Source organism: Tamandua tetradactyla, chromosome 17, assembly GCF_023851605.1.
Source record: "Tamandua tetradactyla isolate mTamTet1 chromosome 17, mTamTet1.pri, whole genome shotgun sequence".
Taxonomy (NCBI): Eukaryota; Metazoa; Chordata; class Mammalia; order Pilosa; family Myrmecophagidae; genus Tamandua; species Tamandua tetradactyla.
This window is the reverse complement of record NC_135343.1, coordinates 62,571,361-62,715,539: the sequence shown is the minus strand read 5'-3', so window position 1 is coordinate 62,715,539 and position 144,179 is coordinate 62,571,361. Positions and strand designations below refer to the sequence as shown.

The following is a 144,179-nucleotide window of genomic DNA, read 5'->3' as shown; positions in this document are numbered from 1 at the left end:
GGCAGCAACCCAGAGCAGGAGGAAGCCTAGTGAACACATGCCCACCTCACCAAAGTCCAGGCCCTTGAGCTTTACCCATGGAAAAGGGAGGTTTGCCTAAACATCTTCATTTGCACATTGCAGGTGAATTGGTGGCCATCCACCTTCTAAATGTGTCAAGAATGTGGCTCAAAGGCAGAGTTGAGGGGTTCCAAGATGGTGGCTTAGTAAGGTACGTGCGTCTTAGTTCCTCTGACTCCAAATCAACTAATAGGTGAACAGAAACAGTGCAGAACAGCTCCCGGGGCTACGGCAGGGAATGGACACACAGCGTAACCCAGTCTGGACTGGCTAGTCTGACTGCAAGACTTGGCTGTGGTGAGATCCCCGGGCGGCGCACGATTTCCTGAGCAGTGGCAGCTGTGGCAGTCAGAGCTACTCCCTCCCTCCTTCCTGGGCTGGCTGAGAGTCTCAGAGAGGCAAGTTTCCCAAGCCAAGGCGGCCGGTGCCCCTCTTTTGCGGGCGGCTTCGAGTCTCGGCTTCGAGTCCATGGCTACGAGTCTCAGATCAGAGGGCTATCCAAAGTCTGGACTGGCTAGTCTGACTGCGAGACTCGGCTGCGGTGAGACCCCCGAGCGGCGCGCAATTTCCCGAGCAGCGGTAGCTGCGGCAGTCGGAGCTACACCCTCCCTCCTTCCCGGGCCAGCTGAGAGTCTTGGAGAGGCAAGTTCCCAAGTCGAGGCGGTCGGTGCCCCTCTTTTGCGGGCGGCTTCGAGTCTCGGCTTCAAATCTGCGGCTACGAGTCTCGGATCAGAGGGCTATCCAAAGTCTGGACTGGCTAGTCTGACTGCGAGACTCGGCTGTGGTGAGATCCCCGAGCGGCGCGCGATTTCCCGATCAGCGGCAGCTGAGGCGGTCGGAGCTACTCCCTCCCTCCTTTCTGGGCCGGCTGAGAGTCTCGGAGAGGCAAGTTTCCCAAGCCGAGGTGGCCGGCGCCTCTCTTTTGCGGGCGGCTTCGAGTCTCGGCTTCGAGTCCGCGGCTATGAGTCTCGGATCAGAGGGCTATCCAAGCCGCGGTGGCCCCCCCCGCGGGAGGCTTCCTGGTCTGGTGGGGAATTCCCCAGGCCCGCTGCGGCCGGCGACCAGCCACAGGGTCCCCTCAAGCCACGGCAGCTGACGCCCCCACCACGCGCGGCCCCTGAACCAACAGAGAGAATTGGATCAGAAATCCCCAGGCCGCGGAGATCGGTGACCGGGGGGGACCCATTCCAAACACTTGAGACAAACGTGTGCCACGTGCGCCACCTACTGGGTAAGATAAGAAAAACAGATCCCAGAGATTTCACAGAAAAATCTTACAGCCTTGCTGGGTCCGACACCCAGAGAAATCTGAATAAATGCCCAGATGCCAGCAGCAGAAGATAACTGTCCACACTCAAAAGATTGAGAATATGGCCCAGTCAAAGGAACAAACCAATAGCTCAAATGAGATACAAGAGCTGAGACAACTAATGCTGAATATATGAACAGAAATGGAAAACCTCTTCAAAAATGAAATCGATAAACTGAGGGAGGACATGAAGAGGACATGGGCTGAACATAAAGAAGAAATAGAAAAACTGAAAAAACAAATCACAGAACTTATGGAAGTGAAGGATAAAGTAGCAAAGATGGAAAAAATAATGGATACCTACAATGATAGATTTAAAGAGACAGAAGATAGAATTAGTGATTTGGAGGATGGATCATCTGAATTCCAAAAAGAAACAGAAACTATCAGGAAAAGAATGGAAAAATTTGAACAGGGTATCAGGGAACTCAAGGACAATATGAACCGCACAAATATACGTGTTGTGGGTGTCCCAGAAGGAGAAGAGAAGGGAAAAGGAGGAGAAAAACTAATGGAAGAAATTATCACTGAAAATTTCCCAACTCTTATGAAAGACCTAAAATTACAGATCCAAGAAGTGCAGTGCACCCAAAAGAGATTAGACCCAAATAGGCGTTCTCCAAGACACTTACTAGTTAGAATGTCAGAGGTCAAAGAGAAAGAGAGGATCTTGAAAGCAGCAAGAGAAAAACAATCCATCACATACAAGGGAAACCCAATAAGACTATGTGTAGATTTCTCAGCAGAAACTATGGAAGCTAGAAGACAGTGGGATGATATATTTAAATTACTAAAAGAGAAAAAGTGCCAACCAAGAATCCTATATCCAGCAAAATTGTCCTTCAAAAATGAGGGAGAAATTAAAACATTCTCAGACAAAAAGTCACTGAGAGAATTTGTGACCAAGAGACCAGCTCTGCAAGAAATACTAAAGGGAGCACTAGAGTCAGACACAAAAAGACAGAAGAGAGAGGTATGGAGAAGAGTGTAGAAAGAAGGAAAATCAGATATGATATATATAATACAAAAGGCAAAATGTTAGAGGAAAATATTATCCAAACAGTAATAACATTAAATGTCAATGGACTGAATTCCCCAATCAAAAGACATAGATTGGCAGAATGGATTAAAAAACAGGATCCTTCTATATGCTGTCTACAGGAAACACATCTTAGACCCAAAGATAAACATAGGTTGAAAGTGAAAGGTTGGGAAAAGATATTTCATGCAAATAACAACCAGAAAATAGCAGGAGTGGCTAAACTAATATCCAACAAATTAGGCTTCAAATGTGAAACAGTTAAAAGAGACAAAGAAGGACACTATATACTAATAAAAGGAACAATTAAACAAGAAGACATAACAATCGTAAATATTTACGCACCAAACCAGAATGCCCCAAAATACGTGAGGAATACACTGCAAACACTGAAAAGAGAAATAGACTCATATACCATAATAGTTGGAGACTTCAATTCACCACTCTCATCAATGGACAGAACATCTAGACAGAGGATCAATAAAGAAATAGAGAATCTGAATATTACTATAAATGAGCTAGACTTAACAGACATTTATAGGACATTACATCCCACAACAGTAGGATACACCTTTTTCTCAAGTGCTCATGGATCATTCTCAAAGATAGACCATATGCTGGGTCACAAAGCAAGTCTTAACAAATTTAAAAAGATTGAAATCATACACAACACTTTCTCGGATCATAAAGGAATGAAGTTGGAAATCAATAATAGGTGGAGTGCCAGAAAATTCACAAATACGTGGAGGCTCAACAACACACTCCTAAACAACGAGTGGGTCAAAGAAGAAATTGCTAGAGAAATTAGCAAATACCTCGAGGCGAATGAAAATAAAAACACAACATATCAAAACTTATGGGACGCAGCAAAGACAGTGCTAAGAGGGAAATTTATTGCTCTAAATGCCTATATCAGAAAAGAAGAAAAGGCAAAAATTCAGGAATTAACTATCCATTTGGAAGAACTGGAGAAAGAACAGCAAGCTAATCCCAAAGCAAGCAAAAGGAAAGAAATAACAAAGATTAGAGCACAAATAAATGAAATTGAAAACATGAAAACAATAGAGAAAATCAATAAGACCAGAAGTTGGTTCTATGAGAAAATCAATAAGATTGATGGGCCCTTATCAAGACTGACAAAAAGAAGAAGAGAGAGGATGCAAATAAATAAGATCAGAAATGGAAGAGGAGACATAACTACTGACCTCACAGAAATAAAGGAGGTAATAACAGGATACTATGAACAACTTTACACTAATAAATACAACAATTTAGATAAAATGGACGGGTTCCTGGAAAGACATGAACAACCAACTTTGACTCAAGAAGACATAGATGACCTCAACAAACCAATCACAAGTAAAGAAATTGAATCAGTCATTCAAAAGCTTCCTAAAAAGAAAAGTCCAGGACCTGACGGCTTCACATGTGAATTCTATCAAACATTCCAGAAAGAATTAGTACCAACTCTTCTCAAACTCTTCAAAAAAATCAAAGCGGAGGGAAAACTACCTAATTCATTCTATGAAGCCAACATTACCCTCATACCAAAACCAGGCAAAGATATTACAAGAAAAGAAAACTACAGGCCGATCTCTCTAATGAATATAAATGCAAAAACCCTCAATAAAATTCTAGTAAATCATATCCAACAACACATTAAAAGAATTATTCATCATGATGAAGTAGGATTCATCCCAGGTATGCAAGGATGGTTCAACATAAGAAAATCAATTAATGTAATACACCATATCAACAAATCAAAGCAGAAAAATCACATGATCATCTCAATTGATGCAGAGAAGGCATTTGACAAGATTCAACATCCTTTCCTGTTGAAAACATTTCAAAGGATAGGAATACAAGGGAACTTCCTTAAAATGATAGAGGGAATATATGAAAAACCCACAGCTAATATCATCCTCAATGGGGAAAAATTGAAAACTTTCCCCCTAAGATCAGGAACAAGACAAGGATGTCCACTATCACCACTATTATTCAACATTGTGTTGGAGGTTCTAGCCAGAGCAATTAGACAAGAAAAAGAAATACAAGGCATCAAAATTGGAAAGGAAGAAGTAAAACTATCACTGTTTGCAGACGATATGATACTATACGTCGAAAACCCGGAAAAATCCACAACAAAACTACTAGAGCTAATAAATGAGTACAGCAAAGTAGCAGGTTACAAGATCAACACTCAAAAATCTGTAGCATTTCTATACACTAACAATGAACAAGCGGAGGGGGAAATCAAGAAATGAATCCCATTTACAATTGCAACTAAAAGAATAAAATACCTAGGAATAAATTTAACTAAAGAGACAAAAAACCTATATAAAGAAAACTACAAAAAACTGCTAGAAGAAATCACAGAAGACCTAAGGAAGGGCATACCGTGTTCATGGATTGGAAGACTAAATATAGTTAAGATGTCAATCCTACCTAAATTGATTTACAGATTCAATGCAATATCAATCAAAATCCCAACAACTTATTTTTCAGAAATAGAAAAACCAATAAGCAAATTTATCTGGAAGGGCAGGGTGCCCCGAATTGCTAAAAACATCTTGAGGAAAAAAAACGAAGCTGGAGGTCTCACGCTGCCGGACTTTAAGGCATATTATGAAGCCACATTGGTCAAAACAGTATGGTATTGGCATAAAGATAGATATATTGACCAATGGAATCGAATAGAGTGCTCAGATATAGACCCTCTCATCTATGGACATTTGATCTTTGATAAGGCAGTCAAGCCAACTCACCTGGGACAGAACAGTCTCTTCAATAAATGGTGCCTAGAGAACTGGATATCCATATGCAAAAGAATGAAAGAAGACCCATATCTCACAGCATACACAAAAGTTAACTCAAAATGGATCAAAGATCTAAACATTAGGTCTAAGACCATAAAACAGTTAGAGGAAAACGTAAGGAGATATCTTATGAATCTTACAATTGGAGGCGGTTTTATGAACCTTACACCTAAAGCAAGAGCACTGAAGAAGGAAATAAATAAATGGGAACTCCTCAAAATTAAACAGTTTTGTGCATCAAAGAACTTCATCAAGAAAGTAGAAAGACAGCCTACACAATGGGAATCAATATTTGGAAATGACATATCAGATAAAGGTCTAGTATCCAGAATTTATAATGAGATTGTTCAACTCAACAACAAAAAGACAGCCAACCCAATTACAAAATGGGAAAAAGACTTGAATAGACACCTCTCAGAGGAGGAAATACAAATGGCCAAAAGGCACATGAAGAGATGCTCAATGTCCCTGGCCATTAGAGAAATGCAAATCAAAACCACAATGAGATATCATCTCACACCCACCAGAATAGCCATTATCAACAAAACAGAAAATGACAAGTGCTGGAGAGGATGCGGTGAAAGAGGCACACTTATCCACTGTTGGTGGGAATGTCAAATGGTGCAAACACTGTGGAAGGCAGTTTGGCAGTTCCTCAAAAAGCTGAATATAGAATTGCCATACGACCCAGCAATACCATTGCTAGGTATCTACTCAAAGGACTTAAGGGCAAAAACTCAAACGGACATTTGCACACCAATGTTTATAGCAGCGTTATTTACAATTGCAAAGAGATGGAAACAGCCAAAATGTCCATCAACAGACGAGTGGCTAAACAAACTGTGGTATATACATACGATGGAATATTATGCAGCTTTAAGGCAGGATAAACTTATGAAGCATGTAATAACATGGATGGACCTAGAGAACATTATGCTGAGTGAGTCTAGCCAAAAACTAAAAGACAAATACTGTATGGTCCCAATGATGTGAATCGACACTCGAGAATAAACTTGGAATATGTCATTGGTAACAGAGTTCAGCAGGAGTTAGAAACAGGGTAAGATAATGGGTAATTGGAGCTGAAGGGATACAGACTGTGCAACAGGACTAGATACAAAAACTCAAAAATGGACAGCACAATAATACCTAATTGTAAAGTAATCATGTTAAAACACTGAATGAAGCTGCATCTGAGGTATAGGTTTTTGTTTTTTGTTTGTTTGTTTGTTTTTGTTTTTTTTGTTTTTGTCTGTCTGGTTATTTGTCTTTTTTTTTTTTTTACCATTGTTATTACTTTTATTTTTTTTCTCTATATTAACATTGTATATCTTTTTCTGTTGTGTTGCTAGTTCTTCTAAACCGATGCAAATGTACTAAGAAACGATGATCATGCATCTATGTGATGATGTTAAGAATTACTGATTGCATATGTAGAATGGTATGATTTCTAAAAAAAAAAAAAATGATCAGCACAATACTACCTAATTGTAATGTAATTATGTTAAAACACTGCATGAAGCTGCATCTGAGCTATAGTTTTTTTTTCTTATATATTTTTGTACTTTTTATTTTTATTTTTATTTTCTCTCTATATTATCATTTTATTTCTTTTTCTGTTGTCTTGCTATTTCTTTCTCTAAATCGATGCATATGTATTAAGAAATGATGACCATACACCTATGTGATGATATTAAGAATTACTGATTGCATATGTAGAATGGAATGATTTCTAAATGTTGTGTTAGTTAATTTTTTTAATTAATAAAAAAAAAGAAAGAAAAAAAAATCCTAGGAAGCAAAAAAAAAAAAGGCAGAGTTGACTGTCTGTCAAAGTAGTTCTTCAGGAAATGTCATCCCTGATATGCCTCACAAATCTAATGTCACTTAATCCTCACCACGGGTTTAGAAGGGTGGAGTGAAAGGCTTGATGTCTAAAATCTCAGAGGTCACTTTGTAAATAACAAAGACTCTTTCTTTCACCTGACTCACATTCATGAACTCATTCAACTAAAATCCTGACAACACCATCTCTTTGGCCAGCAAATGGAGAGGTCTGGGGTATCGTCCATGACTTCTTGAAACTTACACCTGGGAGGGTGCAGAGGTGGCATGTCCACATGAAAAATACTGACCTAGAGATGATGAGGGGTTCTTCTGAGGATGTAGAAAGATCTTCTCTCCAGACAGTGTAAAAACCCAAGCAGGCTTCCTGGAAGTTATTGCAGAAAGGAGTCACTGGAAATTGTTCAGATTATGTGATATACATGGTGGGAAGAGCAGTCCTGATGGGTGGGGAGCATCAGCAAACATGTTCTGTATCAGAGCTAGGAGGTTGTGTGATGATGTTAAACCACAAAGACGGAAGGGAGACAACTGAGCATAAAGGAATGACATGAAATTTAGATGCAGAGGTGCCAATGGAAAGCAAAGATGCAGGATGAATTTTAGCAATAATTTCATATTAAATTCATTAACGTGGTATTTTGCAAAAGACGAAAGCTTCAGAGAACACAAAACATTGGCCTGCCCGGGTATGATTGACAGCTGTGTTTTTCCCACATCTGACCTGATCCTCTGGCAGCAAGGTTGGGGCCTCCCAGCCTGGATTCTGCTCTATCCACTCCCAATCCACTGCTAACATCTTCTTTTTGGCCCCTAAGCCCAAGGCAAGGTCCTTAATGTCTTCGCAGTGACGACTTAGTCAAGCTACTGAGAAGTGAACAAGTCGTCAAAATATGTGATTAAGGCAACAGCTTAAAATGAAAATAACAGTCAAATCCTGAGCTGTATTCCATAAGCCAGAGGCTTTTTTTCTGCCCATGCAGGAAAAAAAATCTCCAACCTACACTATTGAATCAGGATGAAAAGAAACAGAAATTCTGACACGATTGGATCCAGATTAAAGCATGGCTTTTCTGTAGTACATAATATTTTCAAACTGGCACACCACATTAGCAAATCAAAAGGAAAAGCCATATAGTCATCTCATGTGATGCAGGACATACTTTCACAAAATTCAGCATCCTATCTTGATGAAAATGTTCTGAATTGCAGGGATCAACAGAAACTTCTTCCACATCATGAAGTGCACACAAAAAAGCACACTGCTAACATCACACTCAATGGTGAGAGACTGAAAGCTTTGGCCCTACAATCGCCAACAAGCCAAGCATGCCCACAGTCACCACTGTTATGCAATGATTGTACTGAAAATTCTAGCTAGAATGATTAGGCAAAACATTACTAAAAGAAACCCAAGAAAAGCTAATAAATGGGAAGACATTCTGTGTCTTCATGGATCAGAAATCCAACTGACCTTCAGATGTCAGTTCTACCAAAATTGATGAACAGACTTAATGCAATACCAATCAAATTGCAGCAGCCTACTTTGCAGAAATGAAAAACTAATTATCAAATTTATTTCACATTTAAGAGGCTTTGAATAGCCAAAAACATCCTGAAGAAGAATCAAGAGTGAGGCCACATGCTTCCTGAATTGAAAGCATACTAAAAAGACACAGTGATCAAAACAGCAGAGAGATAGATATATCAATCAATGGAATTAAAATGACAGTTCAGAAATAGACCCTCAAATCTATGCTCAACTGATTTTTGAGAAGGCTTCCAAGTCCCCTCAACTGGGATGGAACAGTTCTTTCACTAAATGGGTTTTGGAGGACTGAATGTCCATATCCAAGATAATGAAGGAAACTGTTATCTCAAACCCTAGACAAAAATGAACTCAAATGGATCAACAAAGTATAGGAACAAGTACCAGAAAACTTCCAGAAGAAAATGCAGGGAGCTCTTGTGATAGGAGGGAGTTTCTTCTACTTTATATCCAAAGCACAATAATGAAGGAAAATAAGACATGTGGGACCTCCTCAAGATTGAATACATCTGTGTTTCAGTAGACATTGTCAAAAGGGTGAAAAGGACTCAGCATTGAGGGATCAAGAAAAACCCTACAATGAGCTGAGACTTAGCATCAAGGGATTGAGAAAAACTTCTCGACCAAAAGGGGGAAGAGTGAAATGAGACAACTTGTCAATGGCTGAGAGATTCCAAACAGAGTGGACAGGTTATCCTGGAGGTTATTCTTATGCATCAAGTAGGTATCATCTTGTTATTCAAGACGTAATGGAGAGGCTGGAGGGAACTGCCTGAAAATGTAGAGCTGTGTTCCAGTAGCCATGTTTCTTGAGGATGATTGAATAATGATACAGCTGTCACAATGTTACTGTGTGACTGTGAAAACCTTGTGTCTTATGCTTCTTTTATCTACCTCGTCAACAAACAAGTAGAACATATGGAATAAAAATAAATAATAAGGGGAACAAATGCTAAAAGAAATTTCATTTGAAATGCTAGTGATCAATGAAAGTGAGGGGTAAGGGATAGAGTAGGTATAATCTTTTTTTTTCTTTCCTGTGTTCATTTTATTTCTTTCTCTATTGTCTTTTTATTTCTTTTTCTGAATTAATGCAAATGTTCTAAGAAATGATGAATATGCAACTAGGTGATGATACTGTAAATTACTGATTATATTTGTTGAGGTTTTACTTGGTTTCTTAATTTTTTAATTAATAAATATTTTTTTAAAAGGGTGAAAAGGCACCCGAAAAAAATAAGAATTTACATGGTTACCACACATCTGAAAAGCGCTCCATATCCAAAATATGTAAAAAAATCACACAACCCCAAAATATCAAGACAAACAATCCAATCAGAAAATGGAAAAAGACATGAACAGACATTTTTCCAAAGAAGAAATAGAAATGACTAAACAGCACATGAAAAGATACCCAGCTTCCCTGTTACAGAAAAGCAAGTCAAAATCCCAATGAGATGTCATTTCTCACCTAGAATGGTCACTTTGAAACAAAGAGGGCACAACAAGTGTTGGAGAGGATGTGAAGATCCATCATCTCCTCTGGCTGTCTGCTTAAGCTTTCTGGGCTGGGAGTTGTGGCAGGAGGTTCTGTGTGTTACAGAGCCAGGGGCACAGAGGGCAGTAACAGAGGGAGGGTCTAATTTGGGCCTAACACAATTCTGTGCTGTCAAGCCACACATCATCCTGCTTTTTGACTTCTTCCAGGGGTGAGGGCAGGGAAAGCAGAAGCCCATCATCCCTCATGGCATGCTGTATATACACTAACTCATTCTCCTTGACCTGCCAACCCTGATTTGGCAAGGCACGGCTCCTGGGAAACTGAGAAGGGAACTAGGCAATTGTTGACCTCTGCGCTTATGATGGGGCAGTGAAGCCCCCCAGGTCTGGGCAGGGAGAGTTGGATTGCTAACCGTACCCCCATGAATTTGTCAAGAAACAGGTTTCCTCACCTCGGTTGGACATATTTGTCTTAGAGATTTTTTTTTTTTGGCTTGGGCAGGCACAGGAAACACCTCAGAGAATTGAATATAATCTATGGATCTCCTCTCCAGAAATATGTAGTCCCAAAATGATACATACACATCTGGAGACCATGGCACCCATGAGGATTATCAAAGGTTATTGTAAATATGTCTGCTTCAGATTCCCCTGGATGCTTGGGAAAACCACAGATTAAGAACCTCCACACCATACTTCCCAAACAGCTTCCCAAGGTCTCGAGTCCAGCTTTAAAGCTACAGCTTTACACATGCTCTCCAGGATGCATGTGAGCCGAGGACACACTGCATTAGGACATACAAAGCTTGTCTCATTGAGTTCCATCTCTCTTTTCCAGGCCTGTCAATACTCAGGATGGGACGGCTTAGTGAAGGTGAGGAGGAGGACAATGAAGAGGAGGGGAAGGCTTTCAACACACTGGATAGAGTGAGAAAGAGACAGAGATTCTGGACTAGGTTTCATGGTTCCCTTGGCTCAAGGCTGGTGCCCCCACAGCCAGGGGAGGGGGTGCCTGGGCCTAAAGAGGAAGTCAGGGCACAACATGGCTCCCTAGTGACAAGACAGTGGCCAAAGGGCAAATAGGAGGGCCAGGGATCCGTCGGCCAACAGGGGACATCATGCTACACCCAAAGTCCATCTTCCTCGGAGATGTCAAATGCCTACCACAGCTGTTTCTTAAAGATATTTTAGATATCCTGTTAAAATGCAATGGTGCTGGTTGATGAAACATTTTAGAATTTATGAAACGTTGCCTATTGTTATAGTCATGAAATCTCTTATAATATGCAGTTATTTCAATAGATTGAAATGCACCAACTAAAAATGGTTGTCAAGAGACTATAAAACGATGTAAGAAAAGTTCATGACATATCATTTTAAAGCAAAATGCAAAATTGTTGTTAAAATTATGCAAATATATACATATAAATATATGAAAATATTGGTTAAAATACATATGGGTGAGATGAGGTTGGGGAAAAGCCAAGGAAATAAACAGTAAGTTTATAGTTGTGGGGTTTTGTTTTATTTTACTTTTCCACCTATAGTCTTTGTAAGACCATATAAATCATTTATAATTTTAAAAATAATTTATGATTTCTGTGTATCTGATCTTTGCTCATCGAATCTTCCACGACTTTTTGTCTAATGCAGTAGTATTTGTCCTGGCTTGTAATATCATTTTGTTACCTAGATTGCACAATAATCTACATATTAACAAGCATGTGTAGCCTTGTTAATTTATACAATACTCCCATCTGTTGATGAAATTTCAGAACTGCATCCTAACTCCAGTGTGTAGTCAGTGAACAAGCATATTAACAAGCATACATAGGCTTGTTAACTTATACAATACTCCCATCTGTTGATGAAATTTCAGAACTGCATCCTAACTTCTGTGTGTAGTCTGTGAACAATATGACTGTTTCCTTTTTCATTATTTTTATTTTTAATGTTTGTGAAGATGTTCAATAACATGTAAAGACAAACACAGTGAATAATGCATCTTCACCTTCAACATTTGTCCAAACTTGTTTCAACCATATCCCCCATCCCACTGCCTCCTACAACATTCTCTCTCTCTCTCTTTATCTATCTATCTCTATCTCTCTCTCTCCCGCGCACACACACACACACACACACGGGTTCTTTTAAAATTCAGACATTATGTATTTCATCTAATAATAGCATCAGTACATTACTAACTGATAAGGAGTTTTTAACTACCAGGCAACTAAGCTACTTAACAATTAAGAGTAATTCCCTAACATAATCTAATGCCCAGTCTCTGATCAAATTTCCCCAATTGTCTCAAAACAGTGATTTTACAATAAATTATAGAAGATATTCACTTAAAAACATTAGTGCAATAATCTAAGAGAAAATATTAGAAAGTAATATCAGAATGTCATTCAACTGCATGTAGTTGAAATGTAAGAAGAGAAGCCTAATAGACTAAGGTATATTTTTTCCTCACAGATGGTGGAGGGGGCAGTGGGCAGTTCAGTTCAGGACCCAAGTTACTTCTGCCTGCCTATTACAGCACTTTAGTTTGTGATTTTCTTTCTAATTGTTGTTAGATGGCTCCTCTACCACGTTCCAGGCCAAAAAAAAAGCAAACGGCAGCCAAAGGAGAAAGAAGCAGTGATGCCTTCGTCAAGAAGTCAGAATTCTCCCAGAAATTCACAACAGACTGCAAATTATGTCTCATTGGTGCTGACTAGGAGGAAACTGGGAAATTCATTTTTTGGCTAAGATCATCTTGCCTTGCATGAAACTGAGATTCAGTTATCAAGGAATAACACGGAAAGGAGGAAGAGAAGGGAAACTCCTGTAAACAAATAGAAAAGTAAATAAGCAAAAAGAAGTGGGCATTCATTATGAACAGGCAATTCACAACAGTAGCTAATAACAATAAACACTTCTAAATGATCAACTTTTTAATAACTATGAAAATGCAAATTAAATTAACAATGAGATACAATTTATTATCCGTATGACTGGCAAAAAAAATGAAAAAGTCTGAAAACATCAAGTGTTGGAGAGGATGAAGAGAAAGGGAAACTCTCCTATGAGATTTACCACTCTGGTAGGAATTTAAATGTGAAGACAAATTACTAAATTGTAAAAGGTACATACCCACAGCCAAAAAAGTTCTCCTCCTAATTCATACTGTAAAGAGATATTCTAATAGATAGATAAAAGATAGATAGATGGATGGATGGATAGATAGATAGACAGACAGACAGACAGACAGACGGATGGATGGATGGATAGATGGATGGATGGATAGGTGGATGGGTGGACTGGATGGGTGGATGGATGGATAGTCCTGGAACTGCCATGCAAGAGAAAAGCATATTTTCAGGTTGCACACTGTCATTTTTCATTCTTTCACTGGATTTCAAGAAATGCATTAAAATTCCCCCAGCTTGATTTGGAGGCACAAGATAGCAACTGTTCACAAATTTTTCTTGGTTTGCAAAGATTTTGCCAAGTCCCTCAGGAAGTTGCCTGCTGCTGCATGCAGCCTAGTCCTTTCCCGGCCGTGTAGACTTGAGTGAATCACTTCCTCTCTTAGGGGTCCAGTTTCTAGCTCTTCGTAATGAATGGAGCTGTTCTCTCCTCCAGTTCAAACAGTCCACAGCCTACAAAACCCCAGGGAGGCGCTCAGCCCATTTCCTTTCTCCTCAGCCCAACAGGGCCCCAACTTGTGTCCCAGCTGCAGACTATCTTCCTGGTTCAAGCAGGGCAGGGCCGCTCTTGGTTGAGGCGGCACCACCGGGCCTGACCACCAGGGGGCGCGAGAACAGGAGCGGCGGAAGTGGCCAGCGCCAAGAAGCTGCTGAACATTGCGAGTTCATTTCAATCACTTTGTCAGTATTTATTGAGCACCCACTTTGTGCCAAGTACTTGTTAGTCACTGACGGCACAATGGTGAATGTTAGCTCTCACAGGATGCCCCCTGAAATCCAAAAAAATGATGCCAGAAGATAAATAATATTATTTTTCATGGAGTTCAAAGGTAGGATATCCTGGGTAGAGAAGAGAGCCAGTGACATACTGTGTGTTTGTCATTGCCATCCAAGTTCTAATTTTAGTTTCCTTGGCTGCTGTTTTAGTTTCAGTGGCTACTCAAGCAAATGCCATGCAATGTGTTGGCTTAAACAATGGGAATTTATTAGCTCTTGGTTTTGTTTATAGCAGCATTATTTACAATTACCAAGAGATGGAAACAGTCAAAATGTCCATCAACAGACAAGTGTCTAAACTAACTGTGGCATATACATATGATGGAATATTATGCAGCTGTAAGACAGAATAAAGTTATGAAGTATGTAACTTCATACTTGGACGGACTTTAAGGACATTATGCTCAGTGAGATTAGCCAGAAACAAAAGGACAAATACTGTATGGTCTTACTGATATGAACTAACATTAGTGAATGAACTTGGATAATTTCAGTTAAGAACAGAGACCATCAGGAGATAGAAATATGGTAGATATTGGGTAACTACAGCTGAAGGGATATGGATTGTGCAACAGGATTTAATGTAAAAATTCAGAAATAGATTGCACAATGCTACCTTACTGTAATACAATAATGTTAGTACACTGAATGAAGCTGAATGTGAGAATGATAGAGGGAGGAGGGCTGGGGGCACAAATGAAATCACAAAGAAAGATATATGATAAAGATTGAGATGGTATAATCTAGGAATGCCTAGAGTGTATAATGATAGTGACTAAATGTGCAAATTTAAAAAATGTTTTTGCATGTAGAAGAACAAAGGAATGTCATTACTGCAGGATGCTGAAAATTGATGGTAATTAATATTTTAAACTTTCAACTTATGTGTGAGACTAAAGCAAAAAATGTTTATTTGGTACAAAATTTGTATTTTGACTAGTGCATGTCCTAATATAACTTATATAGATAGTTGGTTGAACAACATAAGTACATGGAACCATGAGCTGAGACTCAACATCAGGGATTGAGAAAACCTTCTTGACCAAAAGGGGGAAGAGTAAAATGAGACAAAGTGTCAATGGCTAAGAGATTCCAAACAGAGTTGAGAGGCAATCCTGAAGGTTATTCTTATGCATTAAGTAGATATCACCTTGTTATTCAAGATATAATGGAGTGGCTGGAGGGATCTGCCTGAAAATGTAGAGCTGTGTCCAGTAGCCATGTTTCTTGATGATGATTGTATAATATAGCTTTCACAATGTGACTGTGTGATTGCGAAAACCTTGTGTCTGATGCTCCTTTTATCCACCTTGTCAACAGATGAGTAGAACATATGGAATAAAATTAAATAATAAGGGGAACAAATGTTAAAATAAATTTAGTTTGAAATGCTAGTGATCAATGAAAGGGAGGGGTAAGGGGTACAGCATGTATAATTTTTTTTCTGTTTTCATTTTATTTCTTTTTATGTTATCTTTTATTTCTTTTTCTGAATTGATGCAAATGTTCTAAGAAATGATGATGATGATGAATATGCAACTATATGATGATATTGTGAATTACTGATTGTATGTGTAGAATGGAATGATTATATATTAAGAATGTTTTTGTTTCTTTGTTGTCATTTTTTTTAATTTAAAGTTAATAAAAGATTTTTTTATAAAAGCCATTCTGTATCTGGTATATTGCATTCTAGCAGCTAGCAAACTAGAATACTTGGTTTTATTCCCCAACTTACCTTTTTTGTTTGTGTGTTTTCATTTGCTTCTGTTTTCATTTTTACATCGCTTCCTCCTACTTTCTTTTGGTTTACTTTGTTGGTCTATGAATAGCTTCTTGCATTTAATACTAGCTTCTTTATATTTTGTCTCTGCTCTTTTATCAATAAACAATACGTTGGGCGGGCCATGGTGGCTCAGCAGGTAAGAGTACTTGCCTGCCATGCCCGAGGACCCGGGTTCGATTCCCGGTGCTTGCCCATGTAAAAAAAAAGAAAAACAAAAAAAACAAATAAAAATAAATAAATAAACAATACATTTTGACTTGAGAACCATTTTGGCCGCATCCCATAGATTTTGATATGTAGCATTCTCCTTGTTATTTATCTCTAAACAATCTACTGCACTGTAATTTCGTTTGTTTCATTTCTAGCTTTTTGGAATAGTATGTATTTTTGTTATTTCCAAGTCAATAATTTTTTAGTTGGCTATTTTATGGTTGATTTCTAGTTTTACTGCATCATAATTAAGAGAATGTTACCAAAATGATTTGTACTTGGGACAATGTTTTGTTTTCTTTTTGGCCTACTATATAGCCAAATGTTGTAAATATACTAAGGATATTTGAGGAAATTATATTTTCACTGTTAATTTCCACATACACATAAATATCCATATATATCAGAATGTACTGAGGCATATGCCCTTTTCTATTTTTCTATTGGGAGTTGGTTTGGAGGTCAGAAGGAAACTATTTGAAACCTGTGTTTCTCAACTACAGAATCCAAACAGAAATATTCTCTGCTACTTTTTGAGATGTCCCTTTTTACATAAACACACTTCAGAAGGAGTCAGATAATCTTTAACAGACTGATGCCAGGCAAAACATTTATCTCACAACATGGTGAGTTCTGTGGGTCCACACAAGAGAGAATAACATAGCTGCAAGGGAAAGAAGAAGGGGTAGAGCAAGTCAAGTTTTGTTATTATTGTCTGGGTCTAATCTCCCATATTCATATTTATTTTTGTCTACTTGACATGGCTATTTCTTTTTAAAAAAATGTGTTGAAGTCTTCATTAGAATTTATGCTTTCTCAAATTCTTATTGTGTCGTGGTAACATTTTATTTTCTTTGTATATTTTGATGCAGGGGTATTCAGTATAAAGGTACATTGCTATTAAATCTTCTTGGAAAGTTGTATCTTTTACCTATAAACAAAATGCTTTGACTTCAAATGTACTGAGCAAAACAAGAAAGTAATGCTCATCCCATCTGTTACCTGCATCCTCACGTTACCTAAGAGCACCCTGACCTCCCCATTGAGAAATTACTTCTTTCTTATCCTTTGCAGTCAAGTGAGGATGTCATCAGGCCCTCCTTCCTGGCCAGGGGAGAACACCTGATGCAAGCTAGGCCAAGCAGACCTCCGTATTGCAACCTGAATCTTGAGAACAGAGACACAGATGATGAAAACATTTCAGTCCACCCAGTAACGGCGACCTGACTGGACTGCTCCTGCTACAAGAACATGAGGTGAGCATGGCATAAACTAGACATTTGGAGGTACCGGCCATTCCAGCGACATGCAGGAGTCCAGGAGAGATCTGACCCTCAGCACATCCCTCTCCCAACACCCTCTCCCTCAGCATTGCTGCCCCCGATCACTAAGTCCCAGAGGACACATTTCTCCTCGGGCCCAAACCCCCCCTATCGCCTGTTGCTAGGAAAATTGGAAATCACAGAACTCATTTCTCTGATTGCAGAGTCCCCAAAAGATATGTACAAGAATAAATGAAGCTGTTGCAAACATATTTCCCACGGTCTGACCTCTTCAGTCTTATAATTGACCATTTTGTATAATTTAACATATTTTTCATCCTTTGAAATGTTTTTCCTCTATTTCTGTTTTTCTGCTATTACATATTGTCACTCCTGCTTTCTTTCAATTGGAAATTGCTTGATGGGTTAGTTTGCTAAAAGCTGCCAGAATGCAATATACCTGAAGAGGAATGGCTTTTAAAAAGGGGAATTTATTAAGTTTCAAGTTTATAGTTCTAAGACCATGAAAATGTCCAAATTAAGGCATTGAGGGAAAGATATCTTAACTCCAGAGAAAGGGCTGATAAAGTTCAGGTCTCTCACATGGCCATATCTGCTAGCTTTCTTTCCTCATTTCATGACACTTCCTTGGGGGTGTTTTCCCTCTGTTCCAAAGGTCACTGGCTGCATGGGCTCTGTTGGCTCTGTCAGTTCTAAAGCTTTTTCCAATTTGGTTCCCTCTTAAAAGGTTCCAGTAAGCAACCCCACCTTGAGTGGGTGGAGACACATCTCCATTGAACCCATCTAATCAAAGTTATCACCCACAATTGGATGGATCACATCTCCATGGAAACAATAAAAAAAGGATCCCTCCCAGGAATACTGAATGAGGATTAAAGGACATAGGTTTTCTGGGGTACATAATAGCTTCAAACTGGTACACCTGACATACCTTTATTCATTGCATTAGTTCTGGCCATTTCATGTATTTGTTTTAAATGAATTTCATATAAATCATATATAGCCAGATTTGTATTTTATCAAGTCTTCTTTGTCTTTCCAGTGAGAAAACTTCCTCACCAACATTGTCAAAGCATAATTTAAAAACTAAAATATAATTCCCATACTAATATATTATAAGCATGTGTCAAAATGTATTAATGACAGAACCAGTTAGTGACAAACCTGTTTCAAAGGATGTACACACACGCCTACACACACACGTCTCTATCAAGGCTGAAATAAGATTAGTAAATATGATGCAGAGCTGGTTAATTTTCTATAGAGCAATAAAACCATAAGCATTGCGGTTGTTAGGCAAGACCCCTTCCCCAGTGATGTGACTAGCCCTTAATGGATATTCCCACACAGCAGTTCCATAATTGATGCTACACCCGCCTTCCTGCAATAAGCCTCTGACTCCAATACTTGCCCTGCAGCAGCTGCATTCCTGATATCCGCTCTCCAGCAGTTTTAGCCCTGAATGACTGCAGCGGCTTTAACTTTTAAACCCCATCAATGATCGCTCTCCCAGCTTCCCGTACCTGCCAAATCTTCCCACACCCGCCAAAACCTCGGGCCACTTTTTCTCAATGCCCTGTCCCTCAGCTATAAAAGATCCGGTAATTGCCCTCCCCGTCAGACTGAAGTCTGACTTCAAACCCCCACCTTCCTGGTGCCTGAATAAATTCCCTTGCCTGTGATCAGTCTGTCTCCAAGCCTTCAAACCTAACAAGGGATTATCTTCTCTACCAGACACAAATACTTTATCATTTTCATGGTATCAACTTTCTCTAGGTTGACCTCTAACTTTATGGAATTTGGGATTCCGTCAATAGTAAATAGAACGCAAACTAGCTTCATTCTCCCTAGAGAATCAAGTGAATTTTGAAGGAACAGTCATCTTTTAAAATTTATTTCCAAGGTTTTTGGATAATTTACTTAACAGTTTGTGACTGCTCTATTTAGACTTGACTTTTCCGTCTCATTTAGTATTTTGATTTATCATGCTTTCCTCTTGATTTCTGATTCCTCTTTCCTGAATTTCCTGAATTTGTGCTGGATTGGTTTAGTTTTCTTTGTCAGCCTTTTTCCTCTTAATGGTTTGGAAGTTTTCTATCCTATTGCTATTCCGTGCCTACTAAGCTTACCCCTTTTAATTTCCATTGCTCTCAACTCAGCCTGAAAACTGAGTGCCAAGATCTCTGAATACCAGCAGATGTGGGCTTGCTGGGTTCCGCCACTGTCCGCTTCTCCAACCCCAGCCCCTGATGACTGAGGTAGGTTTCTCCAGCTCTGTGCAGAAGACTAGCCCTGGCTAATCCAACAGCCCCTCCTGCTTTTACAATAGAATTTTCTAGATTACAGTTTCTCCATCAATTCAATCGCGCATTTTAAATTTTTGAGGTTTTCCTCAAAGTATCTGTTCTCCTAAATGGATTCCAATCATGATTCTCCAACTATGTTATACATTTATTAATGTTTTTCTATTTTATCTCTCATTTCAAGGGGGATTTTGAGAGCATGAGAGGCAGATCCGTAACTGAACTTAAAGTCCAAGTTGTTCCTTGTTTCAATCTCTCTTTTTCCTATTGGCCTGCCGTCATCCTCTCTGTTGTCCTCAGTTTGGAACCAAGTCTAGGTCTTGACCAGAACTGCCAGGGCACTTGGGGGAGTGGGAAGTGGTAGACCTTGCTGCTTCTTCCCAAGACCTGAGTATAGGAGGATTAGAGGGAGAGCCAGGAAGCCACTAGTTTAACCCCATTTGGAACACAAGGAACCAGTTAAAGGAGAATCCAGGTGAAGAGAGCAGATTAAAGATAACAGTCAATGACAACAACAACCCATTTGAAAACAAAAGCCCAAAACCCTAAAATATATATAAAAAAAATGATTTTTAAGAAATAAGCCCAACAAGGACAGGAAGAACTGAGCAGGAGTCAACTGCAACAAGATATTAGAATTTATAAAGCAGATATAGAAAGGTAACCAATGTAACTGATCCAAGCAGCCAAATAACAGCATCAGTGGAAGCAGAAAGCAGAGGTAGCTCAAAATTCTTCAGAGATGAGACTCAGGATATGCATATCCGAAGCATGAAGCAGTTTTGGGATGGTGGGCAGAAAACCTCTGGGGTCCAGACCTTTAATGGAAATGAGCAAGACCTGGAGGGGTTGGTGACAGACCAGAGGTCTTTGATGACAGAGAGGGCAGAAAGTGTGAGAGCCGACCAGAACTTGCTGGTTTCATAGCTTTGTACAGAACTAGTCTGATCACAATAGCAGACCATGGTAGGTTTTTTTGCTGAGCCTGGAACTGATGGTCAGAGAGGAAGACTGAAGAGGATTAGGGAACTCTACGGCAGCGCTCAAGGGGCTCGTCTCATCACCACTCATGCAAGTCCAGCTGGAAACCACAGCTCTCAATATGTAAATTTTGGTAACTGAGCCCCTCCCAAAGCTAGTAAACCCTGACGCAGATGCTATTTTCTCTTTCATTCTAAGAAGTAGAAAAACCTACAGCCTAATGTCCCTCCTCTTGGAAGCAAGAAGAAAGTCTACATTTTTCAGAGTGGAACCAGAATCTAGAGTCATGTTTTCTGCAGGCACATTTTCACTTGGTCAGAATTTTCTACTTTCAGCACATCTTTCTTCATAGATGAGTGAAACAGACAGAGCTCTGAAGCAACAGAAGAGCAGTTCTTTCTCAAGCGGCCTTCTCTAAAGCAACAGAAAAGCAGCTCTTTCTCAAGTGGCCTTTCTCTTTCTGACAAAGGGGGCCCAGCCTTGCCCCTTGAGGATTTAGAAAATGTCAATCGTGACTCTAGTACCGAAAGCAGGCGCTTGATTGAATTCTAAGCATCACTGGATATAAATCTCAAAACTTCTGCCTCTTGGTATATCAACTTAAATCAAGTAAAAATGTCAGGTGTTACAATCCTAAGGAGAAGCCAAGCTGAGGGGCAAAAAATCACCTGTGTTGGACTTCACGATGACTGATGAGTTGGGGAAAAAAATTTCAATAACAGACTTCAGGATGGATTACCAGACACGAAGCCAGGTAGGGAAGCTACCATCTCTCAAGCCTTGCACAGAGAAAAATTGTGACACTATGTCCCTGATACACTAGATGATTTAATGTCTGTAAGGGGCACTTCACCAAATAAACTGGTTAGTTGTGTCAAAGGAAAAGCAAAAATAGGGCAGTGGGAGGGTGACTCAGTGGCTGAATCTCACCTGCTGTGCCACAGTGCCTGCCCATGTTAAAAAATAAAGCAAAAATAACATGTCTTGACATGTTATATCTGAGGAACATTGATAAGACAACTTATCAAAAGTTCTCAAAATGATTTATAGATGTGCATTTAGTTTATTTCTCTCTCCTTCCTCTCCTTTTCTCTCTCCCCTCCACTGGCAGTTTACAGTTTATTCTGAGAATCAAACTTTGCTAGCGGGTGAAATGTGAAGAGATGCAGTGATGCGTTTGTTGGAGTGCTTCTCTTTCCACCCCTCCTGTACATTAAATCTGAAAGGGCACTCACTGCTTTATGGACAATTTGCTTTTCCTCAGTAAATATTGTCAATGTCCATCATGGACGCTTTGTAGAATAGAGATCCTAGCAGGGCCTCTGAGACCGCCTTTGCCTTCAAATAATGAAGCACACACACGTCCAATCTCAGCACGTCTCAGTAATTCATTTTATGTTACAACAATCATTCATATTGATCATAATTGTGTGATCAATAAAATATTTTTATTGCAGGTGTTCTTATGATAATCATATTTTGTTAGTAGCAAATAACTTTTTATAATAGTCATTCCATTGCACTCTTTACATTAGATTTCCAGTTTACTCATTTAGGACCTTATGTCCCTCGTACACCCATGTCATCTCCTCTTTCCCATTTCCAGCCCCATCACTCCCACATCTTCTACACTTATAAAATAATTCTGTCCCCTAGGTAGAACCAGGGACAGACCTTGCCTTGTTGGCACTCTTGATTTAAAGATCATAGAAAAGTATTTATTTTGACAAAGAAAACTCACATATGCGTATATCCTTAAAAAAATTATATTTAGACATTGCATATGAATGTTGTGGACTTCACTAGGCAACATCAGAGTTTACTTTTTTCAAAATTGGTACATTGTTATTGTTTCTGAAAACCATAAAATGAATGCATTCCCATAATTTTAAAAATTAAATAATCTACAGTATACAAAAGGGTAGAAAGAGAAAGTGCCACTTTCCTCTTCCCTTCACACCATAATCTGTAATCCCAGCAGATAACCACTGAAGATAGTTTGTTGTGTATGCTGTAATAATCTGTATAATATTTATAAACATATAAATTCAATTTCCTCATCTTTTGGTGAGACTCTCTGCTCATTTGCTGTTCAAAGCAACTATCAAAATTCCTGGTGACAGAATCAAAGAAACCTATCCATAGTCTTCAGAATTACAGTTATGTATTTCTTTTATAAAAATTGCCATTGCAAAGGTCAGGATTAGACCTTAGTTCCATTATAATTTATTAGCTCTGCTCTATTATTGTTTTTAACTGTTTGGTTTCTTCATTCATCCTACAAATTTTTGCCAATCATTTGCCAAGTGAAGATACTAGACAGGTCCTCCCAAATGCATTACAAATAAAACATCAACCATCTTACAGGCCAGCAAGGTAGAAAGAATCTGACAGCAGAAAAGAGCATTTAGAAGTTCTAGGCCCAGTGACCTGCCTCAGTGCTCTGCATGGTTTGGTCCCCTGCTTGGAGATCATCCAAGAAACAATCTCTCTTGAGTTGAGACTTAGAAACAATTAGTTATTCACATGCTAAGCCAGGTGGGCAAAAGTGTTTCTGAGCAGAGGCAGTGTTCAAAGCTGAAGGCCATAAAAAGGTGTAAGGAGTTTAGTATGGTGGGAGTAATGTATGCTGAGGGTAGGGGTGGAAGGTTAAGAGGGAAATAATACCGCAGTAAATGAAGCTGTTCACAAAGCAAAATGAGGGCTTTGGTGTTCCTGATGGGGTAACTGCAGAAAGACCACAGCATGCCATGATTCTCTGGCAGCTCCAAAACCAGCATGGCCATGGTTCAGCTCAGTGGACATGGCCATAGCCCTTCTGAGCTTTACCTGTCCTATACAACAGGACAGTCAACCAAACTAGAGTCTACTTTTCTACTCTGTTGACCTTCATTTTCATTTCATGTCACCAGTAGCTTAATTCCAAGTACATTTCAAAGGAAGACATGTGCCTTGATTTGGTGTACAGTTAGTCTGCCATTTTGGAAACAACGCCTTAGCAAAGGAGAGGTTCACATGAGAAGACATTCTGTCATTATTATTAACTGAGAAAAGCTAAAAATTTCCATAATGACACTTAATGAGGTTTATCATTTGCAAACCACTTCTCCCCATCAAGAGGAGACATGAAGAGATGGCTATCTTTTTAATGTGCTTATTTTTCTTTGCAATTTACCTCCGGCCTACATTAGAGCAAGGGGGAGGAGGCAATAGAAGTGGCAAATGGCTAAAGAAAGGGACTGTCAGGCCACTGACATAAACATATTATCCTCTAGGACTTTAGATCTCACCTAAAAAAATGAATATTTCCCTCTCTCAGGAGGGCCCAGGGCTCCCACACCTGCTAGAAAAGGGGGTTAAGCTTCAGCAGCTGGCCCCGGGCTCTTCTCCTTCAGTGAGAATGATGTTTTTGTACAGCGAGACATCAGAGAGCTGTCACTGTGGTGGACGTTCGGCCCAGGAACCAAAGTGGAAATAAAACGTGAGTAAAATCCAAATTTTTCCCCTCAACTTTCTTTGTCTTATGATCCTCATGTCTACAAAATTATCTATAAACTGAATTCTTGAAACTGGACTCTGACATCCTCCAGGGCAAAGATCAAACCTGTAAGCAAACTTAATCAATTGCACATTTTCTCTATTTCTCTGAAGAGCAAGAGCCAGTCACTGGGTCAGAAGAGTTTGTCTAAGTGATAGTTTCAGAAATTTACTAGGGAGCATAATAATAGGCTCTGGACAGAACCTGGCTCAATGGTTAGAAAGGGGAACATAGTTTTTGTATAAGTGGGATTTGAAGAGAAACCATTGTGTTACACTTTTGGCGCTGGGACCAAGGTAGAGTTCAAACGTAAGTATTTTTTCCCGCTGATTCTTCACTGTTTCTGTCTAATTAGTTTGTCTTTAGCTCTTTTTTGGGAGTTTTCAACAGTTGGATGTCAGGGATGTAACAAATTTCATTTCCGGATTAAGTAAAGAGAAAAGCAAGTTGTTCTGTGGGTGACTAGCTGTTGGCTAATTTTTAAGATTCCCGAATCAAAATAATTAAATTGGGGAAGGGGGCTTGCTGCCTCTCTTAGGGAAGGTTTTTTAGAGAGGGAAATTAAGAAGAAACACTTCTTCACTGGCAAAGGACCAAACTGGAAGTCAAATGTAAGTATATTTTTGCTCAATTTTTCACAAGGTTTTTGTCCCATTGTATCATTGTGTGAGTTTCTGACATTTTGGTTAAATTAACCATTCTGGTGATTTAACCAGAAAAGAACAGAAAATCTGCCAACTTCGTAGGTGAGCAAACTGAAAAATTATTGAATTTTTTAAGTGAATTGGATTTGTAGGGAGAATGAGGAAGAAAGAACTGCACTTTTCTCTGAATTAGCCGATCTAGTCCTGTTAGTTTCCAATAGAGGGACGAGGTTTTTGACAGGGAGGGAAGTGTTAGGTCTCTCACTGTGGGTTACTTTTGGTGGTGGGACCAAGGTGGAGATCAAAAGTAAGTGCACTTCTCTCATTGTTTTCTGTGTGTGAATACTGGGGGTTTTCGTATTTGGGATATGGATTGAGGTCAGTTAAGAGAATGGGACTTTTCCTAAGATCAGACGAGTAAAGGGATTGAAATCAGTTTATCGCAAGGAAAAGCAAAGAGCCGGTCAGTGGCTGTGGCATTTAAATTGCCAGATTTTCTCTGTATCTGTTAATCCAGTAAAATTAGCAGCATAAAAATATTTTTGTTGAGGGGAAAGTAATTAAGCTAATCCTACGGCTCACCTTCAGCCAAGGGACCCAGCTGGTGATCAAATGTAAGTACTTTTTCCTCTATATTGCCTTCTGAAATCTGGGTCTGATAGCCAGCTTATGTTTAAGAGCTTAAATAGAAGTTTTGTGGAGATGAGTAATTGAAATCATTTCAGATTTATCATCAGTTCCATAAATTTAAACTCAGCTCCAAATTTGAGTTGGGAGACCAAAAAAGGGTTAAAATTGATCTAAACCGAATTAAAGCCTATTAGCCCCCAATAGAAGAGATTTCTGCTGAAACTCAGGGAAAAAATTAGTCTAGATGAATGAAGAACCCTTGGAATTCTAAAGAACAAAAGTAATTTCATTTTCATTGAGTTTTGCCAAATATTTTCTTGGTTTTTGCTCATTATATATGATAGAAAAATGTATTTCTTAGTCTGTTTTCTCTCTTCTGCCTGATAAATTATTTTATAGGATAACTGTACAAAATCAATAGTGTGAACTACAAACTAGCAAAAAAGTTAGAAAAGTATACCTAACTGCTATGTAGAACAAGTAACTTAAGTGAGAATTAGAAGCAATGCCAGTTTTAGAGTCTGAGTACTAAACTGCCAAAATCAGCTTAGAATGTTCATGTTATTCTGTAAGAATAAGACCTTGACAGGTTAGCTCCCTTTTGCTGTAATCCAATTTTTATATTAGACTAAACTTGAAATGATCTCTTATGATAACGATGGCAAGATTGTTGTCCCCAAAAGCCCACTTTCAAAGAAATGTTTCAACGAAGGAAAGTAAAATAATTGCATTTTTAAATGCCCACAGACCTGTAGAAAAGCAGGAAATATTTTAGTTAGAGTATTTAGTCCTTTTCTTCCCCCACTTATTATTTGGCCACGTTTTTCGACTGCCAAGGAGGCCGTGGCACAGCTAGCGTGGTCGATAGGTCTCTTGGCAGTGCTTTTTCATGACTGAATGGCTTCCGTGGCCATGATGCTGGGGGGTGGGGGGGGTTGCCTGGCTGCTAGAGCCACGGCAGCCTGGCGCTAGTCCACTCAACTTAGCCGTGGCCAGCTCTTTCTGACACACGGTGACACAGATAATGCCTCCAGTGAGATGTGGCAGAGCTTGAGCTAACGTGGCAAAAAAAAAGTTAACAACCTGAGTGATTAGTGATTTCAGGTATAAAATTCACATTCATAACTATTATTATGTTCCATTACTTAAAAATTTCACTAGGAGCCTAGAAAGAACCTAAATTTATTTTTTCAACGATATATAAATTATTTCATAATGCTGTCATCAAATTTACTTAAATGATAAAAGCTCAATCCAAAAGAGATCAATGTACATAGCTGTTGCAGGGATAAAGCACACAGCAGCAAAGATAAAATTTCTTGGCAGCAGTCAACCTGCTCAGGTCTTGATAACTTTTACTGAGTTCGCATTAAAAATTATTCAGGTATATAGAGCGATTAAAAAAATAAGCTAAATTTGTGACAGGTTTTAATTTTCAAAAATTTAACTGCTTGAGTCAGAGTATGATTTTTTAGGTTGTACAAAATATCTAATAGTAACATAAACTTAATAATTAAAAACTTAAAAGGTATTTTCAATACCTTAATTCTATGATAAAAAAATTTTTAATCTGGGTATTTTAATCTCATAGCCTCTAAAATAGTTTAATAATTTGGCTTTCTTTAGCATCAGCTGATGTCAAAGGTTTTGTTTTGGAAGGATTATTCTGGTCTGGAAAAACCTGACAGGTTTAAAGTTCTGCTAAAAGCTAATAAGAAGGCTTGAAATAATGTCCATATCTAATGTGGTAATTGTTCAATATTTTAATGCAGTATGGAAAATTTAAACCTATAAATGATTCACCCAGATAGAAATATCAGAATGTTTTCCTTCTTAATTTCTAGTGACCAAATTATTTGCTGTCAGGGCTAATTGACACAATTCTCTGAAGAAAAAAAAAATATTAGTCATGATGGTTAAAAAGAGAAGGTTAAAATGTTCAGTTTCTTATGTGAGCTGCCTGGTTAGCTTTTCAGAGACGGTATCTGCTGACTTCTCCTAGCAAAGGGTTCTTGATTTGTTTTGTAACTTTCAATGAGAGCAAACTGAAGGGGACTGTTTGGGGGACTTGCCGTCCTGCTGAGGGGCTAGAGTCCCTGCACAGAGGAATTTCCAGGGGAGCCATCTGGCAGCTGCTCAAGGTCAGAACGGAAGCCAGCCAGTTCCTCCTAGGCAGGTGGCTAAGACCACAATTGACCCCAAGTCATCTCACCACTTCAGGTCTGCTGAAAATTGCCCCATTTAGCTACAGACAGGGGCCAGGGCCTGGGACTCACACTGAGGCCACCATGTAAGGGTGGGAGACTTGTGGGCAGGATCACAAAGGGGTGATCTGTGGACAGCAGGGGCTCAGGGCCTACTCTGCAAGGGAGATCTGGCCCCAAGCCAAGGGACGCATTGGAGAGAGAAAGGCAGTTCCTGCCACTGGGCAGTTCTGGAAGAGGGTAGGGGCAGTGAGGACAGAGAGAGGCTTCCCCCGAAAACAGCTGCTGCCTCATCTTCTTCCACCTGGAGGGGCAGCTCCTATTCTGCCTTCTGAACTCTGAGGGCTCTGTTGAAGTAGGGTAGGTTTCTGTGCCTGCAGCTCTGAGTGCAGTTGAAGAAAAAAAGGTCAGGTCAGAAAAATATGCAAAGAAACCTCAGAAACGGCTTCAAAGAGCTAAAGCAAAGCAATCCACAGTTTTTTTTTAAAGGGTTGGGGAAGATGAGGAGTAACTCAAAACCACTGAAATTATAACTGTACTTCCTGGCCTTGTTTGCTCCGATGATACAGATAAAGCATGCTGTTGTCTGTGTGTCTGTCCCTAACATGTTCTGCCTAGACACCCAAACAGAGAACTTCCTGTGCCTTCAACACCATCTTCTGTGCTTCTTTCCTCAGGGAGTGTGGCTAAGCCATCAGCCTTCCTCTTCCAACCATCTACAGAGCAGTTAAGTTCTGGAAGTGCCTCGCTTGTGTGCACTGTGAACTCATTCTATCCCAGGGATGCCAATGTCAAGTGGAAGGTGGACGGTGCCCCCCAGACGAATGGCATCCAGAACAGCTTCACGGAGCAGGACAGCAAGGACAGCACATACAGCCTCAACAGCATCCTGACGCTCACCGCGGCTGAATACAACAAACATAATGAATTTATCTGCGAGATCTCCCACCAGAGCCTGTCCTCTCCGCTCATCAAGAGCTTCAATAGGAACCAGTGTTAGAGGGGCCAACCCAGAACCCATCGCGGTTCTCAGTCCCTGCCTTGCCCCTCCCGCCTTGGGCCTCTGGCCCTCTTCCCTCTCCCAGTCCTCCAGCCTCCTCCCACCTCTTCTCGCCTCCTCCCCCTCTTTTAGCTTTAATTATACTAATATTTGAGAAAAAAAAATGAACAAATAAAGTGAAGGAACATGCTTTGCACCTGTGGTTTCTTTCTTCTCCTTGATTTAAAGTTCTTATAACTTGGGTTTCCAATTACCAAGTTTTTCTTCGAAGGAAGGAAATATTTAGTTGCTCAAAAATACACCACCAATTATAAAATTCATCCTCGAGTCTACCCTCTACAAGCTCCTCCTTCACGAAACCCAGTGTCTTTACAGCCCGGCCCTCTGCCCTGTGGTCTGAGAGATTTCCTTCTTTGCCCTCTCCTAGGCAAGCCCACAAGGCCTTCCCAAGAGTGGCGATTCTTACAGCCACATGTTCTTTGATCAGGGAAACCTATCCTTAGAACTTATCCCACAGCAAAGTTTTCAGAAGAAAACACTGCAAGGAGAGCCATCCACTGCAGCATTCCTAAAAGAACAAAACCACAGAAACAACCTAAATGAACAAGCAATATGAAAATGTTTAAGTCCATTATGGAGCTTCAAATTAATGGAGTATTATGCCTCCATTGCATTTTTAACCATGTACTGAGGCCCAGGGATCCAATTGAGCACTTGACCTAATCTAATCCTCACTGCCCTGTGAGGTTAAAAATGAACATTAAAATATTCAGCATGGGTAACCTAATGTAAACTATGGACTACAGTTCATAGTACTTTTGTAATATTCTTTCATCAGTTGTAACCAGGGTGCCACACTAATGCAATTGTTCTTAATAGGGGTCTATGGGAACTATATTTTCTGCCTGATTTTCTGTAAACCTATAACTTCTCTAATTAAAAAAAAAAGTTCTTAATCTGTTACATAAAAATAAATAAATAAATAAATATTGAGCACGGGGTGGTGTGATGGTGGCTCAGTGACAGAATTCTTGCCTGCCATGCTGGAGACCCGGATTCAATTTTTGGTACATGCCCATGCAAAAAAAAAAAAAAAATTGAGCATATTCTGTAAAGCTCAGAAATTGTCACATTCCATAACCCAGCAGCTCCACTCCTAGATGGAATTCTTCCACTCTTAACACCAGTCCACCAAAAAAGTATGTGTGAGAATGTTCCTAGGCAAAAACTGAAAATTATGCAAATGTCTACCAACAGTAGAATGGGTAATTAAATTGTGGTATTCTTACAAATGGGAACACTATTCAACAAGTAAAATCAACAAACTGCAACTATACCCAACAATATAGATGAAGCTCAAAAACATGAGGTTAAGCAAAAGAAACCAAATGCAAAATATTCTATGCTTTCATCCATATAGACTTCAAAAAACAAAACTAAAATATGGCAGTAGAAATTGGGATGGAAAAAAAAAATTGGGATGGGGGTTATTCTCGGGTCCGGGTAGGGTGGGATGATGCCTGGGAGAGGACAGGAAGAGGGTCCTGCATGACTCCCAGGGGTGTAAACTTCCCTGGCAACATGGGACCTGACTCCTGGGGATGCTGGGACGTGGTATCATGGGAATGAGAAAACATTCTTCACCAAAAGGGGGAAGAGAGAAATTAGACAAAAATAAATTCTCGGTGGCTGAGAAATATCAAACAATGTCGAGAGGTTATCCTAGAGGTTATGCTTACACATTATATAGATATCCCTTCTTAGTTTATGGTGTACTAGAGTGGCTGGAGAAAGTATCTGAAACTTTTGACCTGTGTTCCAAAATTGATTCTTAAAAAGAAGTGTACAACTATACAGATTTTACAGCGTGACTGTATGACTGTGAAAACCTTGGGTCTGATGCTCCTTTTATTCTGCATATGGACAGATGCATAAAAAATGAATAAATAATAGTGGGAGATGCATGGAAATTGAGTAGATTGAAATATTGGTGGTCAACAAGAAGGTGGGATAAGAGATATGGGATATATGAGTTCATTTTTTTTCTTTCTTTTTATTTCTTTCTCTGGAGTGATGCAAATGTTCTAAAGATGATCATGGTGAAGAATATACAGCTATGTGATGATATAATGAATCATTGATTATATAATACGGTTGAACTGTATGTGTGGATATTTCCAATAAAAAATATACAGTATGTGTTGGGAATATTTGTGTTTCTTTCCTGTAATTTTTTTTAATTAATAAAAAATTAAAAAATATATATATATATAAGGGGGGTCCTGGAGTTCTAGTTGTATTCTATCCCTCAGTTTGTGTGATGCTGATTTGTGGATTCTGCACTTTTTTGTATGCCCATTATACTTCAATATAAGTTCATATGGAGACATATCTTATATTCTGTTTACAGATAAGAGAGGCTGAGAGCAATAAGTAATAGGCCCAATGCATAAGGTAGTATACAGAATATGCAGCCAGACATGCTACCTTCCTGAGTTCTCCTCCTCCATCTGGCCAGTGAGGAGCCTCAAGTATAAAAACAGAATGGAACACACCTTCAGCCAGGGGACCCAGGCAGCATTAGCCTGGCCCAGATATTGGGAGCCCATGTATGAAATGTTATGTATTTGGGGCAGGGGTGTGGGAGCATTTAAAACCAACTTTGATTCTCCTCTCCCACTTCTGTGTGGTCACCCTGAATGCACCTTCTCCTTTAACCATCTACCCAGCAAACACATACCGAGTATGTATCTCAGCAAAAACTCTGAAGGAGGTACAGGGACCAGTAAAACAGCATGCCTTCCCTCAGGCAATTCACAATCCAGCAGTTCTTTCTACTCTGTGCCCTCTCCCTCATCAGTACTAGAGCAGAGGGTGGGAAAAAAACAGGGGTAGGAAAATTTGATAGGGAGGCATCTTGCCAATCTTCCTCTTTAGAGCATTCATTATTACTAAATCTTAGAAACTGTGAAGGTCTGAGTAGAGTTCAGAAAGACTCAGTAATGTCTCTTTGAATTAAGCTTGTTCACCCATCCCTGGGAGCCAAATTCAACAGTCAAGGGCACATGTCATTCTCCTCTAATTTGTCTATGTGGCCAAAGCAAGCCCATCCTCAGAAAGCATAACTCCGCAGCCAGACCCACCATGACCCAAGCAAATAAAATCTGGTGCAGTGGGTTGAATTGTGTCTCCAAAAGGATACGGTGAAGTGCTAAGACGCAGTACCTGTGAAGGTGAACTTATTTGGAAATAAGGTCTTGCAGACATGATTAATTAAGCTAAAGATCTAGTGGGATTAGAGTGAGCCCTCAATCCAACGACTGGTATCCCTATGAGGAGGGGATATTGGAGCAAAGCACAGGGAAGAAGGCCAAGGAAGATGTTGTAGTGATACATCTACAACCCAAAGAACACCAAGGATCGCTGGTAAGGCCCGGGAGCTGTGAGAGAGGGAAGGGGTGGTTTCTCCCTCAGAGCCCCCAGAAGGAACCCACTCTACCACCACTTTGAATTCAGACTTTGGCCCCCAGAACTGTGAGAGAAAAACTCTCTGTTGTTTTAAACATCCAGGTTGTGGTGTTTTGTTACAGCAGCCCTAGAGAATGAATACAGCAGGGATGGCCAAGAGAAGAGCTTGGTTCCCCAGATGCTTTGTTCCACAATGTCCAGTCAGCCCCCAGAAAGCACTCACATACCCCAGATATGGCTGGATGGATCCCCTCCCAGAAATAGGGCACCACAGGCTCTAAGAGTTCCTCAGATTCAGAAAGTTTAAACCAACGTGTGCTAAAATTCAAACAGACAAGAGGTCTTGCTGCATCTTGTGGAAAGTGGCAAACGCTTTGGCTGTGAAAATGAGCTTGGAGTCAGAAAGCCCCCACTGTGCCATTTACAGGTTGTGTGACTCAGAAATTATCTTAACCTTCTTGGGCCTCACTTTCTCCCCCATAAGGCCCACATACTGAGAGTAGTCACTCAACAAGGTACAAAAAATTACAAAGATTTAAAAAGATAGCATGTGTTAAGAGCTCAGCCTGCTGTCTGGTACATGCTAAAAGCTCAGTGAGTGCTGGCTACTGAACACACAGACAGCACTGGACATCACTAAAAGAGAAGTGAGGGGAAAGGTGAAAAAGAGAAAGAGAAGAACTTAAGGAGTTGTACCAGGAGGAGAAGGGAAAAGAGAAAAAAAAGAGAGCATGAGAAAAGGATGTCTGGCAAGGAAAGCTAGGAGGACAATGTCAAGAGACGCCCCACCTGTGCCAGTGTTGATTTCCCTTCTCCAGGGCAGAAATACTGTCTCAACAGCCCATGTGGCTGAGTGGGTGGGAAACAGTGGTTGTTCCTGAGATGGGAGAGTCACACCCACAGTGCAGACCAGGTCACCAACTCTTTGGGAGCAAAAATGTCTGGACATCTTGGAAACGGCATATGGATCACATCTTAGTCTAAGGTACAGTGGGAAAAAATAAGACTTTCTGGTCATTGGCAGATGATTTAGAACAATAATAAATGTTTAGTCTCACAAGATTGGGAGCAATCCAACTGCTCTCCCATACCTCTACCAGTCCCTCCCATCAGCCACACAGACCACCCCAAGTACTTTGGAATGTACCAGTTCCCCAACTTCCTCCTTTGCCTTATCTATGAGACGAGAAATGGATTAGCAATCTTGAAATCCTTTTCTAACTCTAATGTCCATACATCAGGATGGGATCTTCTGTAGTTTCAAAAATGGAGTCTAGCTTAATATTTCTTAACTTTTTTTTTTTTAATAAAAGGCAGCTTTTAGAATATACCATGTTTCATAAAGTTGATGCTAAGGCATTCCCTTCCACAAAACCCAAGATAATTCTATGAGTAAAACATAATTTTTGTGAGTCCAAAGGATGAGTAAACAAATTAGAAAGAAGAACAGGAAATGAAGATGGAGAGAAAGAAATTGGGAAGGGAGGGGGAGATAAGGAGGAAGAGGAAGCAAAAGCTGGCTGGTAAGAGGATAACAAATGAAACAAGAAAAGGAAAGAGGAAGCAGAAATCTTTATGTTTTTGTTTATTTATCTTTTTATACCAGGCCTTTTTCCGGGCACAGACAATTCCAAGACTTACATCTTCAATTTGTGTCCTTCTGACCTAACAGTTTTATTTACTCTTTCTTGAAATTCTGGCTACCAGTGAAATCATGGATAGGTCAGGCCTTTTCATCTTCCCATCTTCAGCTGGCACCAAGGGCAGGAGGAAGAGTAGGAGGGTTTTTATAAAAGCTAGCAAGGTGGGACCTAACATCTGACTAAATTATTGACCAGAGTGGTCACTAAGGGACTTAAGGCCGAGTTACCAGGTCTCCAAGACCCTAGCCACACCAGGTGAGCACAGATGAATTACCACCAGGGGTCAAGACAGCCATTATTATGGCCTGGAGGGATGCAGTGGACAAATTATTGGGCTCTGTTTCCCACATCATTGTTTGCATATAATTGCCTGGGATAATAGGTTCACAAGTCATAAGAGCAAATTACTTGAATTTTGTGTCTCAGATTTCTCATATGTATTGGGGGGGGTATGGAATATATTACTTAGTAAGATTGTTGTGAGGATTAAATGAAATAATCTTGTAAAGTGCTAAGCCTGGCCTAACATACACTGAGGAAGCTATAAATGTTAATCATTGTCAATAATTGGAGTTGCTCAATATGGCTACTGTTTAACTTCCCTCCGGGGGCTCCTTGAGCTCATTCTTCACAGGTTCTTCTTTTAGCTCCAAACAAAAATGTTTGCCACTTCCAGTAACTCACAGGTGTGCTTCAGGGTGGCTACACGAGCCAGATGTGGCTTTTGAGCCCTGGAGATGAGACTAGTCTGCACTGAGATTTGCTATAGGTGTAAAAACACACCAAATTTTGAAGACTTAGTACAAAAATCTATGCACAAAAAACATTATCTATTAATAATGTTCATTGATTACATGTTGAAAAGATAATATTTTGTATATGTTAGTTTAAATCAAGTACACTATCAGAATTAATTTCACAAGTTTCTTTATTTTGAGGGGGGAGGGGGTTACATGGTCCAGAAACCGAAGCCGGGTTTCCCACATGGAAGGCAAACATTCTATCACTAAACCACCTGTGTACCCTCTTTTTACTTTTTTAATGTGGCTAGTGGAACATTATAAATTATGTATATGGCTTTCATTATATTTCTATCAGACAGGGTTGTCTAGATAATTCTAAACTACCAAATGTATCCCAGGCTTTACAGAAAAAGGTTTTGGAGTTTGACATTTCTGCCCCATGGAGAAATGAGATGGTTTTCCTGGACTCGCATCCAACATCTTAGTGCAGATTATAGTAATTATTAATGAAATGATTTTTTTCTAGTCCAATCCCCTCATTGTACAGATGGCAAAACTGTCAGAGAGATGCCTGCTTCAGATTGTTCAGCTACTAAACAGCTGAACTAATGTGTCCTGACATCCAGTTCTATGTTCATTCTTCTTTACCCCTCTATCTCCTTCTAATTAATTAACCCTCAAGAAAATCTCTCGATACTGTTTCTTACAAGTGCTCCTTTCCATGAACCCTTGTAATCGAATTGCACAATCAAGAAATGCCCAAGGAAACTGAATCAGTCCCACAAATATTGGATGGGATAGGTGGTGTGGGGAAATAGGAAACTTACTGACCCAAAGTTAGTGGACCTGAATCCCAATTTACTCGTTCATTCAACAAGTATTTATTGTATGTCTGAAATGTGCCAGGTACTGTTTTTGATGCTGGGAATATCAAACAGGTAAAATTTCCTGCTCCCCATGGAGCTTATCACTTAATAGGGGAGATAAATAATAAGCAAGATTAATAAGTACAAAATATATTATCTTGGATAATGATATGTGCTAAAAAGAAAATTAAAATTGGGGGCAACGGCAGAAGTAGTTGGATAAGGTTTATAAGTTTAGATAGAATCATCAGGAAAGATATTATTGAGGAATTAACTGAAGACCTAAATGAAATGAGGAGGCAAACCGCGTGGATAAATGGGGAAAGAACATTCCAGGCAGCTGGAACATCACATGCAAACTCTTGAGGTGGATGTGTGCCTGGAGGGCTCACAGCACAGGGAAGGGGCCAGCCTGGCTGGGAGGAAGAGCAGATCATACGGGGTCTCATGGGTAACAGAATGAAAACTTTTACTCTAAGAGATGTGAGAGCAGGCAGGAGCAGTAGCATAATTTCCCATGACTTATATTTAAACAGGATTTCCCTGAATGCTGTGAGAGACTCAATCATTGAGGGTGGTTATAGGGGCAAGGGTGGAGGTGGGGGCCCAAGTTAGGGGGTTATTGTGTTAATCCAAGCAAAAACTGATGCTATCTCAGAAGCAGGCCTGATAGGACATATGAGAGAGTGAGTGTGGGAGGGAGAGAGAGAGAAAAGAAAAAGGTGACTCTAGAGTGTTCACCCTGTGGAATCAGAAGGACAAAGTTGCTTTAACTGAAATAAGGAAGGCAAAAGAAGGAGCAGATTTGGGAGAAAAGGTCAGAGTCCAATTTTGACCCATCTGCAATTATTGGTTTTGTATGGTATGATAATAGGGGTCAAAGGCTCATGTTTTTTCATATAGATATCAAGTTGCTTCAACATCATTTTTTTCCCCAACTTCATTTATTTTTAAAGACTTTCCTCTCCCTCTTCGATTGCTTTGACACCTTTGTTGAAAAATCAGCTAGCCATATTAGTTGGGTCTATTTCTGGGCTCTATTCCATTTCATTGTTCTATTTGTCCATTCTCTGCCAATAGACACTGTCTTTTTTTTTTTTTGACTTTTTTTATTAATTAAAAAAAGAATTAACAAAACAATTAGAAATCATTCCATTCTACATGTACAATCAGTAATTCTTAATAACATCACATAGTTGCATATTCATCATTTCTTAGTACATTTGCATCGATTTAGAAAAAGAAATAAAAAGACAACAGAATAAGAATTAAAACAATGATAGAAAGAAAAAAAGAAAAAAAAAAACAAAAAACCTATACCTCACATGCAGCTTCATTCAGTGTTTTAACATAATTGCATTACAATTGGGTAGTATTGTGCTGTCCATTTCTGAGTTTTTATATCCAGTCCCGTTGTAGTCTGTATCCCTTCAGCTCCAATTACCCCTTCTCTTTTTTTTTTTTTTTTAATTAACGGAAAAAAAGAAATTAACCCAACATTTAGAAATCATACCATTCTACATATGCAATCAGTAATTCTTAACATCCTCACATAGATGCATGATCATCATTTCTTAGTACATTTGCATCGGTTTAGAAGAACTAGCAACATAACCGAAAAAGATATAGAATGTTAATATAGAGAAAAAAATAAAAGTAATAATAGTAAAATCAAAACAAAACAAAACAAAACAAAAACCTATAGCTCAGATGCAGCTTCATTCAGTGTTTTAACATGATTACTTTACAATTAGGTATTATTGTGCTGTCCATTTTTGAGTTTTTGTATCTAGTCCTGTTACACCATCTGTATCCCTTCAACTCCAATTGCCCATTATCTTACCCTGTTTCTACCTCCTGCTGGACTCTGTTAGACACTGTCTTGATTACAGAAGTTTAGGAGCTCTGTTCTGGACATGCTCAGTTTGAGGAGCCTATTAGACAACCAAATGGAGATGCCAGGTAAATAGCTGGTTATGAGTCTGAACTCAGAAGGGAGAAGTCAATGCTGGAGATATAAATATGGTGTCTTCCCCATACAGATGGTGTGTAAATTCCTATGACTGAGTGAGAGCACCTGGGGGAGTGAGCATGGATGGAGAAATCTGAGCATTGAGCTGAGAGACACTCCAACTTTAAGAAAGTTGGCAATATGATGAAGAACCAGGAAAGAAGTTCGCAAGGGATTGGCCAGAGAGGGAAAAGGAAAATGATGTTGACCTGGAGTCCAAGAGAAGTGCTACAAGGAGAAGAAATTGACTATGTTACTTGCTGATGACAGGTCAAACAAGAGTGGGAATGAAAATGGACCATTGGAGTTAGCAATGAGGGGGAAACTGCTGAAATAGATAAGAACAGTTTCTATGGAATGGCAGGGGCAAAAGTCTGACTGAAATGGGTTCAAAGAGAATGGGAGAAGAAAAGTTGTAGAAAGACCTTATGGACAATTCTTTTGAGGGGAGATTTGGAGAAGGGAAGGAGAAAAGTGAGGCAGTAACTGGAATAAGAAGTGGGATCTAAGCAGGGTATATTTTAAATTGAGAGAAATGACAGCATTTTCAAATGTCGATGAGAATGATACAGTGGAGACAAAGGTTTGAACCTGCAAGAGAAAGGAGAAAATGACTAGAGTAATGTCCTTGGGTAAGCGAGAGGAGCAGATAGAGTACAGCTGGAGTTATTAACTTGGCAAGGGACAGAGACAATTTGCTACAGAAGAGAAGATTGTGTCCACAGGTACAGATGGAGAGAGGTACACAGCTGTTCTGGAAATTGTCCATGACTTCTCCAAAAAATGTATATCACTTACAGGTTTCAAAACCTGTGAGACCTTGTAGATTGAAACAAGTGAAGGGTCTGGGCAGGATGAAGCTAAGAGAAAACAGAATGGGGGGAAATGTGAAATGTACTGTGGTGTCCCCTTAATACCTGCCAGTTCCTCTCTCCTTGGCTCCATTTGCCAACATTGGCATGGAAAGGGACCCCACAGATGCCCCAACAGACATCCCCTATGAAGCCTGTTTCTTTCCTCCCCACATCCTCTACTCTCCCACTCCTCTTTTTCATTCCTTATTCTTACTTCATTCGTCATTCTCAAGGATGCAATATCTTCCCTCTCTCCTTCTTTCTATCTCTCTCCCTAGTTATTCTTAGCCTTTCTGCCCCTCCGTTTACCTACCAATATCCTCTGAAGTTCTGACTAGCCAGTACTAACCTCTATCATGTGGCATCTCATATGGTGATTTATCTCTTTACAGTCTCTCAACACTGGCTCTCAACACTGGCTCTAACTCTGGGGTAGAGCCTGGACAGGGATGAAGAAAAGGAAAGGGGCAATGGAGTTGGGGAGGCAAGGAAAGCATGGAATTAACATTAGCTAAGACTGTCACATACCCTGTTTCCTAAAGGAGGAAACCAAGGCTAAGAAAGGAGATTAAATGTGTTTAGGATTACAGAACTACTGAGCAGTAGAACCATGACTTAAATCAATTATCAACTAATAAGACAGTCAGAATAGATGGTGAATAAGGGTCTTCCCTCTGTATGAGTCTTTCTTAAGAAAATATACACCATGGGAACAAATGAGAAACAGCCCACAACCTATGTAACAGTAATAAAATGCTGATTATCATGATGGGAAACAAAATAAGAACAGAGGAGACCTCTGATATTGCAGATGGTGCAATAAATACCAACCTGTAAGAGGTTTTTGCCTTATGATAATAGTAATGAATACAATGTCCCAGACACTGACAAGTATCATGTCACTGGGTCCTCCTATGGGTTGTAGTTAGGCTTGCTAGGTGTAGAACGGCAGACAACTAAACCTGTGATTTGGGTAAGAACTGATGGATGGGTGAAGGGATGTATGGCCTGTGGGCCAGCTTGAATTAGCCTCATTATACAGATAAGGAAACTAAGACTTAGAGTCAATAACATGTCCAAGGTTACACAATCAGGATTCAAACTCAGGAGCCTGATCAAGAGCCCTAAGTCTAAACTACAGTGCTGGCCCTCAGTAGTTACTACTCATGGTTGTTACTTCCAGGGACAAAGAATAAGAGAATCTTAGAATGAGAAAGGAACTTAGAAATGAACTCTTTCTCGTTTAATAATTGAGGGGACCGAAGAGCAGCAAATGAATGGCATGGTCTGGTAGGGACAGAATCGAAATTTGAGGCCAGTGCTTGTTTACCTGTTACTATGTTTTGTTTTGTCTTAAGATCACCATCTGATTGCATGAAGAAATTCTCTACTTGCTGAAGGCAATCTCCTTTGTTGATTATAGGTGCAATCAACTGTAGAAGCAATCAACTGACTATAGATGCAAATCCTGTTGTTTTTACTCCGTGCAATGGTGAGTTAACTACTGACATTTTATGGGAAGAATCCAGTACCTCTGCAAAAATAGAGTCAAGCAAGGTAGTTTAGAAAAGTAACTTATTTACCAAAGGTCCTTCTTGGTACTCAACATCTTCCACCATCACATCTCTCAAGCTTCGACCACACCTCCAACCATTCCCTCCCCCAAGTTCAATATTACCAAATTTCATGATGACTGGACTGAGAAGATTAAAAAAGTAACAATACTTAAAGAGGGAGAGTCCCAGAGACCAAGATAGCAAATGTCATAGCAACAGTCAAACTCTTTGGTTATGGAGAAGACCCTTTGGGGAACCGAAAACAGAACCCTGAGCACAGCTGCTGGTTTCGCTCCTATCCTCCTTTGACAGACTGGGTGGTACGCTCCACACCCTTTCTCAGAAGTTCCTATGGCCCCCTGCACCTGGGTTTCTCACAATACCTAGCCAAGGCCGTGTCCAGCTCTGCAATGGAAGTAACACCAATCTTAACACTCTTTGATGTTATTCACTGACCCATTTCCAGGCCTGGGGTTTGTCCCATTGGAAGACCTCAGCTCTGAACAGCCTTTGTGCTCTAAGAGGCTAACATGGTAACTGGACCCACACTAACCACCTTTGAGAGAGGAGCTATGAGCAAGAAGGTTCTTCATGAGGCCCAGAAAACTCTGGAAGTATTTGATAGCAGCGAGAAATCATTTATATTGAATATTTGGGGCATCTCAGTCCTGGGAGGCTGGGAAGGATAGGAATCAGCTCTAGCAACATTTCAGAACATATTTCTTAGATTTTTTAGAGCCCCTGACAGAAGACTTCTGACCTACCACATCCCTCTTCCATCCAAGCATGTAATTATCCACACATCCCTTCACCCATCCATCATTTCTTACCCAAATCACAGGGTTAGTTGTCTGCCCTTCTACACCAAGCAACCCTAACTATTACAAATAAAATTTGTCTCTATGCTTGAATTATGGATGTCTACCTTCATTCATCCTATGAAACTTTTTAGCATCTTCAAATGCCAGGCCCTGTATTATGTCCTGCAGATAACATAGTGATCAAGAGAAAGTTCTCAACCTCAAGGAGCTCTAAGCCTAGTGTGGAAATAACTAACTAGAAACTGTCATTAGGAACAATGAAGTGAAGTGAGGGTGGAAGGTCTAGTACACAGGAGGGACACTCAACATGTATGGGTGGTCAAGTCAAATTCCTGCCCAAACATAAGCCAACCTAGGAATTACCTGACAGCAAAGTGTCCTCACCAGTCACTCCAGTGCTCCAGGCTTCTGACTGGGAAGCCATGGGTTAATGAGCTCTCACGTCAGGATTGACCAATTATGAACTTACTTATCCCCCTCAGTCCTAGGTTCTTTGTCTACAATAAGGAAATAACCATCAAGCCTTTGTCTTAATATTATTGCGAATATTAAATTAAATGTTGTGTATTTTTAGGATGGGGCATGGCACACAGTATATGCTCAATCTGTGATCTTTCCTTATTCTTAATTCTTAGTAGGTTCTTGAGCTCCATGGCTGAGCTCAATGGACATTCTCCTTGCAGTAAATTCACAGGAGGATAAACTTTGAGATTTTGTCTGAAATTTTATTTCTTCCACTATGCAATAATACATTACAGTCCTTATGCTTATCTTTACCCATTTGAAATGTAAAGGCAAGAAATACCTGAAAGATGGAGAAACAGTTGCAAAGTGAAAGTGCTATTTGCTGATGTAGCTTCTCACACACAGGCCTAAGAACCCAGTTCCATTTGGTGTATTTTCCCCCATTCTACTTGCCTGATGCCATAAAGGAACACCCTAGGTGAAAAGTGCAGTTCCCAAACAGATCATTATTTCACTCTGAAAAAAAAAGAATGTCCTCTAGTCATCAACATACATCTCCAAATCATCCACCCATCCAGCTATCTTCCCAGTCAAAAGAACAGTAAGTTAAGGGTATGTTTCACATCCTTGTGGAAAAGGAGCACCTGGAATCTGAGACCCCACAAACTCCTCTTGGGCCAACTGAGACCTGCCTCTCACCCTCATGGTTCTAGCAAGTAAGTAATGATAAGTTCACCAATATTCTCTAATAATGGCAACCCTTATCTTGCTTTTCACTATGCAAAGACAAAAAAGAAAAAAAAAAAACAAAAGAAAAAGACTAACACCACAGAAAAGAATAAGGAAGTAAATAGATAAATAACTTGGGGATTAAAATATCTTTAACCCTGTCTCCTATAGCTTCTGGCCCCACATTCAGATCTGGATTCCTTCATTCTGTTTATAAGAGGCTGAGGAGCAAATAAGGGAAAGTGCACCTGGAAAAGGGCACACAGCATTCCTTTTCCTCATGGGTCTGCAGCATGATCTGCAAACACTCACATTGAATTCTTTAAGATTCTCAGTCATCAGACAGAAGCTCGAATCTGTCTCAGGCTGGAAATATGAGGATGTCAGAGCTACTCTCCTTTCATTTTCACTCTACATTCCACACACTCAAGGATCCACATGAGGGGTTCCAATATACATGTTCTTTTGTTGTCCACCAAAACAGTTATCCAAACCTGAGGAAACTCTTGTATAGAAGGTCACCAATACAAATAAATAACGAGACACAGTCTATATCCCTCCAGATTTATTCATTTACTTTAAGAAATAGAAAATATTCTGTTGTGTATATGTGTAGAACACACACGGGGAACACAATATTTTATTCAAATGAACTGATGTTTATAATTCACCTACGTTAAATTCCCCTTAAGATAATTTTTTTTAGTTACTCAGCCTTGTAGAAAGAACTCTCTGTGGGAAGTAAGAGGAAAACCCAGATCTGGTTCATCAGCCTAGTATGATGGAAAGAGAACTGGACTTGCAGTCATTCCAACTGGATTAAAATACTATGTCCATTTAGTTCATCACTACTAAACTGGTCTTATAACACATGCTAAAGAGAGAACTGCTTTATTTACCAGTTGTGTGATTTTGGCTCCTGGCAATCAAGGAAATCTCTACTATAACACTAGCTGGATATAAGCTTACAGAAAAGAAGTCTCAGTGTCTAAATTCTATTATACATCATTACAATAACAAAATGTCCAGGTTTCATCAAAAGGGCACAAAACCTACAAAGAAACAGGAACTCATGTTCCAGGCAAAGGAGAAAAGTAAAGCATTAGAAACCATCAATGAGGAGACCAGACCTGGGATATAACAAACAAAGATTTAAAGAAAAGGGTCCTAAATATATTCAAAGAGCCAAAGGAAAACATGGACAAAAAATTAAAGGAAATTAGGAAAATGATGATGAAAACATAGAATAACAACAGAAAGATGGAAATTAAAAAAAGGAATCAAATAGAGCTGAAGGCTATTTGAAGATAAAGCAGTCGAAATCCTTATAGTCTGAGAACAGGAAGGAAGAAAGAATGAAAAGTGAATAAGGAACCTGTGGGACACCATCAAATATACCACAATACACATTTTTAGAGTCCTAGAAGGAGAAGAAAGAATGAAAGGCAGAGAGACTATTGAAAGAAATAATGGCTGACAACTTCCCAAATTTAACAAAACACATGAATGCACACATCAAAGATGCTCAATGAACTCCAAACGTGATAAACTCAAATAAACCCATGCCACAGAATACTATAATCAAAATGTCGAATGCCAAAGATAAAGTTAGAATTCTGAAAGCCACAAGAGTGAAACAGCATGTCACATACAAGTGAGCCTCAAAAAGACTGAATGCTGATTTCTCATCAGAAACCATGGCAGTAAGAAGGCAGTGGGAAGACATTTTCTTGTGTTGTAAGCAAAAAATGGCCAGCCAAGAATTCTGTATCTGGCAAACTGTCTTTCAAAACTGAGGGGGAGAGATTAAGACATTCCCTGATAAACAAAAGCTGGGGGAGTTCATCACAACTAAACTGGCCTTATAAGAGATGCCAAAGAGAGTTCTGCAGGTTGAAAGGAAGGGACAATAGACAATTAATCGGAACTGCATGAAGAAATAATCTCCAGCCAGGAGTAATGCCTGGGGCAGATATGAAGACCAATACTATTGTATTTTGGGTTTGTAACTCCACTTTTTACTTCCTAAATATCTAAAAGGCAAAGATAAAACATAATGATAGAAAAAAAGAGAGAGAAAAGTAAACTTTTTTAAAACATTGAAAGGAAAGGAAAATAAAAAAACAAACAGTAAGAGAGATGGAAATAATGAAGGAGAAAAAAGAACAGGGAGAATGAGGAGGCTCTGAAAAGGCCTGGGGAGACTGCGTGGGTGGTATACTTCTCAGAATGGCTGTGCAATACTATGCACCATAAAATGCTGATCACTGCCCCAAAGTTCACTTGCTAGATGCTATTATTTTAAAGAGTCTCCACTGACTATACTAACCAGAGCAGCCCACCCAAAGATGGAAGACGTTCCTTCATTGCAGCAGCACTGAAGAGAACCACAGCCTCCAAAGGGCTGGGTCTGAGGCCTCAATCCCGCACCTTAGTTTGTCTTCTGCATTCTCCCTCTCCACCCCCACACCTGCCTCCTTTGTGATTGTAAATGCTTCAGGACACAGATAATTATCTCCCAGGTTGACTTCAATAATTAAAGCCCTTAACACAGAAGAAACTCAATACACACATGTGAATACTGACACATGCAATCCCTTCCTCACGAACCTCCAACACACACCCCCACACAGACACCCTCTGAAAACCATCTTTCCCCACCCCCAAACTCCATTAGGCCATCTGATATGAACTGTTGCTCAGAATTATAGTAACACAAAATGATTTTATAAGAAAAAAAAACACTCTTTCCAGTGCTATATTCTGAGTGAGTGAATATGTAAAATTAAACAAGTTCCTAAAACTCTAGTCTTCACTAGGTCTGTTATGTGAGCATAACAGTTACAAAAAAGTTTTCACCCATGTTGTCAGATTCATGAATGTCTCAATATAATGAGGCACAAATAGCATATTAAATGAAATAGCATGAAAGTTAACACTATCAAAGGTGTGCACTTTATAACTTTTATTAACTATTTACTTGCAGATATGTCTGAAAAACTGATGAAAAATTGGTTCTGTTTCCAACTGACCTAAAGACATTCACAAGAGACTGTGAATAATGAGCTCTGCTGATTAACTTAATTCTCGTAGTTCTTCACCTCACTATGTTCACCACATACCATCCACCACATCTGTATTTGATTTATGTAATTGCTAAGTAGTTCTGCCTTTATTTTCTGCAACATTGTAAGCTACTGAAAGCAGACAGTATGTCCGTGGTAGCAAATGGGGCACTGTTTCACCCAGAAATTGTGCATCAAAGCAAGAGCTGGAGGACCTATAGAGAGTCACTTTTTATGTCCACGTTCTGTTTATGATTTTCCTACCATTTATTGAAGACTCAAACTAAAATTGTTTCACCTTAATCTTTATAAAATACTTATTTCTGGGCCCATTAGCACAAAGTACAGTGCCTTGGTCATAAAAGCATGTACTCAATAAATAAATGAGTCAATGAATTCATTCATGGGTAGCTGATCATTGATACGTGCTTGTAGACCCATATATGGATTGTTTTCTAAGTATGTGGTTGTTGTTTACTTGTTTCTGAGATATATCAACTCACTGAGTGTAATATTGCTACCCCAGTTTACAGATAAAGAAGCAGAACTAGAAAGACTGAGACTTGTGCAAGTATAAAAGCCATCTCTCAGATACTCACCCTCTGATTTCAAGCCCACATAACCACCCACCCGGGACAACACCATTGGATCTCATGATCCAGGCCCCCCTGAAGAGTCCTGACCTCCAGGAATAGTCTCATCCTCTGCTATCTTTGTATGGCATGCCAACGATATCTTGTCTTGCATGCCAATATGAGTCAGATAAGGACAAGAGATTGCCCCTTCTGGAGCCAGCTGTTGGAAATGAATTTTCACTTCTCAGAACTCTAGGTAGTCTCATCCAACTCCAACACCACCACTCCCAACCCAGCCCCACCACCACACTCACCACTTCTGTGACACCCAGAAATGTACACTTCCACTTAGAGACAAGAAGAAAGCCTGCTTTTGGTCAGAGTGGTTTGGCCAGACATAAGAAGTTTTCGAGTTGACCAGGAAAGAAGTTCTTTGTGCCCTAAATGATTTTGGATTATTGCTCCTTCACAACTGGAAAGGATTTTGTGTGTGCATGTGTTTCCTGACAAATTTGTCAAACAACCTCATTTAGTTGTAGGAAGAAATCTTTAAAAATCTCTTTTGTGAAGTTATTTCCAACATGTACTTTGAAAAGAAATATTGGACATATGAAAAGGCCAGGATTAATTTTAAAATTTTAGTTATTGTTTTTCATTGATATGAGTAAGAGTCTATAGAAGGGGTAGAATTACTGAAGGAATAGAATTAGTGATAAAAATGTTGTTTTCAAAAGGGCCCCAGAAGGCAGGGAATAGTGAGGAGATATTAGGACATGGATATCACAGCCACTAGGAGACATCAGAAAGGTGTCTATCTGAAAAATGCACCATCATTGCAACAAAAATGGGTACAAACAAGAGCAAATTAGAACAGTACAAATTGGGCACTATGGCTCTGAAAGGAACCAATTAAAAGCCACAGAATGATTGGGGCTAGTTAGAATTAATCAGAAAAGCTTGGATAAAAGAGCTGGAGTTGAACTCAGAGAATAGTAGAACTTGGGAGAAGTGGCCAGAAAAATTAGATTACACTCCTTATTTCAACAAATAAGGAGACTGAGGCCTAGAGCATGTGCTTAATTTACTCAACCCCATTAGTAGTTGAAATTGAATGAAGATTAGAAACCAGATCTCAAAACTGTCAAATTTTGCTTTCTCTCCTCCACATTCTCAAGTAAATTTAAACAAGGAAGCCTTAAAAAGTTGGCACATAGAGTGAGAAGGGACCTGAGCTTCCCTGTGGAAGCAGGAAAGACTAGAGAATGAGGTGAGCCAGGCACTTTGCTAACTTCTGATTCAGTGGAGCATGATTTAGATTCAACACTCAAATGTTTATTGGACTGGTGATAGCAGACTGGTTTGCGTTGGATTGGCTTGAATAGTGTTGAATTAGTTTGACCTGAATTGAAAGCTAGAAAGCCTCTTAGGGTCATGGTTGGATTGCATCTCCTCAGATTCCTTTTCTTAACAAGAACTCACCTACTCAATCTATGGAAAAAACAAACTTAAGTGGACATTGCTATCTACATGGAATCAATGTGTTTCTGAACAGTCAATACATTTTCCAAGGGTAGCTTTGGGGGAATTATTTTGAAAGTGAAAGGCCCATCTGCCAAAATAAAACTTAATTCTCTCCTTAATTATTCATTTGCTGGATTGATCACTCATATACTGCCTTTTCCTGAAGGGATGTGTGTCTATGCAGGGGCTAACTGATTCTTGGGAGAACCAGGGTTTTTCAAGAGAACCAACAGGCCAAGTCCCTGAAACCTAACATTAGAGTTTGCTGGGACTCTTCTTTCTTTTGGATTCAATATCAGGTTGCAAGGATTTTGAAAAAGAAGATCCACAGAGATATAACTGGAAGAGAGAAGATTCCATCACCTACTGGATTGTTGCACCTTTCTCTCATTAAAAAAATCAAGTTTGCAAGGCAGAGATCACACTTTCTACCAGAGAGAAAGTCCTGCCTCAGAAGATGGGCCTTCACCCAGAGACTGGTGGGCCAACTTCCCTCTATCCACGTTATCATTCAAAATAAAGATAATTGGAAATATATTGGTTTTTGTCAATTATTCCAGGTGAAAGTCTAATAAAAGGAACATTTTAAAAATTCATTCATAAACTCATGACCATAACATGTCTATCATTTTAATATCTTGCATCATATTATTTTCTAATATTTATCTACATATTGTCATACATAGCCTAGGGATAACTGCACTATTACTATAATCTTCCATTAAACTCCTTCTACCTGCTATTATTTCATAGTGCTTATTTTTTCCTCTCAAGCAATATATTGATCATTTTTGAGAATATACACCATTTGTTGTTCCTCAGAGCTCGTAATTTACTTAGACTTTTCCCCATTGTTGGACTCCATACACTGTGGTCTTGGCTCTTTCTTAGGATGGTCGGTTAGACTGGCATTCCACTGGCCCTGAAAATCTGACTCAGATGCCATCATTGTGAGGATTTGCCTGCTTGGTTTGGGCTACCTTGTCCCTAATTCAGCAATTGGTGGTGTCCTGACATGAACTATTCTCCAATTGTTTCACATGTATTCTTTTTGTTTTATCTGAAATACTGCTAGCTTCTTGCAATCAGAGCTCATCTTATATTTTAGCCACAGAGCTAATCAATAGCTAGCACTCATGAGCAGAGTGAAGGGAACTTATTGCTTGTCCCTATGTGAACCAACATGTTAAGGGCCTAATACGTGTCAGGCACATCTAAGTAGCACCAGTCTTTCTCTCATTTAATTCCAACAACCCTGCGATGGAGTTGCTTTATTCCCAGTTTATGAAAGATGAGACTGAAGCTCTGAACTTAGGGTCGGTTTAACTAACAGATAAAAAGCCAAAAGAGTTATAAATATCCATCTCTTAAAGCTTGATCCCTCAAGAGTTAGAGTATGTAAGAGGAATCTTTAATTTTTAAGCCCAAAAGGAAGAATAGTTGACATGGAAAATCCCTCCCTTGATATTAAATTAAATCACCTACTGTTATCTGTGCTCCTTAGCACATTCATTAGGACTTACACAAGCTTTTAAGCAGTGCTTACCACTTGCTTTAGAGACGATTGCTGGTACAGAGTAAGTGTGATGTCAAGATGATGGGATGGTCATATTTAACAATTAAGGACATTTTTTTAAATTCCAGCCAATCCCACTAGATTGATATTGTTAGGATAATTAAACAGGTAGAGATGATGAATTCCAAAATCTGAGCTCCAATAAAAATTATAGACATAGAACATCAAAGCTGTTGGTGATGCTTGAGGTTAACAAATCCTGCAATTTACAAGTAAAGAAACTGAGGAGTCAACTGACAAGTAAAAGGTTTCACAGGAGTCAGGAAAAAGCCACAAAGAGGGGGCAAATCTCCACTGTTTCATTAATCTGACAACAGGTGAAGAAGCAAGGGGGTTTCCACTGTGCCATGTAGCACAGAACAGTCTTCTATTTTAAGAGCCCAGCCCTGCACCTGTTCTGTCCAGATGGGTTTGGCAAAAGAAGAAATGAAAACAAGCTCTTCTCACTATGGAGCTGGCATGAGGGTCCATGTCACAGGCTGCTGAATACACAACAGAGGAGCCAGATACTGCTGATGTGTACAACGTGGGGGCAGGGGACAATTACTCCCAAGATTCCCAATTCAGTTACTACAGAGCTTGTCTCCAAAACACCAAGGGGCAAAGTAAGGCAAAGTTGGAAGAAGGGATCCCACAGGGTGGGGTGTGATTAAACTGGAAGCAAGAGAAACTCTAGACCAGCCACAGACTCGAGGTCCCTACTTAACATGTTCAGAAAAATGGAATTGCTAGCTCTCAGAATAAATTGTCAAGAAAAGCATGAAAACATTTTAATGACAGTTTCTTCAGTCTAATAATAAAAGTGCAGAGGGAACAATATTGGATCTGGAACCAGACAGAGGTGGCTGTGAATTCAGCTCTGTCACTGCCTTGGTTGAATTGGCCTTGAGCATGATACCTACACCATCCAAACCTCAGTGACCTCATCTGTAACTTAAGGATAAGAGGAGGACACTCCTTTGAAGATTATTGTAGGAATAGCTACAACACAAAAGCAGAAGATGCAGGCCTAAGTAAAGGTAACTACTCTTGCTAATTTTATTAACCTACCTGTCAACGTTGCTTCACAATTTGCAAAGCTTAGACAAGATGCTTTACTATTCTTTCTTCTTATCGGAATATAGCAATATAGCAATAAATCCTAGCTTCAGGGCTGCCCTAATAACACAGAGGCTACTCCAAAGAAACCTCCTCCTTCCAAGAACTGGCCATTCAAATTCTAATTCTGTATGTTTTAGACATGTCATTAGACGTCCTCCTTCTATCAAAAAGCAATGATTTAAAATCTGTTGTGTGCAAAATTATCAAAATCCACAAACCCTGTGTCTCTAGCAAAAGATGAAGTAAAACTATTCAGTGCAGGCTTACGGAAATTTTCAAAACTTAAATAACTTCAGGAAATTCCCTGTTAGCCATCTGAATAGGTTATTCTAAAGAACAGTTTATTCTAATTAAATAAATTGAATAGATTTAAAATAATCATGACCGAAGTTACGCACTCCCCCTGTCTACGTGGGACATGACTTCCAGGGGTGTGGACCTTCCTGGCAACGTGGGACAGAAATCCTAGAATGAGCTGAGACTCAGCATCAAAGGTTGAGAAAACATTCTCAACCAAAAGGAGGATGAGGGAAATGAGACAAAATAAAGTGTCAATGGCTGAGAGATTCCAAACAGAGTCCAGAGGTTATCCTGGAGGTTATTCTTACGCATTAAATAGATATCACCTTGTTAGTCAAGATGTGATATAGAGGCTGGAGGGAACTGCCTGAAAATGTAGAGCTGTGTTCCAGTAGCCATGTTTCTTGAAGATGATTGAATAATGATATAGCTTTCACAATGTGACTGTGTGATTGAGAAAACCTTGTGTCTGATGCTCCTTTTATCTACCTTATCAACAGACGAGTAAAACATATGGAATAAAAATAAATAATGGGGGAACAAATTTTAAAATGAATTGAGTAGATGAAATGCCAGTGATCAATGAAAGGGATGGGTAAGGTGTATGGTATGTATGAACTTTTTTCTGTTGTCTTTTTATTTCTTTTTCTGAATTGACATAAATATTCTAAGAAATGAACATGATGAATATGCAACTATGTGATGATATTGTGAATTACTGATTATATATGTAGAATGGAATGATCACATGTTTAAAAAAAGGTTCATGGAAAAGGAATGTACACATATATATTTCTTATTAGTTCTGAAGTCCAATAGGATATAATAAAGTAAAAGCTTGTTTGGCTCTGAAAAAAAAAGAATACCTGCCTTCTTGCCACAAAACGTTGAGTAATAGCCACACAATGTCTGAGAAAACTCTCTGTAAGCTCACTGCATGCGGTCTTCTGGACAACAGCTCCCAGGGTTTGCAGCTTGATTCACATCATGAAAGGAACTGGGGGGACTCCCTGGTGTGACTCAAACCCATTCCTCCACATATGACGGGCTCCCAACCTACCCTCCTTACTGACTTCATTTCATCCTGGGCAATACAACCGACAGGAGCAGTTTCCCTCAACCCCTTCTTTCTAGATAAACAGCTGTAATTTTAGTCAGATGGGAAATGTTGCTTTACAGTCCACTTTACTGTTCAAGGTTTGGGACAAAAACTTACAAAACTCTGGGTTTCTCAAAGAGAGAAGAACTGGAGAATTCAGTATCTGGAGCTTAGCAATTCACAGTAAACATGTCTGAATGTGTTTGTCCTCCTTCGCACCCAGGCACAATGTTTTTGCAGTTTGGAGAGGAGAGACATAGACATGTGGAAATAAAGTGCAAAATAGTTTATTTTTATATTCACATAGTTGGAATATAATAATCAAAAACAAATTATTGGCATTGTAAATCAGTATAACCTTTTGAAAAGCTATTTAGTGAGACATAACAAAAGTCATTAAAATTTCTTTTCCTTTCACTCAATAATTCAAGAAGTCTAAGAAACAAACACAAGGGAAAAAAAGTCCTAACTACCCAACAATAAGAGAAATGGCTGAGGAACTAATGGGAAGCCAACTCAAGAGAATAGTAGTCATTTGAGGGGACACTTCTGTGTGGCAACATGGAAAACTGTAAATTATGAGGCAACTACAAAGCAAAGTGTAAGCTTTTATACCCTTTACAATCACCTCTATGTAAAAATATATGTGCTTTATGAACGACACCGTAAAGAGAACACAGAGAAAAACGCTAACACTCACGTATTAAAGGGCAAAGTTGTGATGTTTCTTCCTTTGAAATTTTTGTTGTTACAATATCATTTTTTACAATAAATAAAATACCCAGGGACATGCACAGAGGAGGAACAAGTTACCAGCATTGCATAGTAGAAGGAAGAAATAGATGGGGCTGTTTTTTGCTTTTTTTTTTACATTGGCAGCCACCGGAAATCGAACCTGGGTCCTCTGGCATGACAGGCAAGCATTCTTGCCTGCTGAGCCACCGTGGCCTGCCCTAAATGTTTGTTTTATTTTCAGATTCAGATGGAACCAGATCCTGGATGGGTCATTCCAAAGCCAGAACGTGCTGCCCAGCACACAAGGTAACCCTTCCTTACACAACAAGATGCAAGAGGCTAATTGTCAATCAGTGACTCTTGATGACACAAGGGCCAATTGCTTACTAACAGTTTGAACTAAATTATCTGAAAGGCAAAGCATCACGAGTTACAGAATCATAAATTATCTTTCACTGTCAATTGACATGTGAACCATAAAAATATGTTTAGCCATTCTGGATTAAGAATTGAAAACACAATTGTCTAAAATGACAAGTAGAAGTTTGGGGACAAACATGTTTTAGTTAATTAAATCACTCTCATTTCTCACATCCGTCTATCTACTTCAATCCTTAAGAGTATTTAAAAGGCAAAAAGTACCATCGAGAAAAAAGCTACAGTCATCAAATATTGTCCTTGATGACTGACATTTTTTTCCATTTAATTTTGGAAAGTAAGATACACACAATAAAACATTCAAACAGTTCAAAGAAATAACAGTGACAGCAATTCTCTCTGCCACTTCATATCTCCAGACTAAGATAACTTAAAAGAAAGTATTTGAGCTCTCAAGCAGATTTTCTTAATGCAGACTATAACAAAAACTGGTATGTTGGAAAATACATAATGAGAAGCTAGATTTAGAGGTATAGATTGTAGAAGCTCTCCTCACGGGGCAAAATAGTTCTTGAACTAATTCTGAAAGCAAAACTTTTGCAATCCATTTAGAATTATCCTTGCTATAAAAATTTATATTTGAGAGCATTAATTAATTTAACTACATACAATTAGTCAGAAAAATAGGTTCTAGCATTTGGTCTTTTATTTGGGTAAATATTTTGGAGCAGTTTCTCATTGCCATTATTTATAATCTGATACAAACTTGACTTAAAAGTGATCTATGGGGTTCCTATAAAAAAAGGGCACACAGACAATATATTTTACCCCAGGAGTAAACTTCTCATTAATAAGCACTTGCCACATGCATAAATGATACATGTAGAATGGAATGAACAGTATAAACAAAAATGAACAGTATAAACAAAATCTACAAAGTTACTTTGAGAAAGAATTTTTCTGCTTTAAGCAGAAAAATAAAATTCCATATGCACACATGCCTTATAATGCAGAAATCTATTTCCTAAAATAGATTTATATGTAATCTATAAATATCTAATAGAATGCCTACATCGGAATACATTACGGTGAATTTTATGGTATGAATTAAATCTCAATAAAAAATAAGAAAGCATTAAATAAAACACAAATAAATTGCCCTTAAGAGAAAGGAGCCGATTTGAGGCAGCAGTCCAGAAAACACAGCTCTCATTTCTGCAAAGTACCTCAAGAATTTCCAAGATCAATATTACCAGGCATATCAGCCTGGGATAATGCTTATTCAAAGGTTCCATTTTTAATACCTGAAATAGTTCACTTTGATGAAACATGCTTGAGTTTCACAATTGTAATTGCATCCACGGCTCCTTTACCCTTAAGAGTTATGTTTGGTTTCCACAGTGTATTTATTTATATTTCACCAAAGTGATCTTTTCCTTTACGCAGTTTAAACTCACAGAAATGAAAGCACACTCTCAGGTGGGAGGAGACAGTTGGAAAGAGTCAAACTTTCCAGAATTATGTGGAACTATTCTTTCATCTCCATGGCTTTCCCTTGGATTTCCCAACAGTATGTCCCACCTCCCCCCACCCCCCACCCTGACACACACACACACAAATGCTCACACAGGTACCGCAAACTGTGGTGGGACCACAGCGCCGGTGGGACTCCAGGACCCAGTTCCTACCAGAGTTTCTGTACAGGCAGCAGGTTGGCAGCGCTCACTGTGGGAGCCCCAGGGGAAGCCGGGGCAGCTCCTCAGGTGGGGGAACGGGGTGCTGGGGTAGGGGGACTGTAGAAGCCTTCAGCCTCAGAGCCTAGCTGCATTTGTGCAATGTCCACTACTTAGTCAGCCCATTGTCCCTGGGACAGCTTCCCCACTCCCTGGAGCAATCACCTCTGGCACCCGAGGACCTGTGCATACATGCCTAGGGAAACCATCTGCCTGAAGGGCCACCGAGGAGCCTGAGAGAGAAGCAGGAATTCCAGCCCAGCCTAGCCATTTTGGGAACAGGAAGGCTTTGATACCCAGGTGGGCAGGCAAAGGTAAGGCAGGCACAAGTACCAAGCATTTAAGACACAACTTCATTGCCAAGAAATGTCATCTGGTCATCTGACAATGGCCCACTAACTACTCCTGATGTTTTGCTGGTCAAGTGACCCCCGCTGGTCTCCCAGAGTAGTTGACTTTGGATGCCCATGCATACAGCTTGAGGAAATAGCCAAAACTTCAAAACATGGACCCTTGCACACAGTATTTTGAGGTACTTCTTCAGGGAAATTCCCAGATGGATTTTATAGGCATTTGCTGTTGCCTAGCATCTAGGGGTTGAGATCTCTATGCATGGGCTGGGAGAGCACTGCTACCCCAGCAAGAGTCCCATTAGGCCAAGCGTAGCACAGTGGGCTCAAGGCTCATTGGACACACATGCCAAGGGGACAAAGAAGGACTCTCCAGTTCCAGAGATGCTTGGCTTAGCTGTTTTATGGGCCCTGGCAACGGCAGGAGTTGGGGAGATGGCACACCTCTCCTTCTGGTCTAAAATGGAAAGAAGGGCAACTCTGAGATGGAGGCTGACAGAGGAGAGCAATTTGGGGGCAGGGGCTAGCTGACAGGGACGTGGTTCCCCCAGGACCCCACTCTGTCAGAGCTGGAAATCCCAGCATGGGTCAGCCTCTAGCTGGGAGTGTTGGTGTGCTGGGCTGGAGCTCCCTCTGCTGGTATGTGGAGGGAAGAGATGCGTCCTCTTGGGGCGGATGGACACATAAAAAACAATGTCCGTCACTCTGGGCTGCCCAGCTTGATGGCCAGCTGTCTGACTGCCTCACATACATGCATGCATGCATACATATCGTATTAGTTAGGGTTCTCTAGAGAAAAAGAATCAACAGGGAACACTTGCAAATATACTGTTTATAAAAATGTCTCACATGACCGCAGGAACGTAGAATCCAAAATCCACAGGGCAGGCTGTGAAGCCGACGACTCCCATGGATGGTCTGGATGAACTCCACAGGAGAGGCTCACCAGCTGAAGCAGGAATGGAACCTGTCTCCTCTGAGTCCTCCTTAAAAGGTTTCCTGTGATTAGATTAAGCATCACTTATTGTAGAAGAAACTCCCCTTTGGCTGATTGCAAATGGAATCAGCTGTGGATGCAGCTGACGTGATCATGATCTGATCCTATGAAACGTCCTCATAGCAAAAGACAGGCCAGCACTTGCCCAATCAGATAAACAGGTACCACAACTTGGCCAAGTTGACACATATCCCTAACCATGACAGTTCACCCCTTGTCAACTTGGCAGCTATATGTATATCACCTTAAACCATACTTAATTTCCAAATGAAAACAATAAAGAACGCATTTTTTTTCTTTTACCTGACAATACTCAATTGTCCTGCATATACTGAAAACACATTAAATCTTTCAAGAATAGGGTGCAAATTCTTGGGCAACATTCATTCTTAAACTTGATATTTTACAACTTAAATAGTATAACATGAACAAAACAGCTTACAGTCCTCATTTCTGTAACTGATCACGTGGTCGAAGTTCATATTTATCACTACCTTCTTCCACTACCCATTCCATGCTCCCTTTACCCTCGGCAAGCACTTCAGCTGGCCGTGGTTCTTTGCCTGGTGGGGTGACCCAAACCTTCATTCCTGAAGTTTCAGAGCCATTAATAATCCTGCCTGGATTGTATTGTGATTCTCCTATAGGGGCCTGCCAAAGGCTCCAGACAGCACCTCTATTTGCCACTGACACTTCCAGCACCATTGGATCTGCTGGATCATACGGCCCAAGTGGCAGAGCAGCTTGTACAGCAGTCTGGACCTGTCACAGAGCCTCCTCTTGTTTAGGTCCCCACTCAAAATTAGCAGCTTTTCTGGTCACTCAATAAATGGGCCAGAGTAGCACACCCAAATGAGGAATATGTTGTCACCAAAATTCAAAGACCAACTAGGCGTTGTGCCTCTTTTTTGATTGTAGGAGGGGCCAGATGCAGCAACTTATCCTTCACCTTAGAAGGGATATCTCGACATGCCCCATACCACTGGACACCAGAAATTTCACTGAGGTGCAAGGCCCCTGTATTTTTCTTGGATTTATCTCCCATCCTCTGACACGCAAATCCTTACTAGTAAATCTAGAGTAGTTGCTACTTCTTGCTCACTAGGTCCAATCAACATGATATCATCAATATAATACATGATATCACCAGTGTGATGTCTTGTGGGAGGCAGAAACGATCAAGGTCTCTGCGAACAAGATTATGACATAGGGCTGGAGAGTTGATAATACCCCTGAGGTAGGACAGTGAAAGAATATTGCTGACCTTGCCAGCTGAAAGCAAACTCTTTCTGGTGGTCCTTACTAATAGCTATTAAGAAAAAAGCATTTGCCAGATCAATAGCTGCATACCAGGTACCAGGGGATGTATTGATTTGCTCAAGCAATGATACCACATCTAGAACAGCAGCTGCAACTGCAGTTACCACCTAGTTGAGCTTACGATAATCCACTGTCATTCTCCAAGACCCATCTGTTTTCTGCACAGGCCAAACAGGAGAGTTGAACGGGGATGTGGTGGGAATCACCACCCCTGCATCTTTCAAGTCCTTAAGAGTGGCAGTAATCGCTGCAATCCCTCCAGGAATCCAGTATTGCTGCTGATTTACTATTTTGCTTGGTAGGGGCAGTTCTAGTGGCTTCCACTTGGCCTTTCCCACCATAATAGCCCTCACTGCATGAGTTAGAGAGCCATCTTGGGGATTCTGCCAGTTTTGCTCAGTATGTCTATGCCAATTATACATTCCGGAACTGGGGAAATAACTACAGGATGGGTCCAGGGGCCCACTGGGCCCACTGTGAGATGGACCTGAGCTAAAACTCCATTGATTACCTGGCCTCCATAAGCCCCCACTCTGACTGGTGGTCCAGAGTGATGTATTGGGTCCCCTGGAATTAATGTCACTTCTGAACCAGTGTCTAATAATCCCCGAAATATCTGATCATTTCCTTTTCCCCAATGCACAGTTACTCTGGTAAAATGCCATTGGTCTCCTTGGGGAAGGCTTGGAGGAAGATTAACAGTATAAATTTGTGGCAGTGTAACAGGTTTCTCCCCCAAAGGAACCTGGTCTCCCCTTCATTCAAGGGGCTCTGGGTTTGTAAACTGTTTCAAGTCTGGAAATTGATTAAGGGGCCGTGACTCTGTGTTTTTGTAATTCAGGTTAGACTTCTGTTCACTTGACCTAGAACTCTTTTGTTTATACAGCTCAAGCAAGAATTTAGTAGACTGCCCTTCTATTGAATTTCTAGGTGCCCCATGATTTACTAGCCAATGCCACAAATCTCTGTGTGTAATATAATTTTAACGCCTGCTTTGAGTTTGCTGTCTATTATTATAGCCACATCTACCCTGTCTTTGGTGATTAAGTGCTGCCACCTGACTTCTGCCAACTCGGGATCCTGTCATCCCCATTGTGTTTAAGGATTCCAGCTCAGTGACAGCAGTTCCTACAGTAATATCTGACCTACAGAGAAGTGCAACCACAGAGCTCTTTAGGGATGATAGTGCTAGTCTCACAAATTTATTTCTCACTGTTCTGGTAAAAGGTGCATCTTCCAGACATTCCTGGGGTGTAAGAGCAGGCTTTGCATGATAAATCCACTCTAACATTCCAATTTATCTAAGCCTCTGGATCCCCTCATCTACATTATACCAGGGCAGTTCTGGCATTTCAGCCTCAGGTAATGTTGGCCACCTTTTGATCCATGTTTCAACCAACCACCCAAACAAACTGTTAACACCTTTCTAACCACTCCAGCTATAACACTGAATGCAGAATCTCTGCTTAGTGGGCCCATATCAGTAAATTCAGCCTGATCCAGTCTTATATTCCTCCCACAATTATCCCACACTCTTAAAATCCATTGCCACACATATTCCCCTGATTTTATCTATATAAATTGGAAAACTCACACAGTTCTTTTGGAGTATAACGTACCTCCTCATGTGTGATACTTTGTACCTCACTTTTAGGGGCCTGTTGGGACTTTAGTCTAGTTATAGGTTTGGAAGAAATGAGGGGTGGTGGGGGTGGGTCATGGAAAGAATTAGAAATATCTTCCAAGCCATTTGCTTCAGGGCCTTCATTTGCAGTTTCAACTGGTGAAACAGGATTAATCACTCTTGGGCTAATCCCTTCAGGAGGAGGTTGGGTGGCCAATTCCTCAAGGCAGGCTGGAGATGGGGCAATTATCTCCTCAGGGCAGACTATTACAGGGTTATCTAGAGAAGACTCAGCATGATCTAGGGCTTCAACCTCACCCCCGACATCATTATCAATCCATATGTCACCATCCCATTTTTCAGGGTTCCACTCCTTTCCAATCAATGCCCTCACTTTAATGGCAGACACCATGCAAGACTTAGATTTCAGTTTACGTTGTTAAGTTGCTACTCTAACAATAAGATTCTGAGTCTGATTTTCAGAGATCTCAAGTCTACGGCTACAGGAAATAAGATTGTCCTTCAGGATACTCATAGAAACATCTACATCTTTCAGACGGTGCTTAAGCTTCTCGTTTGAAGCCTTAAGCCCGTCCCTTTCACCCCTTAATGTAGACAGTGTATCTAACAACAACCAACCAACATCTCTATAACTCTTATTTCTACAAAACTCTGTAAAGGTGTCAAAAACATTATCCCCCAGAGTCTGGCTTCATACAAGCGAAGCATTAGGAGAATTGAATGATGATATTTTGACTATCTCTTTTGCCAACTCACTCCATGGATTGGGAATGTTATTCTGATTACAGGAATCAGAGTCCTTATTGTCTCTGAGTCCAGTCAGAGTAGAACCATTCATAAAAACCCATTTTTAAGATTCTGTTTCTTAAGAACCATTCCTGGTACCAAGATGTATTAGTTAGGGTTCTCTAGAGAAACAGAATCAAATATATTTGCAAGGGAACACTTGCAAATATATTATTTATGAAAGTGTCTCCCATGACCACAGGAACGCAGAGTCCAAAATCCACAGGGCAGACTGTGAAGCTGACGACTCTGATGGATGGTCTGGATAAACTCCACAGGAGAGGCTCACCAGCCGAAGCAGGAATGGAACCTGTCTGCTCTGAACCCTCCTTAAAAGACTTCCCGTGATTAGATTAAGTATCACTCATTGTAGAAGACACTCCCCTTTAGCTGATTACAAATGGAATCAGCTGTGGATGCAGCTGACATGATCATGAGCTAATCCTATGAAATGTCCTCATTGCAACAGACAGGCCAGCACTTGCCCAATCAGATAAACAGGTACCACAACTTGGCCATTAACCCTAACCATGACACATATAATTTTTTAAAATATTTTTATTTATAAACAACATACAACATAAACATTCTTGACATACAAACATTCCATACCTGGTGTACAATCAATGGCTCACAATATCATCACATGGTAGTATATTCATCACCATGATCATTTTTCATATTATCTTCTTAAAAACACTATTGATCATTGCCTCTACCCTGCCATATTTTATTTTAATATTGCCCAAGTTCATTAGAAAAAAATGTATGAAAATAAAGACTATATATAATCCCACCTGCAAAGATAACCACATGTAGCCCCATTTAATATGCTCAATTTCCATTTTGCTGTGATCAGGCTGCATGTTGGTCATTACTCTCAGATCCGTTTCATGCCCTGGCCTGCATCGTCGACTGACTGTCAGCTGGCCAAGTGGAGGCGCCAGTAAGAGATTGGGGGGAAAAGAGATGAGCACCCCTCTGTTCTGAGGAGGAATTTTCTAGCAGTGGCTACATATCTTCCATGGTTCTAGCTCTTGCCAGATGTCCAACTTCTGGGATCTGAGAATATCGCCTCCTCTAGCTCTAGGGGTGGAGTGGGTGCCTGCTGTATGCGCCTCTGGGTTCTTGCATCATAATAATTGGCTTCTCTGCCTTTACCTCACCTGCGAAACATTCCCTATAATAAATTCCTGGATTGGTTTATTTCCCAACTGGATAATGACTGGCATATGCCATACACTAAGAATTTGGTTAATTTATGATTTAATATATTTTTCACTCAATATTATACAATTTTTTCCCTATATTTTTAGTTCTTTACAAATCTTTCTTAATGGCTGCATTATATCTTATCACATCATACCCTAATTGATTCACATCATTCAAGTTTCCAACTTTTGTTAAAATGACACTGGTAGGAAAATCTTTGTAATAAATTTCTATCTGCATTTCTAAGCAATTGCTTAGGAGAGATTCATGGAAGTGACTGAGAAGAAATTAACCATTTTGAGATTCTTGGTATATATGGCAAAAAATCTCTGGGAAGTAAGGTTAGATCAGTTTACAATCTCACCAGCAGTCTAAGAGACTTTGTATCACCATGACCACAGCATCTCTGAGTACAACATTAACTTGCTAATTTTAAAGGCCAAAAAAAAAAAAAAAGGCATCTGGTTGTTACTCTTTTGATTTAGATTGTTTTGTTTTTTTATTGTTAATGAAGTGAAACAGTTTTCAGGTGTTTATTAGTCACCTGCCATTTCCTTTTCAGTAAATAATCTGTCCATTTTTACTTTAAGTTCTAGTGATTCTGTTACTGATCATGTTATCAGCCAGGGTTATTGGACAAAACAACAGAAGCTGACTCGCAAAATTAAGAAGAGCAGGGATTTTTTGAAGGGATATCATGCAGTTCCAAAAGGATAGGAAGGCTAGAAAATTAGGTTCAATAACTAGATGATGTTTTAACAGTAATATTTTAGTACTCTTTTATCAACAGTAACAAAGCTACTACAACATAGTATTGACCAATACTATGGTTCAATAATGGAAATTATGGGATAAAAAGTACAGGAGAATTTGGGTTTCCTTTTTTTTTAATTTTTTAATTTTTAATTAATTAAAAAAAATTACAAGAAACAAACATTTCCAACACATACACTCAGCAATTCACAATATCATCACATAGCTGCATATTTATCATCATGATCATTTCCCAGAACATTAGTATCAATTCAGAAAAAGAAATAAAAAGACAACATAAAAATATAACAAACAGAAAAAAAAAAATTCTACAGGCCATACCTCTTACTAATCCCTTTCATTGATCACTAGCATTTCAACCTAAATCTATTTTAACATTTGTTCCCCCTATTATTTATTTTTATTCCATATGTTCCTCTCATCTGTTGACAAGGTAGATAAAAGAAGCATCAGACACAAGGTTTTCACAATCACACAGTCACATTATGAAGCTATATCATTATACAATCATCATCAAGAAACATGGTTACTGGAACACAGCTCTACATTTTCAGGCAGTTCCCACCAGCCTCTCCATTACATCTTGGATAACAAGGTGATATCTACTTAATGCATAAGAATAACCTCCAGGATAACTTCTCCATTCTGTTTGGAATCTCTCAGCCATTGACACTTAGTCTCATTTCACTCTTCCCCCTTTTGGTCAAGAAGGTTTTCTCAACCCCTTGATGCTGGGTCTCAGCTCATTCTAGAGTTTTTCTCAATCCCTTGATACTGAATCTCAGCTCATTCTGGGATTTCTGTCCCACGCTGCCAGGAAGATCCACACCCCTGGTAGTCATGTCCCACGTAGACAGGGGGAGGGTGGTGAGTCTGCTTGCTGTGTTGGCTGGAGAGAGAGGCCACATCTGAGCAACAAAAGAGGTTCTCTTGGGGGTGACTCTTAGGCTTAATTTTAAGAAGACTTGATCTATCCCCTGTGGAGTTAAGTTTCATATGAATAAACCCCAAGACTGGGGGCTCAGCCTATAGCTTTAGTTGTCCACACTGCTTGTGAGAATATCAAGAATTCAACTTGGGGAATTTGAGTTTTCCCCCGTTCTCACCATTCCCTGGAGGGGACTTTGCAAATACTTTTCCACTCACTGATCAAATCACTCTGGGATTCATCAGGGCATCACCTGGACAAACCAACAAAATCTCATGTCCTACAAAGTTCCATGTACTTAAGGTCTTCAATCAACTATCTACATAAGTTATATTAGGAGATGCACAAGTCAAAGTATAGATTTGTACCAAATAAACATTTTTTGCTTTAGTCTCACACATTAGTTGAAATTTTTAAATATTAAGTACCATTTATTTTCAGCACACTGCAGTAATGACATTCTTTTGTTCTTCCTCATGCAAAAACATTTTTTAAATTTGTACATTTAGTCACTATCATTATACACTCTAGGCATTCCTAGATTACACCATCTCAATCTTTATCGTCTATCTTTTTTGTGATTTCATTTATGCCCCAGCCCTCCTCCCTCTATCATTCTTGTATGCAGCTTCATTCAGTGTTTTAACATAATTGTATTACAGTTAGGTAATACTGTGCTGTCCATTTCTGAGTTTTTATATTCAGTCCTGTTGCACAATCTCTATCCCTTCAGCTCCAATTATCCAATATCTTACCCTATTTCTATCTCCTGATGGTCTCTGTTACCAAGGAAATATTCCAAGTTTATTCACTAATGTCAGTTCATATCAGTGAGACCGTACAGTATTTGTCCTTTTGTTTCTGGCTAATCACACTCAGCATAATGTCTTTAAGGTCCATTCATGTTGTTACATACTTCATAACTTTATTCTGTCTTACAGCTGCATAATATTCCATCTTATGTAAATGTCACAGTTTGTTTAGCCAACTGTCTGCTGATGGACATTTTGGCTGTTTCAATCTCTTGGTAATTGTTAATAATGCTGCTATAAACATTGGTGTGTAAATGTCCATTTGTGTCCTTGGCCTCATGACCTTTGAGTAGAGACAGCATTTGGATAGGTCCTGTTTTTTAATCCATTCTGCCAGACTATGTCTTTTGATTGGAGAGTTTAATCCATTAACATTCAGTGTTATTACTGCATGGGTAGTACTTTCTTCTACTATTTTGCCTTCTGGATTTTATATGTCATATCTAATTTTCGTTCTTTTTACCTTTACTCATAGTCTTCCTTTCTACACTCTTCTCCACACCTCTCTCTTCTGTCTTCATATCTGTCTCTAGTGTTCCCTTTAGTATTTCTTGCAGAGCTGGTCTCTTGGTCACAAATTCTCTCAGTGATTTTTTGTCTGAAAATATTTTAATTTCTCCCTCATTTTTGAAGGTCAATTTTGCTGGATATAGAATTCTTGGTTGGTAGTTTTTCTCTTTTAATAATTTAAATATATTATCCCACTGTCTTCTCGCCTCCATGGTTTCTGCTGAGAGATCTGCGCAAAGTCTTATTGGGCTTCCCTTGCATGTGATGGATTGCTTTTCTCTTGCTGCTTTCCAGATCCTCTCTTTCTCTTTGACCTCTGACATTCTGATTATTAAATGTCTTGGAGTATGTCTATTTGGATCTATTCTCTTTGGGGTATGCTGCACTTCTTGGATCTGTAATTTTAAGTCTTTCATAAGAATTGGGAAATTTTCAGTGATAATTTCCTCCATTAGTTTTTCTCCTCCTTTTCCCTTCTCTTCTCCTTCTGGGACACCCACAATACGTATATTCATGCGCTTCATATTGTCTTTCAATTCCCTGAGTCCCTGCTCATATTTTTTCATTTTTTTCCCTATAGTTTCTGTTTCTTGTTGGATTTCAGATGTTCTGTCCTCCAGTTCAGAAATCCTATGTTCTGTCTCTTGAAATCTACCATTGTAGGTTTCCATTGTTTTTTTCATCTCTTCTACTGTGTCTTTCATTCCCATAAGTTCTGTGATTTGTTTTTTCAGACTTTCAGTTTCTTCTTTTTGTTCTTTCCTTGCCTTCTTTATATCCTCCCTCAATTCATTGATTTCGTTATTGATGAAGTTTTCCATGTCTGTTCGTACATTCTGAATTAGTTGTTTCAGCTCCTGTATGTCATTTGAATTGTTGGTTTATCCTTTTACTGGGCCATATCTTCAATTTTCCTAGTGTGATTTGTTTTTTTTGCTGGCATCTAGGCATTTAATTACCTTAATTAGTTTATTCTGGAGATTGCTTTCAGTTTTATCTAGGGTTTTCTTGCTGGATGAATTTGTTGTCTATCTGTTCTTTGACATTCCGTTCAGCTTTATCTGGACTTTTAGCTTAAGTTTTGTTTAACAGAGGAGAATTTTTCAGTTCTTGTTTTCTTGTCTCTTGCCCTGCTTGTGTGGTGCCTTTCCCTCACAGGGGTTTCCTTTTTTATTTTTATTTCTTTTCGGAAGTGATGAAAATGCTATAAAATTGATCATGGGGTTGTACACACAACTATGTGATTATCATCACATAAACTGCATTAAAAATTGCAATAAAACTGCATTAAAAATACCTTATTGCCAAAAAAATGCTACAAAAAAAAAAAAGGTGGAACCCAAGGTGTGGTGTTTTGGGGCTGAATATACCCCAGAAAAAAATGTTCTTAAAGTTAATCCATTCCTGTGGGTGTGAACCCATTGGTGGATGGGGCCTTTTGATGAGGTCACTTCAGCTAAGGTGTGAGTACCTCAATCAGGATGGATCTTATTTCTACTACTGGAGTACTTTATAAGAGAATGAAATTCAGACAGAGAAAAAGAAAGACATGGAAGCACGAAGCTTAAAGCAACGAAACCAGAAGAAAAGGGACAGCATAACCAGCAAACACAGCCATGTGCCTTGTCATGTGACAGAGGATCCAAGGATCACTGGCAGTTGGTTTTTGGGTATAAAGCATTGCTTTGCCGATGCCTTGATTTGGACATTTTCTCGGCCTCAAAAACTATAAGAGAATAAATTCTCTTTGTGCAAACTGAACCAGGTCATAGTATCTGCTTTAATCAGTCTGGGAAACTAAAACATAAGGGAAACTAAAATGCCAGAAATACAGCTAAGTCTCATCCAAAAAACAGTCTAAGAAGCCACCACTGGCACTGCTACTTGGCACGCTGTTCCTGGCACGCTGCCACCCACCACTGAATTCTGAAGCCACCAGCAGAATGAGCATTAAACTCACCCTAAGTTTTTGTTACTGTCCACTGATTGCCCCAGGCTTCCCTGCAGAGGCAGAGCCTATTTCTCTACCTCCTTGAATCTAAACTGGCATTGTGACTTCCTACGAGCAGCAGAAGGAAGTGGGATTGATATTGCACAGCTTCTTCTAATTCAGCTGCCCTGCATGAGGAAGCCTCCTGGAAAACGAGAGGTCCCCAGACTCTCCAGCAGCCACATCCAGCGGACGGAGGAGTCCTCCACACCAAACCCTGCCCGACTCGCAGAACTGAGAGCAAATAAAATGCGGTGCTATTTTAAGTGACAAAGTTTTGAGGTGATTTGCAATGCAGCAAGAGATAACTGAAAACCGGCCTTAAATTGCAAATCTTGGGCAGGAACAGCCAATGGTCAAGCTGAGTTCTGCAGGCTACCGGAGAGCAGGGAGAAGGAACACTGCAGCACAAGAAGGCTGTGACCCCCAGCGAGCTCCCAGTGAGGGATTCCCCCAGATGGGATTAGGGGTTCAGACGCTGGGGCAGACCAAAAAGAAAAAATCTAACTCAGTATCTGTTTTTATATACAGGCACACCTCAGAGATATTGTAGGTTTATTTCCAGACCACCATAATAAAGCGAATATTACAGTAAAGCAGTCTGCATGAATTTTGGGGGGGCTTCCCAGTACATATAAATGTTATGTTTACGCTATGCTATGAAATATGCAATAGCATTAAGTCTAAAACACAACGTGCATGCCTTAATCACAATGTGTCGCAGAGACACGAAGTGAACACATGTTGTTGGAGAATTGATGCTGATGAACTTGCTCCCAGCAGGGTTGTTACAAACCCTCAATTTGCAAAAATATAGCATCTGTAAAAATGCAATAAAATGAGGTGTGCCCATATGGAGTTTGCCATATGTATGATCCTAATAACAAATATTAACGATTGTGCCTCTTTCTCAAAAGTTACGTTTCTATTTCCACTTTATATTCTATTGTGTTTGTCAGGACTTCCTAAACCATGTGTCATTTTAACAGAAACACCTAGAAGTTAACTGGATTTAGAAAATTTCAAAGTTCCTGCCCTTGGGGTAACAATGGACACTTCATAACTCCTCAGAAAAGATATCCAGATAAGGGAATTTTCCTGACAGCCAAAGCATTTCTCACAATGCGGCTCAGTGTCCCGGAACTGGAGAAAACGCTCCTATCGGCAGAGAGAGACCTGAAAGCAAGTGGGAGCCCTGAACCACTGATTCATAACTGATTTCCCTGATGCAGATTCTATCTTCCCTCATTCTGTGGCCAGGGATGGCCCAGGCCACTGCACTCACTAGGAGCCCTCCCATGCTCCTCCCGCCCTGTTGGAACTAGTCCAAAGTCCATAGCCTGGTGAACTGGCCTTTGGTTAAGTGGCCCCTGGCTTCCCTTCCCCTCTCCCACCATCTCCCCCTTTTGAATGGCAGACACCGCCCCTCTGTCAGCCACACAAACAGCGCACATCTTCACCAACCCTCTTCTTAGCACATTCCGCTGCCCGTTCCTGAAATGCATCTTTGCACCTCACTCTCTACCCACCTGTCTGCCTCGTATTTTTTAGTCTTCTTTTAAGATTCAGATAAATATCCACCTGCTCTATGCAGCTTCTCTTATTTCCCCAAGAATATGGATGCACACGCACACACACACACACACACACACACACACATACTTCAAATAAACTACATGGCATTCCACAGGGACATATAAAATTAACGTAACAATTTTTCTTTTAGCAAGTTTCAGAACAAAAGTTGGCAAGCCATTTTGCAAAAAAATTTTGTAAATTCAATGATGGGAAAATACTACACATATACAAAAATAGAGAGCAGTGAATCATGCCCAAGATTCAGCTCATGACCTAACCCCTGAAACCTCCCCCTCCCCATAAAGCATTTTGGGTTTCCCAGTGTTTTAGTCCCAGGGCTCCAGGAACCAAGAAATATATGCCCTCAATGGTCTAATAGTAATTTAATATATATCAAATGTTTTATGTGCCAGCAACTGTTGGCATGAATTAGCTCATTTAATCCTCAAAACAACCCCAAGAGGTAAGTAGTTTTATTATTTCTGTGCTGGTTTGAAAGTGTGTTACCCCAGAAAGGCCATGACCTTTAATCCTGTTTTAACAGGGTGGAAAACTTTGATGAGAATATTTCTGTGAAGACTGACCCACTGAATGGTGGGTGTGACATTGGATTAGATGGAGATGTGACTCCACCCATTCAAAGTGGATCTTGATTAGTTAACTGGAGCCTTTTAAAAGGGGAAATATGCTGAAGGATGCTCAGATGTTTGGAGAACAGTTGCTTTAGAGCTGACAGAGATGCAGACATTTGGAGATGGTTGGAGTGCCAACAGAGAGAGCAGATGCCTGGACATGAACATTTGGAGATGCAGGGCCCAGCAGACATCACCATGTGCCTCCCCATGAGCTACTAAGCAAGTTAGAACCCAAAGTTGTGTCCCGGAGGACCTAAGTGGAGGCCCACAGAAGCTTAGAGAGGAAACCACTGGCATCAGAAGCTGGAAGCAACAGAACCAGGAGCAAGGACCAGCAGACACCAGCCATGGATCTTCCCATGTGACAGACATTGGCCTTCCTTGCATCAAGATATCTTTCTCTGGGTGCAAGCCTTAGAACCGTAAACTTGTAACTTAATAAATTTCCTTTTTTAAAGCCATCCCATTTCTGGTATATTGCATTCTGGCAGCATTTAACAAACTAAAATGTTCCCATTTTAAAATGAGGAAATCAAAGCTTAGAGGTGAAGTAACTTGCTCAAGAGCTAGAAATGGGATTTCAAACATAGACTGTTGTCTTAATCATGCTTAACCCTTTCAGAAAAAAGTCTCTCTCAATTAAAATAGTCATTTAACTTAGAAGCTGAAAGAACAGTGTGCTGGTTTTAAAATGTTGTGTACACCAGAAAAGTCATGTTCTTTAATCCTGAGTCAATATTACTAATTGGGGGTGGTATGACAGTGGCGTAGCATCAGTTTTCTCACCTGCCGAGCTAGAGACCTGGGTTCAATTCCCAGTGACTGCATATGTAAAAAAAAATATTACTGGGTGGGATCTTTTTTACTAAGTTGTTTCCATGGAGATGAGGTGGTTTCTATGGAGATGTATCTCCACCCATTCATTCCAGTAAGATGGGTAGCTTACTGGAGTCCTTTAAGAAGGAACGATTTTGAAGATGCTGAGCACAAAGCCAGAGACATTCGGAGATGCAGAAGAAAACACCCTCATGGAAGCCATTTTGAAATGAGAAGCCAGGAGAGAAAGCTAGCAGACATCACCATGCAAATGCCTACCTGACAGAGGAATTCCAAATGAGAGAAGCCAAGAGATGAAACCCTGTCCTGGAGAAGCCAAATGAGGAGCCCCCACAGGAAACAGAAGCTGAAAACAATGGAGCCTAGGAGCAAGGGTCCAACAGATGCCAGTCACATGCCTTCCCAGCTGACAAAGGTGTTCCAGACCCATCTGTCCTTCTTGAGGGAAGGTAACCTCTTATTGGTGCCTTAAATTTGGACATTTTCATGGCCTTAGGACTGTAAACATGTAACATAATAAATTCCCTTTATAAATGCTGCTGCATTGCTGGCTTATCACATTACGACAACTTTAACAAACTAAAACAAATGGGGTTCTCTTTCTTGGGGTTAAGGTCACCTATAGGTTGGAAGAAAGTCATCTGCTTGAAGCATAAATGAAAGTCTCAGTTCAATCAAGGACGTATGACAGGACCCCTTGGGGTAGCCCCTCAATTCAACTCAAAACTCCGTGGGTTCTAGGAAACAATCAGGGGGCCATCTGAGAGCCCCAAGCTTGCTGCAAGAAATCAGAGCAGCCTTGAGGTTGAGCCAGAACAGAAAATGCCACTGTTGCCATTGAGTTCAATCTCTGTGACCTCCAAAACAGTCTCCGCTCACCACATGGGGCTGAGCACTGGAAACGTGGCCAGTCCAAATCGAGATGGGGTGATATAAAACACACACCATATTCAAAGACTTAGCACAGAAAAGGAATGTAAAACATTGATTACATGCTCAAACAGTAATAGTTTAGATTGAAGGGGTTGAATACAATATTAAAATTGTGGGGCGGGCCATGGTGGCTCAGTTGGCAGAGTTCTCGCCTGTCATGCCAGAGATCTGGGTTTGATTCCGGGTGCCTGCCCATGAGAAAAAATAATAATAATAATTCCACCTCTTTTTACCATTTTAACGTGGCTGTGAGGACATTTAAATATATGAGGCTCATCTTTCCATGGGACAGCACCGTCCTTTATCATATCTGTGCTGTCCTGGAAGCCAGCTCCCTGCAGGCTCTCACAGGCTCACAAAGAAATGAGACAGCATTGCGGGTGCAGCGGCAGATGGGCCAAGTGAGCTGGTAGCACAGGAGACCAGAGCTGTGCAACTTTGGGGCCCACCAGTGAGTCAGAGACTGAGAACAGAGTGACATAGATGAGGATGAGCACAGCTCATATGATGGGAATTCGGGATGAGATGACCCTGCAGCAAGAACTCCCTCGAGATGTGGTTCACAACCGGGAGACATTCAGGAGACATATTTCCACTGGACCCAGGCAGGGGCAGGACAGCTGGCCAGGGCTTCAGTCCTGATGTGTAGCTGCTTCCTCACCTATCTGCAGCTGGACACAGCTGGTTCTCAGCCGCCCACACAGTGGGCTGGGTTGCAGCACTGAACTGATCTTATTCATCGGCTGCACAATGCACTTTCCACAGAACACGAGGACCGCCTTTCCAAGGAGGGCTTCTCCACGCTGCCTCCCCCCGGGGCACCCATGAAACACCACCCTCCACCTCCTCTCAGAGCAGCCGTATGGATGTGTATTTGCTGAGGTCGAGTGCCAGACTATATTGGAGTGTTTTGCTGCCCTGCAACACGACTCAGGTACTAAAAAAGTAGAGGCACTGAATCTATGCCCAAAATACCACCTGATTAACAGGTTAGTGGAGAGTGAAGGCTGACATGATCCTAAAGTCGGCTGCCTCGGCTGCGAGCCGTGAGAGGGAGTTTCACACATGTTCGTCTCGACACCAGTGTCAAGGCAAGGATTGACCCACTGCAGGGACCTGGGCATGACTCCTCCCTCCCCCCAGTGCCCAGGACACAGCGGGTGCTCAGTACCTAAGTATTCATCACAGGGCGGGGAGGGATTGACGGTAAAAGCCCTTTAGGTCAGTCATAACCCAAAAAGAGAAAAGCAGCCCTGACGGTCGGGAGCTGGCCGGGTGCTCACAGCTGGTCGGTACAGTTCTCCTTATGAGAACATAAACAATCTCAGAACACCAACATCAGAGCACTCTAACCATACCTGAGCACAGACAAAACGTGAACATTGCCCAGATCACAAGAAAAAATGAACCAAACCTTCCTCTATCCTGACTAATGAGTGACTGCCTGCTGCTTCTTTTCCAATCACAGGTTTAAGGTCACTTCATTCGTCTCATCCTCTGGTTCAGAATTATTAAGATACCAGATCACAAAATTCCCCCTGCTTCCCAACAGCATCCAATCCATAGGAAAGCCCTTGCTTCCTTGAGTCTAAATCCTCTTATCCTAACAACCTTTAATGGATAAGCTCCCAGCTCCCCATGCTCCCATGTGTGTGTGTTTCCCTCCTTCAACAGGTCATGAACCCAACTATATTCAACCGAAAGGCCTTTGGTGAGGGGGAATGAACTATCCTTAGTCAATTCAATACCTGTCGCTGCCTAGTGCCTCTATCACAAGAAAGGAGGGAAGGAGGAAACACACACACACACACACACACACATCATTCTCAAACTTCAGTACTTTTCAGTTCTTGGGACAAGCTACAAATGATGGACACCACATTAAGAGACAAACTATTCAGGTTACAACCAGCCTGAAGTGGGAACTAGTCCTACAGCAGGGAAGTCTGGTGGCTTTCCAATGTGTGATCTGAGAAAGGTACTTAAACTGAACCCCCACTTCTAACTCTGCACATGACAAGAAGTAGTGCCATAGAACTGCTGAAAGCAGTAGGGAGCCTACTGAAAAGATACCTCTAAAATGTTTTTTATAGCGTGCCTGTATCCACTGGTATTTTCCCATAAAGTCACAATGTGGCCCTCCCAGCACTTCTTAGGGCCAACATAAGTGTGTCCTCCCAGAGACCACAAAACTCCCAAACTGGAAACCAGGGGCTCTAGGCCTTGGCTTTGTGATCCCAACCAAGGGCCCGTTTCTCAGCCAAAAATTGGCACATCAGTAAAATAATCAGAAAAAAGTGCTCAAGAGAATCAAAGCCAGCAGTGGTGACATGAAGGAAGCTGGCAGCCAGAGCCACAACCGCCTTTGCTATCTCATCTCCCATCTGAAGAAGAAACTTGACTTGCTAACTCACAATGCCTTCCACCTCCCATGCAGTGGTTCCTTCGTGACATTTCTCTGGCTACCTGCCTGTCTTGCCACCAGGCTGGAAGCATCTGGAACGCAGGAAGTCTTACTAACCCATGCCCCACTCTCACCTTCCCATAAGAGCCCAGAAAGGACTGGCATATGATGGGAGGGCATAAAAAGTGTGATGAATGAAGGCTATCAAAGCTTTATGAGCTCTAGCTGAAACCAGGACAAAATGGATTTTACTCAAATCCAAGTGATTTTCTCCTCTACACCTCCCAGAAATGTGGGAGGTTATAAAGCTCACCCAAACACCAAACTTGCAGGTACCCCCAGACTTATCACAGGTATCTGCAAATTGTTTTTTAGTCTAACAAAATCACATTTAATAACAATTTTACTGAATTTTTAACCTAAATTTACCCCTAGAAGAAATGGATGTTTGTGCACCTGAAGCAGTAGGTGTTTTCTGCAAGTTATGAAAAGGAAAACTTCACATTAACGAAGAAATTGCCGTTTGATCACAGGTGTGAATGCCTGAGAACTACTGAAAATTAATATGCAGTGTGAAGTATGCAGTTCTTTTTCTGAAACCATATTTAATTTTATTGATCTTTATGTCTAAATTTAATATACGATGCTAAATCAACCTCAAGCAGTTATACCACTATAAATCCATGCCACAAGAGCGTTGATCATTTCAAAAAATAATCTTACCAAGTTTTCTCAGCTCAAATCTAGTGGCTGCCTCGTGCAAAAAGTTACCTACTCCTTTTCAAGACCAAGACAGTCTTAAGAAAAATAAAGCACTCCTAAAAATAACTTTCTTAATAATGGGTGGAGGGGACAATTGATTTTGAAGAGCACCTTGAAGAAAAAGAATTGAGGAGCAAAAAAGCTTCCATGATATCCTGATTAACTTTTATTATGCAACTTGATTTAACAGGAATTTAGATACCAAAAAATTGGGGCATTATAATCCAAGCTTCAAAACAGAGGCCAAGGGGAGAGAAATAACTGCTCCGTCAGTGTAAAAAGTTGACACTGGGGAAGATCTGGGCTCTCGAGCCTCTTCTCCAACAGCATGAATTTGCTTGTCCAGGTCAGTTACCACTGCGTGCTGGTCACAGCCTTGCCGTTGTCTGTCATTGGGCTGTTTTCTGGAGTGTCCTCTACTTACTGGGCAAACTGTGAAGATTTACAGAATGGGAGGAAATAAAGAGGAAACTACGATTACCCAGTTTTATCGACCTCTGTGTCTAAAGATTTGACTAATATAAAACTTGGGGATAAGCTGTAACTTTGGTTCGCGGTGTAATCAATCCACCATTACCAAAGAAAATTAAAACCTTGTTTGACAAAGGTCTCTAAATAAATACTTCCTTGGAAAACTTGATGTCAAATTCTTCCACAGATAAAGGAAATATTTAACTATTCTTTGGCTCAAGATTTCTTGGGTGACTCCTACCTATTCCTTATATCTCGCGTAAACTTGGTGACCAAAACTGATTCCCATGTTATTGCAAAATTACTAGAAAATTCTAAAAATGAAACAAAAGAGTCAAAATGGCACCAAACTTGTTTTATTTCAACTTTCCAACAATGCAAGGGAAGTGACAATTTTCTGATGCCGAGCTCCACAAATAATAAGACAGAAACAGGAAAAACATTAATAAAAATAAAATTTAAAGAAATTCACATTTCATAGCAGTGCTTCAGCAGTACTGGCAATAGTTCCTGGCTAACTGCTTCCAACAGCAGTGGTCTGAATTAACGCCCTGATCTTAGCAAAGCGCAGCCACATTTTCTCTGAGGGTTTATACTGCAAGTGCTCCTCGCAGTTGAGTTCTGTAAACCTGATCTCAGAATGTAACTAGGTATTGTGCAGGGTAACAACAAACAAAAAAAAACAGAGTGGCAGAAAAGTAAACAAACTCCAACGTTTCCAGTAAGGCATCAGGAAATCACTGCTGGTTGAGCCCTTCATTTCACCAGCTTAGAGGAAGTTTGATTTTTATTTCTCAGCATCTACCCAATATTCAGAAGCTGACCCAGCAGGTTCAAGTCAGATTTTAAAAACAGTCTTTCTTCCTGCCTTTTTTTTTTTTTTGGTAAATGTTTCATATAAAACTTGAAATCAAGTTTCTACTTAATTTAAAAAAAAATACTTCAATAGTAAAAATATATATGTTTATATTTCTTTTTTAAAAAGATATTCAATAATAATACATCAGAAGTCTGGATTAGCCCCTCCCCCCTCCCCCTGCCAGCCTCCACGCTGGCACGGATGCATTAAGGCAAAGGCTCCTGGAGAGGCATGTCTACCCTGGTGGGGCGGGCATGGAGGGGGCTATGCTCGGCTCCCGCGGATCAGTGGTCAGTTGGAGGGTTTCTCAGGCTTCTCCCTCACGCTCACAGAGCCATCCTGCATCCCAAAGTAGACTCTCTCAGCCATGTTAATGAACAAGCCTGTGTCCACCACACCTGCAGGACGAAGGACAGAAAAGGAACGAAGGTTTAGCCTCCGAGACGAGAAGAGATGGAGGGACCACATTACTGTAAGCAGCACTAGACGACAGTAATGTAAAGTCTTCCCCTCCTATGCAGCCATGAAAAGATTCTGATTCTCTACTTATTCTTACAACCCTTTTCTCTCTCCCAGGTATTTCCAGTCACACAGCCAGACTTGAAAGATCTACTCAGAGTGGGAGCAGACATTTGCAATACCCAACAAAGGACTCTCATCAAAATACAAAAACAACTCCTGGGCAGTACAATGATGGCTCAGTGGCAGAATTCTCACCTGCCATATGGGAGACCCAGGTTCGAATCCCAGTGCCTGCCATGTGGGGAAAAAAAGAAACAACTCCTCAGAGCAAAAAGAAAGACAACCCAAAAGAAAAATGGGCAAAAGACCTGATCAGGCACTTTACAAGAGGCTATCCAAAATGGCCAATAAATATATTTAAAGGCTCAAATTTCTTAGTCAAAAGGGAATGCAAATTAAAACTAAGGGATACCTGACACCCATCATCATGAAGAGTGAAATCTGGCTGGGACACAAAGCTACCCCCCAGAGATGGTGGGAGTGCAAACTGGTATAACCACCCTGAAAACTGTGAGTCTGTCTTCTAAAGCTGAACATATTCCTACCTCATGACAAGCAATTATACTAGGTACACATGCAATTATTTAGGCACACATACGGTCATCCAAAGAGGTATAGCAATGTTCATGGGGCACTTTTCCTAATAGCTGAAAACTACAAACACCCAAATGTCAAGAGTAGAATGAATATGCATTTTTTTCACACACATACAAATGACAGAACTAACTACAACTACACTTGACCATTACTGAAAATGTTTACATGTACTCACATATCACACACAATGCGATAACCCTTTTCAACTGTCAGAGAAATAGTTTCAAAGAAAAGAGAAAAACCATCAGAGAAAAGTACAAAAAAAGGGGTCGGCATGTAAAGAAACCAGTACCTGCATGCATTTCTGGTAGAAAAGTAAATCAGCATGATCTAGAGAAGCCAATTGAGCACCATTTAGCAAAGTTACAGATACAGTTAATCCTTTGCTAAAGTTAATTACCTTCTAGCAAAGTATGGTAGTTAAATTCAGTTGTCAACTTCGCCAGGTGAAGGCACCTAGTTCTGTTGCTGCGGACATGAGCCAATGGTACATGAACCTCATCTGTTGCTAATTACATCTGCAGTCGGCTAGGAGGCATGCCTGCTGCAATGAATGACATTTGACTTAATTGGCTGGTGCTTAAATGAGAGAGTGCAATGTAGCACAGTCCAAGCAGCTCAGCACACCTCACCTCAGCACTTGCAGCTCAGCCCAGGCCTTTGGAAATGCAGAAAGAAGTCACCCCAGGGAAAGATGTTGGAACCCAGAGGCCTGGAGAGAAGGCCAGCAGAGACCATCCTGTGCCTTCCCATGTAAGAAAGAATCTCAGTGGAAAGTTAGCTGCCTTTCCTCTGAAGAACTAACAAAATAAATCCCCTTTTATTAAAAGTCAATCCGTCTCTGGTGTGTTGCATTCCGGCAGCTAGCAAACTAGAATGCAAAGCAACAGAAATGTAAGTGTCCAGTAGTGGGTATCTGGTTAAATAATTATACTACAGTCATAAAATGGAATACCATGCAGTGGTTTGAAAAAATGCAAGAAAAAAAGAAAGAAGCAGCTCTTTTGTGTACTAATACATCATAATCTCCAAGATGTGAAAAAGTAAGAAGTAGAACATATGTATAGCATGCTACCACTTGTGTAAAAAGGAGTGGGGCTGGGGGAGGACAGGAGGGGTTTGATTAATATATTTATGAAAAAACAACTCAAGGAAACACAATTTTGGTGGGTGACTGCCTCCAGAGATGGAATGGGGTGGGGGTGGGGGTTGTTTTTCACTGTTTACTCTTTTCTAATTTTGAACCACTTAAACTCAAATGGAAAATTAAAACTAAAACTTCCAAAGACAACCCTAGAGAAAGGATGGATGAATGGATGGACAGATGGTAGATGAATGGATAAATGGATGGATGGATGGATGGTTGGATGGAAAGTAGGGAGGGGTAGTGGATGGAAAACTTATTCATCTATTATGAATGGAAAGCCATTAGGTAGAGAAAAAAGCCCCTGAAATATACAGGTCCCTGGCACCAAACTGTGGTTACATAACTGGAGCTCAGCCACCCAGACCCATCTTTTAGAATATTCTATAATACAAAGTGACATCTTCCATCTGATCCAAGACAAAGTCAAACGGGTTCAGTGAAGGCTCAACGAGAAAGCACAGATGAACTGCTGCTCTTAGATCCACCCCCTTCAGGTTACTGAGGTGCTGGGAATGACTCCCTCCTTCCCCCTTGCACAGAGGAAAGGGCAGAGGATGATAAAAGTGAGCATGGGATAAAGAACCCCAAGAGTTTGGCCCTTCTATAAAGAGGCACTGTGCTCTGGGTGTAACCCTAGGAAACCTCCAAGGGAGTGGCCAGCCATACACAAATTCAGTTGTCCTCTAGGTCTCCTCAGGTGTGAAAAAGCAAAGGAAGAAGGCAGGGCAACAAGGAATGGGAAACTTGCCCTGCTTCTCCTTCCTCCATCCTGGCTCAGTTGAGTCTAACAGACCAAATTAAGAGAAAAGGGAGAATAAGAAAAGAGACTCAACCACTCTCCTGATCCTGGTGGCCCCATCCTACAGATTTAATACCCAGCCTCTCTCTTCACTTCCCTCGCTCTAAGTTCCTAATAAAACTAAGTTGCCTGGGATCTAGCTTTTACTTACTCGGGTGGAAAGCAAAGTAGGGGCAAGATTTCCTCACCAAGGACATCCCAATGTCTTAAGTCAAGAAAGGCCTGAGCAAGGATGCACAGGGGTACGTGGTGGGGAATGACAGAAATCCCTTTCAGAGGAGCTGTACGACCCTGGTGAGCTGCTTCCCACAGCACCTCCCGTCGCCCATGTGCATTATCACTAAGAAAAATTCTCTCATTTTACTAACAGTGACCTCCACGTCTTCCGACTCAGCTCTTCGGTTTTTCCATTAAATAGATAAGTCACTGGCCACCTGATTACCACTGCTCAGATACTGCGAGAAGCACCCTAGATGAATGGATTCTAAGCAAAACACCAAAACAGTTGAAGAAAGAAAAAGTTGTGAAGTCCTATAAAAGAAAGTAATGATGATCCAGAGCTTTTATAAGATAACTAAGAAGAAATGGAAATATCCTCATATAGATCGTGGTGGTGAATGCGTAACTATATGATTATACCAGAAACCACTGTTTACTTAGGATGGATGGTATGGTATGTGAATAACTCCGTTTAAAAAATAATAGAGACTCTTCGTTGAATGTAAATACCTTGATTGATTTACTCTGGAAAAAATAAAAATAAAAATAATAGAGATAATAAGGCCACAGTGGCTCAGCAGGCAGGGTTCGATTCCCAGTGCCTGCTCATACAAAATAAATAAGTAAATAAATGATAATAATAATAATAAATAAATAGAAAGATACAAGTGCTGGAGAAAATATGCAGAGAGGGATGTACTATTCCTTATTCACTGCTGGTAGGGAAGTAGAATGGTGTATCCCATCTGGAGGGCAGTATGGTGCCTCCATAGGAGGCTAAGTAGAGATCGCTATATAATCCTGCAACCCTATTATCAGGTATATACTTGGAAGAATTGAAAGCAGGGACACAAATGGACACTTGCACTCAAAATACTCACACTTTGCAATATTGCATGAGGTGGCCTAAGGGTAATGTTCAGCAGACTGATGAACATTAAGGGTGAACTATGGCATATACACACAAAATAGAACAGAGATGCTGCAAGAAGGAATGAAATTGTGAGGCATACTGCTAGATAAATAGATCATGAGGACAGTATGAGTAAAATAAGCCAGAAACAAAAAGACACATACATTATAATGCTTCATCTATACAGACTAACTATAATGTGCAAACCCTGAGAAATGAATCTGAAAGCATAGGTTATCAAGGGCAGGCTTATTGTAAAGATTCATAAATTGCAAGCTCATATAGCAGTCACATCTATTTCAGAGTTTTAACTGTTATTACTAAATTCTGAGATGTTGAACAGATGGATAACCTGATCGGTCCCTGGAACACTGGGTATCTTGAGTGACAACTGAGACACAAAGCTAGAGTTCTACAGCTCTGAAAGTTAGCATTACCCCATACAGCAACTGTTTAAAAAGCTGAAAAGGAGGTCAGAATTCAATGAGATATGAATGAAGCAAATCTGGTTAGGACGAAGATAAATCAGACTAAAGGGTAAAGGATGATACTAAGTGTATCTGAAAACTTCAATTTCTGTGTGAAACCAAATGAAGAGCTCTTTATTGGGTACAAAATTTCTATTTCCTGTAGCACACCATCTAATTTATCTTGTAAGGTCAGTTTATTTGGACACCATAATTACAAGAGACCTTGAATAGGGGGTGAGAGCTTGTTGGTTTTTACAGGTTAGTATAATGCTCCGATACATCCCAGCGTCACGTGGACAGAAAATTTAAAAAAGTATTTGTGCAACTCCCTTGAAGGGCTGGGGAAAAATGTGGAAATAATAAACTTCCCCACCTGGGGAGTCCCAGATATTCTTGAAAGTATTGGGGATTAACAACTTTATAGGCCAAGCCCTCACTCTTCATGCCTGCCTTTAGGAAATTTATTTGTGCATAGGAGAGGTTAAGCTGACTTAAAATTATACTTTTGAGTCACCCCTAAAGAATCTATTGTGTTGCTCAGATGTGGCCTTTCTCTTTAAGCCAACCAGCAGGTAAACTCACTGCCCTCCCCTATATGTGGGACAAGACTCTCTGGGGTGTGAATCTCCCTGGAAACCTGGGACATGTTTCCCAGGGAAGAGCCTGGCCCTGGCATAATGGAATTGAAAAAGCTTTTTTGACAAAAAGGAGGAAGAGAAATGATGCAAAATTAAATTTCATTAGCTGAGAGATTTCAAATAGTGTTCGGAGGTCATTCTGGAGATTACTCTTATCCATTATATAGATATTCCATTTTAGTTTTTTGTGTATTTAGTGTATCAAAATAGCTAAACTAGATGAGAATACTGAAATTTATTCCAGTAACGTTGATTCTTGAAGATGATTGTATAACAATAGAGCTTTTACAGTACGACCATGTGACTGTGAAAATCTTGTAGCTGATATTCCCTTTATCCAGTGTATGGAAAAACAAGTGAAAAATAAAGGCAATAAATAAATAATAAGACGGATAAGAACATGAGATATTTTGAGTATTCTTTTTCATTTTTATTTTCAGTTTTATTGTTACATGTATTTTTTTGGAGTAATGAAAATGTTAAAAAATTGACTGTGGTGAAGAATGCACAATGAAGAATGCACAACTATATGATTATACTGTGAACTATTGATTGTATAGGTTGGATGATCATATGGTATGTGAATATATCTCAATAAAAGTGCATTAAAGGTTCAGTGGTAGAATGCTTGCCTGTGGGAGACCCTGGTTCGATTTCTAGACCATGCACAAAACAAAACAAAAATAACCTCCATTTAAAAAAGAAGATAATCACTAAGTGAAAGAAGAAATATGATTCAACCCACTTTTTGACTTAATAAACCTACAACAGAAGATTAAAATGGCAAACAAAAAAAGTAGGGGTGGAAGAATTAGCTCCTGATAACATGGCATATATTCACATTTTCATTCCCATCTAGCTGGGATAAATTAGAATCAAAAGTTTAATTAATGGTGAAGATAACATCCTTCCTTTCTAGGGATGTATTCATTCAAGAAGCACTTCATTATATGCTGGGCATTGTTTGAACTTATTTAATCCTCCCAGCAACCCTATGAGGCAGGTACTAATATTAGGCCCTTTGTAATAGAGAAAAAACTGAGGCACAGATAAAAACTAACTGCTCCCAGGTCACACCGCTAGAGCCCCTGAATCTGCTCTTAGCCACTGCACTCTGCTAAAATGATCTACTCTGCCTCTGTAGCCAGTTTTGGCCACAGAATATTCTGTGACACAATGTATTCCCTGTTAGACTGTTGGTTTCTCTATATCATAAGGTACAGACACCTCAAGTCTGCCTCCTTTTAATCCCCTCATACAGGAGGTCAGTACTTCCTCTAGCTGGGACTAGAGTTACAGCCTGATAGCTCATCTCTACACAGCCCATCCAGGGCCCTAAACCCTGGCTCCTGCTCCATCATTCACTGACACAAGCTGCATTACAGACTCTCCACTGCTCCAAACATCCTTCCTTGGATTGGCACTTGAAGTATTGGATTAAAAATCAGAATCTAGAAGCAGAAAGCGCAGGGCCCCCAACTAGCTCACACTGCCACATGTGAGCTACAGCCCTCCAATCCAACGCTTAACCTCCTTCAGCCGCTTTCCTATACTACGATGACCCATCAAAACAGAGAATCAAAGGAGATCTTTTTAAATACTTAGCACAGTGCCTAGATTATGCCAAGATAACTCTGGGCCAAGCCATGGGGTCAAAGGTACTTCTTCTCCAAGAAACTTTCCTAAACTCCCCAAAAGAACCACTCTTTGTGTACTCTAGGTCCTTGGTATTGCTTCAGCAGAATCCACCACATTCTGTCTTACTTGTAGGCATGGCTTCTGCACAGACACACACTATTTTCCCCATATGGGCTGATATCCATTCCTCAAGGACAGACTCAAGATGTAGCACAGCATCTTGCCTGTGACATGTGCCCAGTAGATGTGGATGAATGGAGTTATCTGTCTCCTTGGTAAGAAGGCCCCTCAAAAATCAAAGAGGCTGCAGTCAAGCTATGGAGAGAAAAGACTTTACACCCAGATAGATGGTGTGTTTATTTCAGAACAAGTCCTCTGACGCTCCATCAGGTCAAGGCCTATCCCAACTGAGAGGACCTGTACTATGCACAACCAATATAGCTGCCATGTGGTCAACTACTATTTCAGGGGGGGAAATGGGAAAATTTATAATGCAAAAGTTTGAGCACCACTAAGTTACAAATCACAAATATGGCATAAAGGAAGTTCTTTCCAACCATGCCTTACATAGCCCACTTCCATCACACCCTTCTGTGGTCACAGGCAAGGCTATGAAGGACTCGGGCTTCTCTGCCCAGTGAATGGTATTTGTGTTACCTGGAATCATTTTGATAGCTGTGTTCACTTCACTCCATTTGTGCACCTGGTCAAACTTCCAGTCCAGGATAAAATTTCCATTATCTGTCACCACAGGACCCTAGGAGGTAATTTTTTCACATTGAACAAAGATGCTATTCCAGGCAGGCAGAGAAAGAACAGGGAAGTGGACATGATAAACAAAGACAAGTATTCTAATTAACTCAGTTCCAGCCAGTATTCATCCCTTGTACATTCAGAAGGCAGGGCTGTGAACAATACCAAGCAGCAGATGACTCACAGAGGTACAGACTCAGAGGTGCCATTAACCTCTTTGAGCCTCAGGTCCCTCAGCTGCAAAACTGATGCAGACAAGTAAGACAGCTGCAACAGTTAAATGAAACCACCTGTGAGCCTTTACCCTGGTAGGAACCCACAGTCACAAAACAGATTACCAACATCGCTCACCATTCTCCAACTTTGGAGACGGAAGGATCTAATGTGAAACAAGACAACGTTGGTTCACCCATCACCATGTCCCCCCCCCACCCCCGTCCCACGAACAAGTCGGGGAGCAGGGACAAGGGGTACCCAGGTAGGAAGTATTTTTAGCTAATTAATCCAAAATTCTTTAACAGCTCTGGACACTAGAAAAGCAAACTGTTCAGGAACATAAATGCTGATGAAACACCCCAGCCAAAGGCAAGGACACAGAGTGCTGCCAGAGGGGAGGAGAAAGAGTGGGAGTTCAGGACGTGGGGTTCCACCCTGGGGTCATCCCAGTCACGACAGAGAACCTTCAAATAGTTTCCTCCGTGCCTTTTAGCCAGAGTGAGCCAAACATCAGAACCCTGTATAAGCATGAGGGCTAGGACTACAATTATTTTAAGGGTTGCAAAAATGCTGAAAGGGGACAGCCTCTCCAGAACACCAACTAGTTCCATCTCCCTATCCCATATTATAGAAAGCCCCTTCCAACATGAAAAAAAGTTAGAATGGGCATAGCCCAAATACCCCTACAGATTGAAAGAAAGATCAAAGGAGAAGGTGGGGTTTTAACAGAGAAGGGATGATTTCACAAATTAGTATGACCGCTGAACCTTTATATTGATAATTATTTTAGTCTCCAGTGTCTTGGGCAGCTAGAAGGAAAAGCCTAAAACTGTGGAACTGTAATTTGTTCTACAACTAATCATGTTGGCGTGCTTTGATATTGTTGCTTTTTTGTATATATGTTATTTTCCACAATCAAAAAAAAATTCCTACCCATCTCACACAGCAAATATGTTTCAGTTTAATACAGGCAGTCTTCCTGGAGGCTTAGTTTATTTTTTTTTTAATTAAACTTTTAATTTTGAGATAATCATGGGTTCACATGAAATTGTAAGGAATTTCATGTACCTTTTATCCAGTTTTACCTAATAGTAGAGGACAATACCACAAGCATTATATTGCACTGATACAGTCTAGATTCACAAAGTGTCTTTTCTCTCAGCCCCTAACTTCTCTTTTTTGGGGGGGTGGGATTTAAGTCTTCTCTACATATTTTTTCCATGCATTTCTTTATTTTATTACTCATCTCTCCATACACTGGATAAAGAGGGTGTTAGTCACAAGGTTTGAGCAATTACACGGTCACAAGATGAAAGTAATATATAATTATACAATCATTTTCAAAGATCAAAGCTACTGAAGTACAGTTCAATAATTTCAGGTACTTCCTTCTGGCAATTCTAATACACTAGAAATGAAAATCAAATTAAATATAGCTATATCACTTTTTTATTTTGAATATTCTAATAGGTATGGAGTGATTCGTGGTTTTCTTTTGTATTTCCCTTACTGGCTAATGATGTTGAATATCTTTTCATCTGTTCATATGCCATTTGTATATTCTCTTTGGTAAAATGTTTGTTCATGTGTTTTGTCTATTTCCTAATTGGATTGTTTATTGTTTTTAAACTAAGTTTTGAGAATGCTTTATATATTCTAGATGCCCGTCTTTTGTTTCACATATAGTTGGAAAATATTTTTTCCCAGTCTGTAGCTTGTCTTTTCATACCTTTAACAGGGTCTCACATACAGCAAAAGCTTATGGAGGTTCTGTTTTCCTGCAGAACCCTGAATAATACACTACAGGGTATGCTGGTATTGCAGGTATTATATCAATAGTATTTTTGCAACTTTTCAGTAATTTTAAATTATTTCAAAACAAAAAGTTTTTAAAAGTAAAAATAAAAACTGGGAAGAAAACACATCAAACTTAAAATGTACTAGGGTAGAATTTAGATAGTTTTTTCCTTTTACATATTCAACATTTCTATAGTTTTTGGATTATTACTTTTGCTTGTTGGTTTAATTGTAAGGAAAAAGAATTCTGTGCAACCCACTTGAAGAGCTGAAGAGAAGCATCTAAGAACTAAATGGCTGGAGTATATTCTTGGGGAGGGGTTCATATCCCCCAACATTTCTACCTCTAGTCATTTTTAACCACAGAATGACAGCAGAGAGGAAGGAACAACTATAGCATAGGACCTGCCCCACAGAGGCTTCCCAGAGTCCGGGTTAGCAGTGGTTACCCAGGGTGGTCCTGGACACCTGGCAAGCTCAGGGCCAAAGGCCAGGCCACCTGTCTGAGGGGCAGAAAGAAGAAAGGTTTCATCTGCATGAGTTTGAGCACAGAAGCTAGCAAAGCCAGCCCTCTAAAAAGCAAGAAATATATAGATTTCTTTTTTTTTAAAGAGACACCTGCCCCTAAAGGACACCACACTGAGACCAGGGACGCCCTCTAGAATCCCCTGGCAACTCACTGCCTTGCTGACGGCCATTCGCAGCTCAGCAGCACCCCCAAACCTGCGGGTCACAGCTCGGCTCACGGGCACATAGGCCATGGGAATGACCTCAATGGGGACCCCTTTGTGCCACTGCTCCCCCAGGTTCTTTGAATCCTTCCTGGAAAGAAAGAGTCAAAAAGCACAGTGAGAATAAATATGCTCAATGAGACAGAAAAACCACCCAGTTCAGGCAAGGGGATAATTATATGGCATGAGGACAAGGCACATGATTAGGGGACTCCAAACGTGTTGGCTGTTTGACCACTTAGGAAAAGAGATATATGAAGTAAATGTAGCAAAAATGTTAACATTCGATATGGCTGGCTTGCAGATAATCAGGCATTTATTATGCTCATCCTACAGCTGTAGCATTTCATAATAAACAACTACAAGCTCATATACAGTTTTTTAATTAATATGCTTAGCACAGGCATCTTCCACCAGACTCTTTGGAGGAGAATCTGAGAACCTGGCTGGACTGTCCACTACCAGTCATGGGTCACTAATGCTGACCCCAGAGGAGGGGTTTGCCCTGCAACGATCAAATGAGTGAGCAGGGGGACGGTACAAGCTGAACTGGAAACCCTGGCTCCGTGTAAGTTCAGTGCTGAAGAAGAGTATCAATCTTTCTCAAGGCTGCCCTCAGTGGAAGCCAGTGGTCCTCAGTTTGTCAGAAAGCAAGCCTGCCCTTGTTTTACTTCCCCTCTATAAGTGCTGATGAGGCCGAGGGTCCCATCTAGCTCCCTGATGGGCAGTCCTGAGTCCCGAACACTGTACCTGAAGTCAGCAATCACGATGAAGCGGCTGGCATAGCCAGCCACGATCTTCTCCTGGGTCAGGCAGCCTCTAAGGATGGGAAGCAGCAAATGAACAGTATTAAGACAAGCGCTTGACTTGGAACCAAGGTAAGATACGGGAGACCCAGGTCAGCTCAACTCTGTCACCTAAAGAGAAATTTAACTGTTGATTTTTAAAGGGACATCTCCACCCCTCTCATGCTGCTTCTATCAAACAGACCACAGAAACATGAACCTGAGGCTGAGAGACCTAGAACCTAGACCGCTACTCCCACACAAGTACCCATAACCCAATCTATGCTGCATCTGGAAGAAGCCCTATGTTTAGGGAGATGTCAGCTGCATGTGGCATGAAAGCAGAGTCTGCAGTGTGAAAAGGGAAGGCCTTGGGTAGGCTACCCTGCAACTGTGTGACAGTGAGGGTGAGGATGAAGGGAACCCAGGGTCCTGGATCAGGATATCGGCCTAACTTGACTGCTTATTGGGTAAGAGACCTTAGAGCTACATCGGGAGGAAAATAATTCATAGGAAAATATCTTGTAAAAAATAATCTGCACCTTTAAAATTTTGAGTCATTCAACAGCCCATCTGATGATAAGAACCAGCAAAACTGGACTTTAGGTTTGCCCACTTACCCTTCCCTAATCCCCCAAACCCAACACTGAAAAAAATACTCAACAAATGGTTTCCAAATGAACAGATACACTCCTAACAAAGTACAGAGGTAAGGGCAGTTTCAAAGTAATGGTCACACACCGGAGGCCACAGACCTAATCCAGCCCACTGACAGGGTTGGTTTAAGCTGCAGGTTTTAAAGTTTGAATCAACAAAAACAGAACTATGACTTCCCTTAGGCAGGAAAGGAGCCCACCAGTTCCCATCACCCCCTACTGCATGATATTCTCCCTGATCCCAGCAGCCCTGCTTTAATAAAGGGACTCCTCTACAGCCCTAAGAGCACAGGGTTGTTGGCATAGGCCCCGGCTCAGGCCGTAGAGTGCCTGGCAGACCCAAGGCAGTGTACTAGCAAGAACGTTCAGCCCCTTAACTGAGCAAGACCGCAGAGACAGAAAGAAAGCCCAACAGGAAAAATGCTCCCACTGGAGAACAGGTTTCCAGGTGACAGAAAGGCCAAGCTGGCCCTAAGGTTACATGCTATCCCTGCAGAGTAGAAAAACATGCCCACACATTTCACTGTGATGATTTGTTTATCCTGTGTTCTGTTTCACTTCGTTGAGGCTTTATAGGCAAACATTCTTTGGCAGAGAAGCCCCCGGCACTCACCCGCCACCCTTGATGAGGTTAAGGTCAGCATCTACTTCATCGGCACCATCGATGGCGAGGTCGATCTGTGTCAGGGGAAGGAAAACCATGAAAATGACCAGGAGCCTCCACAGGCAGCCTCTACGCCGTGCGTGCATTAGGATTGCCAGGACAGAGCCTATGGCTCCGAGAGGATAGGTAGGTCCACTGGGGTCACGGACAGGGAGGCCAGCCTGGATTGTGCTCTTGCTGCTGCCCTGCTCCCTGTTCCTCTTCTCATCGATGGGGTGAACTTATTTAGAGTAGGCTCAATGGGGTGGCACCATGCCCAGGGGGTGCAAATTCACGAAGGTGCAGTTCCTCAGAAGCTGGAATGTGTGGCTGGCAAGATGCAGGCCCGGGCTTCGGAGTTCTCCATGAGTCCATCCTTTTTCAGACTCTGCCCTTTATGTCGTTTCAGCCTGCATGGCTCCTCCCCGACCTGCACTGACCCCAGGCCCGGAAGGCACCTTTTCTGCCTGGGCTCCAGGCCTACCTTAAGCCCAATGCTCTCCTCGGAGCTGCAGATTCAGCCTATGCCCCTGGCGCTGCCCTGGAAACCCCCCAACCGGTCTTTCCTGTGGTTCTCACAAACCCCTGAGGCCTATCTGCACCATGGCAATGTGGGATTCTCTAACTCTACCTTCAAGTCTTAACCCCTGGCCTGGTTTTTGACCTGCTGTGACCTGGCTACCACCATGTGCTGACACAGTCTGCTTGCTCTGTCCTAACCACGCCAGTCAGTCAGGGGACAATGACCACCGATGCCCACGTTCCTGCCTGCAAGTGGTACACACACACCCTTCAGAGCTTAACAAAACCCTTCAAACTAGCATCACTATAGAGCCAAAAGCAGCAAGTTCAAATTCCAGATCTGCCATTTACAAGCTACGTGGCCCTGAGCCTTTTTCGTATCTGTAGAAATGGGATACAACAATACCCATCTCCAAACCACCGGAAACTAAAGCGTGTGATGCAGGTTCAGCACTTGACTCAAAGCAGCAGACCATACGGGCTCAGTGATGCTGGCATGCCTAGTACTGCTCTGGGCTACCCCGGAGTTTAACAGTCTTTACACAAATTTCATTTCAATCTGTTTTCAAATGCCCAAGGCTGCCTTGGATGATGACTTCTTACCTCTACTTAGTGGTAAGCTCCATGGGTCAGCTCGTTTTACAGGCAGTATAAGGACCTCAGTGGAGGTCCTGTGTCCAGCCTTAAACGCATCCAACTTCCCTCCATGGAGCCCACAGGGTTAAGCCACAGGTAACGTTCTAGGAGTTAACCACCTCTCCATTTGGGACATCAGCCAGGACTAATACTCAGCATCCCAGAAGAAAAGCTAATATGACTAACTGATCTTTTCTGCAAACCCAATGAGCTAACCAGAGTCACAAACAAGTGACATAAGAAGAGAAAGTCAGAAAGGCCCAGCAGCCTGGCTCTTACCTCTGGGTGTCGGTCCAGGTCACTGAGGGTTAAGCCATGTTGCAGGATGAGCTGACGGGCCTGAATGGGACAGGAAAAAAAACACCCGTAATCATTTACTCTTGAGCACAAGGCAAGAATTCTCAAAATTCTTTTGAGTTTCAGGTTTCAAACACTGAGTCCAGACCTAGGCTTTCTGCCAAATTCCAACTCGGCCCACCCAATCTCACCCCATGAACAGCAAAACTGAACTAATTCATCCTGGGAGCTGAATGGGGCCAACAACACACAGTGACGACCGTACTCCTACACTCAGTGACAAGCTCCTAATCAGTGACCTGATGCCTAAGACATCGTTGTGGCCTCCTAAAGTGTCTACAAAAACTTCCTAAAATAAGAACCACATCCACAAAACATTAGAATAGTTAAAAAAAAAAATTAGAAAAATTTAAAAATCCAACAGTATGGAAGAAAAAGACTAAGGAAGATCTCTGGATGGCATTTCTGATGGTCAGGCTATTCTGTTAATGAAAAACAAGCAAAGAATGGCTACAGTTGAAGGAGTTTAGAGGTGGGACTTTCTGGAATGGCAATGATAAAACAGAACAAAACTCTGGACCAAAGTTAAGGCACTGAGGAAAGATTTGCGAGGTTTATGAAAACACAGGCACCATTTACTAAGACATGCCTCCTACTTAAGTCTGAGAGGAAAGTGGCTGCACCTCAGAGCCCTGAGCCAGCCTTAAAACCAGGGAAAAAAGTGTGTTTGACCCCCAAGTCAAAGCCATGAGGTTCACGTCCTTTCTAGCTTTCAACATGCAGAAGAACCAATGGATGAATTTCTTTCTTCAAAGGCCTTAAGAATATTCTCTCCTCAAAGTGAAAAGCACCAGAGACTGAGAATCAGAGGGCCCAGGTTCTAACCTCAAATGAGCAACTCGTGACTGTAGGCAAATGTTTTCTGGTTCATTAAAGATAGGAGTAAACAGCCAGTGCCAACCTCCCCAGTCCAAAAGCTTAAGGCTCTACTATATAAGGTAAGACCTGAAATGTGCAATGAATGGACCTCAAGTGGATCCGGATTCAAATAAAGTGTACAAAATATTTTAAAAGGGTAAGACAATAAAGACAATTTGAATACTAGGTATCTGACGCTATTAAAGATAACTGTTCATTTTTTCGTATTTTTGTAATGTTTAAAAGACACCCTATTTTTTAGAGACCTAATGAAACATTTGTAATGAAATGATATTAGGCCTGAGATTTGTTTCAAAATAATGGGGGTAGAGGGGATTTGGGGTACAGATGAAAAGAAGATTGACCACGAATTGATAATTGTGGAAGGTGGGTGATGAGTACATGAAGTCCATTACAAGGTTCTTCACCCTTTTTTAAGTTTGAAAGTATCCATAATGAAAAATTAAAATAGCAACTAAAAACAGCAAGTTAAAAAAAAAAAAACAAACACAAGATTCTGACTATTAAAGAGAAGTACACAGTGAAGGGGCAAGCAACAATAAAAATGGAATGCTGAGTTATTTCTCGGTCACTACATTCCTCCCATAGAGGTCCTAAAGAAAGCATCCTAATTCCAGACCCCAAGGCTACAAAAGCACTTGCCAGGTTTGGCAAGCAGCCTCCAAGAAGGCTCCAGGGACCCTTGCGTTACCCCCTCCACCGTGTCCCAGGGCTGGTCTGGGTGGCAACAGAAGGGATGACATGACACTTCTGAGATCAGTTTTGTAAAGACTGTGGGTTCCACGAAGGGCTCCTTCCCATGGTACCCTCCCTCCCATCACACACTCTGGTAGAAACCAGCTGCCATGTCCTGGGGATACCCAGGCAGCTCTGGAGAAAGGTGACGGAGAAAGACAGAGGACTGCAAGGAGCCTGAGCTCGCAGATGGACCCTCTGACCACAGCCCCGGCTGACAGCTAAGCTGTAACCTCAGGAGAGTCCTGAAGCCAGAACCACCCAGTGAAACTACTCAGAAACTATGCAAGATAAGTGTTTGTTGTTTTAAGCTGCTAACCTTTGGAGCAATTTTCTCCACAGCGACAGATATCTAAAACAAACAGTGTTAGACAAATGAAGAAAATCGCATATTGTTCAGGGTGATATTCCATCAAGGCAAATAAAACTGTAATACACTATAATTTCATATTAATTTTATATACTTTAGAAACAATACTGAACTGTGTATAATCATATAGAAGCTGGATGTCAGGAAACTGTTCAATATGATTCCTGTGAAATTAATCTGGTGCAAATAATTTATTTTAATCTATGATAACATCTCTTAAATTCAAAGTCTGCCTGTCCCACTCAATGGCATTGCTGCTTCATGACGATTTAGAGTGTAACTGGAAAGAGCATCTTTACATTCTCCTGTGACCTTACTGCAGTTAAAGTCACCTTTAGCCAACAGTGAATAAATAACTTATCGTTGCAAGTTCCATCTGAAAGGAGCCACCTAAGTGCAAATTTCTGTTTTTAGGAAGAAATGGGTGCCAGGCAGTTCACACAGCAACGAGCTGCCAGAAACAATCTCCTGCTGTCCTGTCCCATCTGGGGTCTAAGAACAGAACTGGGAGAAAAGGAAAGCAGAGGGGAGGGGGAAGAAAAGGAAATGGGGACAGCCCCTGTTTGTAAGAGGAAGGGAAGTCATCTCTAAGTGATAATGCTATTAATAATGTTTAAGGAAGTTCTCTGAGGTCTGGGCAGGCCCTGCTCTCCTGAAGTGTGCCACCTTCTCTGAATATAGGTCCCCACACCCACCTCAAATATTATCTTCTCCAGGTGCCATTCCTGATTTCTGGCCAATAAGTGGGCTCTCCTGCCTCTAAACGGCACATTATCTCTACTTGTTCTTCTTTGCCATGAATCTGTAAATGGCCTAACCAGCCTAACCCCCAAACAGTGTCTAATGTCCATGCGTGTTCTCAGGTCCACCTCAGTAAGGTACGAAGGAAAATGCCATGTTTTGAAGCATTAATTCATTTGATGAACCCATGCAGAATGCTTAGAGAGCCAGGCCTCAGGCCAGACACTGGAGACCGAGAACCACATGACCCCAGGCGTGGGAAGCCTACATCCCTACAAGAACAGTTGCGTGCACTGAGCTCCCTCCTCAGCACTGACACAAGCCACTGCTCCAGCACCCAGCCCAGGGAGAGTTCTGAAAGTCAAGAGGCCAATGCAGATGGGAAGCCCACCTGCCCTCTGCCCACCCACTGCCTGCCCCCATCAGCTCCCCACCAGCCCCCTACAGCTCCTGGGTTTCTCATCTCCCCAAACACATCCTAGCAACATGAAAACAGGATCCAGCCCCATTTAAGGGCCCTGCAGCACTTTCCACAATGCAGGAGCTCAGGAAACCTGCCCCTTGGTGAGGACTTGGATGAGAGTAGGCTCCAACAATGGCCGAAGTCCTGTTACATGGATCCTTTAAATGTGCTCTCAGCAGCAGGCCCACCACCATCCCACTTCCCACCTTTACCCCCTCACGGGACACTCTTCTCCACAGGTCTTCATCTGTCTAAACACTTTCTACAATCAGGACTTGATATGAAAGACATCATAAGAGAACAAACCTACTTATTAAGCACTGAGTATATCAAGAAGTTTTTGCTGAGAACTGAGGGGTATCCAAGGGTGACTTGTTTATAGCCTCTGACCTTGGGTAATTTAAATATTGCCAGGAGAGAAGATAAGGCATCAGGGAGAGGGGAGGGAGCAGAAACCCTACCATAAGATCAGGACCCCCCACACTTCCTGGAGACGGCCCTAACCCAACTGTTTGCCATAAATTTCACAATAATACTTGGAAATTCTTCACATTTTCCCTTCTACCGCCTAACTGGGATGGGACTGAAAGCCGGAGTAAATAACATACACTGCTTCTGGGCCTAGCTCAGATCTGGCATTCAAGTGTTCTCTTCCTATTCAAAAGCTTTCAACATTAAAGTAAAAAGCTACTAAATCATTTAAATCCCTATGGGTTTACTTGTTTAAAAAGTAGGGCAGGGCAGTACTACAGTGGCTCAGTGGCAGAGTTCTTGCCTGCCATGCCAGAGACCCGGGTTCGTTTCTTGGTGCCTGCCCATGTAAAAAAAAAAAAAAATTACAGCTAGATATTCTGATTTCTTTTCAATTATTTAAGGAGGCTACATCTGGCTAAAGTTAACACAAAATAAATTTGGGTTTGAGAAAAAAATAACTGAATAAGTAAATTTTGAAAAGCCCTGTGAACTTGCAATACCTCCTCATCTACCAATTCACTAGAACTGGACTGCATTTTCCAATCTGGGTACAGTGTTGTCAACTAACCTGGTGGACACTATAAGCACAGGCCTGGGGAAGATGGTGGCTTAGGGAGCTCCAGGACCCCACCCTTCCACCCAGAACTATTAAACAGGCATGAACTGTCTGAAATTAACTATCTGAAACTCCAGAGGCTAGGAACACACTGTACAGCAGCCAGGAGAGAGCACAAGGGAGAGGCTGATAAACAAATGAAAAGAACTGTAAATTGGTAGTGACTAGCACCCATCCCCACTCTGTCACAGGCTACCCTGGGGTGCAGCCCCTGGCTAGCTTACTGGCGATGGAAAGGGTCATCCCCATGAACAGGAGTGGACATGCAGGATATCACTGTCCATGGCTTTTGATTAGCAAATTTGGACTGCTGGGGGCCAAGTTCTGAGGGCCGCCTTTGTTTCAAATGAAAAGGGGTCATTACTACTGACCCTGCTGAAGTACAAAGGCCTGTAAGAAGAAACTATGAACAACTATATGCCAATAAGCTAGATAACCTAGATGAAATGGGCATATTCTTAGAAACAAACTACCTACACTGACACAAGAAGAAACAGAAGATCCCAACAAACTGATTAATAGTAAAGAGCGACTGAATCAGTAAGAAAAAGCTCCTCAACAAGCCTAAATTGTAAGGTCTTTTAGCACACACGTTTAGCCCGGAGTGGTAACAATTATTTCTGGATTTTACGCGGCTGCTTTATATATCTATAATCTGGTATTTCAGGAAAAGAACAAAGCCCACCGGGCGGGCCACAGCGGCTCAGCAGGCAGAGTTCTCGCCTGCCCTGCCGGAGGAGCCAATCAGGTCAGGGATTAAAAAAAAAAAAAAGCTCCAAGCCAGCAATATTGAATGATGACTAAAGTACACGGCTTTTCTGGGGTCCACCAAGGATCCAAACAGGCCGAGTCCCAAAACAGAATCCCTCCCCCCCTTTTTTTTTTTTAACTTTTTTTATTGTATATCATAGCACTCTTCAACAAGTGGTTACAAAACACATCCGAGAGTTTGTCATGGGCTACCATACAATCCTCTCATATTTTTCCTTCTAGCTGCTCCAGAATATAGAAGGCTAGAAGGCTTAAAGATTTTTCTATCATTACTCATTACAATTGATTTTTTTTTCCTTCTTTTTTGTGAACAATAATACACAAACAAAAAAGCTATAAATTTCAAAGCTCGGCACCACAATTAGTTGCAGAACATATTTCAGACTTTGACATGGGTTACAAATTTCACAATTTTAGGTTTTTACTTCTAGCTGCTCTAAAATACTGGCGATTAAAAGAAATATTAATTTAATGATTCAGCATTCATATCATTTGTTAAATCCTCTCTTCTATAGATAACTCGACCATCACCTTTGATCTTTCCATACCTCTATTTAGGGGTGTTTGGGTTATGGCAATTCTAAATTTTTGATATTGGAAGGGTCTGTCACTAATATGGGGTAGGGAGACTGAACTATCTGATGTTCTTGAGAGGATGGGCTAGGTTTCAGGACTTATCTGGACCAGGGATCCATCTGGAGGTTGTAGGTTTCTTGAAAGTTCCTCTAGTGCCTGGAACCCTTGTGGAATCTTATATATTGCCCTAGGTTTGTGTTCTCTTTAGGGTTGGCTGGAACGGTCCTGGTTGGGGGTTAGCAGGTTATGATAAGTAGCAAGGCCTACCTGAAGCTTGTGTAAGAACAACCTCCAGAGTAGCCTCCCGACTCTATCTGAACTCTCTCTGCCACTGATAATTTATTAGTTACACTTCTTTTCCTCCTTTTGGTCAGGATCGAATTGTTGATCCCATAGTGCCAGGTCTGACTTCATCCCTGGGAGCCATCTCCCATGTCACCAGGTAGACTTTCACCCCTGGATGTCATGTCCCATGTAATAGTGAGGGCAATGATTTCACTTGCAGAGCTGGGCTTAGAGAGAGACTGAGGCCACATCTGAGCAACAACAGAGGTCCTCCAGAAGTAACTCTCAGAGACCCTCTTTTGTTGCTTAGATGAGGCCTCTCTCTCCCAGCCAACACAACAAGCAAAGTCACTGCCGTCCCCCTGTCTACATGGGACACGACACCCAGGTGTGTGGACCTTCCTGGCAATGTGGAACAGAAATCCTAGAACGAGCTGGGACTCAGCATCAAGGGACTGAGAAAACCTTCTCGACCAAAAGGGGAAAGAGTGAAATGAGGCAAAATAAAGTGTCAATGACTGAGAGATTCCAAACAGAGTCAAGAGGTTATCCTGGAGGTTATTCTTACGCATTAAATAGATATCATTTTTTTAGTTATGTTATATTGGAGAGGCTGGAGGGAACTGCCTGAAAATGTAGAGCTGTGTTCCAGTAGCCATGTTTCTTGAAGATGATTGTATAATGATACAGCTTTCACAATGTGACTGTGTGACTGCAAAAACCCTGTGGGTAATGCTCCTTCTATCTACTCATCTATTGACAGATGAGTAAAACATATGGCATAAAAATAAATAATAGGGGGAACAAATGTTAAAATAATCTAGTAGACTGAAATGTTAGTGATCAATGAAACGGAGGTGTAAGGGGTATGGTATGCATAAATTTATTTGTTTTCTTTTTATTTCTTTTTCTGAATTGACACAAATGTTCTAAGAAATGATCCTGATGATGAATACAGAACTATGTGATATTGTGGATTACTGATTATACATACAGAACAGAATGATCATATGTTAAGAATGTTTTGTTTTATTTTTTAAAAATTAATAAAAAATAAAAAAGGAAGTACCTCTTAAGCATGCTTATGGGTAGTCTATGCTTCTATGATACCTACTTAAGCTTCACAAGAATAAGCCTCATGATTGAGGGCATGGCCCATTGATTTGGTTGTCCCTGAAGTTTGACACAGTATCAGGGAATTCCTTTATGGTAAGGTTTAATAGTTCCATATTCTTTCTCCCCTTCCTCAGGGGACTTTGCCAATACTTTTGGATTATCTGCTTAAAATACTCTAGGATGCTTCCAGGCATTACAATAATCTACACAGGATTAAAGGACCTCTTTGTTATTCTGTACTCCCTGTATTTCAATTAAACAAATAAGCTATACAGATAGGTTGAATTGTAATTATGCACCACAGAAAATTTCAATTCCAGATCAAATAAGCCTTTCTTCCATTGGTCTCAGAGTATGTGTGGTTTTAAAATAAAGATACTATCTTCCTTACCCCTATATTCTGAATTACTTTAAACCCAACCCGTTCAGTTTCATTCCTATCTCTAAATATCAGGTTATATATATAAAACAGCCTCTCAAAATCCTTTACGTCCCTAATTAAGATCATTCCTAAGTATTTGATTCTTTTAGTTGCTATTTTGAATGGATTTTTTTCCTTCACTGACTCCTCAGCTAGCTCACTGCTTGTGTATAGAAATGTTACTGATTTTTGCACATTCATTTTATATCCTGCCACCTTGCTGAATTTGTTTATTAGCTCAAGTAACTTTGCTGAAGATTTCTCAAGATATTCCAAGTACAGTATCATGTCATCTGCAAATAATGAGAGTTTTATTTCTTCCTTTCCAATCTGGATGCCTTTTATTTCTTTGTCCTGTCTGATGGCTCTTGCTAGAACTTCCAGCACAATGTTGAATCACAGTGGTGACAGTGGGCTTCCTTGTCTTGTTCCTGATCTTAGGAGGAAAGCTTTCAGCCTCTCTTCATTGAGTATGATGCTGGTTATCAGTTTTTCATATATTCTCTTTATCATATTGAGGTAATTACCTTTGATTCCTATCTTTTGGAGTGTTTTTATCAGAAAAGGATGTTGAATTTTGTAGAATGCTTTTTCAATATCAATCAAGATGATAATGTTATCTCTCCCTTTCGATTTGTTAATGTGCTGTATTACATTAATTGATTTTCTTGTGTTGAATCATCCTTACACTCCTGGTATAAATCCCACTTGGTATGGTGTATAATTCTTTTAACGTGTCGTTGGATTCAATTTGCTAATATTTTATTGAGAATGTTTACATCTATGTTCATTAGGGAGACTGGCCTGTACTGTAGTTTTCCTTTCTCACAGCATCTTTACCCAGTCTTGGTATTAAAATGATATTAACTTCATACAATGAGCTGCAATTACAGAATCCCTTTCCTTTTTAAGATAAAAATTCTACAGCAGATTTTTCTAGTTAAATCAGACTCAGCATAGCATAATTTTGTGCCACAGAGCTCTGTTAGATGGGGAGAGTTCTGGAAGAAAGATTCTATAATTCACAAGAATAAAGTACTCACAGAATAAATCCTTAATAAAATCTGTGGAACCATTAGTATATTTATGCCTCATACTCTTATGCATGGAAATTTATTTAACAAAGAGAAAGAAACCATTATCAGGGTTAAAAAAAAAAAAAAACTCAAGGAAAATTCAGAATGAAAGTAAATTTTGCTTATTTGTTCTTCTACAAATGTATTCTGTTTACTGAGTCCAGAGAAATTCTATTAAGAATATTAGCCAATATCTCCATTTCACCACCCCATTTCAGCTACACTGTTTATTATGCTAAGAAACTTCAGAGATTTCCATCCCCATCTACACAGGCACTGCCATCTAGGGGCTTTTTTTCCCCCTGCAATTTCAAATAGATATTTGGCCCAGACTTAGTAACAAAGAGTAGAAACTGATAGTCTATGTCAAATAGTAATCCTGTCAAGGAAGCAAATCCATTTTGTACACAAACTCCATACCACCAGTCAAACTACTGACTGGTTATTTAACAAAAGAAAAGTTGTAAGTGTAAATAAACCTAACAATACCATCACATAGTTGTATATTCATCACCATGATCATTTCTTAGGATATTTGCATCAGTCCAGAAAAAGAAATAAAAAGAAAAAAGAAAAATCTCTTACATACCATACCTCTTACCCATCCCTCTCACTGACCACTAGTATTTCCATCTACCCAATATATTTTAATGTTAAGAATGTTCATGTTTGTATGTTGTGTTGTTTTGTCAATAAAAATATAAAATAAATAAATAAACCTCTTAGGAGTTACTCTAACTGTACTTGGCAGTTAATCTTTTCTGACATCCCCCCTCCACTCCACGTTATCTGGAGATGGCACTCAGACAATAATGCATCAGAGAAAAGCAAAGAATTGCAAACTTCTAGAAGCAACGGTAAAACATAATCCTCAATTGCAAGAATGATCTGAGCCACCTATGAAAATGGGCTCCAGATTTGCCTTTATTCCATTTCCTTTGACAAGGCCAACAAAAACAGCCAATGTCAGGAAACTAAAAGATGAACTCCTAATGGATACCTTGTTTATAAATATACAAATAAGAAAGCTCATGTGATTTATAACATTCATCTTAAATTCAGAAGTGGAGACTAAAGATTAGGAATAAGATATTTCTTTGAGGTACTGTTTTGTTGAAACTACTGGATGTGATCAAAAGCTAATAGGAAACCTGTATTACTTGTGATTCTATAGTCTTTTAAATGATAGAGGTTAAAGAAGAGGCTTCCAGACTTTTTCAAATCAGTCCACACACAGAAAATGAGCTCTGTACACACACACTGGTAAAAATACAATAGCCTGCTCTCAGCTGCACTGAAGGGCTGAAGGGATTAATATCTGGCTCACAATCAATGGAAACCTCTATGATAAATGGGACAATTTATGAAAGTACTAATAGAAATGTGCTAACACTAAAACCACTATTAATTCCTTTTGAATTCTCAAAATTCTGGAAATAAAGTTACAAGACTAACTTTTTTTTTTAATGTATCAATATTCAGAAAAGAAGTTCTCTTTCTTCCTTAACATTCCTTTAGTGCAGTGAGACCCTGGTCAAGGAAAACAATGCTTTTGGTCTCTTGCAGGTCAAACCAATGTCAGGGTCAAGGTGGGCTCCCTGGCTACCCAGGGCATTTAGCTAAACAGTGTGTGCTTTAAGACCACAGGACAATTCTCATAATCTTGAGCACTATTTTCAGTTATTACCTTGGCTGCCTTTCTTCTTTCTTTTTTTAAAAAGAAAAAAAAAAAGAACTTTTCTAAAAGTTCTCATCTCTGAGTTGGAGAAACCATGTTTTTAAATTTAACTGACTTATTTCAAATCACAAATTCAGAGACTTGTAAACATGAGGCTTCTGTAAACACCCCAGGGGAGATGATACATTCTGATAAGGGTTCAAAAAATTGTAATATTGTGCTTGGAACACAGAGTACCAGTTACTAACTTCTTGCTACTACTGTAAATAATAACAGCTCAGCCAAGGTTACTATGGCCTCTGAAAGATGAAGGGAAAGAGTTATTTTCTCTTGTTATAGATAAAAGTGGCATCAGACACAAGGTTTTCACAATCACACAGTCACATTGTGAAAGCTATTAATACACAATCACCTTCAAGACACACAGCTACTGGAACATAGCTCTACATTTTCAGTCTTTAAAAAAAAGATTTTCTCATATTTCTATCATTAATATCATCAGAGATATAAGAAATTCTAAAAATTGAGCCCATAAAAACAAGAACAAGGTGCCACTTACAAAAAACTTTCAGACACGGTGGGGGGAGGGCAACCTCTTAGAAACTGAACATATGAAAGCAAAAAAAGCTCAATAAAAGAGTTAGAAAAGCACAAAGTTGATGATCTACCAGAAAGCAGAGCAAGTGGACAAAACAGGCCAGTGCATAAGCACCAATGCCAAAATAAGGTTCCTAGAAAGATTAGAGAAAACAGAGGCAAGAAAAATCAAATACATATTTTTAAAATTCCCAAGATTAAAAAATGTGAATTTGCAGGATGAACAGTTCCATCTAGAAACCAGCAAAAGGTGAAAACAGACCCACATCAAGGCATATCATGGCAAAATCTCAGAACGCTGAAGATAAAAGGGAATAAGGATTGAGAAAGGGAAAAAGAAATTTCATCCAAAGGATCATGAATCAGAATAGCATTAGGCTTCTCAATAGCAAAACTGAAAAATAAAAGACAGGAAAGAAAAGCCTTCAAAATTCTAAAAGAATGTTTTAACAAAGAATTCTCTACCTAGTCAAATGATTAAACTGTGAGAGAAGGTAGCACAAAGACATTTTCAGACCCAAATATACCTCACGCATTTCTGAAGCTATGTAAAAAATGTGCATCATAAGAAGTAAGAAGGAAACAAAACAAAAGGGTGGGGATATGGAGGACTAGAGTCAAGAAATAAGGGAATTCAAAAACAGAGAGGAGATAGAGTTCTGACAGAGAAGGGAAAAGCCAAGAGAGCAGCTGAGTGCCACAGTTTACAGCATTACCAAGCCCAATGACCCAGGAAGGCTGCTCCAAGATGATGAAATCGACCGTCTGTGTCTGAAATAACTGATAGTTCCAAATGGGTCAGAATTTGGAAGTGAAATAGCAAAGCGTACATAGACAACCAAGCAAAGCAAAAAAACAAAAAACTGCACTTACCTTCAGGAAAATAAAAATATTGGACATAAAAGGAATTGTAATCATAGAACACCATTTGACTCAGCAAACACTTAAGACAGTCACGATCTTTGAATGCTGAGTAAAGCCATAACCAACAGATACGGTGCTAGGAAGACTGGGAGAAGGGTGTATGTGAGCTATAAGAGCAAAGAAGCCAAAGATAAAACAAACATTCATTTTCTATAGCTCAGAGCTAGAATTATTACCTAAAGTGGGAAAATATAAGAGAAAGAAAAACACATAATTTGGAGATACTGAGACATCAGAGCAGGTATCCAATCAGCCAAAAGAGCTATTTCCCTCTAAAAAGGAAGGAAGGGAGGTAGAGGGGATTGAAGCAGGACAACTTTAAAAAACAAAACAAACCGATTCCTCAAATAACATGTTTATGTAACTTCAATTAAAAATAAAAATCGGGCATAGTGAGAGTGGAATTGAGTTCATCCTTCAGAGCAACTAGTAAATAGCCAAGAACAGTATGGGAACAACTGCTGGGGAAATATGAGTGACCAGACACACAGTATCACGGCATCTCAGCCTGAACCAGGTAAATGGCTGAGACCCCACACAGACCTATGAGTCTCCCAAGCTACAGAGACCAGCACCCCTCCCTCAGGGGCATGGCAGGCTGGTTTTCGGAGGAGAGAGGAAACAGACTTTACTAACAGCAAGGGCTTAGCTCAATCAAGCTCCAACTGCGGAATTAATTAACAAATTCTGACTACTGAAAACAGGCCCCCCCAGCACAGATAATCCTGGATTAAGCATTAAAGGAACTAGGAGTTTCTGCCCCAGCAGAGAGGGGATGGGGATAATGGAGGGAAAAATAAAAAATAAAAAAGAGGCTTTTTGAGTTGTACAGCACCAAATCAGGAAAAGGGCTGGACCCCAAGAAAAGGGGGCACACAGAGCCTGGAGATACATAAAGCCAAGTACCAACTTATGCTCCTAATCGACAAACCCGAGAACAAGAAGCAGGGGTTCAACACTGTGAAAAGGCTTTCTTTTGCCTTTTTTTCTACTCCTTAACAGCTCATTAGATAGAAATGCAAGGCCCAGACAAGGGTAGAAATAAGCTTGTCTAGGAGACAAAATAACTAGTCAGGTGAAAGGAGTTAATTCCCTAAAGGGTGTATCTTCCAGAAACAAAAAGGCTCAAATGGAATCCCTTCTTCAAGGAATTCACACCCCAGGGACTGGAAAACTGAAGCAATAAAAGCCATCCTATTACCTCACCCCTCTCTCAACCACGCCCCTGGCAGGGAGAGTCTGATGAAATTAAAGTCACTGCATCACTTTACACTGGTGGGAAGCCACAGGCAGACAAGTACCACATGTCAGGCACAACTTTTCCTGTCTTCACAGGAAAAGTCTGACAACCTGCTGGGTCGCACCCTCAGAGAAAACTGATGTTGGCTACTCTTTCCGCCTAAGATGTAGCCTGTCTGGTCTAGGAAAATCTGATTGATGTCTATAATATCTAAGGATACCTCCTTCCCCCACCCCACTAAAAGAAAAAAAAATGGCTCCATATAGGCAGAGCAAGATACAGAAAAACAAGAACTGGAAAATTCTGATCAGTTAAACAGAACCTATGCTAGAGGTCTAGAATAGCAGCTTTAATACGCTTCCACTGAATGTAACAAAGGTAAGATGCTAAAACTAACTGTCAACATACAGGGGACATGGGGGAGGGGTAAGGGAGTCTTTGCAGAAGAAAAAGAAATGTCTTCATATAGACTGGTGGCAAAGGCATGGCTATGTGATTTTACCAGGAACCACTGGTTTTTTACTTAGGTTGCATTGTATGATGTGTGAACAAAACGGTTTAAAAAAATGAACAGAGAGAAACAAGTGTTGAAGAAAATGTGGTTTGGGAGATCTACCTATTCACTGTCAGCAGGGAAGCTGAGAGATGCAGCCCCTCCAGAGGGCAGTGTAGTGGTTCCACAGGAGGCTAAGCGTGGGGCTGCCACATGATCTTGCATCCCCGTTGCTGTGTATAAACTTGGAGAAACTGAGAGTAGGAACACAATTGGACACTTACTTAATAGTGTTTAGGACTGCAGTGTGCCCAATTCACTATAGATGGAAGTGGCCTAAAGGTACAATGACTGTGGAATGGAAGCAGGGAACTGTGGTGTTTACATACAACTGACTACTGAATACCTACCAGAAGGAATGAAGTCATGAGGCACGCAACTAGATGAATGAACCTTGAGGACAGCATGTTGAATGACATGTCAGAAACAAAAAGGCAAATAGTACCATGTCAGACTCATATGGACTAACTATAATATATAAACTCAGAGAATTGAAGTCGAGAGTATAGGTTATCAACAGACTGGGGCCTAATGTAAAGGTTCCTAGGTTGTAAGCTCTTACAGCAGTTACATATATTTAGGAGTTGTAACTGTTATTTCTAAATTCTGAGATGCTGAGCTATTTGCATATAACCTGGTCATTCCCTGAAGCTACAGATACTTATGTGACACCTGAGATTCAGCATTAAAACACTGAAGCGATAAAAGTCAGCATTAGCCCATTCAGGAACTGTTAAATAAGCTGGAAAAGTGATCAGAGTTCGAACAGAGACATAGATGAAGTTGATCTGGAGAGGATTCAGGTAAATCAGAATACAGGGTAAAAGAGAGATATGGCTCATATTTTCAAACTTCAACTTCTACGCAAAACCAAGGGAAGAAATGTTTATTTGGTGCAAAATTTACATTTTGGGTAGCACGTTATCTAATTTAATAGGTATGTTCGTGTACTTGAACACCATAATTACATGAAATCTTGAATAGGGTGTGAGATCTTATGGATCTTATTGGTGTGATGCCCCAAAATATTCCAGAGTAATTTGAGCAGAGAATAAGAATGTTTGCAAAGTTCCCTGGGGAACTGGGGAGAAAGGAGGAAATATTAAGCTTCCCCATCTGGGGAATTCCTGATATTCTCACAAGCAGTGGGGACAACCAATTCAATAGGATGAGCCCTCAATCTTCGGGTTCACCCCTATGAAGCTTATTTCTGCAAAGAACTAAGTCTACTGATAATTAACCCTATGAGTCACCCACAGCGAACCTCCTTGTTGCTCAGATGTGGCCTCTCTCTCAAAGCCAACTTGGCAAGTAAACTCACTGTCTTCTCCCCTGCGTGGGACATCACTCCCCAGATAGTAAGTCTCACTGGCAAGGTGGGACAGGAATCCCAGGGATGAGCCAGGCCCTGGCATCATGGGATAGAGAAAGCCTTCTTGACCAAAAGAAAGAAACGAGAAATGAGACAAAATAAAGTTTTAGTGGGTGAGAGATTTCAAATGGAGTCAAGAGGTTATCCTGGAGGTTATTCTTATGCATTCTATTCTATTCCCTTTTAGTCTGTGGTGTATTGGAGCGACTAGAAGGAAGTACCTGAAACTGCTGAACTATGTTCCAGTAGCCTTGGTTCTTGAAGATGACTGCATAAATACACAGGTTTTACAATGTGACCAGGTGATTGTGAAAACCTTTGTCTGATAATCCTTTTATCCAGGGTATGAACACATGAATAAAGAAATAAGGATAAAAAGTGATTAAATAATAAGGGGAATAAAGGGTGAAAAATTAGGTAGACTGAAATACTGTGAGTCAATGACAGGGAGGGGTAAAGGGCATGGGATGTATGAGTTTTTCTTTTTTCTTCTTATTTATTTTTCTGGAGTTATACAAATATTCTAAAAATGATCATGGTGATGAATACACAACTATGCATTAATATTGTGGACCACTGATTATATTATATAGTTGGACTCTATTCATATAAAGATTCCTCAATAAAAATATTAAAAAATAAAAATCAAGGATCCAGGATGGCTGATTGAGGAGAGGCTGGGCTCACTTTTCTCCCAGGAAAACTAGGGGCCAGGCACAAACTGTTTAGATGAACAGATCTGGGGCTCCTGAGATCAGGGGGAGTGCTGTACAACTCCTAAGAAAGTACAGGGAGAAGAGACGCTGCGCTGAGAGAACTGAGTGACAACCTCGGCTCCAGGTGCCCACCCTACATTCTAAGGAAGAAGGCTTCGGGGTCTCCAAACCCTCCAGGACAGCAGCTACGGACTGAAAGGGCTGCAGAAGCCCACTCTCTCAAGAACAGGGCGGGGCACTGTCTAGCACTGGGCCAGCTTCTGGTAGTGAACTGTGACTATGGATGTCGGCGGCTTCAACCATAGCCCAACCTGCAGGGCTATACCACTGTCTGGAGCCCACCAAGCAGTCCACCCTGAAGGTGAAGGGAAGAGGTTGTCAAGCAGCACCACCTGCTGGTAGGTGAGGAAAGCGCATCTCTCGGAATATGTCTGAAAGGCTTTTAGGAAAAGAGGGCCATAAGCTGGGCAGGCCAAGAGAACGCACACTTCAGGAGAGCATTAAAGGCTTTTAGGGCACCTTAACCTGACCCTCTCCCCAGGGCCCTAGGGAAATAGTAGGAGTCCACTTCACAGGTCCCAGGCCCAGCCCTGGCTGGGTAATACTGATGGATCAACTGTCAAAGAAGAGAATTAACAGAAACCCAAAGCAAAAGCTTTGAAAAGAGAAAGAATCCAACCTTCAAAGTAAACTCACCAAGATAATCTGATGTCCAGGTATCAGCAAAATAAGAAACAGAAAGATATAGACAGTCAAAAAGGTAAATAAAAAATCTGAAGGAACAAAATCTGGAACAACCATTCAAAGATCTTCAAACAAATCTCCTAAACCAATTCAAAGAGATGGCTAAAGAGATAAAGAACATTAAGAAGACACTGGGTGAACATAAAGAAACATTTTAAAACATACTGTGCCAGTCTGAAAGGATGTATGTACCCTAGAAAAGCCACGTTTTAATCCTAACTCCATTTTATAAAGACAGCTGTTTCTTCTAATTCCTATTCAGCATTGTATGTTTGCAACTGTAATTAGATCATCCCCCTGGAGATGTGACTCAATCAAGAGTGGTTGTTAAACTGGATTAGGCAGAGATATGTCTCCACCCATTCGGGTGGGTCTTGACTTAGTTTACTGGAATCCTATAAAAGAGGAACCATTTTGGAGAATGTAAGAGATTCTGAGAGAGCAGAACAACGTAGCCACGAGAAGCAGAGTCCACCAGCCACCTTTGAAGACAAAGAAGGAAAATGTCTCCCAGAGAGTTTCATGAAACCCGAAGCCAGGAGAGAAAGCTAGCAGATGACACCATGTTCACCATGTGCCCTTCCAGATAAAAGAGAACCCTGAACTTCACTGGCCTTCTTGAATCAAGGTATTTTTCCCTGGATGCCTTAGATTGGACATTTCTATAGACTTGTTTTAATTGGGGCATTTCCACAGCCTAAAAACTGTTAACCTGCAACTTATTAAACTCCCCTTTCTAAAAACTGCTGTTTCTGGTATGATGCATTCCGGCAGCTAGCAAACTAGAACACACACAAAGAAAAAATAACATCTTATGGAAATGAAAGGCACAAAAGATGAAATTAAAAATACATTAGAAGCACACAACAGAAGATCTGAACAGGCAAAAGAAAGGATCAGCAACCTAGAAGACAGAGCATCCAAACTGAAATAGACAAAAGAACAGACAGAATGGGACAAATTGAGTGGGCACTCAGGGAACTGACTGACAACACGAACTGCACAAACATGCATGTCATGGGGATCTAATCAGAAAAAGAGATGGGAAAAGAGGCAGAAGGAATAATTGAGAAAATAACAACTGAGAACTTCCCAACTCTTATGAAAGGCACTGATATCCATGTCCAAGAAACATAATGTATTTCAACCTGAATGAATCCAAACAGACCAACTCCAAGACATATACTAATCAGAATGTCAAATGCCAAAGAGAGATCTGAAAGCAACAAGAGAAAAGTAATTCACTATATTCAAGGGATGCCTGATAAGACTAAGCAATGATTTCTCATCAGAAACCATAGAGGTGAGATGGTATAGTATGATATATTCAAGATAAAGAAATAGAAAAACTGTACAACCGAGAATCCTCTGTCTGGCAAAACTGCCCTTCAAAAATGAGGGAGACAAAAAAAAAAAAAAAAAAAATGAGGGAGACTTACCAGTCTTATTCTGTCCATGATAAAGCAGACAGACTGGACTGCGCCATGACTGACAGGACTTGCCCTCTTCCATGTCCTCTGCCTATTGCTCACTTGCTTCTCATTCCAAAGACAAAAACTACAGATTGGGTATTTTCTATGCCTCGTATGTCAGTCTATTGTGCTGAATGTATCAATGAAGTAGCTACAATGAACTAGAGGCTGTTTTTAAAACACAAATATTTTGATTCAAGAGGGATGGTCATATCTATAGCATTTTCAGCCCCACTGCTCTTCAATGCCATGATCACTGTGATTATATGGGTATGTAAGACTTTGAACATCATGATTGACCTGAGGAATTTACAAGATAAAAGAAAAAGAAAGAAGAGGGAAAGAAAAGAATAAGAATAGTGTAACAATTATTTGGATTTTTTATGTTAGTTTTTCTTCCTCCATCATCGTTTCCAATGTTAAAATATACATGTTACATAGATATCCTTCCTTACAAAGATTCCTGGTTTGGAAAGATGAGAGATTCTTTTATTGTGAAACCCACAGTGATAGAACACATGCTAAAGTTGGTTTTAAAACAAACACTAGTATCAATTGGATTCATTAAACATAGATCTATATTTAGAATGTTTGTAGTGTTTCTAGATAAATTATGTAATATTCTCTAATCAGAGCCTTTCATAATTTGCTAATTAGTTCATACCATTTATGTAGTTAGTATTAATTGTAAAATTTAACATTTTAATTGTAAAATGTTAAATCAACAAAGAAATGCTAAACTTAAATAATATTTAATTATTAAATAGGTGGGCACCATTACCTATTTATCATGTTGTGTTTTCTAGTCTACAGCAGTGTTCTCAACCAAGGGTGGTTTTGTTCCCCTGGGAACATGTGGCAACGTCTAAAGACAATTTTGATTGTCACGACTGGTGGGTGATACTGGTGTGTAATGGATTGAGCCACCAGCTCTGCCCGACATACTACAATGCACAGGACAGTTCCCCACAACAATGGGTTATCCAGCCCAGCATATTAACACAGTCAAGGCTAAGAAACCCTGGACTAGAAAAGCCTTTTTAAAAAGTACCTCTAAATCAAGGTCTTGAAAAATATATTTCAGTTTAATAATCCAATTCTCACGACATTAGGTCTCTGTAAACATCCATAAAGGCCACGCCCTGTCAAAACAAAATAAACTTAGAGCCTACTTTACTTTTTCAGGATTAAAAGAATATTAAAATGGAAACCATTAAGTCAAGATTCTACAGAAAAGAGTATGCTGAATGAGACTTTGTCTTTATTTTTCACGATGTAAAACTAAAAAAGCAGAAATTTTGATGAATATTTTAGCGTTTTTCAAGTAATAGACCTTGAAGAGAAATAGAAAGATGGCTTATATTCCTTCTTAAGTTTCACATTTTGTTTTCCTATACTTCAGATGCTCAAGAACAAAATGCTATCACTTTTATTAAAACAGGTATAATATGACTTCATAATATTTACTTTATCAAATAGTTCATAAACGTAAAGTTCTTGGTTCCTTTCAAATCTGGAACCATAACTAGAGATTGACAGGAGGTAAAAAGAGACCCAAATATTTCAAAATACAGTCTTTAATAAAGGGAATGGTATTGGCTCAATTTTAGTTAGAAAAAAATAGTTTGGGAACAGTTGTTTTAACAGGAGTTTTTCCCCAAATTGAAATATACTCAGATTTCAAAATGACAAAAAAAAATTAAAAAGTGTAAATGAAAGGATTTATATTTGGCAGTTTAAAAGTTAACACTTTCTTACATTATAAAATTAAATTTCAAAATTCAAATTATAACATTTTATAGACAATTTAAGTATTCTTAGTAGAAAAACCATTTCTTGAATTTTGACTTGAGTTTTAGAATTAAAGTTACTGCGTTTTATTGATAAGCCCAGTGGAAATTTTATCCTGAAATTTTTAAACTTTTGTATTGAACATTAAAAAGTACTTTAAAAAATAACATTTCAGGGACTTCCAGAGAACATGGCGGCTTAGTAAGACGTGCGGATCTTAGTTCCTCCTCCAGAACAGCTACTAGGGGAGTAGAAACGATACAGAACAGCTCCCAGAGCCACGACAGAGATCAAAAAGACATCCTGGAACGGCTGACTGGCTGAGAGAACCCGCTCTGGTGACATTGCCGAGGGGTGTGGGGTTCACCGGGCGGGGCAGCAAGCGGCTGGAGTCCCTCCCTTCCCCCTTCCCGGGCCGGCTGGGAGAACTGGACAGGTGGTCCCCTCAAGCCGTGGCGGCTGGCGCCCACACCACGCGCAGCCCCCCGGACCAACTGAGAGAATTGGATCGGAAAACCCCAGGCCACAGAGAACGGTGACGGGGGTGGGGGGGCTCTTCCAAACATGTGACTCCCCGGGAACGGTGCACTCTCCTGGGCGGGCCGCGGCGGCTGGTGCCCTCCCACCACACTTGGCGCCCCGGGCCGACTAGGAAATTCGGACGGGCGCTCTCCTGGGCTGCGGCGGCCGGCGACCCTCCCCGCGTTCGGACCCCTGGGCCGGCTGGCACTCTTCCAAGCTGCTTCGGCTGGCGAACCTCTCCGACGGCGAGTTTTCCAAAGTTAAAGGACCCACAGCACCTTTTACGGGTGGGACCCGCAGACAAACGTGTGCCATTAGCGCCACCTACTGGGCAGAATAAGAAAAACAGAACCCAGAGATTTCACAGAAAAATCCTCCAAATTGTTGGGTCCAACACCCAGGGAAATCTGACTAAATGCCCAGATGTCAGCAGAAGATAACGGATCACACTCAAAAAATTGAAAATATGGCCCAGTCAAAGGAACAAACCAATAGTTCAAATGAGATACAGGAGCTGAGACAACTAATGCTGAATATACGAACAGAAATGGAAAACCTCTTCAAAAATGAAATCGATAAATTGAGGGAGGACATGAAGAAGACATGGGCTGAACAAAAGAAGAAATAGAAAAACTGAAAAAACAAATCACAGAACTTATGGAAGTGAAGGATAAACTAGAAAAGATGAAAAAATCAATGGATACCTACAATGATAGATTTAAAGAGACAGAAGATAGAATTAGTGATTTGGAGGATGGAACATCTGAATTCCAAAAAGAAACAGAAACTATAGGGAAAAGAATGGAAAAATTTGAACAGGGTATCAGGGAACTCAAGGACAATATGAACTGCACAAATATATGTGTTGTGGGTGTCCCAGAAGGAGAAGAGAAGGGAAAAGGAGGAGAAAAACTAATGGAAGAAATTATCACTGAAAATTTCCCAACTCTTATGAAAGACCTAAAATTACAGATCCAAGAAGTGCAGCGCACCCCAAAGAGATTAGACCCAAATAGGAGTTCTCCAAGACACTTACTAGTTAGAATGTCAGAGGTCAAAGAGAAAGAGAGGATCTTGAAAGCAGCAAGAGAAAAACAATCCATCACATACAAGGGGAACCCAATAAGACTATGTGTAGATTTCTCAGCAGAAACCATGGAGGCTAGAAGACAGTGGGATGATATATTGAAATTACTAAAAGAGAAAAACTGCCAACCAAGACTCCTATATCCAGCAAAATTGTCCTTCAAAAATGAGGGAGAAATTAAAACATTCTCAGACAAAAAGTCACTGAGAGAATTTGTGACCAAGAGACCAGCTCTGCAAGAAATACTAAAGAGAGCCCTAAAGTCAGATACGAAAAGACAAAAGAGAGAGGTATGGAGAAGAGTGCAGAAAGAAGGAAAGTCAGATATGATATATATAATACAAAAGGCAAAATGTTAGAGGAAAATATTATCCAAACAGTAATAACACTAAATGTTAATGGACTGAATTCCCCAATCAAAAGACACAGACTGGAAGAATGGATTAAAAAACAGGATCCTTCTATATGCTGTCTATAGGAAACACATCTTAGACCCAAAGATAAACATAGGTTGAAAGTGAAAGGTTGGGAAAAGATAGTTCGTGTAAATAACAACCAGAAAAGAGCAGGAGTGGCTATACTAATATCCAACAAGTTAACCTTCAAATGTAAAACAGTTAAAAGAGACAAAGAAGGACACTATATACTAATAAAAGGAACAATTAAACAAGAAGACATAACAATCATAAATATTTATGCACCGAATCAGAATGCCCCAAAATACGTGAGGAATACACTGCAAACACTGAAAAGGGAAATAGACTCATATACCATAATAGTTGGAGACTTCAATTCACCACTCTCATCAATGGACAGAACATCTAGACAGAGAATCAATAAAGAAATAGAGAATCTGAATATTACTATAAATGAGCTAGACTTAACAGACATTTATAGGACATTACATCCCACAACAGCAGGATACACCTTTTTCTCAAGTGCTCATGGATCATTCTCAAAGATAGACCATATGCTGGGTCACAAAGCAAGTCTTAACAAATTTAAAAAGATTGAAATCATACACAACACTTTCTCGGATCATAAAGGAATGAAGTTGGAAATCAGTAATAGGCAGAGTGCAGGAAAATTCACAAATACGTGAAGGCTCAACAACACACTCTTAAACAATGGGTGGGTCAAAGAAGAAATTGCAAGAGAAATTAGTAAATACCTCAAGGCGAATGAAAATGAAAACACAACATACCAAAACTTATGGGACGCAGCAAAGGCAGTGCTAAGAGGGAAATTTATTGCCCTAAATGCCTATATCAGAAAAGAAGAAAAGGCAAAAATGCAGGAATTAACTGTGCACTTGGAAGAACTGGAGAAAGAACAGCAAACTAATCCCAAAGCAAGCAAAAGGAAAGAAATAACAAAGATCAGAGCAGAAATAAATGAAATTGAAAACATGAAAACAATAGAGAAAATCAATAAGACCAGAAGTTGGTTCTATGAGAAAATCAATAAGATTGATGGGCCCTTATCAAGACTGACAAAAAGAAGAAGAGAGAGGATGCAAATAAATAAGATCAGAAATGGAAGAGGAGACATAACTACTGACCTCACAGAAATAAAGGAGGTAATAACAGGATACTATGAACAACTTTACACTAATAAATACAACAATTTAGATGAAATGGACGGGTTCCTGGAAAGACATGAACAACCAACTTTGACTCAAGAAGAAATAGATGACCTCAACACACCAATCACAAGTAAAGAAATTGAATTAGTCATTCAAAAGCTTCCTAAAAAGAAAAGTCCAGGACCAGATGGCTTCACATGTGAATTCTATCAAACATTCCAGAAAGAATTAGTACCAACTCTCCTCAAACTCTTCAAAAAAATCGAAGTGGAGGGAAAACTACCTAATTCATTCTATGAAGCCAACATCACCCTCATACCAAAACCAGGCAAAGATATTACAAAAAAAGAAAACCATAGACCAATCTCTCTAATGAATATAGATGCAAAAATCCTCAATAAAATTCTAGCAAATCATATCCAACAACACGTTAAAAGAATTATACATCATGACCAAGTAGGATTCATCCCAGGTATGCAAGGATGGTTCAACATAAAAAAATCAATTAATGTAATACACCATATCAACAAATCAAAGCAGAAAAATCACATGATCATCTCAATTGATGCAGAGAAGGCATTTGACAAGATTCAACATCCTTTCCTGTTGAAAACACTTCAAAGGATAGGAATACAAGGGAACTTCCTTAAAATGATAGAGGGAATATATGGAAAACCCACAGCTAATATCATCCTCAATGGGGAAAAATTGAAAACTTGCCCCCTAAGATCAGGAACAAAACAAGGATGTCCACTATCACCACTATTATTCAACATTGTGTTGGAGGTTCTAGCCAGAGCAATTAGACAAGAAAAAGAAATACAAGGCATCAAAATTGGAAAGGAAGAAGTAAAACTATCACTGTTTGCAGACGATATGATACTATACGTCGAAAACCGAGAAAAATCCACAACAAAACTACTAGAGCTAATAAATGAGTACAGCAAAGTAGCAGGTTACAAGATCAACACTCAAAAATCTGTAGCATTTCTATACACTAGTAACGAACAAGCTGAAGGGGAAATCAAGAAACGAATCCCATTTACAATTGAAACTAAAAGAATAAAATACTTAGGAATAAATTAAACTAAAGAGCCAAAAAACCTATATAAAGAAAACTACAAAAAACTGTTAAAAGAAATCACAGAAGACCTAAATAGATGGAAGGGCATACCGTGTTCATGGATTGGAAGACTAAATATAGTTAAGATGTCAATCCTACCTAAATTGATTTACAGATTCAATGCAATACCAATCAAAATCCCAACAACTTATTTTTCAGAAATAGAAAAACCAATAAGCAAATTTATCTGGAAGGGCAGGGTGCCCCGAATTGCTAAAAACATCTTGAGGAAAAAAAACGAAGCTGGAGGTCTCGCGCTGCCGGACTTTAAGGCATATTATGAAGCCACAGTGGTCAAAACAGCATGGTATTGGCATAAAGATAGATATATCGACCAAAGGAATCGAATAGAGTGCTCAGATATAGACCCTCTCATCTATGGACATTTGATCTTTGATAAGGCAGTCAAGCCAACTCACCTGGGAAAGAACAATCTCTTCAATAAATGGTGCCTAGAGAACTGGATATTCATATGCAAAAGAATGAAAGAAGACCCATATCTCACACCCTATACAAAAGTTAACTCAAAATGGATCAAAGATCTAAACATTAGGTCTAAGACCATAAAACAGTTAGAGGAAAATGTTGGGAGAAATCTTATGAAACTTACAATTGGAGGTGGTTTTATGGACCTTAAACCTAAAGCAAGAACACTGAAGAAGGAAATAAATAAATGGGAGCTCCTCAAAATTAAACACTTTTGTGCATCAAAGAACTTCATCAATAAAGTAGAAAGACAGCCTACACAATGGGAGACAATATTTGGAAATGACATATCAGATAAAGGTCTAGTATTCAGAATTTATAAAGAGATTGTTCAACTCAACAACAAAAAGACAGCCAACCCAATTACAAAATGGGAAAAAGACTTGAACAGACACCTCTCAGAAGAGGAAATACAAATGGCCAAAAGGCACAAGAAGAGATGCTCAATATCCCTGGCCATTAGAGAAATGCAAATCAAAACCACAATGAGATATCATCTCACACCCACCAGAATGGCCATTATCAACAAAACAGAAAATGACAAGTGCTGGAGAGGATGTGGAGAAAGAGGCACACTTATCCACTGTTGGTGGGAATGTCAAAGGGTGCAACCACTGTGGAAGGCAGTTTGGCGGTTCCTCAAAAAGCTGAATATAGAATTGCCATACGACCCAGCAATACCATTGCTAGGTATCTACTCAAAGGACTTAAGGGCAAAGACACAAACGGACATTTGCACACCAATGTTTATAGCAGCATTATTTACAATTGCAAAGAGATGGAAACAGCCAAAATCTCCATCAACAGAAGAGTGGCTAAACAAACTGTGGTATATACATACGATGGAATATTATGCAGCTTTAAGACAAGATAAACTTATGAACCATGTAATAACATGGATGGACCTAGAGAATATTATGCTGAGTGAATCCAGCCAAAAACTAAAGGACAAATACTGTATGGTCCCACTGATGTGAACGGACATTCGAGAATAAACTTGAAATATGTCATTGGTAACAGAGTTCAGCAGGAGTTAGAAACAGGGTAAGACAATGGGTAATTGAAGCTGAAGGGATACAGACTGTGCAACAGGACTAGATACAAAAACTCAAAAATGGACAGCACAATAATACCTAATTGTAAAGTAATCATGTTAAAACACTGAATGAAGCTGCATCTGAGCTATAGGTTTTTGTTTTGTTTTGTTTTGATTTTACTATTATTACTTTTATTTTTTTCTCTATATTAACATTCTATATCTTTTTCGGTTATGTTGCTAGTTCTTCTAAACCAATGCAAATGTACTAAGAAATGATGATCATGCATCTATGTGATGATGTTAAGAATTAATGATTGCATGTGTAGAATGGTATGATCTCTAAATGTTGGGTTAATTTCTTTTTTTTCTGTTAATTAAAAAAAAAAAAAAGAGAAGGGATAATTGGAGATGAAGGGATACAGACTGTACAACGGGACTGGATATAAAAACTCAGAAATGGACAGCACAATACTACCCAATTGTAATGCAATTATGTTAAAACACTGAATGAAGCTGCATGTGAGGTATAGGTTTTTTGTTTTTGTTTTTTTTGTTTTTTTTTCTTTCTATTATTGTTTTAATTCTTATTCTGTTGTCTTTTTATTTCTTTTTCTAAATTGATGCAAATGTACTAAGAAATGATGAATATGCAACTATGTGATGTTATTAAGAATTACTGATTGTACATGTAGATTGGAATGATTTCTAATTGTTTTGTTAATTCTTTTTTTAATTAATAAAAAAAAAATAAGCAAATAATCGGGAGAACAAAGGTTAAAAATAAATAAATAAATAAAAAAAATAAAGTAGAAAGACAGCCTACACAATGGGAGACAATATTTGGAAATGACATATCAGATAAAGGTCTAGTATTCAGAATTTATAAAGAGATTGTTCAACTCAACAACAAAAAGACAGCCAACCCAATTACAAAATGGGAAAAAGACTTGAACAGACACCTCTCAGAAGAGGAAATACAAATGGCCAAAAGGCACAAGAAGAGATGCTCAATATCCCTGGCCATTAGAGAAATGCAAATCAAAACCACAATGAGATATCATCTCACACCCACCAGAATGGCCATTATCAACAAAACAGAAAATGACAAGTGCTGGAGAGGATGTGGAGAAAGAGGCACACTTATCCACTGTTGGTGGGAATGTCAAAGGGTGCAACCACTGTGGAAGGCAGTTTGGCGGTTCCTCAAAAAGCTGAATATAGAATTGCCATACGACCCAGCAATACCATTGCTAGGTATCTACTCAAAGGACTTAAGGGCAAAGACACAAACGGACATTTGCACACCAATGTTTATAGCAGCATTATTTACAATTGCAAAGAGATGGAAACAGCCAAAATCTCCATCAACAGAAGAGTGGCTAAACAAACTGTGGTATATACATACGATGGAATATTATGCAGCTTTAAGACAAGATAAACTTATGAACCATGTAATAACATGGATGGACCTAGAGAATATTATGCTGAGTGAATCCAGCCAAAAACTAAAGGACAAATACTGTATGGTCCCACTGATGTGAACGGACATTCGAGAATAAACTTGAAATATGTCATTGGTAACAGAGTTCAGCAGGAGTTAGAAACAGGGTAAGACAATGGGTAATTGAAGCTGAAGGGATACAGACTGTGCAACAGGACTAGATACAAAAACTCAAAAATGGACAGCACAATAATACCTAATTGTAAAGTAATCATGTTAAAACACTGAATGAAGCTGCATCTGAGCTATAGGTTTTTGTTTTGTTTTGTTTTGATTTTACTATTATTACTTTTATTTTTTTCTCTATATTAACATTCTATATCTTTTTCGGTTATGTTGCTAGTTCTTCTAAACCAATGCAAATGTACTAAGAAATGATGATCATGCATCTATGTGATGATGTTAAGAATTAATGATTGCATGTGTAGAATGGTATGATCTCTAAATGTTGGGTTAATTTCTTTTTTTTCTGTTAATTAAAAAAAAAAAAAAGAGAAGGGATAATTGGAGATGAAGGGATACAGACTGTACAACGGGACTGGATATAAAAACTCAGAAATGGACAGCACAATACTACCCAATTGTAATGCAATTATGTTAAAACACTGAATGAAGCTGCATGTGAGGTATAGGTTTTTTGTTTTTGTTTTTTTTGTTTTTTTTTCTTTCTATTATTGTTTTAATTCTTATTCTGTTGTCTTTTTATTTCTTTTTCTAAATTGATGCAAATGTACTAAGAAATGATGAATATGCAACTATGTGATGTTATTAAGAATTACTGATTGTACATGTAGATTGGAATGATTTCTAATTGTTTTGTTAATTCTTTTTTTAATTAATAAAAAAAAAATAAGCAAATAATCGGGAGAACAAAGGTTAAAAATAAATAAATAAATAAAAAAAATAAAGTAGAAAGACAGCCTACACAATGGGAGACAATATTTGGAAATGACATATCAGATAAAGGTCTAGTATTCAGAATTTATAAAGAGATTGTTCAACTCAACAACAAAAAGACAGCCAACCCAATTACAAAATGGGAAAAAGACTTGAACAGACACCTCTCAGAAGAGGAAATACAAATGGCCAAAAGGCACAAGAAGAGATGCTCAATATCCCTGGCCATTAGAGAAATGCAAATCAAAACCACAATGAGATATCATCTCACACCCACCAGAATGGCCATTATCAACAAAACAGAAAATGACAAGTGCTGGAGAGGATGTGGAGAAAGAGGCACACTTATCCACTGTTGGTGGGAATGTCAAATGGTGCAACCACTGTGGAAGGCAGTTTGGCGGTTCCTCAAAAAGCTGAATATAGAATTGCCATACGACCCAGCAATACCATTGCTGGGAATCTACTCAAAAGACTTAAGGGCAAAGACACAAACGGACATTTGCACACCAATGTTTATAGCAGCGTTATTTACAATTACAAAGAGATGGAAACAGCCAAAATGTCCATCAACAGACGAGTGGCTAAACAAACTGTGGTATATACATACGATGGAATATTATGCAGCTTTAAGGCAGGATAAACTTATGAAGCATGTAATAACATGGATGGACCTAGAGAACATTATGCTGAGTGAGTCTAGCCAAAAACTAAAGGACAAATACTGTATGGTCCCACTGATATGAACCAACATTCGAGAATAAACTTGGAATATGTCATTGGTAACAGAGTCCAGCAGGAGTTAGAAACAGGGTAAGACAATGGGTAACTGGAGCTGAAGGGATACAGACTGTGCAACAGGACTAGATACAAAAACTCAAAAATGGACAGCACAATAATACCTAATTGTAAAGTAATCATGTTAAAACACTGAATGAAGCTGCATCTGAGCTATAGGTTTTTGTTTTTTGTTTGTTTGTTTTTGTTTTTTTGTTTTTTTTGTTTTTGTCTGTCTGGTTGTCTTTTTTTTTTTACCATTGTTATTACTTTTATTTTTTTTCTCTATATTAACATTCTATATCTTTTTCTGTTGTGTTGCTAGTTCTTCTAAACCGATGCAAATGTACTAAGAAACGATGATCATGCATCTATGTGATGATGTTAAAAATTACTGATTGCATATGTAGAATGGTATGATTTCTAAATGTTGGGTTAATTTCTTTTTTTTTCTTTTTTTCCGTTAATTAATAAAAAAAAATAATAACATTTCATCATTCCCATGGAAATGTGACCCACCCAATTGTGGGAAGTAGCATTAGATCAGATAGCTTCCATGGGGTTGTGACTCCACCCATTAATCCTTTAAAAGAGGAAACATTTTTGGAAAGAGTCCCTTTTTAGAGCCAAGAGAAAGCCACAGCAGAGCCAAGCAGAGCCATGAGGCCAAGAGAACCTTGGAAGAACAGCCAGCGACCTTTGGAGATGAAGGAAAATGCCCCCAGAGGAGCTTCATGAAATAAGAAGCCGGGAGGGAGGTCTAACAGACTGTTGCCATGTTCACTACATGCCTTGCTGGTTGAGAGAAAAATGTTGAACCCATCAGCCTTCCGTGAGTGAAGGTAACCATCTGCTTGGTGCCTTAATTTGGACGTTTTTATAGCCTTTTAATTGGGACATTTTCTCGGCCTTAGAACTTTAAACTAGCAACTTACTAATTTTCCGTTCTTAGAGGCCAAAAAAATTTTAAAAAAATAACATTTCATAAAGTCAAATTTTAAACTTAAAGTTACTCTATTTATCAAGTACTGTGTACCCGGTGTCCTGATAACATGCCTAACTTGGCATCTCTGAAGAATACCAATTCAGCCTGTTTAATGGTATTACAGGTTCAAAAGAGTTCACTATAGCCCAAGTTGATATTACAGAATATAAAATCAAATTGGACAACATATTAAAGTTGTAGTATAAATATGCAAGAATGGTAGAAAATAACACTATGTGGAGCTCTGCTACTGTAGGCTTGTTCCACACCTCTCAGGCCTTTGTGACAGACCCTGATAATAAAAAATGGAATATGAAATTGTTTTAGATAGTAGATTCTAGTCTCAGTATTGTCATAGTCAGCTATGATATAACTGACAACAAATGTAACAGAAACTCATAGAAATTGTACATTTTCATTATCCATAATTTATTTTGGCTATCTAAATATGGGCCCATCTGACTCAGTTTTAGTGAAAAATAGTGTAATAATATCGTTAACTTTGACTTAGCTTTGTTTACGACGTTAATGGCTTATATCAATACATAAACGTGGCATGGGGTCTTTCTGTTTTGTTTCCTTTTTATATTTTGGAGTGGAGAAATGGAGGGCACTTATATTGTTAGGTCTGTTTCAAAAATCAAGCTTTACTCGTTTTTGAACTGTTTAATAAATTCATATTTGGTGGCTGAAATTGAATATTAAAAAAAAAAATGAAGGAGAGTATAAGATATTCACAGCTAAGCAGAAGCTGAGAGTGTGTCCACCAGAGACCTGCCCCACAAGAAATACTAAAGGGAGTCCTGCAGGTTGAAAGGAAGTCAGGAAACGACGCGCGCGGTGCTGGCTGTTGGAACGCGACCACTGCGCTACCTTTCCTTCACTGCGGGTTCTTCCAGGGCGCTCGGCCGGGCTGCTCTCCGGGCCTCCCCCAGAAACTCTCCCTTCGCCCCAGAAGTCCGAGAGCGAGCAGGGGCCCGGACGCCAGGCGCGGGGGCGGGCGCCGGGGCCCCTCCGCCATGGGTCTGCACCGCCGGAGCCGCAAGCGGGAAACCCCCCGGAGGCGCCGGGAGAGTGCGACCCCCGGCACCCCGCGGCGGGCCACCCCCTCAGGCACTTCCTCCCATCCGCGTGGTGTGCGGAGACATCGGATTCTGAAGGAGATCCAGAAGCTTCAGAAGAGCACAGAACTGTTGATAAGGAAGCGGCCCTTCAGCCTTCTGGTAAGAGAAATATGTACTATATTCTCTCGCGGTGTGGACTTGAACTGGCAAGGCCAGGCTCTGTTGGCCCTACAAGAGGGGAAAAAATTAAGAGACAACCACTGAGTTGCATGGAAGGGTCCAGCATGTCTGGTACCTGGAGGTGCTAATCATTCAGAACTACTTTATTTAAATTGGAGGCTTAGAATTTTTCTCTATCCAGATGATTCAAAGCTAAGATGCAGTCTGTAAGGCCTGAATTGCTTCTTGTCCACCTTACTTCTACACTACAACTAACATTCCAAGGACTCCAACTCACATTAGAGGCAATTTACCATGGACCCCATCCTTGGAGGAGGACTTGTACTCCAACCTTTTTCTCCCTGGCTCCACAGAGCTAAAAGCAACCAAGATGGTGATGTAAGACATCCCATTCCCCCACAGAATCTTTGAACAACTAGCAAAAAACCTGGCAAAACAATTAAAGGGTTGAATTAAGCAAGTGCCAAATTAATAAAATGCAACTTTATAAACAGTAGGCAAAGCTTATGGCCGTTTCTAACCTCATATCCTCCCCAGTACAGTGTGGAAACAGCCTGCACTAGAGGAAGAAGAGTAACTGCTATGCGCATACTGGGGTGGCTCCATGTCCGAGTCATTCTATTGACTAGAAGTCTGAAATAGGAAATTTATCTCAAGCTCGACTTCCTAGAACTTGCCTTGCAAGCAGAAGCAAATTGCCAGCAGCTAAAGCAGTGTAATACACAATTTAAAGCAATCTGGGGCAAAGATTGCCTACATTCTCATACAATAGAGTACCAAGGAGAGGAAGAAAGAATAAGGATATATTCTTATTCTTTAGAATAAGAGAACCTAAAGAATAAAGGAACATTCCAATTCCTGTAATGGGGAAATTCCTAAAGTCACATACAAATACAAATCCAGGACAGGAAGTAGGCTTAGATAAGATGGAGAAGATACTCCACATTTGACTCACGGTGATCTTGATAGGAGGTCTAAACTCTAAAGGAAACCACCAGCCAAAGCAGAGCCAATTTGCAAAGACTGTGAAGGGTGCTTTTTGCCTTGGTTTTGTTTATTAGCTTCTGACACTTGAATCTTTGTCATATCACTAGCTGGACACAAATTCAAGGAACAACAGGTCAGGGAATATATCCCAAAGTTAATGCTTGAAAATATTAAAATGTACAGGGTGCAACAAAAGATTATAAAAGAAACAGGAAATTATGGCCCTCCAAAAATAAAAATTCAAAGACCATCAATGAAATGGACCAGACTTTGGGCAAACTAGACAAAGATTTTTAAATAACGATCCTCAATATGCTCAAAGAGATAAAGGAAAACACAGAGAAAGAACTAAAGAGTATCAGGAAAACAAAAAGCAATATAAGTATCTCAATAAGGAGATTGGAGTTATAAAAAGTAACCAAAGAGAAATACTGGGGTTGTAGACCATAAGAACTGGGATGAAAAATTCCCTAGGAGATTTCAACAGAAGATTGGAGCTAGCAGAAGAAAGAATCGGAGAGCTTGAAGACATGATAAATGAAACTGTTAAGGCTGAGGGGTGGAAAGAAAAAAAAGAGTTTTAAAAAGTGAACAGAGCCTAAGAGACCTATGGGACACCATCAGGCATACTGACATACACGAGACTCCTATAAGGAGAAAGGGGCAGAAGAAGTAGTCAAAGAAATAATGGTGTAAAATTTCCCAAATTTAGTGAAAGACATGAATATGCACATCCCAAGATGTGCAAGAGAAGCCCAAACAATCTCTTGCAAATAAAGCAAGAGAACCATACCCAGGACAAAAAGAGAGTCCTGAAAGCTGCCAGAGAAAATCAGCAAGCTACCTATAAGGGAGTCACAGTAAAATTAAGAGCCAGTTTCTCATCAGAAACTGGAGGCAAGAAGGGAATGGGATGAAATACTTAAAAGTACTGAAAGGAAACAATTGTCAACCAAGAATTTTATAACCAGCGAGATAGTCTTTCAAAGATGAGGGGAAGATTAAGACATTCCCAAAGCAAAGGCTGAGGGAGTCATCACCTCACCACTAGACCTGCCATACAAGCAGTGCTAAAGGGAGTTCTTCAGACTGAAAAGAAAGGGACAGTAGATCAAAATGGCATAAGGAAATAAAGACCTCTGATAAAGGTAACCATATATATGGGTAAATAAAAATGCCAGTGCTGTTAAAAAAAAAAAAAAAAGAAAGGAAGTCAGGAGAGAAAGGCTTGGAGAAGAGTCTAGAACTGAAGAGTATCAGTAAAGGAAACTAAAAGGGTACAAAAAGGGATAAAAATAAATATGACATATGTTTTAGTCTGCCACAGCTGCCAGAATGCAACAAACCAGAGATGGACTGGCTTTTAACAAAAGGGGATTTATTTAGTTAAAAATGTCATTCTTCAGAGGAAAGACAGTTAACTTTCATCTGAGGTTTTCTCTTAAATGGGAAGGCACAGGGCAATGTCCGAGGGCCTTCTCTCTCACCTTTTGGGTTCCAACAGCTTTTCCTGGATGATTCCTTTCTGAATTTCCAAATGTCTGGGCAGAGCTGCAAGTGCTGAGATGAGGTATGCAGGGCTGTGCTGCGCTGAGCTCTCTTTTAAGCCTCCAGCTAATTAAGTTCAACATCATTCATCGCAGAAGGCACTCCCCTCAGCTGACTGCAGATGTTAATCAGCCACAGATGAATTTCACATGCTAATGATTCAAGCCCACAGCAACAGAACTAGGCACCATCACCTGGGCACTGCTTTTATAGTAATAACATTGACTGTCAATGGATTAAACTCCCCTATCAAAAGACAGAGACTGGCAGAATGGATAAAGAAATATGATCCATCTATATGCTATCTACAAGAGACTCACCTCAGACCTAAGGGTACACATAGAATGAAACTGAAAGGCTACAAAAAGATTCTCCATGTAAAGAGTATCCAAAAAAAACCTAAGGAAGCAATACGAGTATTAGAAAAAAATAGACTTTAAATGCAAAGCTGTTAAAAGAGACAAAGAAGGACATTAAATATTAAAAGGGGCAACACACCAAGAAGAAATAACAATTATAAATATATATGCATCTAATCAGGGTGCCCCTAAATACATGAGGCAAACACTGATAAAACTGAAGGGAGAAACAGATGTTTCTACAGTAATAATTGGAGACTTCAACAGACCACTCACACCAATAGATAGAACATCTAGACAGAGGATCAATAAGGAATTAGAGAACCTGAATAATCTGATAAATGAACTAGATCTAACACACATACACAGAACAATGCACCCCAAAAGAGCAGAATATGCATCCTTTTCAAGTGCCCATGGATTATTCTCCAGGACAGACTGCATGGGTCACAAAACAAGTCTCAATAAATTTAGAAAGATTGGAACTAAACAAGACACTTTCTCTGATCATAATGAATGAAGCTGGGAATCAACAACAGGTAGAGGATTGAAAAATGCATAAAACTATGGAAGTTCAACAACATACCCTTAAACAATCAGTGGGTCAAAGAAGAAACTGCAAGAGAAATCAGTAAATATCTCAAGATGAATGAAAACTACAATATAACATTTCAAAACTTATGGGATGCAGAAAAGGCAATGCTGAGAGAGAAATTTTAGCCCTAAATGCCTACATTAAAGAAGAGCTAAAATCAGAGCCCTGACTGCTCACCTGGAGGAATTAGAAAAAGAAGAGCAAACTAATGTCAAAGCTGCAGAAAGGAACAAATAACAAAGATTAGAGATGAAATTGAAGAAACAGTAACAATAAAAAAGAGAATCAACAAAATCAAAACTGGTTCTTTGAGAAGATCAACAAAAGCAGCAAGACCTTAGGTAGACTGACAAAAAAATAAGAGAAGACCCAAATAAATAAAATCAGAAATGAAAGGGGAGGTATTACTACTGACCCCACAGAAATAAAAGGGGTAAGAGGATACTATGAACATCTGTATGGCAACAAACTAGACAACTTAGATGAAATGAATAATTTTCTAGACACACCCCACACTGGCTCCAGAAGAAACAGAAGAGCTCAATAAACCAGTCACAAGTAAAGAGACTGAAACAGTCAACAAAACATCCCAACAAAGCAAAGCTCAATACCAGATGGCTTCATAGGGGATTTCCACCATTCACTCCAAGAATTAATACGATTCCTACTTAAATTCTTCCAAAAAATTGAAGGGGAAACACTATCTAACAAATTCTATGAAACCAACATCAACCTAACACCAAAGCCAGATAAAGACACTGCAAGAAAGGTAAACTACAGCCCAATCTCACTAACGCATTCACAATCCAAAAATCCTCCACAAAATACTCTCAAATCAAATCCAACAGTACATTAAAATTACTATACACCACAATCAAATGGGTTTTATTCCAGGTATGTTGGGGTGGTTCAACCCAAGAAAACCAACTAATGACAATACATCATATTAACAATCGAAGAATCATGTGATCATCTCAATTAACATAGAAAAGGCATTTGACATTTGCCTTGCTAGGTGTATACCCAGAAGAACTGAATGCAGGGACATGAACAGACATTTGCACACCAATGTTCATAGTGGCACTATTCACAATTATCAAAAGATGGAAACCAGGTATCCATCAACCAATGAATGGATAAACAAAATATGGTAAATACAAACAATGGAAAATTATGCAGCATAAGAAGAAATGAAGTCATGACGCATGTGACTACATAGATGGACCTTGAGGATATTATGTTGTGCGAAATGTCCAGACACAAAAGGACATATATTGTATGACCTCACTAACATGAACTAAATATGACTTACAAACTCATGATGGTGTTGTGTCTAGAATGTAGGTCACCAGAAGATAGAATGAGGGCAGAAAATGGGAAACTGATGCTTAATTTGTCCAGAACATGTAATATGGTTGAATTGTAAATGTTTGGAAATGTATGGAAATTACGGTAGCACATTATATAGCAAGTGTAACTAAAACAATGATATGTGGGTGTGACTGGTTGAAAGGGGTTGTTCAGGGTTGAGTATGTTACTATAAGGAAAGCCAAAGGATGAAATATGGGACTTGATAACATAATGAACCCTCTTCAGATTGAAAATGTTCTAGAATTGATTGTGATGATGAATGCACAACTGTTTATATACTAGAAGACACTGAATGTACATATTAGATGGATTTCACAGTATGTGAATTTAGCTCAATAAAACTGCTTTAAAAGATAAAAAATTTAAGAAAAAAATTTTTAAAGTAAAAAATTAAGAAAATCAAAAGACAATTTCCAAAAGGCAAAGAAAATTCACCACATTAAATAACAAATAAAAATGCTGGACAAAGTAAATTCACCACAAGTCATTCTGACTTTAGTCTCCTCAGGACACCAGGATTACAACTGCAAAAAAGGCAGTGCAAAGACTGCTCATTTTCTACTGTACAAAGGAGGAACTATGGTAGCTTCGACCCCTGGGTGCCCACCCATCTGGCTCAGAGTCCCCAAGAGGATTAACACAAGGAGCCCTAACAGTATATACTATCCTAACCCTGTCCAGTCTACCTGGAACCCCTGCTTCCACTCCCTACTCTAAAGGGCTAGATTTCTACACATGGCTTTTGTCCATTCACCAGACTTGGTGGCAGGCCAGTGCTCAGCTCCTCCAGCCTTCAGGACTAGGAAGGATTCTGAAGATGTCTTGGCTGTATAAAACTAAGTCCACGGAGTCCAAGGAGCAGCAATACCTTCAAGTTTAACCTGCTCTCCCAGTTCATATTATCATCTTGACCAATCCAATGAGACTGTACACATATCTTTCCCCACAATGGCCAGGGAGGAAAGGTGGAATGACTCAATTCCTTCCACTTCCTTAAGTCCACTCTTCCCTTATTTTTCCCTCTATTTAACCAGCTCTGCTGCACTCCCCCATCAGTCTCTACTCTTACAGCAAAAGAGCTTTAGACATGGAATTGATATACTATAATTGCATTACTAACAACATTTAATTTTTTAGCCTGTTTTTTCATCTATAAATGAGGACAGTATTCCTGAAGAAAGATACCACATGATCACTTCTAAATACTCCACATGGTCACTTCTAAATAATGCAAGGCCACTAAAAAAGTTCACTGAGTAAATAAACTAATGAATCTAAAACCAAATTTACAATGAGCAAACTCTGGTCAATAAAATCTCCTGTTTCTGACTCTCTCATCTAGAACAACCCTGGTACACCATGCAAAGCCCCATGTCCACATCCTCAGGGAACCAGAAGATTCAGCATCAGTTGTGCCACGATGCAGAACGGAAAGCAGGACATACCTGGAAGGAAGTGGGAATACAGACGAGGTTCAGATTCTCTTGCTTGACTCTTTCAGCTGTGGAGACAGGAGCCGTTTTGGTGGGTTTTCATTCTTTTCACTTTATTTTTATTATCACATTAGGTCTGTTCAAATCCAACTGTGAGGAAAACGTCTGTCTCCCACTGACAGCTGCCTTTCATTCTGTGTCCCCACCCATGGTGAAAAGCTGGTGACTGCCCTTCAGGCCCAAGACAGGAACTCTACAATGCCTGTGGAGGTTAATATTAACCACACAAAGTGCACCATAATGTTTGCTACTATTATGTCCAAGCAGTATTCTAAGAACTTTGTACATACAAACTCTTTTAAGCCTAACAACCCAAAAGGTAAGTTATGATTACTGTTCCTATTTAACAGATGAGAAAACTGAAGACTGGGAAAGTGAAGTAACTTGCTAATTATGCAGCTAGTAAGTCTGCAGAGCTGGGCTATGATGCCAAGCAATCTAACATCAATCTTAACTAGTACCCTCTATGGCCTTTTCAAGGAACTAAAGCTTTACTTCCCTTTTCAAGGAACTAAAGCTTTACTTCCGTGTTAGTGAAAAAATATATAATCATTTGTAGGCCCCAGAACAGTAATTAAAGGAGGTTTATTTACTCTTTATTAATTTGTTCCATGCAGGAAAGCGTCATTTAAAAAAGTTCAAAACTACCCTATTAACTATCTTTTGTTGAGGTGTATTTTGGTTAGGTTTAGATACCACTATTATGAAATTCACAGTAATTCCTATGATCTAAAAGCCTCTGCATACTAAAGTCAAAAGACATACAACACTAAAGCTCCTTCTTGGCCAATAAGAAGATTCCAGAAGACATCACACCAGCACCTCAAACGCTCCTGAAGGACCAAGTGTTCAGGGAACTGTCCACTTGGTAGCTAGAAGCAGAGGTCACGATTCAGGTCAGGCTTTCCTGTGGTCTCTGTTCTTACAAACAAAAGCAGAGCAGTAAAACCAGTTGAGCTGCCACAGAAGCTGACAATCCCTGAGCCTTTCATAAGCACAGTTGCCCCAATCAGAATGAAGTCAGCACTGAAAGAACCAGCCACCAACAGGAGACTCATATCCACCCCAGGGTCATGGACAGGGCAAACGCCAAATCTGTCCTCAATTTGTCAGCTGAGATTGCCTGAAGAACGTGCAAACTTCAGTGGGCAAGCTCAGGATCCCTGGGACCCCAAAGAACCACTGATAGCAGTGTGACACAAAGATGATTAGAATTCTGTTAAAATCTTACCCTAAATCAGCTCTCCCCTCCAGGTGAGCAGAGTCCACAAGGCCAAGGGCAGCCCTGAAATTTGGTTGAAGAGGCCCAGGAAAGCCTCTCTCCAGAAGAGAACAGAAACACTCAACTGACCTCACTCTGCACTGCCTGAACCAAGGAGGGCAGGTACTAAACCTATGTCCCCAACCTCCCCAACCTTTCCTAGCTCCCAGCTCCCCATCACTCCACACAAGCATTCAGGAGACAGAACAGGAACACACCTATTCGTTGTACAGCATGGACAATTGTAGAACCACTTCCAATTCCCAGGACTTGGTTATCCTGCCAAAAAAGAGGAGAAAACAACATTTTAATTATTATTAATATCAAATTTTACTTCCTCTTCAGCCTATTTCCTAGATCTATGAAAATTAGTTGACGGACAGCAATTCATCATTAACGGACAAGGAAGGTACTACAACTATTTTACAGAAACTTAAGTGTTGAGATTCAACACTGCACTTTATCCTGATAACCAGTGGGCAATGTAACAGTAGAGCCATCCTCTCCATCTCCGACACTGCCAACATCACCACTTCCTCCCTGCTTCACACCAGACAAAATCATCGGCTTAACCACTCACATCACACAGCACACAAGGTATATGCGCCTCACAGACATGGCCTGCAGACAAACACGGAAAGGTTCTGGCTAATTCCAGGCAGGGAATCAAAAGAGAAAGGAAAACGCAGAGCCTGTTGCACACTAACAACAGAAAACTGGGGTTTCAAGTTTCCACGAGAAGGCAGGCGAATGACCACCTGCACCTTTATGTTCATTGGTGGCCTTGCAGGGAACCTCAGGGACATCAGGGCCCCCACCCAGGGGGCCCTCAAAGCCAGCAGGGCAGTTGGGAGAGTCTAAAGTGTTAAAAGAATTGTAACCAAGAAGTTAGGTTTTGAGGGATGATTATATTTCCTAAATCATTTTATCAATATTCTTTTTTACTTTCTGGAATATTAATATAAACAGAGGGAAATGTCCCAAATCCCTGAACTGTAATTCAGCTGCCCTGATATCTAATAATGATTGCAAAAGCCCTTATCTTGTGCCTTCATGATTGTAAGAGCGGTCACTCTCTTTATCAGGTCATTTTCTTAAAATAACTTGTAGGGATAAGACCCTAATGCTAATGAATTTAAATTTGCCATTAAATAGTTTCAGCCTTTTACATTTTCAAATTGCATCTGCTCAACTCCTCCTTTTCTGTTTAGAACCAGCTATTTGAAATTGTATGACCTCATACAACCTTGAAGAATCTATAAAAAATCTTGAAGCCCCTAAACTTCAAGAGACAGATTTTAGGTCACTAGGCAACCTGATCTCCTGCTATGCAACTAGTAATAAACGCTTTCTCTCTTTGAAACCCGTGTCTCAGGAATCGGTCATTTGAGGATGGTCAAAAGAATCCACTGCCTTTGTCTGGTAACAGAAATAAAAACAAAATAGAGTGTTTATGTCTAAGAGATTTCAAATGATGTTGGGAGGTCATTCTGGAGGTTACTCTTAAGCAGATATCAGGGCATGCAAGGCCTCCAGCAACAATGTTCCTGAAAACCCTAAGGATATCCAAACACCATAAACAAACCACAAGATAAAGAATTCAGTTAACTATTTTTTTAACTTTTTTTATTAATTAAAAAAAAATTAACAAACAAAACATTTAAATATCATTCCATTCTACATATACAATCAGTAATTCTTAATATCATCACACAGTTGCATATTCATCATTTCTTAGTACATCTGCATCAATTTGGAAAAAGAAATAAAAAGACAACAGAAAAAGAAATAAAATGATAATAGAGAAAAAAACTATACGTACCATACCCCTTACCCCTCGCTTTCATTTACCACTATTGCAAACTGAATTTATTTTAACATTTGTTCCCCCTATTATTTCTTTTTATTCCATATGTTCTACTCTTCTGTTGATATAGTAGCTAAAAGGAGCATCGGACATAAGGTTTTCACATTCACAGAGTCTCATTGTGAAAGCTGTATCATTGTTCAATCATCATCAAGAAGCATGGCTACTGGAACACAGCACTACATTTTCAGGCAATTCCCTCCAGCCTCTCCACTACATTCAGTTAACTATTTAATCTGAAAGATAGCTGGAGTACCCCCAAATATCCACTGACCATAAACAACCTGCATAATCTTTCCATGTGAAAGCCCTTGCCTGGAAATGCCAAGGTGGGCCAGGATTCGGTTGCTACGTGAATCTGTGCCGAACTGCAATTCTAAGACCCCAAATGAATGCCTTTATTGCCTTGAAGTTTAGTTTGTTATTTCTTGGTTGACAGAAGTAAACCTCAATACACTCAGGCACACCAGCACCTACCCAGACGAGACCAAGGGGATCCCATTTTGCAAGAGCCCACCCCAGAGAACATGGAAGGAAGGCATATTAGGGACATGAGCTACAGACTCATATAGGGAGGCTGTATGACAGGGGCAGAGCACTTCCTGAGTAGAAAGGGAAAGAAAGGCCTCTCACAAAGGCAGAGCCATATAAGAAAGGAGGAAGACACCGATTAGCAGACAAGAGGCAGACCACTAGCAAGTACAGCTCAATCTGATCACAAACAGAAAGACAAGGTCAGGAACCAACCGTCAGGAAGTTTAGTTCGGAGGCAACATCCAGGGAACAACCTCCTGCTAATCTAAGGCAAAATTAGTAGAAACCAAAAGCAGGCAGTTACCAGGAAGTTTTATAAATATTGATACAAATTACACCTCACGACAACCCCTTAAAACCTAGAGATCTACTATCCTTATCTTGGAGATGACTGCAACACAGTCTGGAAACATTTAAGACCCTGAAGTGAGCAAGAGCTTACAGGGTATGTGTTCAAGGAACTGCTGGAGGCTCCACCCTGAATCTAAGGGGTGTGGGCCTTTGTCTTTGATTAGCCTATTTTACAACTCTAAGGATTAAGAGCAGAACATACAAAACTCAGCTGATCTTGGTACCTCAGGAAAGAAGCTGGCAGGGAAACTGGGTACAACTGGGGTGGGGTGAGATGCAAGTGTTTCCTGGTTCTAGTCTGAGGAGGCAGCTTGCAGTTTTTTCATTTAACCAAACACATAGCTATAAAACAATGATCCTGGAAGCATATGCCACCAAATATTAATATAAACAGGTTATCTGGAAAGCTTAAGACTTAGGGCTTCTCTTCCAAGAGATTTCATTTATCTGTCTACTACCAATTCAAGGTATCCAAAACCTTCTGAAATTTCAGTTTATTATCCGAGGCCATGAAGCCAAACAGAGGGCCAGATTATAAATATTACATTATCTCTGTGAATTCTCCTAAAAAATCCTCTCACTAACCAGGAATGCCATAAGCTACACCAGAAAGGCGAAGGTACGGGAGTCACTCCGTTTGAGGTCTCCGGGACCTTCGGCCACTCCACAGGTTACCACACTGGTTCTTTCCGCTTAAGCTATTTCAACGCTCAAGCTTTACCCAATACTAAACCACTTTACACAGCAAAGCGCTGACAAATGTAAAGAACTATCATTACGGGAGACAAGGGAACCCAGTACCACTTTCTAAGTAAAACAGGGGGTGAGAGAAAGCCAAAACGGCCAGGAAAAACGCCACTACAGGGCACAGGTACTCCATTTGGCTGCAAAGTACTATAATTAACTTAATTGGTGATAAATCCACCCGGGCTGAAAGACGCCACTAACAGCACCTGGATCTCACACCTAACAACCTCACTCTGAGGGAGAGCACCCGCCAGACCTCACGGGCCCGCCGGGTCAAGGAGGGAGGTTCGAGCGCCCGAGCGCCGGGTCTCCAGCCTTGGTTCTGCCGGCCGGCACGTGCCACGCGGGGAATCGACTAAGAAGAACTTCAAAGACTCGCGAGCCAGCCGTCCGCAGGCTTGCCGGCAGCCCCAGAATACGACCATTTTCCTTTGCTGACCCAGGCGGCCAGTCCCTTCTAGCCCGCGTCCCAGAGACCCGACACCACCAGGTTCCACTTCACAAACTGTTGGCCGGCCTGAACACGGAGCCTTCAGCGAGCTCAACTTCTGGGGAGCTCGCCCCCAACCCACGATACATCTAAGAGCTGGGGAAGACACCGCACGCCCCCTCCCCGCGCACGTGCAACGGCCGTGCCCAGGGAGCGCACGACGAGCCCACCGAGCTGGGAGCAGGCGCCCCGCGCGGCTCACCCTCACGTGGTTCTCCACAGCCGCGCGACCCGCCAGCCTTTTGGCCTCCTCGGCTTTGGACATCGTGGAAGGGGCAGAGAAGACGCGACCACCACCGCCCCTGCCACGAGCACCCGGACTGCCCGCGCCGCCGTGAGGCCGGGAGTCCGCGCGTCCCAGTGGATGCACGTGGAAGCCCGGGGCGCCCCAGCTGCTCGCGCCTCCGCCCGAGGCCGCGCCCCCGGCCCGCCCGGGCAGCGGGGCCAAGACCCGCCCGTAGAGGGTGCTGAAGGGCCCGGGGCGCTGCATCCCGACGCCGAGCTCCCGCCTCCGCCGCGATCCCGCCCTGGCTCGCCCAGTGTCTGCCCATGCGCATAGCCCGCTCCCACTGCCGCGCCGGGCTCCCCGGGAAATGTAGTTCTCGGGGCCCCGCGGTCCGTAGCCGCGCTCTCACCGGAACTACCAGCCCCACGGTGCTCCGCGGCTGGTGCGCAGTTCGCCGGTTGCCGGCTTCCGAGGCGGGCAGTGCGACCCTGATGGCTGTGGTCTGAGCGTCGTGCCTGCCTTTCTCCTGGGAAGATATGTTTGTTGTTGGATGCATCTCTCTGATCTGTGCGCCCGTGCGGACAGGCGTGTTGGAGCGGACACATTAGCTTTCCCAGCACTGAAGACCTGTCGTGGTCGAGACCTCAGGGCAGTGGCTCATTTGGAGACGCTCTTAGGCCCCAGCGCCGGCTGAAATCCGTCCTCAGACCCGGCAGGCGCAGGACCACATGTTCCGAATCTCCTGCCGTAGACGTTGCATGGCGTGCTTCGCCCTGGTGGAGTTGGCCCATAAGTACAAGTGTGACTTGCAGTCCTTGGAGACTCGAGAACTAACTGAATTTAACAACTCTCTCTCCTCTATCGTTAAGATGCTTAGGAAATAGTTAAGGGTGGGAAATTGTTACCGTCCCTATTTTACAAGCGAGGAAATTGATGCTTCCGCAACCATACCGACCACTTGGAGGTCCTTAAAAGCACGTGACTCTGCCTTTGTACTGCTGGTCCTTGTTGGTGAAATCCCATGAACTCGCCTTCATACTCTTGTCCAGTATGGACCGCTGTCGCCGCCCTCATTGCCTCAGTTTTCTTTACTGTGCTGTCAGCCCCAGGTCGTCCACTTTGGTCTGCAGAAGGAAAAATTCTTTGAGGCGATGTTTAAATTCTTGACTTTTAGGTGGAATTCAGAGATTAGCAGGATAAAATATCTGGACCCTACTTCTGTGGGTCCCTGCAGAGTTGAAACTTTTGACCTTGCTGAAAGCCCTTGGTGCCAGTCTTTTCCCCGTTCAGGCACCCTGGGTCCTTAGCACACATACGAAGAGGTTGGTAGATCAAGTGTTAGTGTCCAGTCTTTACCCTCTAGCCTCCGAGCCTTTCACTAGGACTTCCCACCACCTGAAATGCTCTTCTTACAACCCCCCCACCCCCCCCACCCACCGCACATCTTTGCACTGCCAGCTTCTTCCTGTGGGTCAGGCGCAGCTAAATTGACACTTCCTTAAGGAAATCTTCCTGACCACTCCATCTAAATTAGGGCACCCACCTAGCCTCTACCACTTTACCTATCCTAAAACTGTCCTTGTTCACTTCTTTGGTTTTGTACTTGCTTATCATCTATCTCCCTCTTTAAAAGCATCTCTGAGATGGTTTTTTCTCTTTTACCTACTGCATCTTTCAGTCCCCTTAAACACTGACATGTAGATGGCACTCAATAAATGTCTAAGGCATGATGCAATAATAAATAGATTTTATGCCTCTATTCCACACTGTACCTTCAGCCATATAGAATTTCCGTCTCCACAACCTGTGCTCTTACTTCCATGTCTTTGCACACCCTGTACACCTTTCTTGCTCCCGGAGTTCTTGGAGACTCCACTCAGTTACTACATTGCAAACATGAACCCTGCCATCGTTGGGTTGGGTACTCCCTATGTGCCCCCAGACACCTTGTACTCTGCCATTATTATCTTGCTCTGTTCACTTGATTTTCTCACTCAAAGGACTACAGTCCCTTGAGGCAGTTCCCCATAGGATGCACAGTGCATGGCTCAATACTTCACAAGTGAGTAATGTCCTACAAAGGTCCACCTGTTTGGGCTACTTTGTTTCTCATTTCTTCTTGTCTCCCTTCTCTCTGTCCACATTCATGTCTTCATTCCTTCCCCCTTTTAACCCTCCTTCCCAATATAGTTATCCCCTCATTAGCTTGTCTATCAGAATATCAGAAGTCTTGCCCCACCTCTTGGGAGAGGATTTGAGAAAGAATGTTTTACAGCATTATACTACAGACCAAATTGCTTAGGTTCACTCTCTCCCACTCTGTCACTTCCTGCTTTCCCACCTCCTTTCACTCTCCCTTCCCTCTTTCTGTCCTCCAAAGTGTTGATTTTGAAGGTGATTCACAGGTAAAACGGTAGGAAGCTGCAAAGCAGATGTTGGGATGGATTTGAGCATCTTGGGAGAGATTGAAGTGGTGCTGGCTCAAATTCACTTCAGGCTAGAGCTTGAATTACCCGTTTATTCAGCACCTAGACCAACTTAGAAACAAACTCAAGCTACCCCACCCCCACCCCATACCCTTGGAATAATCTTTTGGAGCCTCAACATGTGCCCTTTTGTTCCGTGAGGGCTGGTTTATTGTCTACTAATAATTTTGACCAACCATTAAGGCCTTGGGAGAGCCTGGGGCCTTATTATTCCTGGTGAGCCTAATGATCAGAATGAGTCGTGGTTAACATTTTAGTGTTATAGCCTTACTCTGTACTTATCACTGGAAAGCAGCATAATGCTGCTTGCTTTATCAAAACCAAGTCTTATTGATGGCTGACCAAGCCCATGGTCCTGAAGAAAATGCGTATAGAACAATTCCTTAGGGCTATGCAGATCATTCCTTAGATATACGTCAAGCTACCAGTGGTGGATTATTTGTGCACCCCACTTTGGACATGCTGTTGGTCTTGATCCACAGTCTGGTGTTATTTTTAGTTAAGGTGCGGCCAACTGAATCAGTTTGGGTTTTAATCTGGATTACTGGAGTTCCTTAAAGCAGAATAAAATTCAGACTTAGAAAAAGCCACAAGTAGGACCCAGAATCCAGGGGTGAAACAAGACATGGCCAAATGACGGAAAAGCCAAGAACCAAGGATCAGGGCAGGCAGCCCCAGAATGACAGTCTTCTGGGAGAGAACATTGCCTTGTTGAAAACATTATTTTTCCATCATTGTAGACTTCTAGCCTCAAAACCATGAGCCAATAATTTTGTTTGTTTATATGTTTGAGCCGACCTATTGTATGGTATTTGTTTTAGCTGCCAGGAAAACTAATATACTGCCTTTTGATATTTTTAAAATAGGGATTGTTAAATGGGAGTGATTTGGTCCCTCAGGGGATATTTGGCAATGTCTGGAAACAATTTTTTTTAATTAGAAAATAGTTTGTATTCTCTACATACAAAGTATTCTCTAAGTAAAGGTTAGAGAACAACAAATATTTTTTTAATATAAAATATAAAAATACAAATATATTTCTCCCATTTTTTGCTGGTCTTTTGACTTTGTTTATAGTGTGCTTTATATACAAACATTTTATATTTTAATATTGTAATCATCACTAATTTCTTTGCCAAAGTCATGAACATATTCTCCCATATTTTCTTCCAATACTTTTGTGTGTTAAGGCTTTTACTCCATCTGGACTTTAATTTTGCGAATGGTAGAAATCTGACTTTATTTTTTTTAATTAGATTAATAGCTAACTGTCTTACTATCTATTGACTAATAGGTTCTTTACCTGTTACTTGAAATGCTACTTTTATTGTATCTTAATTCCTTCATATACATGAAATTTTAGTTTCCTACTATGCCTGTAACAAATTACGTGCAAACTAATAGCACAATTTTATAATCTGATAGTTCTGGAGGCCAGAGCGTGAAATATCTCACTGGGCAAAAATAAAGATGTCCTCAGGGTTGCATTCCTCTGGAGACACTATGTTCCTGCACTTTCTCCTGCTTCTAGAGGTTCCTTGCCTCCATGGCTCATAACTGCTCACACCATTGTCTGATTTATTTAGTAGTTTGAGTTTTTTCCCCCTTATTAGAGAAGTTGTAGGTTTACAAAAAAAATCATGCATAAAATAATGGATCCCTAAAAATCACCTAATGTTAACATCGCACATTGGGATGCATTGGGATGGAACATTTCTTACACATGATAGCACATTTTTATAATCATACTATTAACTATATTACATGGTTTAACGTAGGGTTTACTGTGTAGTGTTATTCTATGGATTTATTTTTAATTTTTATCCTGTTACCGTATGTAATAATGCAACATTTCCCCTTTGAATACTTGCAGATATATATTTCAGTACTGGTAGTTAAATTCACAGAGTTTTATCACCATTGCCACTGGCCATTACCAAAATATTTTTGTCATTCTAAATAGGAATCCTGTATATTTTAAGCTTTAACTTCCTATTCCCTATTGCCACACTGGGCTGGGTAACCTATGTTCTAGATTCTAACTCTATGAGTTTGCTTATTCTAATTATTTCACATCGGTGAGATCATTTAATGTTTTTCCTTTTGTGTCTGGCTTATTTCATTCAACATATTGTCTTCAGTGTTAAACCATGTTGTCATGTCTATCAGGATTTCATTCCCTTTTGCAACTGAATAATTTTCCATTTATATATATATATATATATATATATATACTACATTTTATTTATTCATCAGTTGATGCCACTGTGAACATGATGTGCAAATAGTTTGAGTGCCTGCTTTCATTTCTTTGGAGTATATGCTTAAATTAAAAGTGTGATTGTCAGATTATATGGTTAGCTTTCTGAGGAACCACCTACTATCTTCTACAATGGCTGCACCATTGAGTCCTCCAACTTCATTCTTCTTTTTCAATATAGCTTTAGCTATTCAGGGCCTGTCCCTTGGTACCCTACATTCTAGCTTCTGACTCTGAATTTGCTTGTTCTAATTATTTCATATCAGTGAGATCACACAATATTTGTCCTTTTGTTTCTGGCTTATTTCAAAATGATGCCTTCGGTGTTCATCCCTGTTTTTATTTCCATATAAATATGATGATTGGGTTTTCAGTCTCTGCAAAGAAGGGTATTGAAATTTTGATTGGGAGTACATTGAATGTAAAAATTGCTTGGAGTAAGATTGATATCTTAATGAGTTTTAGCCTTTCCGTTCATGAAAAAGGAATGTCTTTCCATTTATTTAGTTCTCCTTTGATTTCTTTTAGCAAAGTTTTGTAATTTTCTACATACAAGTCTTACACATCCTTGGTTAGATTTATTTCCAGATATTTTATTCTTTTAGTTGCTATTGTGAATGGAATTTTTTTTCCCAGTTTTTCATTGCTTGTGTATATAAACACTACTGATATTTGGATGTTGATCTTGTAGCCTGCTACTTTGCTGAACTCGTTTGTTCTAGTTTGCTAGCTGTCGGAATGCAACACACCAGAGACAGATTGGCTTTTAATAAAAGGGGATTTATTTTGTTGGTTCTTCAGAGGAAAGGCAGCTAATTTTCCACCGAGGTTCTTTCTTACGTGGAAGGCACAGGATGGTCTCTGCTGGTCTTCTCTCCAGGCCCCTGGGTTCCAACAACTTTCCCCGGGGTGACTTCTTTCTGCATCTCCAAAGGTCTGGACTGAGCTGCGAGTGCTGAGATGAGGAATGCCGAGCTGCTTAAGCTGTGCTACATTGCGTTTTCTCATTTAAGCACAAGTCAGTTAAGTCAAACATCACTCATTGCAGCAGACACGCCTCCTAGCTGACTGCATATGTAATTGGCAACAGATGAGGTTCACGTACCATTTGCTTGTGTCCGCAGCAACAGAACTAGGTACGCTCACCTGGCCAAGTTGACAACTGAATCTAACTAACACATCGTTTTATTAGCTCTAGGAGCTTTGTTGTGGATTTTTCAGGATTTTCTGTTTATAGAATCGGGATATATGCAAGCAGGGATAGTTTTACTTTTTTTTTTTTCTAATTTTGTTTCCTTTTATTTCTTTTTCTTGCCTAATTGCTTCATCAAGAACTTCCAGTACAGTGTTGAATAAAAGTGGTGACAGTGGGCATCCTTGTCTTCTTCCTGTTCTTAGAGGTAAAGCTTTCAGTCTTTCACCATTAAGTAGGATGTTAGTACAGGCTTCTGTTTAGGTCCTTTATTATGTTGAAGTCTTCTTCTGCTCCTAATGTTCTAAGTGCTTTTATCAAGAAGGGCTGCTGGATTTTGTTAATCCTATTTTCTGCATCAACTGAGATGTACATGTGGTTTTTTCCCATTCTTTTTGTTAATGTGCTATATTCATTGATTTTCTTATATCAAAGCACTGTTGTATACCAGGATAATTCCCACCTGGTTGTGGTGGTGTAATTGTTTTAATATGCTGTTGGATTTGGTTTGCAGGTATTTTGTTGAGGATTTTTGCATCTATATTCATAAGAGATATTAGTCTATAATTTTATCTTTTTTTTGTAGTATCTTTATCTGGCTTTGGTATAAGGGTAATGATGGCCTTGTAAAATGAATTAGAGAGTGTTCCATCCTCTTCAATTTTTTGGAAGAGGTTGAGAAGAATAGAAGTTGTCTTCTTGGAATGTTTGGAAATTTCCCCAATGAAGCCATTTGGTCCTGGCCTTTCCTTTGTTGGTAGGTTTTTGATTACTGAGTCAATCTCTGAAATGTTAATTGGTTTATTGAGATCTTCTGTTTCTTCTGATGTCAATGTAGGCAGTTCATGTATTTCTAACAATTTGACCATTTCTTTTAGGTTATCTAATATATTGGCTAACAGTTGTTCAGTATACCCATGTATAGTCTTTTTTATTTTAGCCGGATCAGTAGTAATGTCCCCGTTTCACTTTTGATTTTAGTTATTTGTATCTTCTATGTTTTTTACTTTGTCAGTCTGCTAAAGGTTTGTCAATTTTATTGATTTTTTCAAGGAACCAACTTCTGTTTGGTTTTGTTGATGACCTCTGTTGCTTTATTTTTCCATTACATTTATCCTTCCTCTAATCTCTGTTATTTCCTTCCTTCTGCTCACTTTGAGTTTAGTTTGCTCTTCTTTTTCTAGTTCTTCCAGTGTCTTTATTTTTCTGTTTTAATAGTTTGGTGGGCACTATATTGTCTTTTTTAAAACCTATTTTTATTGAGAAATCTTCACATACATACATAGCATACAATGAATAGATCTCAGTATCATTACGTAATTGTGTTTTCATCACTGTAATCATTTTTAGAACATTTTTATCACTCCAGAGAAAGAAATAAAAAGAAAAAGCCTCATACATCCCCTACTCCTTACCCCTCCCTTTTATTGACCACTAGTATTTCAATCTACCCAATTTTTTTACCCTTTATCTTCCTGTATTTGTTTGCAAGCTGCCAGAATGCAATACCAGAACTGAAATGGCTTCTAAAAAGGGAAATTTAATAAGTTACAAGTTTATAGTTCTAAGTCTATAAAAATATCCAAATTAAGGCATCCAGGAAAATATACCTTAATTCAAGGAATGCCGAATGGTCAGAAATAACTTCTGTCAGTTGGGTAGTCATATGGCTGGTGTCATAGTCAGGTTTATGTGTCAACCTGGCCAAGTGGTGGTACTTGTTTGTCTGGTTGGTCAAGTGCTGTTCTGTCTGTTGTAATGAGGACATTTCATAGAATTAAATCATGGTCATGTCAGCTGCATCCACAGCTGATTCCATTTGTAATTAGCCAAGGGGAGTATCTTCTGCAATGAGTGATGCTTAATTAATCACGGGGAGGCTTTTAAGGAGGATTCAGAAGACACGGGCTCTCTTCCTGCTTCGGCCGGTGAGCCTCTCCTGTGGAGTTCATCCAGACCCTCTATCAGAATCGTCAGCTTCACAACCTGCCCTGCGGATTTTTTTTTTTTTTTTTTTTTTTTTAAAGGAAAGACAGAGAGAAGGAAGGAAGGATAGAAGGAAGGAAGAGAGGAAGAAAGGGAAACATCTTTTTAAACATTTTCTTGTTTTATTGTATTTTGTTTCTCCGTTTTCGTTACATGGGCTGGGGCCGGGAATCGAACCGAGGTCCTCCGGCATAGCAGGCAAGCACTTTGCCCGCTGAGCCACCGCGGCCCGCCTGCCCTGCGGATTTTGGACTCTGCATTCCCATGGTTACGTGAGACACTTTTGTACATTTTATATTTGTGAGTGTTTTCTGTTGATTCTGTTTCTCTAGAGAACCCTAACCAATACAGCTGGCATCTGCTGGTCCCATGCTTCTGAGCTCGAATGCTTTCACCCTCTGTTCTGTGAAGGGGATAGGATTGGCAGTCCTCATTTTGCTTCTCTGCAGCTGGCCTTTGTCTCTTGGCTTCCCTTGGCTCTCTCCAAGTTTTGGCTTACTTAACATCTTATGGCAATATTTGCTGGGCTCCAAGCATCTCCAAACATCTGTGTCTCTGCTCTCCAAGTGTCGGCATCTGTGTCAGCTCTGCTCTGAAGTTTCTGTCAGCTCTGTCATTTTTGAGGCTTCAGTCATTTCAAAGGTTTCTCCAACATGTTTCCTCTTTTAAAGGATTCCAGGAAAGTAATCAAGACCCACCTGCAGTGGGTGGAAAATCACATCTCCATCTAATCAAAAGGTCATACCCACAATTGGGTGCACCACATCTCTGTGGAGGTAATCTAATTAAAAGTTTTTGTCCTGCAATATGGAATCAAAATTTTAAAAAACGGCTATTCCCAAAAGATTGGATCAGAATTAAAACATAGCTTTTTTGTGGTACACAATAGCTTCAGACCAGCACACACACACACCGTTATTTATTAAATTTTCATCCTTATTTTTTTACTCATCTGTCCATACCCTGGATAAAAGGAGCATCATACACAAGGTTTTCACAATCAGTCCTATTGTAAAAACTACAAAGTTATACAATCGTCTTCAAGAATCAAGGCTACTGAAACACAGTTCAACAGTTTCAGGTACTTCCCTCCAGCCACTCCAATACACCATAAACTAAAAAGGGATATCTACATAATGCTTAAGAATAACCTCCAGGATAATCTCTCAACTCTGTTTGAAATCTCACAGCCACTGAAACTTTATTTTGACTCATTTCTCTCTTCCCAATTTTGGTCAAGAAGACTTTCTCAATACCATGCTGCCAGGTCCTGGTTCATCCCAGGATTTCTGTCCCACATTGCCAGGGAGATTTACACCTATTGGAATCATGTTCCATGTAGGGAAAAGGGCAGTAGTTCTTCCAGTTTTGAGATTAGGTCTCTGATATGAACTCTTTCTCCTTTATTAATGTAAGCATCTAGAGTTATAGATTTCTCTCTCAGCACTGTCTATGCTGCATCCCCTAAGTTTTGGTTTATTGAATTTTCATTTTCATCTACCTCAAGATATTTCTTAATTTTGCTTCTGCTTTCCTCTTTAACCCCTTGGTTGTTTAAGAGTATGTTTAATTTCCTCATATTTGTAGAATTTTTCATTACTCCCTGTGTTACTGATTTCTAGATTCATGCCATTATGATACAGAATATACATTGTATGACTTTAATCTGTTTGAATTAATGAGACTTATTTTGTAACCCAAAATGTGGTCTATCCTGGAAAATGATCCATCTGGACTTGAGAAGAATGTTTATTTTATTTTTGTTGGTTGCTGTGTTCTATAAATGTCTGTTAGGTCTACTCAGTTTAGATTGTCATTCAAGTCTTATATTTCCTTAGTGATATGCTAGCTAGGTTTTCTAACCAGTATTGAAAGTGATGTATTAAAGTTTCCTACTATTAATGTAGAACCATGAGTTTCTCCCTTCAATTCATCAATATTTGCTTCATATATTTTAGGGTCTCTGCTATTAAGTGGGTGTATATTTATAATTCTTACATCTTATTGTTGAATTGTCTCCTTTATCAGTATATTATGACCATCTTTGTCCCTCATAACTGTTTTTCACTTAAATTCTATTTTATCTATCATTAGATAACTCCCCCAGCTCTCTTTTGGTCACTACTTGCATGGTATATATGTTCCCATCCTTTCACTTTCAACCTGTTTGTATCTTGAATTTAAAGTGAGACTCATGTGGACAGCATATCTTAGGAACATGCGTTTTTATCCATTCTGCTAATCTCTGCCTTTATATTGGAGAGCTTAATCCATTTATATTTAAAGTCACTGTTAATGATGCAGGATGTTCATCTGTCATTTTGTAATTTAGCCTTTGATTATCTTACACCTTTTTTTATTATTAATTAAAGGAAAAAAGAAATTAACACAACATTTAGAAATCATTCCATTCATCTTACACCTTTTTTGTTCCTCAACTCTTCCATTGATGCCCAAGTCTATATTTATTTGATTTCCTGCATTGCCTTTTCTTTTCTACATGGATATATTTTTCATCTATTTTCTATGTGGTGGCAATTGGGTTATAGTTTAACATCCTAAATGTAAGACGATCATAATTGGTTTGATACCAACTTAATTTCAATAGTTTTGAACATTTACTTTTCCTGTACTCCATCCCCCACCTTTCCTTTTTTAACTTGTTAGTACTTATATCATTATACATTGTGCATCCCAAACCATAGATTTTTTTTTTCATTACTTTTTATGCATTTGTATTTGAGCATCTTCAGGAAGTAAAAAGTGGAGTTGCATAACAAACAGTACAATACAATAATACTGGCATTTATAATTACCCAATGGTTTCCTTTAACTCAAGTCTTTATTTCTTTATACCACTTTGAATCACTGTATTTTAGTTTTAAAACTGCCAGAATGTGGGTGCACAAGTGGTTCAGTGGTAGAATGCATATCTTCTGTGTGTGAGACCCAGGTTTGATTCATGAACCAAAAAAGCTGCCAGAAAGCAATATACCAGAAATTGAACAGTTTTTGAAAAGGGAATTTATTAAGTTGCAAGTTTACAGTTCTAAAGCCATGAAAATGTTCAAACTAAGGCATTAACAAGAGGTTACCCTCGCTCAAGAAAGGTTGATGCTGTCCAGAACACCTCTGTCAGCTGAGAAGACACATGGGTCAATGTCATTTCATGAGGATTCCTCAGGGATGTTTTCCTTCTGCATCCCCAGAGTCTCTGGCTGTGTGGACTTGTGCCAGTTTAAATCTCTTGTGTACCCCAGAAAAGCCAAGTTATTTAATCCTCATTAATATTGCTGGGTGGGAATTTTTTTTATTGTGTCCATAGAGATGTGTCCAACCCAATTGTAGGTGGTAACTTTTTATTAGATGGCTTCCATGGAGATGTGTCTCCACCCATTCAAGGTGGGGATTGCCTACTGGAGCCTTTTAAGAGGGACCCGTTTTGGAAAAAGATTTAGAGCCCATGCAGCCAGAGACCTTTGGAGATGAAGAAGGAAAATGCCCCTGGGGGAGCTTCATAAACATGAAGCCAGGAAAGAAAGCAGGCACATTTTGCCATGTGCCCTTCCAGCTGAGAGAAACCCCAAACTTCATCATCTTTTCTTGAATGAAGATAACCTCTTGTTGGTGACTTAATTTGTATATTTTCATAGCTTTGCCTTAATTTGGACATTATTATGGCCTTAGAACTGTGAACTTGCAACTTAATGAATTCCCCTTTTTAAAAGTCATTCTGTTCTGGTATATCACATTCTGGCAGCTTATAAACTAGAACAAGGCTCTAAAACTTTTTCCAAGATGTAAAGTCTAAAAAAGAAACTATTACCTATCACTAGATCTTGAAGATGTTTCCCTACATTTTTTTCTAGGGGTTTTATGGCACTAGTTCTTATATTTAGGTCTTTGATCAATTTTGAATTAATTTTAGTAGGGTGTGATATAGGGATCCTCTTTCATTCTTTTGACTATGGAGACCCAGTTCTCCCAACATCATTTATTGAAGAGAGTGTTCTGTCCAGTTCAGTGGGCTTGGAAGTCTTATCAAAAATCAATTGAGAAGGGCAGGCCACAGTGACACAGCAGGCAGAGTCCTCACCTGCCATGCTGGAGACCCGGGTTCAGTTCCTGGTGCCTGCCCATGCAAAAAAAAACTTAGCAAAAATCAATTGAGAGAGAGGGGGGAAGAATAGCAGCTTAGTGAGGTGTGGGATTTAGTTCATCCTCCAGAGCAACTAGTAAAAAGAACAACTACTGGGACCACATCAGTGACCAGACACACAGCGTACTCCAGTCTGGACAAGCTGGACCAGGTACAAACCCACTCAGAACCATGCATTCCCCAAGCCATGGGGGCTGGTGCCCTTCCCTCACAGCCCACTTCCCAGAGGGGTTAGGAAAGAGACTTTACTAGCAACAGGGGCTAAGCACAATCAAGCTCCAAATGTGAAATTAATTAACAAATTCTGACCACTAAAAATAGGCCCCCAGCTCTGCTGAACCTCGAGTAAAAGCTGAGGTTGCTGGGTTTTGCCTCAGTGCATATAGGGAAAGACTGACAGGGCTTAAAAAAAAAGGTTTTTTGGATCGGACAGCCCAAAATACTTGAAAGGGTCTGGCCCCTGAAGGAAAGGAAGGGCACATATGACCTGGAGATACAACAAAACAACATACCAGTTTAAGCTCTTGATTGGCAAACCTGAGGAATGGGGGTCCTGCTCTGAAAGGATTCTTTTTTCTTTTTTGTGGCTGTGTTTCTATAGCTTGGCTGATCTTTGGATGCAGCTACAGGGCTTCTTAGGCTCCAACTGCCCGGGCATGGGCAGAATTGCCCTTGTTTGAGAGTTCTCTGGAGCCTGTGCCTTCCCCAGGAGAGGAGTCGGGCCCAGCTCAGGTGGAATTTCTCCCTCAAGGAATTCAGACACCAGGGTCTGGAAAACTGAGGTGATTAAAGCCAGTCGACAACCTCTCCTCTGTCTCAGCCACACCCCTAGCAAGAATAGTCTGCTGAAGTTAAAGGAACCATATCACCTTATGCCAGGGCACCCACAGGCAGACAAGTGCCACATACCAGGCAGGATAGGAAAAACACAGAGTTCAGAGGCTTCACAGGAAAGTCTTTCAATCTGCTGGGTCTCACCCTCAGGGAAAACTAATGCAGGTTAATCTTTCCTCCTGATAGGAGGCCAATTTGGTCTGGGGAAATCTGACTGGGGTCTATAATACCTAAGTAAGCCCTCCTAAGGGGGGGGGAAAAGGCACCATACAGGCAGGACAAGAAACAAGAAGACAAGAACTGAAAAATTCTTGTCTATTAAACAAAATCTAAGCTAGAGGACTAGAATAAGCTGAACTGAACATCAAAGAACAGATAGATGACAAAGTCATTCAGCAAGAAGATCCTAGATAAAAAAATTTAAAAACTGAACAATCTCCAATATAAACTAATTAAGATAATTAAATGCCTAGACACCAGCAAAAAATAATCATACTAGGAAAATTGAAGATATGGCCCAGTTAAAGGAACAAACCAACAGTTCAAATGAGATATAGGAGTTGAAACAATTAATTCAGAATGTTCGAACAGACAAGGAAAACCTCATCAAAAATCAAATCAGTGAATTGACAAAGGATATGAAGAAGGCAAGGAATAAATGAAAGAAGAAATAGAAGTCTGAGAAAACAAATCACAGAACTTATGGGAATGAAAGGCACAGTAGAAGAGATGAAAAAAACAATGGAAACCTACAATGTTAGATTTCAAGAGGCAGAAGATAGGATTAGTGAACTGGAGGATGGGACATCTGAAATCCGACAAGCAAA

The 144,179-nt window shown here is 40.2% G+C and overlaps 1 protein-coding gene, 1 pseudogene and 1 gene segment (V, D, J or C); 2 read left to right on the top strand and 1 right to left on the bottom strand.

Annotated features, from left to right (window-relative positions):
- Positions 1-21,322: 21,322 nt before the first annotated feature.
- On the top strand, positions 21,323-28,858 carry LOC143661334 (immunoglobulin kappa constant-like). The segment is given in 3 exon segments: positions 21,323-21,406; positions 24,070-24,133; positions 28,346-28,858. Coding segments are annotated over 3 exon segments (456 nt in total).
- A 44,317-nt stretch (positions 28,859-73,175) lies between these two features.
- On the bottom strand, positions 73,176-130,699 carry RPIA (ribose 5-phosphate isomerase A). Its single transcript, XM_077134883.1, has 9 exons — positions 130,412-130,699; positions 126,439-126,499; positions 124,912-124,967; positions 87,672-87,731; positions 86,205-86,269; positions 84,901-84,969; positions 84,100-84,241; positions 81,311-81,410; positions 73,176-74,108 (listed from the first exon to the last, which is right to left on the bottom strand). The coding sequence occupies exons 1-9, from the start codon at positions 130,697-130,699 to the stop codon at positions 74,002-74,004; spliced, it is 948 nt and encodes a 315-aa protein (XP_076990998.1). The 3' UTR covers positions 73,176-74,001.
- Positions 103,632-105,922, top strand: LOC143661706 (transmembrane protein 18 pseudogene; annotated as a pseudogene).
- Positions 130,700-144,179: the final 13,480 nt, after the last annotated feature.

What these genes read in the sequence shown, in the direction of transcription:
- RPIA (XM_077134883.1), bottom strand. Translation starts at nt 130,699, where the DNA reads ATGCAGCGCCCCGGGCCCTTCAGCACCCTCTACGGGCGGGTCTTGGCC. An exon ending in CTGTGGAGAACCACGTGAGG is followed by an intron (nt 126,500 to 130,411) that starts GTGAGCCGCGCG and finishes CTTTTTTGGCAG; the next exon opens with GATAACCAAGTCCTGGGAAT. An exon ending in ATCGTGATTGCTGACTTCAG is followed by an intron (nt 84,242 to 84,900) that starts GTACAGTGTTCG and finishes CTTTCTTTCCAG; the next exon opens with GAAGGATTCAAAGAACCTGG.